The sequence below is a fragment of the Salvelinus namaycush genome, chromosome 6, assembly GCF_016432855.1.
Source record: "Salvelinus namaycush isolate Seneca chromosome 6, SaNama_1.0, whole genome shotgun sequence".
In the NCBI taxonomy this organism is placed as follows: Eukaryota; Metazoa; Chordata; class Actinopteri; order Salmoniformes; family Salmonidae; genus Salvelinus; species Salvelinus namaycush.
The window spans coordinates 51,629,336-51,764,877 of record NC_052312.1 but is presented as its reverse complement, the minus strand read 5'-3'; the positions used below and the strand labels follow the sequence as shown (position 1 = coordinate 51,764,877).

Below are 135,542 nucleotides of genomic sequence, written 5' to 3'. Positions count from 1 at the left end.
TTGTTAGCTAGCTAGCTAGCTCAAAGGACAATCAAACTCCCTCCATAGAAGCAGCTCATCCTAGGTGTAATTCTATGGACCTAATTCAGATAATACATGTCATAAAGATGTCCAAGCGCTTCAAGCCTCCTCCTCAACCCTCTCTCGCTCTCTCCCCACTCAGACCTCACACCACCCGCAAAATTTCAGTCACATGCCTTCCCAGATATAATTTGTTGACGTGATCACAACAGTCTTGTGTTTTCTTTGAAAAGATGGGCCGAGCTGAGAATAGAACATTCGGTGTTCTGCCTCAGGGTGGCGCTGTTTACCGCAAATATCTGGGTTGTTTTGTGACCAGAAGAAAACAACTTATTTTACTTCTTGGTGCTTCTTTTAAAAAGATGGGCCTGGCTGACATCAAAATACATTAAGGGCACCTCTTTATTTACAATGCCGGTTGCCATGGTTAACACAAACGCAGGACAATATGGCAGCCAGCGTTGTAAATAAAGAGATGTGCAGAAAGATAACCAGCCTCCGTGTCCGTGGATCCTTTCCCCTTCATGTAGTTGTAATGTTCGCCAGGCACATCTTTTCAAACCAACACCATTTATTTCAATCTGTAGTTGAGTAAGGAGGCTACTCCTTCAGTCCTTGTATAGTTTCCACTTGTTGTTACCTGGTTAATAACCAACAACCATGGATAACCACATGGAGAATAACGTGAGGAAACAGTCGAAGTCAGTCAGGGACATATTTTTAAAGAAACACATTTAAAAAAAAATTATCTCTAGGTGTCTTCTTCTTTAAGCCCATAACCATGTGTGTGAGGTGGATACTTTTGTTTCAAAGTAGATTTGTTTAAGACTACCAATATACACTCTGTGTGACCCTGATTTAGCCCAATGTAATAATTAACATGGTAGAGTCCGTTTATAACTGAAAGCAACAACAAAAAATGGAGTTGAAAAAACTGAAAGCTTGCAAAACAAAGAACACGGGCAAAATGTCAAGTTTCAAGTTTCAATTGACTGTTTCAAACAGCTCTGGAACATTTAGTGACCAGTAGATTATCAGGAGAACTTTTGGTTCATGCTGTGATTTTGATGTAATTCGATCCTTTAAAGGCCCAATGCATCTGTTTTTATATCAATATCAAATCATATCTGGGTAACAATTAAGTACCTTACTGTAATAAATTTCCATTAAAATGGGCAAAAAAAATAGCATTTTAGCAGATGTCTGGGTTTTGGTCTGAGTGGGGAGGGGCTAAATGGAAAACTAGCTGTTATTGGCAGAGGGGTTTTGATCTCTCTTTGTTATTGGTCTACTAACCAGTTTACTGCATGGTGATGTCACCATGGGAAGCTAAAAGTCCCGCCCATCCAACCCTGCTGATTAGAAGGTCCTGTGTAGATTGTATTTTCAACCTGCAACTATCAGGAAATAAAACTGATTCAAAAAATACAACTTTTACAGTGTTAGTTTCATCGGCTGTTGTACAATATGATCCAAAACACAGGAAATACGCTTTTTGACTGCACACAAATGTTCTCTTCACACCTCACACTCGCTTCACCTTTTCACACTAATCTTCCTTATTAACAGGTTGTCTTTGATTCTCCATAACTCTGTTTCACATCTCTCTGTCCCTCAGGCAGCCTTAGGGCTCCCATGTGGCACAGTGGTCTAAGACACTGCATCTCAGTGCTAGAAGAATCACTGCAATACCTGGTTCTAATCCAGGCTGCATCACATCTGGCCGTGATTGGGAGTTCCAGAGGGCAGTGCACAATAATTAGCCCAGCGTTGTCCGGGGTAGGCTGTCATTGTAAATAAGAAGTTGTTCTTAACTGACTTGCCTAGTTAAATTTAAAAAAACATTAAAAAATATGACACAGTTGATGTCTCTCAGACAGCCTTATGACACAGTTGACGTCTCTCTGGCCCTCAGGCAGCCTTATGACACCGTTGACGTCTCTCTGGCCTCTCAGGCAGCCTTATGACACAGTTGACGTCTCTCTGGCCTCTCAGACAGCCTTATGACACAGTTGACGTCTCTCTGGCCCTCAGGCAGCCTTATGACACAGTTGACGTCTCTCTGGCCTCTCAGGCAGCCTTATGACACAGTTGACGTCTCTCTGGCCTCTCAGGCAGCCTTATGACATTGTTGACGTCTCCCTGGCCTCTCAGGCAGCCTTATGACACCGTTGACGTCTCTCTGGCCTCTCAGGCAGCCTTATGACATTGTTGACGTCTCTCTGGCCTCTCAGGCAGCCTTATGACACCGTTGACGTCTCTCTGGCCCCTCAGGCAGCCTTATGACACCGTTGACGTCTCTCTGGCCTCTCAGGCAGACTTATGACACCGTTGACGTCTCTCTGGCCTCTCAGGCAGCCTTATGACACCGTTGACGTCTCTCTGGCCTCTCAGGCAGCCTTATGACACCGTTGACGTCTCTCTGGCCTCTCAGACAGCCTTATGACACCGTTGACGTCTCTCTGGCCTCTCAGGCAGCCTTATGACACCGTTGACGTCATCAATCGTTGTCAATAGGACAAGACATATAATATCCTTCAACCTTCAGACACCTGTCACACAGAGACCCGTGGGACTGGAACCATCAGCCATGGGAGAACTGCATGTGACCGTGGCCCAAATGTCTCTGGTCAAAAGTAGTGGATTATATAGTCCCATAGGGCTCTGGTCAAAAGTAGTGGATTATATAGTTCCTTAGGGCTCTGGTCAAAAGTAGTGGATTACAGGATTATATAGTCCCATAGGGCTCTGGTTAAAAGTAGTGGATTATATAGTTCCATAGGGCTCTGGTTAAAAGTAGTGGATTATATAGTCCCATAGGACTCTGGTTAAAAGTAGTGGATTATATAGTTCCATAGGGCTCTGGTTAAAAGTAGTGGATTATATAGTCCCATAGGACTGTGGTCAAAAGTAGTGGATTATATAGTTCCGTGGGGCTCTGGTCAAAAGTAGTGGATTATATAGTTCCATAGGGCTCTGGTTAAAAGTAGTGGATTATATAGTTCCATAGGGCTCTGGTTAAAAGTAGTGGATTATATAGTCCCATAGGACTGTGGTCAAAAGTAGTGGATTATATACTTCTAGTGGGCTCTGGTTAAAAGTAGTGGATTATATAGTTCCATAGGGCTCTGGTTAAAAGTAGTGGATTATATAGTTCCATAGGGCTCTGGTTAAACGTAGTGGATTATATAGTTCCATAGGGCTCTGGTCAAAAGTAGTGGATAATATAGTTCCATAGGGCTCTGGTCAAAAGTAGTGGATTATATAGTTCCATAGGGCTCTGGTTAAACGTAGTGGATTATATAGTTCCATAGGGCTCTGGTTAAAAGTAGTGGATTACAGGATTATATAGTCCCATAGGGCTCTGGTTAAAAGTAGTGGATTATATAGTTCCATAGGGCTCTGGTTAAACGTAGTGGATTATATAGTCCCATAGGGCTCTGGTTAAAAGTAGTGGATTATATAGTCCCATAGGACTGTGGTTAAACGTAGTGGATTACATAGTTCCATAGGACTCTGGTTAAAAGTAGTGGATTATATAGTCCCATAGGGCTCTGGTCAAAAGTAGTGCACTATATATGGAATAGGGTGCCATTTGGGATGAAGCCAGTGGTTTACCTGATACAGACTCAACTCGTATTGAAGGGCGGGGCTGTGCAGCCCTTAGGGCCAGCAGCAGTTAGCCTGGTATGTATCCATACTGAATGTACTCACTGTTGTTAGTAGTGAAACAGAGCGATGTGCAGTCTAGGTTTCAGGCTAGATTAGTAGAGCAGTGTAAAGGGGAACAGAGTGATGTTGAGTCTGGGTTTCAGGCTAGACCAGTAGAGCAGTGTGAAGGGGAACAGAGTGATGTTGAGTCTGGGTTTCAGGCTAGACCAGTAGAGCAGTGTGAAGGGGAACAGAGTGATGTTGAGTCTGGGTTTCAGGCTAGACCAGTAGAGCAGTGTGAAGGGGAACAGAGTGATGTTCAGTCTGGGTTTCAGGCTAGACCAGTAGAGCAGTGTGAAGGGGAACAGAGTGATGTTCAGTCTGGGTTTCAGGCTAGACCAGTAGAGCAGTGTGAAGGGGAACAGAGTGATGTTGAGTCTGGGTTTCAGGCTAGACCAGTAGAGCAGTGTGAAGGGGAACAGAGTGATGTTGAGTCTGGGTTTCAGGCTAGACCAGTAGAGCAGTGTGAAGGGGAACAGAGTGATGTTCAGTCTGGGTTTCAGGCTAGACCAGTAGAGCAGTGTGAAAGGGAACAGAGTGATGTTGAGTCTGGGTTTCAGGCTAGACCAGTAGAGCAGTGTGAAGGGGAACAGAGTGATGTTGAGTCTGGGTTTCAGGCTAGACCAGTAGAGCAGTGTAAAGGGGAACAGAGTGATGTTCAGTCTGGGTTTCAGGCTAGACCAGTAGAGCAGTATGAAGGGGAACAGAGTGATGTTCAGTCTGGGTTTCAGGCTAGACCAGTAGAGCAGTATGAAGGGGAACAGAGTGATGTTGAGTCTGGGTTTCAGGCTAGACCAGTAGAGCAGTGTGAAGGGGAACAGAGTGATGTTGAGTCTGGGTTTCAGGCTAGACCAGTAGAGCAGTGTGAAGGGGAACAGAGTGATGTTGAGTCTGGGTTTCAGGCTAGACCAGTAGAGCAGTGTGAAGGGGAACAGAGTGATGTTCAGTCTGGGTTTCAGGCTAGACCAGTAGAGCAGTATGAAGGGGAACAGAGTGATGTTGAGTCTGGGTTTCAGGATAGACCAGTAGAGCAGTGTGAAGGGGAACAGAGTGATGTTCAGTCTGGGTTTCAGGCTAGACCAGTAGAGCAGTGTGAAGGGGAACAGAGTGATGTTCAGTCTAGGTTTCAGGCTAGACCAGTAGAGCAGTGTGAAGGGGAACAGAGTGATGTTCAGTCTGGGTTTCAGGCTAGACCAGTAGAGCAGTATGAAGGGGAACAGAGTGATGTTGAGTCTGGGTTTCAGGCTAGACCAGTAGAGCAGTGTGAAGGGGAACAGAGTGATGTTCAGTCTGGGTTTCAGGCTAGACCAGTAGAGCAGTGTGAAGGGGAACAGAGTGATGTTCAGTCTAGGTTTCAGGCTAGACCAGTAGAGCAGTGTGAAGGGGAACAGAGTGATGTTCAGTCTGGGTTTCAGGCTAGACCAGTAGAGCAGTGTGAAGGGGAACAGAGTGATGTTGAGGTTGGGTTTCAGGATAGACCAGTAGAGCAGTGTGAAGGGGAACAGAGTGAGGTTCAGTCTGGGTTTCAGGCTAGACCAGTAGAGCAGTATGAAGGGGAACAGAGTGATGTTCAGTCTGGGTTTCAGGCTAGACCAGTAGAGCAGTATGAAGGGGAACAGAGTGATGTTGAGTCTGGGTTTCAGGCTAGACCAGTAGAGCAGTGTGAAGGGGAACAGAGTGATGTTCAGTTTGGGTTTCAGGCTAGACCAGTAGAGCAGTGTGAAGGGGAACAGAGTGATGTTCAGTCTGGGTTTCAGGCTAGACCAGTAGAGCAGTGTGAAGGGGAACAGAGTGATGTTCAGTCTGGGTTTCAGGCTAGACCAGTAGAGCAGTGTGAAGGGGAACAGAGTGATGTTGAGTCTGGGTTTCAGGCTAGACCAGTAGAGCAGTGTGAAGGGGAACAGAGTGATGTTCAGTCTGGGTTTCAGGCTAGACCAGTAGAGCAGTGTGAAGGGGGACAGAGTGATGTTCAGTCTGTGTTTCAGGCTAGACCAGTAGAGCAGTATGAAGGGGAACAGAGTGATGTTCAGTCTGGGTTTCAGGCTAGACCAGTAGAGCAGTGTGAAGGGGAACAGAGTGATGTTGAGTCTGGGTTTCAGGCTAGACCAGTAGAGCAGTGTGAAGGGGAACAGAGTGATGTTCAGTCTGGGTTTCAGGCTAGATTAGTAGAGCAGTATGAAGGGGAACAGAGTGATGTTGAGTCTGGGTTTCAGGCTAGACCAGTAGAGCAGTGTGAAGGGGAACAGAGTGATGTTCAGTCTGGGTTTCAGGCTAGACCAGTAGAGCAGTGTGAAGGGGAACAGAGTGATGTTCAGTCTGGGTTTCAGGCTAGACCAGTAGAGCAGTGTGAAGGGGAACAGAGTGATGTTCAGTCTGGGTTTCAGGCTAGACCAGTAGAGCAGTGTGAAGGGGAACAGAGTGATGTTCAGTCTGGGTTTCAGGCTAGACCAGTAGAGCAGTGTGAAGGGGAACAGAGTGATGTTCAGTCTAGGTTTCAGGCTAGACCAGTGTGTGATATGTGATTGTGGCAAATCAAATCAAATTGTATTTGTCACATGCGCCGAATACAACCTTACAGTGAAATGCTTCCTTACAAGCCCTTAACCAACAATGCAGTTTTAAGAAAAAATAAGTGTTAAGTAAAATAGATAGATAATAGATAAGTAAAAAATAAAAGTAACAAATAAGGTAGGGAGGAAGGACACACACTGTCTGTCTGTCTCCCTCTCTCTACATCACACACACACACACACACACACACACACACACACACACACACACACACACACACACACACACACACACACACACACACACACACACACACACACACACACACACACACACACACACACACACACACACACACACACACACACGTCATGGTTCCAATGAAAGAGAAAACACAGGCATGGCATGTGGTCTGGCCTGACAGTAATCCACTGAAAAATTTCTGGGGCGGCAGGGTAGCCTAGTGGTTAGAGCGTTGGACTAGTAACCGAAAGGTTGCAAGTTCAAATTCCCGAGCTGACAAGGTACAAATCTGTTGTTCTGCCCCTAGACAAGGCAGTTAACCCACTGTTCCTAGGCTGTCATTGAAAATAAGAATGTGTTCTTAACTGACTTGCCTAGTTAAATAAATAATAATAATGAAAGTTTGCAGAGATTCTGGATCAGGGAAACAATAGGCCTTCTAAATCAGTTCACCATGACAGGATACAGAGCTGGCCTTCTAAATCAGTTCATTATGACAGGATACAGAGCTGGCCTTCTAAATCAGTTCATCATGACAGGATACAGAGCTGGCCTTCTAAATCAGTTCATTATGACAGGATACAGAGCTGGCCTTCTAAATCAGTTCATTATGACAGGATACAGAGCCTTCTTAACAAATGATTCCCTCACTGCCTGAGTTTAGGCCCTATGGCTACAGAATTCATGCTTGTGTTGGGGGACAATAAAAAGGGGGGAAATTAACAATTCTTTCAACAGTTAGGATTCCATCCAATTGCCAATTAGATTTTCATGCGAATATTCTAAAATCTGCATAAAGAAAATATGCCCATTTTCCCACCAGTGGTGTGTTTCCACCAGACTGACTTGTTGTGGATTAACATCTGTGGTGTGTTTCCACCAGACTGACTTGTTGTGGATTAACATCAGTGGTGTGTTTCCACCAGACTGACTTGTTGTGGATTAACATCAGTGGTGTGTTTCCACCAGACTGAGTTGTTGTGGATTAACATCAGTGGTGTGTTTCCACCAGACTGACTTGTTGTGGATTAACATCTGTGGTGTGTTTCCACCAGACTGACTTGTTGTGGATTAACATCAGTGGTGTGTTTCCACCAGACTGACTTGTTGTGGATTAACATCTGTGGTGTGTTTCCACCAGACTGACTTGTTGTGGATTAACATCTGTGGTGTGTTTCCACCAGACTGACTTGTTGTGGATTAACATCTGTGGTGTGTTTCCACCAGACTGACTTGTTGTGGATTAACATCTGTGGTGTGTTTCCACCAGACTGACTTGTTGTGGATTAACATCTGTGGTGTGTTTCCACCAGACTGAGTTGTTGTGGATTAACATCTGTGGTGTGTTTCCACCAGACTGACTTGTTGTGGATTAACATCAGTGTGCGATGAGGTAATGCACCAAACTGACAGAGCCTGACATGCTGATAGTCTCTCTGTTGTGTGCTTGTGAGACGGAGACATGCTAATAGAGTCTCTCTGTTGTCTGCTTGTGAGACGGAGACATGCTGATAGAGTCTCTCTGTTGTCTGCTTTTGAGACGGAGACATGCTGATAGAGTCTCTCTGTTGTCTGCTTGTGAGACGGAGACATGCTGATAGAGTCTCTCTGTTGTCTGCTTGTGAGACGGAGACATGCTGATAGAGTCTCTCTGTTGTCTGCTTGTGAGACGGAGACATGCTGATAGAGTCTCTCTGTTGTCTGCTTGTGAGACGGAGACATGCTGATAGAGTCTCTCTGTTGGCTGCTTGTGAGACGGAGACATGCTGATAGAGTCTCTCTGTTGTCTGCTTGTGAGACGGAGACAGGCTGATAGAGTCTCTCTGTTGTCTGCTTGTGAGACGGAGACATGCTGATAGAGTCTCTCTGTTGTCTGCTTGTGAGACGGAGACATGCTGATAGAGTCTCTCTGTTGGCTGCTTGTGAGACGGAGACATGCTGATAGAGTCTCTCTGTTGTCTGCTTGTGAGACGGAGACAGGCTGATAGAGTCTCTCTGTTGTCTGCTTGTGAGACGGAGACATGCTGATAGAGTCTCTCTGTTGTCTGCTTGTGAGACGGAGACATGCTGATAGAGTCTCTCTGTTGTCTGCTTGTGAGACGGAGACATGCTGATAGAGTCTCTCTGTTGTCTGCTTGAGAGACGGAGACATGCTGATAGAGTCTCTCTGTTGTCTGCTTGTGAGACGGAGACATGCTGATAGAGTCTCTCTGTTGTCTGCTTGTGAGACGGAGACATGCTGATAGAGTCTCTCTGTTGTCTGCTTGTGAGACGGAGACATGCTGATAGAGTCTCTCTGTTGTCTGCTTGTTAGACGGAGACATGCTGATAGAGTCTCTCTGTTGTCTGCTTGTGAGACGGAGACATGCTGATAGAGTCTCTCTGTTGTCTGCTTGTGAGACGGAGCCTGACAGGCTGATAGAGTCTCTCTGTTGTCTGCTTGAGAGACGGAGACATGCTGATAGAGTCTCTCTGTTGTCTGCTTGTGAGACGGAGACATGCTGATAGAGTCTCTCTGTTGTCTGCTTGTGAGACGGAGCCTGACATGCTGATAGAGTCTCTCTGTTGTCTGCTTGTGAGACGGAGACAGGCTGATAGAGTCTCTCTGTTGTCTGCTTGTGAGACGGAGACATGCTGATAGAGTCTCTCTGTTGTCTGCTTGTGAGACGGAGACATGCTGATAGAGTCTCTCTGTTGTCTGCTTGTGAGACGGAGACATGCTGATAGAGTCTCTCTGTTGTCTGCTTGTGAGACGGAGACTTCCTGATAGAGTCTCTCTGTTGTCTGCTTGTGAGACGGAGACAGGCTGATAGAGTCTCTCTGTTGTCTGCTTGTGAGACGGAGACAGGCTGATAGAGTCTCTCTGTTGTCTGCTTGTGAGACGGAGACATGCTGATAGAGTCTCTCTGTTGTCTGCTTGTGAGACGGAGACATGTTGATAGAGTCTCTCTGTTGTCTGCTTGTGAGACGGCACCTGACATGCTGATAGAGTCCTGACTTCAACAATCTCTTTGATGTCAGAATCTTTGTCTTCAGCCTTCTTCTCATTAGTAGTTGTGCAGGAGAGATACCTACTCCATCCAGGGGTGTGTTTCTGTACTCAAGGAGAGCTGTGTTAGGATCCTCCGTTGCTTTCTCGTGCTTTTTTCAACAGGTTCTTCCCAGTCTGAACGGCTCTCTCAGCTTGGCCGTTTGACTGTGGAAATCTAGGGCTCGACGTGACATGTTTGAACTCCCAGCTGGTAGAGAACTCCTGACTCACCAACTGTCTTCCATTGTCGGAGCAGAAAACATCGGTCACCCCAATGCCTTGCCGAGATCGACTTTAGTGCTGTAATGATGTGTTTACTTGTTGTTCCACTGAGCTTGGAGATTTTCTGGGTATTTGTGAGTAGTAATCCACACATAGTATATATTGTGTGTCGTTGTAATGGAAGAGGTCCACTCCAACTTTGGCTCAAACTCTCTCTGAGAGGAGGATGAGATATGAGCGGTTCTCTTTGATTGTTGTTTTTGTGTTGCCGACTGCACATTTTGTTACAACATCTTCAATCTGTTTGGACTTGCCGGGCCAGAACAGAACATCCCTTGCTTGTTCCTTACATTTTTACGATTCCCATGTGTGCTTCATGGATTTTTTTGCCCCCCATTATTTCTTCTCTCATTATCTGAGGAACGACGAAGTTTTGAACTTTTGAACAGCAGTCTGAGTATGTCAAGTCCTCTCCGAAGGTCCAGTAGTGCTGTATTTACTTTGCAACTTTCCCTCTCGTCTCTCGCCATCCTTTTTTAACTGTTTCTGGGACCAGTTTTTAACTCGTCTTCTTTTTCTGTTGCTGTTTTGAATTGCTGCAGTTTCTCTTCTGAAACAGGAAGTTGATGAGCGATGTAGTTTACATCCAGCTCACCATCCAACAATTTCTCTCTCTGTTCCTTCAGGTATGCTCGGCTCAGTGCATCAGCGATCTGCATCTCGTTTTCCTAGTTTGTATGTCACATATAGACTGTATCTCTGTAGTCTCATCAGCGATCTGCATCTCATTTTCCTAGTTTGTATGTCACATATAGACTGTATCTCTGTAGTCTCATCAGCGATCTGCATCTCATTTTCCTAGTTTGTATGTCACATATAGACTGTATCTCTGTAGTCTCATCAGCGATCTGCATCTCATTTTCCTAGTTTGTGTGTCACATATAGACTGTATCTCTGTAGTCTCATCAGCGATCTCTGCAGTCTGGCTGGTGCTTTCTGGAGCGACTTCTTGAAGATTGTTTCCAAGGGTTTGTGCTCTGACTCCATCTGGATCTGGTTTCCATACAGGTACTGATGAAACTTCTCGCAGCCATACACTACAGCCGGTAGATCTTTTTCCATTTGAGCGTATCTCTTTGGACAGTCCGTGAGGGATCTTGACTCGTATGCGATTGGCTGACCATCTTGCAGGATCACAGCTCCCAAGCCTTCTGAGCTTGCATCCACAGAGAGTGTCAGTGTTTTTCTTCTTCACATCGTAGTACTTTAACACTGGCGCATTGCTGACGAGGGTTTTCAAGCCTCTGAAGCTCTGTTCCTGTGCAGGCTCCCAGTGCCACTGAATGTCTCTTTCCGGGCAGTTGTGTCAGTGGTGCGCTGACCTCAGAGAGATTCTGCAACATTTCCATGAACCTCTGAAGGGCTTTGTCCTCTGGCTTGTATTTCTCGGACCTTCTGAAAGTCTGGTTTCAGGCCTTCTTTGCTTAACACATGTCCAATGTAGCGAAATTCTTTTATCATTCTGATTTTGCTCTTATCCTTATTCAGTTTCAAGTTGATGCTTCTCAGTCTGTCTAGTATCTGTCTCGGTCTCCGGTCGTGCTGATCTGTGTCATCACCCCAGACAAGAATGTCATCCGTGATGTTCCCGAACACCTTCCGGACCTTCCAAATGCTGTTCGAGACACCTCTGGAACACCTCTTGAACACCTCTGGAACACCTCTGGAACACCTCTGGAGCACCTCTGGAACACCTCTGGAACACCTCTGGAACACCTCTAGAACACCTCTGGAACACCTCTAGAACACCTCTGGAACACCTCTGGAGCACCTCTGGAACACCTCTGGAGCACCTCTGGAGCACCTCTGGAACACCTCTGGAACACCTCCGGAGCACCTCTGGAGCACCTCTGGAACACCTCTGGAACACCTCTGGAGCACCTCTGGAACACCTCTGGAGCACCTCTGGAACACCTCTGGAACACCTCTGGAACACCTCTGGAACACCTCTGGAGCACCTCTGGAACACCTCTGGAACACCTCTGGAACACCTCTGGAGCACCTCTGGAGCACCTCTGGAACACCTCTGGAACACACGCTATTCCGAACGGCAGTCTCTTGAAAGAATAACTCCCAAACGACGTATTGAAAGTGCAGAGTCGGGAGCTCTCTTCATCCAGTTGGATTTGACAAAATCCTTGGTTTGCATCAACTACTGAAAATACCTTGACGTTAGGCATTTCATCAACTACTGAAAATACCTTGACGTTGGGCATTTCAGCAACTACCTCTTCAACGGTACGTAAAGGATCATGTTCTCTCTTGATGGCTTTGTTTAGATCCTGTGGTTCCATGCATATCCGTATTTAAAAAATGTTGCTTCCTGATTGTCATCAAGCTGTTTACCCATTCAGGAAGCTCAGTCTGCCTGACGACGGTATCCATGTTTCGCATGCGGTTCAGTGTAATAAGCCTGTGTGTAGCTGGTGTAGAGGAGTCAGGCACAGGACAGCAGATATGAGGAATAAACGTAATTTACTCAAAGAATCAATAATACAACGCAATAATATAGCCCACAATAACGGACCGTATTACATACAAACAATCACTCACAAACAAACATGGGGGAACAGAGGGTTAAATATTGAACAAGTAATTGGGGGAATGAAACCAGGTGTGTAAGACAAGGACAAAACAAATGGAAAAAGGAAAAGTGGATCGGCGATGGCTAGAAGGCCGGTGACGTCGACCGCCGAACGCCGCCCGAACAAGGAGAGGGACCGACTTTGGAGGAAGTCGTGACATTCAGTTCCTTTTCCAGTTTTTCCTTTTAGTGCTACAGGTACTTTTCATGGGTGAGCGAACCGCTGGTGTGACTTCTGGATCTATTTGTATATGATGAACTCCTGGAGCACATCCAAGTCCTGTGTATACATCTTCATATTCAAAATGTCCGTCTCTGTCTTTTGTTCAAGCTTGAATATTCTCTCTATTGATCCCATTTCTTCCAAGTATCTGCTGGTGCATCTTGTTCTATCACTTGACATTCCAGTTCAAACACATTCTCTTTGTATCGACGTTTGAGTGTTTTCTTGCCTTTTGGCTCCATCTGGTGGCCAGAATACGTCACTACCGTTCGGTTGAATTTTTGCATGGAATCCTGTATCCAGCTTAACAGGACGTTTCTGGTTGTTTATTTTCAGTGTTTCTGTCCACTGCTCTTTCTCAGTGTTTTTTTTCTCATTGACATTAAACTAGCTGAGCTGCACACTTTACCGTCACTCTGTTTCACTTCAATTGTCCAAATGTCCCTATTTCCTGCTGTCCTCTCCATGTCAATGCCGTGAGTCCTCCGGTTTTCTGTCTGTGTGTGAGGAGCACATTTTGGAGAAGTTATTTTTTCTGTGACATGCTTTTGCATACCGTATGCTGGATACTTTTTTTGACTCGTGTTTGTACCCACAACGTGAGCATTCTCCCTGTGATCTCTCTTTTACTAGTTGTTGCACGGTCGTTGTCTTTTTGCCATTTCTGTGTTTTCTTTTGCTTATGCACCTTGTGAACAGGCACCTCGACTTCATCATGAAGCATTTTCTAGCTGGCTCTGGCTCACTTCACTTCGCACGGCAAATGTCTATTGCTCTAGCTAGCAGGAGATCTGGTTCTCTGAGTAATCTGTCTCGCACTTGGTCATTTTTCAATTCCACACACCATTTTGTCCCTTTGTTAATGACTCTGTAGGTTGTTGAAACTCAGTCTTTTGCTTTATGTTTTAAATCAAATAAGCATCAATTGTTCAAAAAAAGATATGTCTCAGGTATGTCTGATTTGTTTCTTGGCTCAGAGTAAGTTTGGGAAAACTGATTTTTTAATACATCCAAGTCAAAAGCATTGAAGAGCTTGATTGCATCATCTCTGGCTACGTGGCACATTTCACTTTTGGGGGATTTCTCTGAGATGCCACTGGCTGAAGATATACAGGTTGAATTTCTGGATCCACACTCTCCAATTTTCAGCTACATTTGCCTCTAGGTTCAGAGTAGTTGGAGGTCTCATTTGGGCTGCATTTCTCTCTAGGTTCTGAGTAGTTGGTGGTCTCATTTGGGCTGCATTTCTCTCTAGGTTCTGAGTAGTTGGAGGTCTCATTTGGACTAGATTTCCCTCTAGGTTCAGAGTAGTTGGAGGTCTCATTTGGGCTGCATTTCTCTCTAGGTTCTGAGTAGTTGGTGGTCTCATTTGGACTAGATTTCCCTCTAGGTTCAGAGTAGTTGGAGGTCTCATTTGGGCTGCATTTCTCTCTAGGTTCAGAGTAGTTGGAGGTCTCATTTGGACTAGATTTCCCTCTAGGTTCAGAGTAGTTGGAGGTCTCATTTGGACTAGATTTCCCTCTAGGTTCTGAGTAGTTGGAGGTCTCATTTGTTCCATGTTTCGTAATGTTGAGCTTTCCTTGTGTAACTTTTTAACTTATGTCACCATGTAATATAATAGCCTGCTGAGGCAGGAATGCGGGTAGAAGAACCACGTTTATCAGATGTCATGGGTCAAGTGCAAGTACAGATGATCACATGAAGTAATTAGTAAACAGCGCCACCCTCAGGCACTCCAGGTAAGTACATGTACATACATACATGTACATACACACCATTGAACTACCTTGTCAATGAAAACAGGAAGTAATGACATCACACCTAAAAAATAAAAAATAAAATCGTAAAAACCAACAGTGCAGAGTAAAAATGTAGTGGTTGAAATGTTTCCAATATGCATTTAGACAAATTGTGCATTAATAAATTGAAGACAGCCTGTATGCTTTCCCACCTCCGTTTTATGTCTAAGATAGCCTGCGAAAACCAGCATTGATAGAATGCAATAATTGACTAGTATTTGCCATATTCTAATCATTCTCATGTGCCGACGTATCGCCAAGGTCCGTGGTCGCCATGGTGAAACTTGGAATAATTGGAACTTTCCAGCCAATCAGAAAAGCAAGGCGAAGCAATTCAGGGATTCTTGAACGTCAGGACAATCCTTGTTCTGCAAATAAACATTATTGTTATAGTTGAAAACATGTATATTGTAAGATGTAGGCATTTAGAATGAAACGTGGAGTGGAGCATTATAGGGCCCCTCTTACCTTCAACATGATTCGGCAATCAGCATTTATTAGAAAAACACAGTTTCCATCATCATTTATTCGAAAAACACAGTTTCCGTCATCATTTGTTGCAATAAAGAATGTTTGACAGCAGAAAAAAATCCACTCCTGTCAAATGGATACATTTTTCTGTCAATCTTTAGAAAAAGGATCCTGTATGCATAGTAGAAGTGGTTTTCATATACAAACGTCATATGTCCGAACTCAGAATCAAATATGCTTCCCCAAAAATAACATGGTCGCTGTGAACGTTTATTTTGGTTGCCGATTTTCTGCATTTATCAGAGTCCCATCAGGAAGCCTGATTTCAGATGTGTCCATGGAAACAAGATTATTAGGGGAGTTGTTATTTTTTCAAACGCATGTTTTAATCAAACTATTATATTAATCAGACTATCCACAATAATCGCATTACTGTGTGCATGTAACCGTACTCATTGCTTTTGTCTATTAAACCTTTGGTCAATGGAAACCTGCCTGGTGTCTCTGAATAAAAATGTAGGATTAAAAAATATATTAAAAATGAAGTCTGGTAGAATTTGTTAGAATGAACGTATAAAGCTTTTGTAGTTGTAGGCTAGATAATGTAGAGGTGTGTTTATTCATTTAGTAAGTGCACGTGATCTGGATAATCATGTTCTGTAGTCTATTGATCAGCAACTTATCACGGAGAGAAAGGTTGTGGCGTCAAATTCACCCACCTGCAGGTGAAGCCCACAGGGATCCCACCTTCTAGTCTCCCAAATGGCACCTAATTTCCAGTGGTAGACTATTTTATATATATATATATATATATTTATTAAACCCTATCAAACCTTAACACTTACCTTAACCTCTAAATTTGACAACTTCTACATTTGACAACTTCCAAATTTGCATTTGGCGCAACTTCCAAATTTGCATTTGGCGCAACTTCCAAATTGTACGTTTGGGCAAATGTGGATAAACGTCAAAATGGTAAAACCGTGAGATCATGTTGGGTTGAGAACTGTTTAGCTCCGCCTCGCCTCTGCTGGCTACTGTATAAAAACTTGCCGTGTGTGAATATAGTGATAATGACATACAGGGCGGTGTGCAGGCAGGCAGGGGACCCGACGGTGTAATGTGGTCCGGGGGAGGGTTTATCTATCGACTAAGATACCAAACGAGCCCTTTGGACTTTAAAGAGTTGTTATGAATGCGGTCGGACAGGCGAGGGTGACGGCGGTGTGACTTCAGGAGACGTCTTCACAGGAGAAGTTGTGCGCACACAGCGAGCTGCAGGAAATATACATTTAGCAATAAGGTAATTTAGAATGTCATGTGAATAGGCTACACTTTATTTTTGGTGAATTTAGTATAATTTGATGTATTTTAGACATGTTTATTGATAGCCTAGCCTACACTTCTATAGACACGTTTTATTCCGGCATAAAATTAGGAATTGCTTGCAACATGTTGTCATTTAGATAGCCATGATATGTATAATATGGCTATAATTTTAGAGAAAAGGCTAAACCTAGTGTATAATGAATTGAGAACCGTAACGCCAGGTAACTGCACACTGGCGCTGTCCATTGATGTTATTGCTGACTTCAGTGTCGTACGCGTGGCTACTATGTCCTCGTAAGTTTTTGGTTCATATTTGACGGTGTATTTTATTTTAAATCCGCTTAACGTTTCTTTTCTTAAACTTCGTTGTGTGGGTTAGGTTGTCACTGTCCCGTACGAGACGATGTTTCTTTTTGCGCTCTGCCTATGCCTCGGGAAGTTGGTGTCGTCCGGTGTCAGTTTGGAGTTCCGTTATCACAACACCGTGGAGGTGGAGAGATACCTGCGGGACGTTAACAACACCTTCGACTTCACACACCTGCACAGTATTGGAAAATCTGTCGAAGGTAAGAAGACCCCTCATGTGTTGTCTTGACATGTAAAATAGGAAATAGAAATTCACTCTTTGATATACCTCAGTTTAGCCTAGATTTTGTCACAGGTGAGAGCCGAGGACATTTTCAAATTTGATAAAAACATTTTTTGGGGCTCTTTGAAAGCAGGGCAAAGCCGTTTCAGAGATTTCTGCTATATCATCAAAATAAATCAATCACAGAACTTTTTTTGGAATCATTCAGCAGTTTTTACCAGATTAAGTAAAATACCGTTGGAAATTAATGTTGACAATTTTATATTCCTAAAATGTATTTTGAAAATGATGCTGTCACTGCTTCCTGTTGACCAGACATATTGATAAATAGCCCAATGTCAAAATAGTTTCTTTTTTGAAAGTGTCCAAGTCAATAACCAATATGCATTAACGGTTCGTGATATACTGAAAACATAAAACGTACTATCTATACATACAACAATAGTAATCATATTACTTCCATATATTTTTTGACTGGGTATCTTATAAACTGTACATGCATCCAAAAGCCCTGTTTTGTCAAGTGTCACTCATTGATCAGGGAGGCATATGCACTGTTGAAACTACCACAACTCAAACACATGACAACTGGATATATGTTTTACATCACTGGATATATGTTTTACATCACTGGATATATGTTTTACATCACTGGATATATGTTTTACATCACTGGAGGACACCCAGAAGAAGAAGTCAGCTACATTTTGGAAATGTTGCTAATTAGAAATATGCTAATTAGAGCAACAATTGTCTGTGATGAGATTCGAACTCCCAACCTTTGGGTTGCTAGATGTTCCCGTTATACACCCACCCATCCTCCTTTTGCTTTCACTAACCATCGGTCTTATGTAACCATACGAAACGTACCTCAGGTCTCAGATTTACATAACAGAATAATAGGAAATGTTCTGAGACCAGGTTGGAAACGTAGAATAACCAGTACATGGTTGGTTAGATGAGCATTTGTAGACGGCTTCTATGTATATTTTGGAATGTCGGTTGATTTCCGGACACTGCCTTCACGGAAAATAGAACAAACAACTTTTTCTGTTAGTTCATTTCAATTAATCACGACCTGCCATAGGATATATCAACAGTGACCGTTTGACTTTCAAATCCGTGTATTGGTATGTGTCACGCCCTGACCTTAGAGTTCCTTTTTTATGTCTCTATTTTGGTTGGTCAGGGCGTGAGTTGGGGTGGGCATTCTATGTCTGGTGTTCTATGTTGTCCTTGTTTTGTATTTCTATGTATTTGGTCCAGGTATGGTTCCCAATCAGAGGCAGCTGTCTATCGTTGTCTCTGATTACCATACTTAGGTAGCCTGTTCCCACCTGTGTTTGTGGGTAGTAGTTTTCTGTTTTGTGTGTCGTCACCTTACAGAACTGTTCGTTTGTCATTTTGTTCAGTGTTCAGTTGATTGATTAAAATATGAACACTTACCACGCTGCACCTTGGTCCTCTTCTCCCGACGACGTTCGTTACAGAATGAATCAACAGTACAAAACCAAAGATATTGATCTTGTGTCATCGTGTTGAGTATAAACTTTTATACTAATATAACCAATCTGAGGTAAAAAGTTAGTGTAATTTCCCCCCATTTCGATGTGGTCAAAATGGCAGCTTGTGTAATGTAGTAACACATACTTCCCCATCATGGAAAGTAGCATGATATACATTAATTAGGTATGGCGAAATATCTTCTTTTTGGGATGATAGTAAATGAAGCAAACACAGATTTGTTCAATATTCACATGTATTTCTCACTAGTTAAACCATTTTAGAGATGTAAAAAAAAAAAAATGCTCCTAAGCAGAATTTAACCAGGTGCTCCACACGCTAAAACATGTGGGTTCCTCAAGGGTTCTTTAGGAAGGGTGACGGGTTTTATGTGGAACCATAATGACTCCAATAACTCTGAACTCTTCAAGGGTTCTTTGCAGTTCACAAAATGATTCTTTGCTGTTTTAGTGATAATTCAAATGTAGGGGAGGGGGTTAATATAATATTTTGGGGGCATGGTTTAGTCACAGCTCTTTTTGTACAACCATGAGTGAGGGTTTCATTCCAGTTTATCTAATATATTGTTTTAATGCCGTTACATGTTATACAGATGTCTGTAACCGGTTCATAGGCTGCGACGGAATAAGTCTTCCCCTCTCATAAGAGGACTCTTTGTAAACCGGGTCCCTGCCTGCCAGCCAGTGACTGCAGCTGGCAATTTAAAGGCTGGTGAAGACTAGCCTAAACAAACCGTTAATATATCATCCTGACCACTGATCCCAGCCTCCCACCGGCTAGTCCTCCTGCTCCCAGCCTCCCACCAGCCATCCCTACCTAGTCCTCCTGCTCCCAGCCTCCCACCAGCTAATCCTTCTGCTCCCAGCCTCCCACCAGCCATCCCTACCTAGTCCTCCTGCTCCCAGCCTCCCACCGGCTAATCCTTCTGCTCCCAGCCTCCCACCAGCCATCCCTACCTAGTCCTCCTGATCCCAGCCTCCCACCAGCCAGCCCTACCTAGTCCTCCTGCTCCCAGCCTCCCACCAGCCAGCCCTACCTAGTCCTTCTGCTCCCAGCCTTCCACCAGCCAGCCCTACCTAGTCCTCCTGCTCCCAGCCTCCCACCAGCCAGCCCTACCTAGTCCTCCTGCTCCCAGCCTCCCAGCAGCCAGCCCTACCTAGTCCTCCTGCTCCCAGCCTCCCAGCAGCCAGCCCTACCTAGTCCTCCTGCTCCCAGCCTCCCACCAGCCAGCCCTACCTAGTCCTCCTGCTCCCAGCCTCCCACCAGCCAGCCCTACCTAGTCCTCCTGCTCCCAGCCTCCCACCAGCCAGCCCTACCTAGTCCTCCTGCTCCCAGCCTCCCACCAGCCAGCCCTACCTAGTCCTCCTGCTCCCAGCTTCCCAGCAGCCAGCCCAACCTAGTCCTCCTACTCCCAGCCTCCCAGCGTCCTACTCCCCAGCCTCCCAGCAGCCAGCCCAACCTAGTCCTCCTACTCTCCGTCCTACCTAGTTCTCCTGCTCCCAGCCTCCCAGCGTCCTACTCCCCAGCCTCCCAGCAGCCAGCCCAAACTAGTCCTCCTACCTCTGGTCCTACCTAGTCCTCCTACTCAGAATAATTGATCTTTCAACCGAGGAATTTGCACTTTTACGTGTTATAAGAAATCTATCAGAGTTCCCAAATCATTGATGTTATTGATTTTCATTTGAGTATTTCACTCTCAACCCATAACGGCTGGGTGGGGAAGAGGAATCAATGTGTTGATGAGCCCGCATGTTATAATTCTATCCATACAGGAGCTGAATCAGAAACCACATGACAAGGGAAGCACAGTCAGCACCATATATCACTGCCATGTAGCACCACTGCATAATCATTACCAGGGAGTGTTCCAGAACACGTCACCTGACCGGGAGAAACTCTGGGCTAGAACCAGGGAGTGTTCCAGAACACGTCAACTGACCGGGAGAAACTCTGGGCTAGAACCAGGGAGTGTTCCAGAACACGTCACCTGACCAAGAGAAACTCTGGGCTAGAACCAGGGAGTGTTCCAGAACACGTCAACTGACCGGGAGAAACTCTGGGCTAGAACCAGGGAGTGTTCCAGAACACGTCACCTGACCAGGAGAAACTCTGGGCTAGAACCAGGGAGTGTTCCAGAACACGTCACCTGACCAGGAGAAACTCTGGGCTAGAACCAGGGAGTGTTCCAGAACACGTCACCTGACCGGGAGAAACTCTGGGCTAGAACCAGGGAGTGTTCCAGAACACGTCACCAGGATAAACTCTGGGCCCTATAATGTAAGAACCAACCGACGGCCCGTCCAGTCTCTTGGGTGTTGGCTTACTGTACGTTTATACAGTGAAGCTCCAGAGGGAGGTGTGGTCCTGCTCTGTGGGTTCTCCCCAAACTGGACTAGAGGAATGTAATGCACCTCTCCTCACCGCACTGGAGACACTTTCTCTGAGTCCCAAATGGAGCCCTATTCCCTACGTAGTGCACTACTTTTGACCTGAGCCCTGTGTGCACTACATTATATATATATTATATTACTATAATTTGTGACATAGGCTTCCTCTTACAGAGGCCCTGTACAGCTGGGCTGTACCACAATGCTCTCTGATGAAGACCTGTTTGACTGAACAGAGTCGTAGTATGTGACCTGCTGTAATATAAAATGCTGATCAGCTCCTACCTGTATGTTTTTGTAGATGGTTCACTACAGTCGATCTGCCTCATGGCTGAGTTGTGTATTGTTTTTGGGGGCTGTACCATCACACACTGCTGGCTCCTCCTCCCCCTGGTCTACCACTTCCACACAGAGGGGCAGGCTGGGTTGATATCACACCCCTGGTTCTGGAGCCTGGGTTGATACCACACCGCTGCTTCTGGAGGCTGGTTTGATACCACACCGCTGGTTCTGGAGGCTGGGTTGATACCACACCCCTGGTTCTGAAGGCTGGGTTGATACCACACCCCTGGTTCTGGAGTCTGGGTTGATACCACACCCCTGGTTCTGGAGGCTGGGTTGATACCACACCCCTGGTTCTGGAGGCTGGTTCTGGAGGCTGGGTTGATACCACACCCCTGGTTCTGGAGGCTGGGTTGATACCACACCCCTGGTTCTGGAGGCTGGGTTGATACCACACCGCTGGTTCTGGAGGCTGGGTTGATACCACACCGCTGGTTCTGGAGGCTGGTTCTGGAGGCTGGGTTGATACCACACCCCTGGTTCTGGAGGCTGGGTTGATACCACACCGCTGGTTCTGGAGGCTGGGTTGATACCACACCCCTGGTTCTGGAGCCTGGGTTGATACCACACCCCTGGTTCTGGAGCCTGGGTTGATACCACACCCCTGGTTCTGGAGGCTGGGTTGATACCACACCCCTGGTTCTGGAGGCTGGGTTGATACCACACCCCTGGTTCTGGAGGCTGGGTTGATACCACACCCCTGGTTCTGGAGCCTGGGTTGATACCACACAGATGGGAAGGCTGGGTTGATACCACACCCCAGGTTCTGAAGCCTGGGTTGATGCCACACCGCTGGTTCTGCAGCCTGGGTTGATACCACACCCCTGGTTCTGTGATGTGGCTGAGTGTAGTTTTACCACATTTACACCCATGTGGATTATTACGGTACATTCTGAAAGTATTCAGACCCTTTGACTTTTTCCACATTTTGTTACATTACAACCTTATTCTAAAATTGATTAAATTGTTTTTTCCCCTCATCAATACCCCATAATGACAAAGCAAAAACAGGTTTTTGGAAATGTTGGCAAGTGTGTGTGTAAATATATATTATATAACTCTCATTTACATAAGTATTCAGACCCTTTACTCAGTACTTTGTTGAATACCTTTGGCAGCGATTACATCCTCGTGTCTTCTTGGGTATATGACGCTACAAACTTGGCACACCTGTATTTTGGGATTTCCTCCCATTCTTCTCTGCAGATCCTCTCAAGCTCTGTCAGGTTGGATGGGGAGCGTCGCTGTACAGCTATTTTCAGGTCTCTCCCACATGTTCGATTGGGTTCAAGTCCGGGCTCTATCTGGGTCACTCAAGGAAATCCAAAGACTTGTCTCGAAGCCACTCCTGCGTTGTCTTGGCTATGGGCTTAGGGTCGTTGTCCTGTTGGAAGGTGAAGCTTCACCCCAGTCTGAGAACCTGCTCCAGAGCTCTCAGAACTTCATCAAGGATCTCTCTATTTTGCTCCATTCATCAATCCCTCGATCCTGACTAGTCTCCTAGTCCCTGCTGCTGAAAAACATCCCCACAACATGATGCTGCCACCACCATGCTTCACCGAAGGGATGGTGACAATTTTCCTCCAGATGTGACGCTTGACATTCAGGCCAAAGAGTTCAATCGTGGTTTCACCAGACCGGAGAATTTTATTTCTCATGGTCAGAGTCCTTTAAGTGCCTTTTGGCAAACTCCAAGCGAGCTGTCATGTGCTTTTTTTAATGAGGAGTGACTTCCATTTGGCCATAAAGGCCTGATTGGTGGAGGGCTGCAAAGATGCTTCTCCCATCTCCACAGAGGAGCTCTGTCAGAATGACCATCGGGTTCTCGGTCACCTCCCTGACCAAGACCCTTCTCCCCCGACAGTAATCTGACCGTGCTCTGAGATGCGCTGTCAACTGTGGGACCTTAAATAGACGTGTGTGTGCCTTTCCAAGTCATGCCCAATCAATTGAATTTACCACAGGTGGACGCCAATCAAGTTGTAGAAATATCTCAAGGATGATCAATGGGAACAGGATGTACCTGAGCTAAATTGAGTCTCATAACAAAAGGTCTGAATACTTATGTAAATAAGGTATTTCTGTTTTTTATTTTTTATACATTTGCAAAAATTTGCAAAACCTGTTTTCACTTTGTCATTGTGGGGTTTTGTGTGTAGATTGGGGATTATTTGTTTTAATCCATTTTAGAACAAGGCTGTAACGTGGAAAAGGGGAAGGGGCTTCTGGCGCAAAGTTGACAGTTAGATATTCCTCCCTGTTGGTGTTGTGAGATACAGGAGATATTCCTCCCTGTTGGTGTTGTCAGAGATACAGGAGATATTCCTACCTGTTGGTGTTGTCAGAGATACAGGAGATATTCCTGCCTGTTGGTGTTGTCAGAGATACAGGAGATATTCCTCCCTGTTGGTGTTGTCAGAGATACAGGAGATATTCCTCCCTGTTGGTGTTGTCAGAGATACAGGAGATATTCCTCCCTGTTGGTGTTGTAGAGATACACGAGATATTCCTCCCTGTTGGTGTTGTAGAGATACAGGAGATATTCCTGCCTGTTGGTGTTGTCAGAGATACAGGAGATATTCCTCCCTGTTGGTGTTGTGAGATACAGGAGATATTCCTGCCTGTTGGTGTTGTAGATACAGGAGATATTCCTGCCTGTTGGTGTTGTCAGAGATACAGGAGATATTCCTCCCTGTTGGTGTTGTCAGAGATACAGGAGATATTCCTCCCTGTTGGTGTTGTAGAGATACACGAGATATTCCTCCCTGTTGGTGTTGTAGAGATACAGGAGATATTCCTGCCTGTTGGTGTTGTCAGAGATACAGGAGATATTCCTCCCTGTTGGTGTTGTGAGATACAGGAGATATTCCTGCCTGTTGGTGTTGTAGATACAGGAGATATTCCTGCCTGTTGGTGTTGTCAGAGATACAGGAGATATTCCTCCCTGTTGGTGTTGTAGAGATACAGAAGATATTCCTGCCTGTTGGTGTTGTCAGAGATACAGGAGATATTCATCCCTGTTGGTGTTGTAGAGATACAGGAGATATTCCTGCCTGTTGGTGTTGTAGAGATACAGGAGATATTCCTACCTGTTGGTGTTGTCAGAGATACAGGAGATATTCCTGCCTGTTGGTGTTGTCAGAGATACAGGAGATATTCCTGCCTGTTGGTGTTGTAGAGATACAGGAGATATTCCTCCCTGTTGGTGTTGTGAGATACAGGAGGTTTTCCTCGCTGTTGGTGTTGTAGAGATACAGGAGATATTCCTCCCTGTTGGTGTTGTAGAGATACAGGAGATATTCCTCCCTGTTGGTGTTGTCAGAGATACAGGAGATATTCCTCCCTGTTGGTGTTGTAGAGACAGGAGATATTCCTCCCTGTTGGTGTTGTGAGAGAGATACAGGAGATATTCCTGCCTGTTGGTGTTGTCAGAGATACAGGAGATATTCCTCCCTGTTGGTGTTGTAGAGATACAGGAGATATTCCTGCCTGTTGGTGTTGTAGAGATACAGGAGATATTCCTCCCTGTTGGTGTTGTGAGATACAGGAGGTTTTCCTCGCTGTTGGTGTTGTAGAGATACAGGAGATATTCCTCCCTGTTGGTGTTGTAGAGATACAGGAGATATTCCTCCCTGTTGGTGTTGTCAGAGATACAGGAGATATTCCTCCCTGTTGGTGTTGTCAGAGATACAGGAGATATTCCTCCCTGTTGGTGTTGTAGAGACAGGAGATATTCCTCCCTGTTGGTGTTGTCAGAGATACAGGAGATATTCCTCCCTGTTGGTGTTGTAGAGACAGGAGATATTCCTCCCTGTTGGTGTTGTCAGAGATACAGGAGATATTCCTGCCTGTTGGTGTTGTAGAGATACAGGAGATATTCCTGCCTGTTGGTGTTGTCAGAGATACAGGAGATATTCCTCGCTGTTGGTGTTGTCAGAGATACAGGAGATATTCCTCCCTGTTGGTGTTGTAGAGACAGGAGATATTCCTGTCTGTTGGTGTTGTAGAGATACAGGAGATATTCCTCCCTGTTGGTGTTGTAGAGATACAGGAGATATTCCTACCTGTTGGTGTTGTGAGATACAGGAGATATTCCTGCCTGTTGGTGTTGTAGAGATACAGGAGATATTCCTGCCTGTTGGTGTTGTGAGATACAGGAGATATTCCTGCCTGTTGGTGTTGTGAGATACAGGAGATATTCCTGCCTGTTGGTGTTGTAGAGATACAGGAGATATTCCTCCCTGTTCGTGTTGTGAGATACAGAAGATATTCCTCCCTGTTGGTGTTGTAGAGAGACAGGAGATATTCCTGCCTGTTGGTGTTGTGAGATACAGGAGATATCCCTGCCTGTTGGTGTTGTAGAGATACAGGCGATATTCCTGCCTGTTGGTGTTGTAGAGATACAGGAGATATTCCTGCCTGTTGGTGTTGTACAGATACAGGAGATATTCCTCCCTGTTGGTGTTGTACAGATACAGGAGATATTCCTGCCTGTTGGTGTTGTACAGATACAGGATATATTCCTGCCTGTTGGTGTTGTAGAGATACAGGAGATATTCCTGCCTGTTGGTGTTGTAGAGATACAGGAGATATTCCTCCCTGTTGGTGTTGTAGAGATACAGGAGATATTCCTCCCTGTTGGTGTTGTAGAGATACAGGAGATATTCCTGCCTGTTGGTGTTGTGAGATACAGGATATATTCCTGCCTGTTGGTGTTGTAGAGATACAGGAGATATTCCTGCCTGTTGGTGTTGTACAGATACAGGAGATATTCCTGCCTGTTGGTGTTGTAGAGATACAGGAGATATTCCTGCCTGTTGGTGTTGTAGAGATACAGGAGATATTCCTGCCTGTTGGTGTTGTAGAGAGACAGGAGATATTCCTGCCTGTTGGTGTTGTAGAGATACAGGAGATATTCCTCCCTGTTGGTGTTGTCAGAGATACAGGAGATATTCCTGCCTGTTGGTGTTGTAGAGATACAGGAGATATTCCTACCTGTTGGTGTTGTCAGAGATACAGGAGATATTCCTGCCTGTTGGTGTTGTACAGATACAGGAGATATTCCTACCTGTTGGTGTTGTAGATAGATACAGGAGATATTCCTACCTGTTGGTGTTGTAGATAGATACAAGAGATATTCCTGCCTGTTGGTGTTGTCAGAGATACAGGAGATATTCCTGCCTGTTGGTGTTGTCAGAGATACAGGAGATATTCCTCCCTGTTGGTGTTGTCAGAGATACAGGAGATATTCCTACCTGTTGGTGTTGTCAGAGATACAGGAGATATTCCTGCCTGTTGGTGTTGTCAGAGATACAGGAGATATTCCTACCTGTTGGTGTTGTCAGAGATACAGGAGATATTCCTGCCTGTTGGTGTTGTCAGAGATACAGGAGATATTCCTGCCTGTTGGTGTTGTCAGAGATACAGGAGATATTCCTGCCTGTTGGTGTTGTCAGAGATACAGGAGATATTCCTGCCTGTTGGTGTTGTACAGATACAGGAGATATTCCTACCTGTTGGTGTTGTAGATAGATACAGGAGATATTCCTACCTGTTGGTGTTGTAGATAGATACAAGAGATATTCCTGCCTGTTGGTGTTGTCAGAGATACAGGAGATATTCCTCCCTGTTGGTGTTGTCAGAGATACAGGAGATATTCCTGCCTGTTGGTGTTGTCAGAGATACAGGAGATATTCCTGCCTGTTGGTGTTGGAGAGATACAGGAGATATTCCTGCCTGTTGGTGTTGTCAGAGATACAGGAGATATTCCTACCTGTTGGTGTTGTCAGAAATACAGGAGATATTCCTGCCTGTTGGTGTTGTAGAGATACAGGAGATATTCCTACCTGTTGGTGTTGTAGAGATACAGGAGATATTCCTGCCTGTTGGTGTTGTACAGATACAGGAGATATTCCTACCTGTTGGTGTTGTCAGAGATACAGGAGATATTCTTCCCTGTTGGTGTTGTAGAGATACAGGAGATATTCCTACCTGTTGGTGTTGTAGAGATACAGGAGATATTCCTACCTGTTGGTGTTGTAGAGATACAGGAGATATTCCTACCTGTTGGTGTTGTCAGAGATACAGGAGATATTCCTACCTGTTGGTGTTGTAGAGATACAGGAGATATTCCTACCTGTTGGTGTTGTAGAGATACAGGAGATATTCCTCCCTGTTGGTGTTGTAGAGATACAGGAGATATTCCTACCTGTTGGTGTTGTCAGAGATACAGGAGATATTCCTGCCTGTTGGTGTTGTAGAGATACAGGAGATATTTCTGCCTGTTGGTGTTGTCAGAGATACAGGAGATATTCCTGCCTGTTGGTGTTGTAAAGATACAGGAGATATTCCTGCCTGTTGGTGTTGTAGAGACAGGAGATATTCCTGCATGTTTTTGTTGTAGAGATACAGGAGATATTCCTGCCTGTTGGTGTTGTCAGAGATACAGGAGATATTCCTCCCTGTTGGTGTTGTCAGAGATACAGGAGATATTCCTGCCTGTTGGTGTTGTCAGAGATACAGGAGATATTCCTGCCTGTTGGTGTTGGAGAGATACAGGAGATATTCCTGCCTGTTGGTGTTGTCAGAGATACAGGAGATATTCCTACCTGTTGGTGTTGTCAGAAATACAGGAGATATTCCTGCCTGTTGGTGTTGTAGAGATACAGGAGATATTCCTACCTGTTGGTGTTGTAGAGATACAGGAGATATTCCTGCCTGTTGGTGTTGTACAGATACAGGAGATATTCCTACCTGTTGGTGTTGTCAGAGATACAGGAGATATTCTTCCCTGTTGGTGTTGTAGAGATACAGGAGATATTCCTACCTGTTGGTGTTGTAGAGATACAGGAGATATTCCTACCTGTTGGTGTTGTAGAGATACAGGAGATATTCCTACCTGTTGGTGTTGTCAGAGATACAGGAGATATTCCTACCTGTTGGTGTTGTAGAGATACAGGAGATATTCCTACCTGTTGGTGTTGTAGAGATACAGGAGATATTCCTCCCTGTTGGTGTTGTAGAGATACAGGAGATATTCCTACCTGTTGGTGTTGTCAGAGATACAGGAGATATTCCTGCCTGTTGGTGTTGTAGAGATACAGGAGATATTTCTGCCTGTTGGTGTTGTCAGAGATACAGGAGATATTCCTGCCTGTTGGTGTTGTAGAGATACAGGAGATATTCCTACCTGTTGGTGTTGTAGAGATACAGGAGATATTCCTGCCTGTTGGTGTTGTAGAGACAGGAGATATTCCTTCCTGTTGGTGTTGTAGAGATACAGGAGATATTCCTGCCTGTTGGTGTTGTAGAGATACAGGAGATATTCCTGCCTGTTGGTGTTGTCAGAGATACAGGAGATATTCCTGCCTGTTGGTGTTGTCAGAGATTCAGGAGATGTTCCTCCCTGTTGGTGTTGTACAGATACAGGAGATATTCCTCCCTGTTGGTGTTGTAGATACAGGAGATATTCCTGCCTGTTGGTGTTGTGAGATACAGGAGATATTCCTTCCTGTTGGTGTTGTAAAGATACAGGAGATATTCCTGCCTGTTGGTGTTGTAGAGATACAGGAGATATTCCTGCCTGTTGGTGTTGTCAGAGATACAGGAGATATTCCTACCTGTTGGTGTTGTAGAGATACAGGAGATATTCCTGCCTGTTGGTGTTGTAGAGATACAGGATATATTCCTGCCTGTTGGTGTTGTAGAGACAGGAGATATTCCTGCCTGTTGGTGTTGTAGATATACAGGAGATATTCCTGCCTGTTGGTGTTGTAGATTCAGGAGATATTCCTACCTGTTGGTGTTGTCAGAGATACAGGAGATATTCCTGCCTGTTGGTGTTGTAGAGATACAGGAGATATTCCTGCCTGTTGGTGTTGTAGAGATACAGGAGATATTCCTCCCTGTTGGTGTTGTAGATACAGGAGGCAGGATCAGAGAGGCCTGACACTTTCTTGTCTGGTGAGAAACTCTCTATTTTGTAACATGCAGTATGGGCTTTGTCCCAAATGGCACCGTGTTCCCTATGGGCCCTGGTCAAAAGTTGTGCACTATATAGGGAATAGGGCTCTGGTCAAAAGTAGTGCACTATATAGGGAATAGGGCCCTGGTCAAAAGTAGTGCACTATATAGGGAATAGGGCCCTGGTCTAAAGTAGTGCACTATATAGGGAATAGGGCCCTGGTCTAAAGTAGTGCACTATATAGGGAATATGTTACCATTTGGGCCTCCGACACAACAGTTTTGATAAGGATCTTGGCTGGGGTTCAGGATTGTCACGCAGGCTGCTGCCGACCAGAGTAGAGTCTCTCTCACACACACACACTGTCAGCCATGTGGCTCACAGATCACTGCTGCTGCCGACCAGAGTAGAGTCTCTCTCTCACTCACACAGTCAGTCAGCCATGTGGCTGACAGATCACTGCTGACCAGCGTAGTCTCTCTCTGTCAGTCAGTCAGCCACACAGTCAGTCAGTCAGCCACACAGTCAGTCAGTCAGCCACACAGTCAGTCAGTCAGCCACACAGTCAGTCAGTCAGCCACACAGTCAGTCAGTCAGTCATGTGGCTGACAGATCACTGCTGACCAGCGTAGTCTCTCTCTGTCAGTCAGTCAGCCACACAGTCAGTCAGTCAGCCACACAGTCAGTCAGTCAGTCATGTGGCTGACAGATCACTGCTGACCAGCGTAGTCTCTCTCTGTCAGTCAGTCAGCCACACAGTCAGTCAGTCAGCCACAGTCAGTCAGTCAGTCATGTGGCTGACAGATCACGGCTGCTGCAGCATGAACACAGAGCGGTCTCTTGTTACTTTTGAAACAATGAAGGTGGTTTTAAAGCCACAGTCGACGTGAGTTGATGAAATGTAGCCGTCCCCTGGGTTTTAACAAGTAGGCTATCACTAAATCCTATCTGAATGGGGTTACAGCTGTCTGATCTCACCTTTCCTTATTGTAGCAAGCTATGAACCTGCTGTGTTTTATTGTTGTAGGCGTCCCAGAGACGGACGGTTCTCTCAGAGCAGTACATCTTACAGAGTGTGACTTTAGACAGAGAACCTACCAGTAGTGGTGATGTCCCTGGTCCAGAGATGGACGGTTCTCTCAGAACAGTACATCTTACAGAGTGTGACTTTAGAGAGAGAACCTACCAGTGGTGATGTCCCTGGTCCAGAGACGGACGGTTCTCTCAGAGCAGTACATCTTACAGAGTGTGACTTTAGACAGAGAACCTACCAGTAGTGGTGATGTCCCTGGTCCAGAGACGGACGGTTCTCTCAGAACAGTACATCTTACAGAGTGTGACTTTAGACAGAGAACCTACCAGTGGTGATGTCCCTGGTCCAGAGACGGACGGTTCTCTCAGAGCAGGACATCTTACAGAGTGTGACTTTAGAGAGAGAACCTACCAGTAGTGGTGATGTCCCTGGTCCAGAGACGGACGGTTCTCTCAGAACAGTACATCTTACAGAGTGTGACTTTAGAGAGAGAACCTACCAGTGGTGATGTCCTCCTCAGCAACCCCTCTCGGATGTCGGAAGGAAAAACCACAAGTCCTTTTTCCAACGACAACAGATCCCGTTGTCGTGACTACCATTCCATTTAGTTACAGATGCATTTAGTAGGGCTCACAGAGACGGACGATGTGAGAGATGTTTATTCAGCCAGCATTGTCATGCAAGGAAGATGGTCCCATGGTGTGAAAAGAAAAGGAGGGTGGAATTGGAGGGTGGAATTAGAGTCAATGGAGAGTAAGAGGTGGTGCAGACAACCTCTGGATTTACAGTTCATTGTATCTGCTCTGTGCTTCACTGTGTTGTGTTGGGAGATTGAAACATCTTGTCACCCTCACTGTGTTGTTGGGAGATTGAAACATCTCGTCACCCTCACTGTGTTGTGGGGAGATTGAAACATCTCGTCACCCTCACTGTGTTGTTGGGAGATTGAAACATCTCGTCACCCTCACTGTGTTGTTGGGAGATTGAAACATCTCGTCACCCTCACTGTGTTGTTGGGAGATTGAAACATCTCGTCACCCTCACGGTGATGTGTTGGGAGATTGAAACATCTCGTCACCCTCACGGTGATGTGTTGGGAGATTGAAACATCTCGTCACCCTCACGGTGATGTGTTGGGAGATTGAAACATCTCGTCACCCTCACGGTGATGTGTTGGGAGATTGAAACATCTCGTCACCCTCACGGTGATGTGTTGGGAGATTGAAACATCTCGTCACCCTCACGGTGATGTGTTGGGAGATTGAAACATCTCGTCACCCTCACGGTGATGTGTTGGGAGATTGAAACATCTCGTCACCCTCACTGTGGTGTTGGGAGATTGAAACATCTCGTCACCCTCACTGTGTGGTGTTGGGAGATTGAAACATCTCGTCACCCTCACTGTGTGGTGTTGGGAGATTGAAACATCTCGTCACCCTCACTGTGTTGTGTTGGGAGATTGAAACATCTCGTCACCCTCACTGTGTTGTGTTGGGAGATTGAAACATCACCTCGTCACCCTCACTGTGTTGTGTTGGGAGATTGAAACATCATCTCGTCACCCTCACTGTGTTGTGTTGGGAGATTGAAACATCATCTCGTCACCCTCACTGTGGTGTTGGGAGATTGAAACATCTCGTCACCCTCACTGTGGTGTTGGGAGATTGAAACATCACCTTGTCACCCTCACTGTGTTGTGTTGGGAGATTGAAACATCACCTTGTCACCCTCACTGTGTTGTGTTGGGAGATTGAAACATCACCTTGTCACCCTCACTGTGTTGTGTTGGGAGATTGAAACATCACCTTGTCACCCTCACTGTGGTGTTGGGAGATTGAAACATCTCGTCACCCTCACTGTGGTGTTGGGAGATTGAAACATCTCGTCACCCTCACTGTGGTGTTGGGAGATTGAAACATCTCGTCACCCTCACTGTGGTGTTGGGAGATTGAAACATCTCGTCACCCTCACTGTGGTGTTGGGAGATTGAAACATCTCGTCACCCTCACTGTGGTGTTGGGAGATTGAAACATCTCGTCACCCTCACTGTGGTGTTGGGAGATTGAAACATCTCGTCACCCTCACTGTGGTGTTGGGAGATTGAAACATCTCGTCACCCTCACTGTGTTGTTAGGAGATTGAAACGTCACCCTCACTGTGCTGTGTTGCCAGTTGGTGGCATTTCTGTGGTGACTCTGTCTGTATGTGCTTTGCATGGCTGGACACAAAGCTGGCATTGAGGCACCCTCCTCCTCTTCCAGCTCTCTCTCTCTCTCTCGTTTCAGATTCAGATGCAAATTGAGACTCTCAACCTCTGGAGCAGGAACTGGGCCTGCTTCCCAAATGGCACCCTATTCCCTATATAGTGCACTACTTTAGACCAGGGCCCATATATCTCTGGTCAAATGTAGTGCACTATGTAGGGAATAGGGTCCCATTTGGGACGTATACTATGTTATTACCATAGTTGACTCGCTACTGCTTCCTGACTCTGTCCCTGTTCCCTTTGTTTCTGAGAAGACAGACCAGACTATAGGACCTTTTGATGGCATCTGTTTGTTTCTGATTTACATAAATAAAAGGTTAAAGATATATTTTTTTAACTTGGCAAGTCGGTTAAGAATTAGTTCTCCAAACCCTCCTCTAACCCGGACGACGCTGGGCCAATTGTGCGCTGCCCTATAGGACACCAGATCACGGCCGGTTGTGATACAGCCCAGGATCGAACCAGGGTCTGTAGTGATGCCTCTAGCACTGAGATGCAGTGCCTTAGACAGCTGCGTCACTCGAGAGCTGAAAAGACAGACCAGACAATTAGAACCCTGTGATGTCATCTGTCTGTGCTCAGCCATTCACTTTTAATTGATTAGAACCCTGTGATGTCATCTGTCTGTGCTCAGCCATTCACTTTTAATTGATTAGAACCCTGTGATGGCATTTGTCTGTGCTCAGCCATTCACTTTTAATTGATTAGAACCCTGTGATGGCATTTGTCTGTGCTCAGCCATTCACTTTTAATCGATTAGAACCCTGTGATGGCATCTGTCTGTGCTCAGCCATTCACTTTTAATTGATTAGAACCCTGTGATGGCATCTGTCTGTGCTCAGCCATCCACTTTTAATTGATTAGAACCCTGTGATGGCATCTGTCTGTGCTCAGCCATTCACTTTTAATCGATTAGAACCCTGTGATGGCATCTGTCTGTGCTCAGCCATTCACTTTTAATCGATTAGAACCCTGTGATGGCATCTGTCTGTGCTCAGCCATTCACTTTTAATTGATTAGAACCCTGCGATGGCATCTGTCTGTGCTCAGCCATGCACTTTTAATTGATTAGAACCCGAGAATAATTAACTTTAGATTGGAGCCGTATGGCTCCTGAGGCCGTATGGCTCCTGAGGCCGTATGGCTCCTGAGGCCTTAAGGGTTTAAAGTAAAGCAGGTGAAGAGAGGACAGAGAAGTCCTACAACACTGTAAAGATGACTCCCAAATGGTACCCTATTTCATGGCCTATATAGTAGAGGTCGACCAATTTAATCGGAATGGCCGATTAATTAGGGCCGATTTCAAGTTTTATAACAATATATTTTTTTACACCTTTATTTAACTAGGCAAGTCAGTTAAGAACACTTTCTTATTTTCAATGACGGCCTAGGAACGGTGGGTTAACTGCCTTGTTCAGGGGCAGACCGACAGATTTTTACCTTGTCAGCTCGGGGATTCGTTTTTGCAACCTTCCGGTTACTAGTCCAACGCTCTAACCACCTGCCTTACATTGCACTCCACGAGGAGCCTGCGTGGCAGGCTGACTACCTGTTACGCGAGGGCAGCAAGAAGCCAAGGTAAGTTGCTAGCTAGCATTAAACTTATAAAAGACAATCAATCTTCACATAATCACTAGTTAACTACACATGGTTGATGATATTACTAGTTTATCTAGCGTGTCCTGCATTGCATATAATCGATGCGGTGCCTGTTAATTTCTCATCGAATCACAGCCTACTTCAACTTCGCCAAACGGTTGATGATTTAACACTGTCGTTGCACCAAACCTAACCATAAACATCAATTACTTTCTTTAAAATCAATACACAAGTATATATTTTTAAACCTGCATATTTAGTTAATATTGCCTTCTAACATGAATTTCTTATAATTACGGAAATTGTGTCACTTCTCTTGCATTCCGTGCAAGCAGTCAGGGTATATGCAGCAGTTTGGGCCGCCTGGCTCGTTGCGAACTGTGTGAAGTCCATTTATTCCTAACAAAGACCGTAATTAATTTGCCAGAATTGTACATAATTATGACATAACATTGAAGGTTGTACAATGTAACAGCAATATTTAGATTTAGGGATGCCACCCGTTAGATAAAATACGGAACGGTTCCGTATTTCACTGAAAGAATAAATGTTTTGTTTTCGAAATGATAGTTTCCGGATTCGACCATATTAATGACCTAAGGCTCATATTTCTGTGTGTTATTATGTTATAATTAAGCTATGATTTGATAGAGCAGTCTGACTGAGCGACGGTAGGCAGCAGCAGGCTCGTACGCATTCATTCAAACAGCACTTTCGTGCGTTTTGCCAGCAGCTCTTCGCAATGCTTCAAGCATTGAGCTGTTTATGACTTCAAGCCTATCAACTCCCGAGATTAGGCTGGTGTAACCAATGTGAAATGGCTAGCTAGTTAGCGGGGTGCGCGCTAACAGCGTTTCAATCGGTGACGTCGCTCGTTCTGAGACTTGGAGTAGTTGTTCCCCTTGCTCTGCAAGGGCCGCGGCTTTTGTGGAGCGATGGGTAACGATGCTTCGAGGGTGGCTGTTGTCGATGTGTTCCTGGTTCGCGCCCAGGTAGGGGCGAGGAGAGGGATGGAAGCTATTCTGTTACACTGGCAATACTAAAGTGCCTATAAGAACATCCAATAGTCAAAGGTACAGTGGGGCAAAAAAGTATTTAGTCAGCCACCAATTGTGCAAGTTCTCCCACTTAAAAAGATGAGAGAGGCCTGTAATTTTCATCATATGTACACTTCAACTATGCCCGACAAAATGAGAAAAAAAAATCAAGAAAATCACATTGTAGGATTTTTAATGAAATTATTTGCAAATTATGGTGGAAAATAAGTATTTGGTCAATAACAAAAGTTTATCTCAATACTTTGTTATGTACCCTTTGTTGGCAATGACAGAGGTCAAACATTTTCTGTCAGTCTTCACAAGGTTTTCACACACTGTTGCTGGTATTTTGGCCCATTCCTCCATGCAGATCTCCTCTAGAGCAGTGATGTTTTGGGGCTGTTGCTGGGCAACACGGACTTTCAACTCCCTCCAAAGATCTTTGGGGTTGAGATCTGGAGAATGGCTAGGCCACTCCAGGACCTTGAAATGCTTCTTACGAAGCCACTCCTTCGTTGCCCGGGCGGTGTGTTTGGGATCATTGTCATGCTGAAAGACCCAGCCACGTTTCGTGGTTGGACTAGTAACCGAAAGGTTGCTGGATAGAATCCCAGAGCTGACAATGTAAAATTCTGTTCTGCCCCTGAACAAGGCAGTTAACCCACTGTTCCCCCGTTATTGTAAATACGAATTTGTTCTAAACTGACTTGCCTAGTTAAGTCATTGGGTTAACTAGCAAGAAATGTGAATCGCTTTGCTAGCGGTGCTTAACTTGAACGACTGTTATCCAGTTAGCATATCTCTTGCGTTCGTAAATTCACTCTGGCTATCTACTCTGATTTCAGAGCACTCTGTGGCAGAATAACTGATGGATTTATGAATGTGCAACACCCGCTGAGTATGACCGGTGTCGGTAAATGTCTGCCCCCCCCCAAAAAATATTTAATTGTTGCCAGCAGCACAGTTAGTCACCAATGCTCTGGATAACATGAATACAGCCTAACCAGCTCTGCTAGGGTAAGTAAAATGGTCAGAGTGAGGTATTCTCTCATGTGTCGAAGTAGCTAGCCAACTTTAGCCAGTTAGCTTGGGTGCTTGACTGCCGTTGTGAAAAATCTCGGATCAACCCTACTCCTCGGCCAGAACGTCCAGGGTCTATAGTGTCAATCAAATGTATTTGGCATCGATCAAATGGGAAGGCAGGCAAGTTCTCATTCAGTTGTCAAAACGTGGGTTGGGACAAACATTTTAATTTGCAGGCAAGCTGCAGAAGGACGAGCAGGCGACTATTTCCCCGTCGTTTATCAGTGCCATTTTGACGGCCAGGTAGCTGAACATTTTGAGAGGGTTTGTGTTTATGTTTCCTCGTTAGATTGTATGTAGCTCTTCTCATCTTGTTCTGCATTAGTTATTGATCTTGTTGATGTGTATAACTGAGGGAGAGAGAGAGAGATCCTACCTTTTTTCATGGTTGTTTGATCAACAGGACTGTAAAGTTCCCAAATGTAAGAGGACTCCCGTGGTATTTACAGAAATCCATTCAGGTGTATTTTGTGGCTTTTGGCGAATGCTTACTAATGATCTAAAGTCACGCTGTTGCTACTGTCTGTAAACACACAGTCCAGTTCAAAGTGAGTGATTCCAGGCCTGTGTACAAATGGCTTGTTTACATAAAGGTCTACTGTAGCTCTGATTGGCTCTGCTGCACCGGTCTGCATAGACTCTGGTCCTGGACAAGACAGTGGTTTTTATCAGGGGTTTATTTACTGCAGTGTCTATTAATTGTCCAAACGCACGGCAGCTTTCCCGCTTTATATTGCTATAGAATTTTTACAAATGTTTTACTCTGTCATTCCCAAACATTACATGAATTTATGAAAATGTGAAAATGACCAAATCTAAGTGCTCGCTTGTCAATTTATTTTTATTTTTTAAAGTGTCATTCTTCCAGGGATGTATAGGAACAGATTTGAATGAGATTTCATGTTGCTAAACACTGTCAGTTCCACTTTAAGTAGTGTACAGTATCTTTAGGCCCTCCTCTGTCTACCTGCCTGGCTCCCTGCCTGCACTAAATCTCTGGCAGATTGTGAGGTCATCGTGTTTCAAGGCCTGTCGCCCGTCTTGGGCCGGCCCGTTAATTTAACCTCCCTCCTCCTAATCTTCTGGTGCCGCTCGAGGTGAGAGACTCTTAGCTAATTACTGTTAATCTAGTACACCACCTGCCTCGTCCCGCTCCTCCGCTGACCCCCTCTCTGATCATTCCTCGACTGCCCCTCCTGGCGCTCTACTTGCCCCGCTACACTCTTGCCCCTCCCTGCTCTGCTGCACCCCTCCTACTTGACCCCTCCCGTGCGTCTTTATGGCCTGTAGACACTGAGGGTTTTTGTCTTTAAGCCCCTGGACAGAAACAGCTGTGCTGAAATGACAGGCTTCTGTGCACAACATTTCAGAAATAATTGGTCAGAAGTTTAAGTGGGGGTGGGTGGGTGGGTTGGTTGGGGGGGGGGGGGGGGGGGGGGGGGTGTGCTTGCATGCAAGTGTGTGATTGTGTGGAGCAATTGGTTCCATATAGACTTGTCTTAGAGCCATTTGAGGGTAAACAAACCCACTAGTTGTTGTGATGAAAGGGGAACAGAGTTCCTATCCTGTAGTCTGCTACTCTAGTTGTTGTGATGAAAGGGGAACAGAGTTTCTATCCTGTAGTCTGCTACTCTAGTTGTTATGATGAAAGGGGAACAGAGTTCCTATCCTGTAGTCTGCTACTCTAGTTGTTATGATGAAAGGGGAACAGAGTTTCTATCCTGTAGTCTGCTACTCTAGTTATGATGAAAGGGGAACAGAGTTTCTATCCTGTAGTCTGCTACTCTAGTTGTTATGATGAAAGGGGAACAGAGTTCCTATCCTGTAGTCTGCTACTCTAGTTGTTATGATGAAAGGGGAACAGAGTTTCTATCCTGTAGTCTGCTACTCTAGTTGTTATGATGAAAGGGGAACAGAGTTCCTATCCTGTAGTCTGCTACTCTAGTTGTTATGATGAAAGGGGAACAGAGTTTCTATCCTGTAGTCTGCTACTCTAGTTGTTATGATGAAAGGGGAACAGAGTTCCTATCCTGTAGTCTGCTACTCTAGTTGTTGTGATGAAAGGGGAACAGAGTTCCTATCCTGTAGTCTGCTACTCTAGTTGTTGTGATGAAAGGGGAACAGAGTTCCTATCCTGTAGTCTGCTACTCTAGTTGTTGTGATGAAAGGGGAACAGAGTTTCTATCCTGTAGTCTGCTACTCTAGTTGTTGTGATGAAAGGGGAACAGAGTTTCTATCCTGTAGTCTGCTACTCTAGTTATGATGAAAGGGGAACAGAGTTTCTATCCTGTAGTCTGCTACTCTAGTTGTTATGATGAAAGGGGAACAGAGTTTCTATCCTGTAGTCTGCTACTCTAGTTATGATGATGAAAGGGGAACAGAGTTTCTATCCTGTAGTCTGCTACTCTAGTTGTTGTGATGAAAGGGGAACAGAGTTCCTATCCTGTAGTCTGCTACTCTAGTTGTTGTGATGAAAGGGGAACAGAGTTCCTATCCTGTAGTCTGCTACTCTAGTTGTTGTGATGAAAGGGGAACAGAGTTTCTATCCTGTAGTCTGCTACTCTAGTTGTTGTGATGAAAGGGGAACAGAGTTTCTATCCTGTAGTCTGCTACTCTAGTTGTTGTGATGAAAGGGGAACAGAGTTCCTATCCTGTAGTCTGCTACTCTAGTTGTTGTGATGAAAGGGGAACAGAGTTTCTATCCTGTAGTCTGCTACTCTAGTTGTGATGAAAGGGGAACAGAGTTCCTATCCTGTAGTCTGCTACTCTAGTTGTTGTGATGAAAGGGGAACAGAGTTTCTATCCTGTAGTCTGCTACTCTAGTTGTTGTGATGAAAGGGGAACAGAGTTTCTATCCTGCGGCCAGAACAAGCTAGTCTTGAGGATTACTCACTGCTGACAAACTGGCCACGGAGCAGGTTCAGACGTGTTGTGTGGTAGAGCTCTGACATCCCTCTGACAAATACCGGAACACAGGAAGTCTCTCTCATACAGGACAATAATCTATACTACCTCCTGAAGTGTACACTCCTTCACTATATCCCACAAAATGTAAAAGCATTGGATTGGTTGAGCTGTGCTAGAGGGAGTTTCATTCTCTTTTCTATTGAATGCTATTTGAGGTTATTGAGACGCACCCAGGGGAGGGGCGGAGGGGGGAGGGAAGAGAGGAGGGGGGGGGGGGGGGGGGGGGGGCAGAGATGAGAGGGGGCTGTGAGCTGACGTTGAGTTGCCAGGTGCCAGTCCACGCAATCTAAAACACTATTTGAATAATGTTCTGTCCTGCTCTAGGGGCTGGTGGGAAAAAGTCAGTCAGTCACACGAACACACTGGTGCACAAGGTTGAATGAATTTGATGAGTAAATATCTTGGTGATTCCTCTGTATAATGGGGCTGTTGTTTGTTGGCAGGGAGAGACCTCTGGGTGCTCATTCTGGGAAAGAATCCGGCGGAGCACCAGATGGGAATTCCTGAATTCAAATATGTTGGGAACATGCATGGAAACGAGGTAAGCTCATCATGGAAGCGCCGACACACACACACACACACACACACACACACACACACACAGAGAGAAAATATTTGGTGTAGAAGCATTAAGTAATTTTACAAGTGTTTCTGGTCAGCTGTCCAAGCCTTCTTCACCATTCCTGTTCACTAAAGCCCCCCCCCCCCCCCCCCCCCCCCCCCCCCCCCCCCCCCCCCCCCCAAAGAGAGGAGATGAAACTGTTCACTAAAGCCCCCCCCCCCCCCCCAAAGAGAGGAGATGAAACTGTGCACTAAAGCCCCCCCCCCCCCCAAAGAGAGGAGATGAAACTGTTCACTAAAGCCCCCCCCCCAGAGGAGAGAGGATATAGATGGTACTAGTCAGTGGTTTCCTCTTTCTTTACCAAACAGGAAATCAAATGAATGTAGACGAGGGGCCTCCCTCTCATATCAAACAAAAACAACTCAGCCTTGCATGTCCTCCGCTTTCCTTTGGCCTTGCTAAATGTGGAAGCAGGGGTGGGCTGCTGTGGACACACACACTGTGGGATTAGGGTTCTGTGGAGATGGATGGAGAGGTCCTTAAATAGAGATGTTTCATCGTCATGTCTGGAGGGACATGCCGTGTGTGTGTGTTCGTGTGTGTGTGTCCGTCCTTCAGTCCGTGGCCTGTGGGAAAGAGAGGGCGGGGGCTGGGACCACAAAGAGTTGTAGAAGCTGAGGGCTCTGGGGCCTGGAGGGCCACAGAGGAGGAGCAGCTGACTGTGACCCCAGCAGGAGGAGGTTGAAGAGGGACTCACACTGGTCCCCCCCCCCTCCCCCTTCTTGATCTCCAGTCTTTCTCCCCTCCCTATTGCCCTCCATTCCTCCACTCTGGTTCCCTCGGTCTCCTCCTGTCTGGTTTCCCCCGGGGTTCCATTGTAAGTCCCATTCCTCCTCCAGGGGTCTGAATAAATCCCTCTTCGCAGGAGATAGCGACACCACTCTACTCTCGGACACGAAAATCTGATGAAGATAAATGGGGTTGAGAAGACTCCGGTCCAACGCACAGCAGATATACACACATGGAGAGAGCTGCTCTTCAGCATTACTGTAGTAAACAAACACTAACAGGCTTCATTAGTCATAAGATAAACAACTACGTATCATGTTTTCTTAAACATAAAACGTGTTCATAATTTACTTCATTGTCCCCATAGGAAAATGTGTTTTTACGGTCAATTTATATACAGTACCAGTCAAAAGTTTGGACACACCTACTCATTCATTTTCTTCATTGTAGAATAATAGTGAAGACATCAAAACTATGAAATAATACACACATAGTTGAGAGAATGCCAAGAATGTGCAAAGCGTGTGCAAAGAGTGGCTACTTTGAAGAATATGGAAAGAATATATATATTTTGATTTTTTTAATCAAAATTTATTTCAGATTCTTCAAAGTAGCCACTCTTTGCCTTGATGACAGCTTTGCACATTCTTGGCATTCTCTCAACTATGTGTGTGTTATTTCATAGTTTTGATGTCTTCACTATTATTCTACAATGTAGAAAATGGTAAAAAGAGAGGGTCACAGTGATTCTGGGTAGTCTGAAACAAATCTACTGTGAAACTAAAGTGTACACCTCACACACATGGTTATGGGCTTAACAAAAGACACCTGTACCATGTCACATTTCAACTCTGACATTTTGAGTTAGCATCCCAATATTTTACTTTATATACATCACAGAAGATTGAAATATAACTGCTTGACATAGAAACATCAGATTTTACTTTTTTCTTGTTTATGAATTATGAAATTATGAAAAATATTAAAAACATTCTCGGTAGTCTAGAGGGTAATTTGGTAATTTGATTGCAGGAAAGGGTTTTAAAAGGTATGTACAGGTTTTCCTGTTTGTCAGCTTGAAAGACACCATCTTGAAATGTGTCAGTTGGAAGGGAATGAACTGTTTTATCTCTGTTGCACCATCCTGGAGTTCCACCTGTGAACGCCCAGTCAGAAGCTTCCTTCAGAACAGTGATGGCCGATCTCAACCGCAAAGAGACAATATGGGTGGATGTTTTTGATCCAGCACAGCAGTAACACACCTGATTCAGATTATTGGCTTATCCTAGTCTTTTACTTAAAGGGATATTTCGGGATTTTGGCATTGATGCCCTTTATCTACTTTCTCCAGAGTCAGAAGAACTTGTGGACACAATTTTTATGTCTCAGCGTGCAGTTTGAAGGAAGTTGCTAACAAGCGCTAGTGCAGTTGCTAACAAGCGCTAGTGCAGTTGCTAACAAGCGCTAGTGCAGTTGCTAACAAGCGCTAGTGCAGTTGCTAACAAGCGCTAGTGCAGTTGCTAACTAGCGTTAGTTAGCGCAATGACTGGTAACACTAGTTAGCATTTGCTTGAAAAACTACATCTAACTTCTTTAAAATACTGGACATCAACGAGTCCATCTGACTCTGGGGAGGGCCTCGTTGCTAAAATGCCCGAAGTATCCCTTTAAGACTGATTAGTTAAATCAGGTCAGGTGTGTTACTGCTTGGTTGGGACAAAAGCCTGCAACCACACCACTACACCTGCAGATAGAAATGGTTGACCCTTACTTTAGTGAGACGGAATGGAAAATGGAGGGTGTGGACTTGTGAGAAAATGGAGGGTGTGGACTTGCAATAAGTGGTAATAAGACGTATTGTAAATAGACGTGACTCTGAGGAGTCTGCTGCTAGAAGACTTAAAGGCCCTAAGACAGCTAACGGTACTATGACTCTGAGACTGAGATGCCCCAAGACAGCTAGTGGTGGTGGTGGTAGTAGACTGAGAGGCCCCAAGACAGCTAGTGGTGGTGGTGGTAGACTGAGATGCCCCAAGACAGCTAGTGGTGGTGGTGGTAGTAGACTGAGAGGCCCCAAGACAGCTAGTGGTGGTGGTGGTAGACTGAGAGGCCCCAAGACAGCTAGTGGTGGTGGTGGTAGACTGAGAGGCCCCAAGACAGCTAGTGGTGGTGGTAGTAGACTGAGAGGCCCCAAGACAGCTAACGGTACTATGACTCAGAGACTGAGATGCCCCAAGACAGCTAGTGGTGGTGGTGGTAGTAGACTGAGAGGCCCCAAGACAGCTAGTGGTGGTGGTGGTAGTAGACTGAGAGGCCCCAAGACAGCTAGTGGTGGTGGTAGTAGACTGAGAGGCCCCAAGACAGCTAGTCGTGGTGGTAGTAGACTGAGAGGCCCCAAGACAGCTAGTCGTGGTGGTAGTAGACTGAGAGGCCCCAAGACAGCTAGTGGTGGTGGTGGTAGACTGAGAGCCCCAAGACAGCTAGTGGTGGTGGTGGTAGACTGAGAGCCCCAAGACAGCTAGTGGTGGTGGTAGACTGAGATGCCCCAAGACAGCTAGTGGTGGAAGAAGGGTCGTACTGTACAGATGTTGTAGAGAATGAACCTAAAGGAGCGAGTCGCTGCTTTGATGTTTGCAGATGTTGACTGGAATTTTGTCCAGGGTTACGCTATGGTTGTTTACGCTCTGGGAGGGGGACACCGTAGAGTTGTCAACCGGGATGGAGAGGTCTTGGAGCGGGCATGCCTTCCCCGCGAGGAAGAGCAGCTCCGTCTTGTTGAGCTTGAGGTAGTGGGCCGACATCCAAACTGAGATGTGTGTCTGGCACGCAGAGATGTGTGTCTGGCACGCAGAGATGTGTGTCTGGCACGCAGAGATGTGTGTCTGGCACGCAGAGATGTGTGTCTGGCACGCAGAGATGCGTGACGCCACCTGGGTGTCAGAAGGAGAAGAGTAGCTGAGTGTCATCCGCATAGCAGTGATAGGAGAGACCATGTGAGGATATGAGGGAACAGAGTGACTTGGTTTATAGAGAGAAGAGGAGAGGGCCTAAAACTCAACCCTAAACCTAGAACAAATGGCACCCTATTTCTCTTTTATGGTGCACTATTTTGTTTTTTTAAACCAAATCCCTATCAAAAGTAGTGCACTAAATGGGGAATAGGGTGCTATTTGGGACGCATGAAGCCAGTAGACACAGCTAGCACACTGTGACCGACGGCTTCTTTTTCCACTTCCATCTTAAATTATGTCGCTTCACGTCTGGCTGAGGGAAAAACACGGCTGTTAGAACAAGCTGTTAGCAAGGTATAAAGACTGTTGTGAATATTCTCTCTCTCTCAGTAGCAGTATTTCTATTTTTACTCTCTCAACTTTGCAACTTTATGAGGCGAGTCGGTGCTGCTTGGTTTGATTTCTGATGGTTTTATGAGGAGCGTGGCTGTGCCAGAGGTGGTTCTGAACCCTGGTGTTAGAGCCGCCCTAGGGCTGTCAACAGTTTAGGGGAGGGGTGGTTAGAGCCGCCCTAGGGCTGTCAACAGTTTAGGGGAGGGGTGGTTAGAGCCGCCCTAGGGCTGTCAACAGTTTAGGGGAGGGGTGGTTAGCCGCCCTAGGGCTGTCAACAGTTTAGGGGAGGGGTGGTTAGCCGCCCTAGGGCTGTCAACAGTTTAGGGGAGGGGTGGGTAGAGACGCCCTAGGGCTGTCAACAGTTTAGGGGAGGGGTGGTTAGAGCCACCCTAGGGCTGTCAACAGTTTAGGGGAGGGGTGGTTAGAGCCGCCCTAGGGCTGTCAACAGTTTAGGGCAGGGGTGGTTAGAGCCGCCCTAGGGCTGTCAACAGTTTAGGGGAGGGGTGGTTAGAGCCACCCTAGGGCTGTCAACAGTTGAGGGGAGGGGTGGTTAGCCACCCTAAGGCTGTCAACAGTTTAGGGGAGGGGTGGTTAGAGCTACCCTAGGGCTGTCAACAGTTGAGGGGAGGGGTGGTTAGCCACCCTAGGGCTGTCAACAGTTGAGGGGAGGGGTGGTTAGCCACCCTAGGGCTGTCAACAGTTGAGGGGAGGGGTGGTTAGCCACCCTAGGGCTGTCAACAGTTGAGGGGAGGGGTGGTTAGCCACCCTAGGGCTGTCAACAGTTGAGGGGAGGGGTGGTTAGCCACCCTAGGGCTGTCAACAGTTGAGGGGAGGGGTGGTTAGCCACCCTAGGGCTGTCAACAGTTTGGAGGGGTGGTTAGCCACCCTAGGGCTGTCAACAGTTTGGAGGGGTGGTTAGCCGCCCTAGGGCTGTCAACAGTTTAGGGGAGGGGTGGTTAGAGCTACCCTAGGGCTGTCAACAGTTTAGGGGAGGGGTGGTTAGCCACCTTAGGGCTGTCAACAGTTTAGGGGAGGGGTGGTTAGAGCCGCCCTAGGGCTGTCAACAGTTTAGGGGAGGGGTGGTTAGAGCCGCCCTAGGGCTGTCAACAGTTTAGGGGAGGGGTGGTTAGAGCCACCCTAGGGCTGTCAACTAAACCCCCCTCCTCCATCCCCTCCAGGCTTCACTGTAAATAGACTTCCACATCCCAGCATGGATCAGTAGTCAGTCCCCAGGAGCAGCCTTAAGGATCGTCCCAAATAGCACCCTATCCACTATGTAGGGCACGACTGACCAGGACCCTGGGCTCTACTCTAAAGTAGTGCCCTGTAGAGGGAATAGGATGCTATTTTGGATGCAATATTACTGTAGCTCCCTCCTCTAAGCTGAATGGACATGGTTAAGAGATACCAGATGACACACACACACACACACCAGATGAGGGGGCCTTTCCTCTCATTTCCCCCCAGCTGGGATGTAGCAGAGCGGTGTCACGGCGATGTCACAGTGCCTCTACTTCACCTGGGGGCACACAGGACATGTTCTGCTGCTCTGAGGGGCACACACACACACACACACACACACACACACACACACACACACACACACACACACACATTCATTCATTTTCTCTCTGACTGTCCATTCAGAAGACTAGGCCTCAGGGCTAGCCGTGCTCCACTGTTGAAGTCTGAATATAATGGAGCATTATAGAATACCACAGTGCTCAGTGGACTGAGACACAATGGAACTACAATGTGCTGGAGATTAGGGATGGAACCATATGAATTCCATTGGCTCCGCTGATTCTAGTTCCGGAAGCTCTGCAGTTCTAGCCAGTGTTTTCTATTTGTGACAATCATCACTAACGGGAGTTAACCTTTCTGTGTGTTTGATCTTTGGACCAGTAGGTGAACTACTTCCTTCTCCTTGGCAGATTGAGTAGAAATGAAAAACTAATCGTGCTCTGTTTCTTCAAATGTTATTCAGCCTCTTCAAAACAGGCGACACTGCCCCCAAAACTGACATATTTGGCACAGAATCATTTGACTTATAGACTCATTTGACTATAGAGATGGGATGATGATGACTCATCTTCAATCACACATGCAGTACTTCCAGTAATAGTGTTCCATCCACAATGTCTTAGCAAATCAAGAACAGCTTGTATCGTGGTATTTTAACCTTGATCCAATGCCTCACCTGAGACTGAACCAAACTATTCACATCTCAGCTGTCTTCTAATGACTTTCTCTATGGCTCCTATCATGCATGTTATACTATTATATCACAGTCCAGTACACTCTGGTTTTGAAGTTTGCCCCATCTATCATTAACAGTTCAAATGTGTTGTCAGGAATGGGGCTCTGTCCACAGTTCTAACTACAGCTGACTCTCTGAGGCTCTTTTAAACTGTCTATTGCACGTGTAATGATGGTTTACTGCGTGTAATGATGGTTTACTGCGTGTAATGATGGTTTACCGCATCTATGGTGATTATGCTAATGATATAGAACAAACTGCACCCTATGATTGGAACTGTACTCTGTCTCTCTTCTGGTGTAAAACGTGGTGGCTTGGCAGAGATGGATGGTTCTAGACTGATCTGGATGGATGGTTCTAGACCGGTCTGGATGGATGGTTCTGGATGGATGGTTCTAGACCGGTCTGGATGGATGGTTCTAGACTGATCTGGATGGATGGTTCTAGACCGATCTGGATGGATGGTTCTAGACCGATCTGGGTGGATGGTTCTAGACCGATCTGGGTGGATGGTTCTAGACTGATCTGGATGGATGGTTCTAGACCGATCTGGATGGATGGTTCTAGACCGATCTGGATGGATGGTTCTAGACCGATCTGGATGGATGGTTCTAGACCGATCTGGATGGATGGTTCTAGACCGATCTGGGTGGATGGTTCTAGACCGATCTGGGTGGATGGTTCTAGACCGGGATGGAGGGATGGGTGGTGGGGTCTCAAGGGTTTTTAAGAGCCTACAGTTCAGTAGGGAAGGTCTCAGACAGTAGAATGTGGGTTCACCTGTAGGGAAGGTCTCAGACAGTAGAAAGTGGGTTCACCAGTAGGGAAGGTCTCAGACAGTAGAATGTGGGTTCACCTGTAGGGAAGGTCTCAGACAGTAGAATGTGGGTTCACCTGTAGGGAAGGTCTCAGACAGTAGAATGTGGGTTCTCCTGTAGGGAAGGTCTCAGACAGTAGAATGTGGGTTCACCTGTAGGGAAGGTCTCAGACAGTAGAATGTGGGTTCTCCTGTAGGGAAGGTCTCAGACAGTAGAATGTGGGTTCACCTGTAGGGAAGGTCTCAGACAGTAGAATGTGGGTTCACCTGTAGGGAAGGTCTCAGACAGTAGAATGTGGGTTCACCTGTAGGGAAGGTATCAGACAGTAGAATGTGGGTTCACCTGTAGGGAAGGTCTCAGACAGTAGAATGTGGGATCACCAGTAGGGAAGGTCTCAGACAGTAGAATGTGGGTTCACCTGTAGGGAAGGTCTCAGACAGTAGAATGTGGGTTCACCAGTAGGGAAGGTCTCAGACAGTAGAATGTGGGTTCACCTGTAGGGAAGGTCTCAGACAGTAGAATGTGGGTTCACCAGTAGGGAAGGTCTCAGACAGTAGAATGTGGGTTCACCTGTAGGGAAGGTCTCAGACAGTAGAATGTGGGTTCACCTGTAGGGAAGGTCTCAGACAGTAGAATGTGGGTTCACCTGTAGGGAAGGTCTCAGACAGTAGAATGTGGGTTCACCTGTAGGGAAGGTCTCAGACAGTAGAATGTGGGTTCACCAGTAGGGAAGGTCTCAGACAGTAGAATGTGGGTTCACCTGTAGGGAAGGTCTCAGACAGTAGAATGTGGGTTCACCTGTAGGGAAGGTATCAGACAGTAGAATGTGGGTTCACCTGTAGGGAAGGTCTCAGACAGTAGAATGTGGGTTCACCAGTAGGGAAGGTCTCAGACAGTAGAATGTGGGTTCACCTGTAGGGAAGGTCTCAGACAGTAGAATGTGGGTTCACCAGTAGGGAAGGTCTCAGACAGTAGAATGTGGGTTCACCTGTAGGGAAGGTCTCAGACAGTAGAATGTGGGTTCACCAGTAGGGAAGGTCTCAGACAGTAGAATGTGGGTTCACCTGTAGGGAAGGTCTCAGACAGTAGAATGTGGGTTCACCTGTAGGGAAGGTCTCAGACAGTAGAATGTGGGTTCACCTGTAGGGAAGGTCTCAGACAGTAGAATGTGGGTTCACCTGTAGGGAAGGTATCAGACAGTAGAATGTGGGTTCACCTGTAGGGAAGGTCTCAGACAGTAGAATGTGGGTTCACCTGTAGGGAAGGTCTCAGACAGTAGAATGTGGGTTCACCAGTAGGGAAGGTATCAGACAGTAGAATGTGGGTTCACCTGTAGGGAAGGTCTCAGACAGTAGAATGTGGGTTCACCTGTAGGGAAGGTCTCAGACAGTAGAATGTGGGTTCACCTGTAGGGAAGGTATCAGACAGTAGAATGTGGGTTCACCAGTAGGGAAGGTCTCAGACAGTAGAATGTGGGTTCACCTGTAGGGAAGGTCTCAGACAGTAGAATGTGGGTTCACCTGTAGGGAAGGTCTCAGACAGTAGAATGTGGGTTCACCTGTAGGGAAGGTCTCAGACAGTAGAATGTGGGTTCACCAGTAGGGAAGGTCTCAGACAGTAGAATGTGGGTTCACCTGTAGGGAAGGTCTCAGACAGTAGAATGTGGGTTCACCAGTAGGGAAGGTCTCAGACAGTAGAATGTGGGTTCACCTGTAGGGAAGGTCTCAGACAGTAGAATGTGGGTTCACCTGTAGGGAAGGTCTCAGACAGTAGAATGTGGGTTCACCAGTAGGGAAGGTCTCAGACAGTAGAATGTGGGTTCACCTGTAGGGAAGGTCTCGTTCTGACAATGTGTCTCAGTTCATTCAGTGTTTTATCTGCTGCAGACGTTCTGACAGTGTCTCTTTCAGTGTGTCTAGGGTTTGTTGACTACATTTTCTGAGACAGCATAAAGTATACCATTACCTAAAACACTGTTGTAACCATTGAATTAGAATACTAGAATCTTATGATGTCATTAAAGGTCAGATTGTCTACGTTCATGGTCTGTTTACATATATTTTATAGACTAATTATACAGACAATTGGTATAAAAGCTGTATAAAATGTATTTATAATTATATGACAATATTTTAGGTTGACAATAATTCTATTACAGAATTTCCGATATCGCATGCCTTTTTATTTTCTTCCCGTTCTGGAACTTTGAGGGTTTATGACATGGCTCTCTGGTAAGTCAATAGGATCTCTATGGTTGTAACTGTATCAATGCATCTCTTTTTTTAGGTGGCGGGCAGAGTTCTCCTGCTCCAGCTGATCGATCACCTGACCCGTGGTTACCTTAGCGACCCGCTGGTGACCCGCCTCCTGAACAGCACCCGCGTCCACATCCTGGTTTCTATGAACCCAGATGGCTTCGAGTCCTCCAGCAGAGACTGCATGTACTCCCAGGGGAGGTGAGATAGTGAGGAGCATCATGGGACTGCATGTACTCCCAGGGGAGGTGAGATAGTGAGGAGCATCATGGGACTGTATGTACTCCCAGGGGAGGTGAGATAGTGAGGAGCATCATGGGACTGCATGTACTCCCAGGGGAGGTGAGATAGTGAGGAGCATCATGGGACTGCATGTACTCCCAGGGGAGGTGAGATGGTGAGGAGCATCATGGGACTGCATGTACTCCCAGGGGAGGTGAGATAGTGAGGAGCATCATGGGACTGCATGTACTCCCAGGGGAGGTGAGATAGTGAGGAGCATCATGGGACTGTATGTACTCCCAGGGGAGGTGAGATAGTGAGGAGCATCATGGGACTGCATGTACTCCCAGGGGAGGTGAGCTAGTGAGGAGCATCATGGGACTGTATGTACTCCCAGGGGAGGTGAGATAGTGAGGAGCATCATGGGACTGCATGTACTCCCAGGGGAGGTGAGATAGTGAGGAGCATCATGGGACTGCATGTACTCCCAGGAGAGGTGAGATAGTGAGGAGCATCATGGGACTGCATGTACTCCCAGGGGAGGTGAGATAGTGAGGAGCATCATGGGACTGCATGTACTCCCAGGGGAGGTGAGATAGTGAGGAGCATCATGGGACTGCATGTACTCCCAGGGGAGGTGAGATAGTGAGGAGCATCATGGGACTGCATGTACTCCCAGGGGAGGTGAGATAGTGAGGAGCATCATGGGACTGCATGTACTCCCAGGGGAGGTGAGATAGTGAGGAGCATCATGGGACTGCATGTACTCCCAGGGGAGGTGAGATAGTGAGGAGCATCATGGGACTGCATGTACTCCCAGGGGAGGTGAGATAGTGAGGAGCATCATGGGACTGCATGTACTCCCAGGGGAGGTGAGATAGTGAGGAGCATCATGGGACTGCATGTACTCCCAGGGGAGGTGAGATAGTGAGGAGCATCATGGGACTGCATGTACTCCCAGGGGAGGTGAGATAGTGAGGAGCATCATGGGACTGCATGTACTCCCAGGGCAGGTGAGATAGTGAGGAGCATCATGGGACTGCATGTACTCCCAGGGCAGGTGAGATAGTGAGGAGCATCATGGGACTGCATGTACTCCCAGGGGAGGTGAGATAGTGAGGAGCATCATGGGACTGCATGTACTCCCAGGGGAGGTGAGATAGTGAGGAGCATCATGGGACTGCATGTACTCCCAGGGGAGGTGAGATAGTGAGGAGCATCATGGGACTGCATGTACTCCCAGGGGAGGTGAGATAGTGAGGAGCATCATGGGACTGCATGTACTCCCAGGGGAGGTGAGATAGTGAGGAGCATCATGGGACTGCATGTACTCCCAGGGGAGGTGAGATAGTGAGGAGCATCATGGGACTGCATGTACTCCCAGGGGAGGTGAGATAGTGAGGAGCATCAAGGGACTGCATGTACTCCCAGGGGAGGTGAGATAGTGAGGAGCATCATGGGACTGCATGTACTCCCAGGGGAGGTGAGATAGTGAGGAGCATCATGGGACTGCATGTACTCCCAGGGGAGGTGAGATAGTGAGGAGCATCATGGGACTGCATGTACTCCCAGGGGAGGTGAGATAGTGAGGAGCATCATGGGACTGCATGTACTCCCAGGGGAGGTGAGATAGTGAGGAGCATCATGGGACTGCATGTACTCCCAGGGGAGGTGAGATAGTGAGGAGCATCATGGGACTGCATGTACTCCCAGGGGAGGTGAGATAGTGAGGAGCATCATGGGACTGCATGTACTCCCAGGAGAGGTGAGATAGTGAGGAGCATCATGGGACTGCATGTACTCCCAGGAGAGGTGAGATAGTGAGGAGCATCATGGGACTGCATGTACTCCCAGGAGAGGTGAGATAGTGAGGAGCATCATGGGACTGCATGTACTCCCAGGGGAGGTGAGATAGTGAGGAGCATCAAGGGACTGCATGTACTCCCAGGGGAGGTGAGATAGTGAGGAACATCATGGGTTGTGTCTTACAGTCACCGTGGCTGGAGGAACATCATGGGTTGTGTCTTAGTCACCGTGGCTGGAGGAACATCATGGGTTGTGTCTTAGTCACCGTGGCTGGAGGGACATCATGGGTTGTGTCTTACAGTCACCGTGGCTGGAGGAACATCATGGGTTGTGTCTTAGTCACCGTGGCTGGAGGAACATCATGGGTTGTGTCTTACGGTCACCGTGGCTGGAGGAACATCATGGGTTGTGTCTTAGTCACCGTGGCTGGAGGAACATCATGGGTTGTGTCTTACAGTCACCATGGCTGGAGGAACATCATGGGTTGTGTCTTAAAGTCACCGTGGCTGGAGGGACATCATGGGTTGTGTCTTAAAGTCAACAAGATCAATCTGTCCCTTCTGACACTGTACAGTAACTTCAAAACCAACTCACAGCCTTGGTCCAGTCTGACTTGTGTTGTAGAACTTTACAATGTGTTTTGGCGAGAGTGAGTGAATACTTCATCTGACCTTCCTACTATGTGGTGCCACTAACCTTTCCAGACAAAGTGCCTCAGTGTCTGTTTCAGAGTATCATGTTGATCTCATAGATGCTCAGTCAGCATCTATAGCTCTGTCCATGGATTTAACAGTGGTTACATTTCTCCAGACCCATCCTACAGCTGTTTACCTAAACAAGTGGCGGGGTGGACGCTTTGTTGTTTTCTTCAAATCCCAGATTTCCCCTTTAAAAAAAATGTAGTTTCAGAGTTCTACTGTGTCTAGATAGAGTTGTGGCAGTGAGACTTAAGAGGATCGTTGGATGGAGTGGATGGAGTGGCTGGATGGAGTGGCTGGAGGAATGGAGTGGCTGGAGGAATGGAGTGGCTGGATGGATGGAGTGGCTGGATGGATGGAGTGGCTGGATGGATGGAGTGGCCTGTTGTGTTGCTCAGTAGACCAGAACATGACAGCTGTAGGATGGTTCAGGGTGTAAACAACAGAATGGTTACTGAGACCCCAGTGAGTCATCAGCTGTAGGAGGGTTCAGGGTGTAAACAACAGAATGGTTACTGAGACCCCAGTGAGTCATCAGCTGTAGGAGGGTTCAGGATGTAAACAGCAGAATGGTTACTGAGACCCCAGTGAGTCATCAGCTGTAGGAGGGTTCAGGGTGTAAACAACAGAATGGTTACTGAGACCCCAGTGAGTCATCAGCTGTAGGATGGTTCAGGATGTAAACAACAGAATGGTTACTGAGACCCCAGTGAGTCATCAGCTGTAGGATGGTTCAGGATGTAAACAACAGAATGGTTACTGAGACCCCAGTGAGTCATCAGCTGTAGGAGGGTTCAGGATGTAAACAACAGAATGGTTACTGAGACCCCAGTGAGTCATCAGCTGTAGGAGGGTTCAGGATGTAAACAGCAGAATGGTTACTGAGACCCCAGTGAGTCATCAGCTGTAGGATGGTTCAGGATGTAAACAACAGAATGGTTACTGAGACCCCAGTGAGTCATCAGCTGTAGGATGGTTCAGGGTGTAAACAGCAGAATGGTTACTGAGACCCCAGTGAGTCATCAGCTGTAGGATGGTTCAGGATGTAAACAACAGAATGGTTACTGAGACCCCAGTGAGTCATCAGCTGTAGGAGGGTTCAGGATGTAAACAACAGAATGGTTACTGAGACCCCAGTGAGTCATCAGCTGTAGGAGGGTTCAGGATGTAAACAGCAGAATGGTTACTGAGACCCCAGTGAGTCATCAGCTGTAGGATGGTTCAGGGTGTAAACAGCAGAATGGTTACTGAGACACCAGTGAGTCTCTGACCTGTTTTGGCCCGCTACATAGGGAATAGGGTTCCGTTGGCCCGCGACATAGGGAATAGGGTTCCGTTGGCCCGCGACATAGGGAATAGGGTTCCGTTGGCCCGCGACATAGGGAATAGGGTTCCGTTGGCCCGCGACATAGGGAATAGGGTTCCGTTGGCCCGCGACATAGGGAATAGGGTTCCGTTGGCCCGCTACATAGGGAATAGGGTTCCGTTGGCCCGCTAGATAGGGTTCCGTTGGCCCGCTACATAGGGAATAGGGTTCTATTTGGGAGGGAGGCAGTGACGGTCACACCCATTAACAGATCCTGGAGTTTTATCTGAGCTGTTTGTAGACACAACACCTCTACATCACTCTGATGTGGGCGAGTGGCAGGAAGCCACGGCCTGAAAACAAACTCTCTCTCGCTCTGTCTCCTCTCTCACACACAAACACTCTTTCACTCACACACACAGATCCCATTCCCTGGCAGTGGAGTCCCCCCCGGATGGGACAGGACACACACACACACACACACACACACAGATTCCATTCCCTGGCAGTGGATCCCCCCCCCAGCCCCCCCCCCCCCCAGCCCCACACCCAGCCCCAAACAGTGACACACTCACATCGACTCACACAGATGTTATTCCCATTCCATGGGAATCCCATTCCTCCCCGGATGGGACAGGACACGGACACACACACACACACACACACACACACACACACACACACACACACACAGATCCCATTCCCTGGCAGTGGATTCCTCCCCAGATGGGACAGGACACGGACACCCACACTCTGACTCTAACACAGTCATCCCAGCCCCATACAGTGGAAAAAACTCTCACCTACTCGTCACCATAACAACTTGAAACAGGGAATGGTTCTTAGAACAACAGAGACGTCTGCCTTCCGGGGAAAAAAATATTATGAAGCAACAATACAATAACGCAACAAGTTGGTTTTCCAACGTTTTAGTGACTGGAAGAGATGACGGGAACGACTTCCTGGAACTAAATGACTCGTCATGTTTTTGTTGTAATGTGGCTTAGATCAGTGTTCACCAGTTTAACTGAAACCACTGGCGTTGAACACAACCTGTTTGGTGGTAGATCTGTCTGCACTGACCTGTTTGGTGGTAGATCTGTCTGCACTGACCTGTTTGGTGGTAGATCTGTCTTCACTGATCTGTTTGGTGGTAAATATCTGTCTGCACTGACCTGTTTGGTGGTAGATCTGTCTGCACTGACCTGTTTGGTGGTAGATCTGTCTGCACTGACCTGTTTGGTGGTATATCTATCTGCACTGGCCTGTTTGGTGGTAAATATGTCTGCACTGACCTGTTTGGTGGTAGATCTGTCTGCACTGACCTGTTTGGCGGTAAATATCTGTCTGCACTGACCTGTTTGGTGGTAAATATCTGTCTGCACTGACCTGTTTGGTGGTAGATATCTGTCTGCACTGACCTGTTTGGTGGTAAATATCTGTCTGCACTGACCTGTTTGGTGATAGATCTGTCTGCACTGACCTGTTTGGTGGTAAATATCTGTCTGCACTGACCTGTTTGGTGGTAGATATCTGTCTGCACTGATCTGTTTGGTGGTAGATATCTGTCTGCACTGATCTGTTTGGTGGTAGATATCTGTCTGCACTGACCTGTTTGGTGGTAGATATCTGTCTGCACTGACCTGTTTGGTGGTAGATATCTGTCTGCACTGACCTGTTTGGTGGTAGATATCTGTCTGCACTGACCTGTTTGGTGGTAGATATCTGTCTGCACTGACCTGTTTGGTGGTAGATCTGTCTGCACTGACCTGTTTGGTGATAGATCTGTCTGCACTGACCTGTTTGGTGGTAGATCTGTCTGCACTGACCTGTTTGGTGGTAGATCTGTCTTCACTGATCTGTTTGGTGGTAAATATCTGTCTGCACTGACCTGTTTGGTGGTAAATATCTGTCTGCACTGACCTGTTTGGTGGTAACTATCTGTCTGCACTGACCTGTTTGGTGGTAGATATCTGTCTGCACTGACCTGTTTGGTGGTAGATATCTGTCTGCACTGACCTGTTTGGTGGTAGATCTGTCTGCACTGACCTGTTTGGTGGTAGATATCTGTCTGCACTGACCTGTTTGGTGGTAGATATCTGTCTGCACTGACCTGTTTGTTGGTAGATATCTGTCTGCACTGACCTGTTTGTTGGTAGATATCTGTCTGCACTGACCTGTTTGTTGGTAGATATCTGTCTGCACTGGCCTGTTTGGTGGTAAATATCTGTCTGCACTGGCCTGTTTGGTGGTAGATCTGTCTGCACTGGCCTGTTTGGTGGTAGATATGTCTGCACTGGCCTGTTTGGTGGTAAATATATGTCTGCACTGACCTGTTTGGTGGTACATATCTGTCTGCACTGACCTGTTTGGTGGTAAATATCTGTCTGCACTGACCTGTTTGGTGGTAAATATCTGTCTGCACTGACCTGTTTGGTGATAAATATCTGTCTGCACTGACCTGTTTGGTGGTAGATATCTGTCTGCACTGACCTGTTTGTTGGTAGATATCTGTCTGCACTGACCTGTTTGGTGGTAAATATCTGTCTGCACTGGCCTGTTAGGTGGTAGATCTGTCTGCACTGGCCTGTTTGGTGGTAAATATATGTCTGCACTGACCTGTTTGGTGGTATATATATGTCTGCACTGACCTGTTTGGTGGTAAATATCTGTCTGCACTGACCTGTTTGGTAGTTATTTAGAAGACCCAATAGAAGTGAACTATTTGTACATTTCACTCTGCCTGTACCCGGCACTTTGCTGTCACTCATGTTTACCCTGAATACAGAGGCAGTAACAAAGCCTCACAACCACAATACTGACCCTTAGTCTTTTATTTGACTGTCTGGAAACAGGGAGACTTCCTGAAGTCTCCAATTAGCCAGAGATGGGCCTTGAGAGTTCTGGTTTAGGTCCAAAATGGCACCCTATTCCCTATGGGCCCTGGTCAAAACTAGTGCACCCTATTCCCTATGGGCCCTGGTCAAAAGTAGTGCACCCTATTCCCCATGGGCCCTGGTCAAAAGTAGTGCACCCTATTCCCTATGGGCCCTGGTCAAAAGTAGTGCACCCTATTCCCCATGGGCCCTGGTCAAAAGTAGTGCACGACATAGGGAATAGGGTGCCGTTTTGGGACGTAGGTCCGGTCTTGACTCCATCTCTGTAATTAGTATTGTTAAACTGAAGAGTCTTTGGAGTGCAGCCTCATAGGAGGAAATGGGAACATTTCTGAACTTCTCCTTTAGCCTACACACACACACACACACACACACACACACACACACACACACACACACACACACACACACACACACACAGGCCTCTTGATGAGGTTGTGGTTCTTGGAAGTGGCAGGAAGTCCCTAGGAATAGATTGTGTTTCAAGAGACTCTACACACGCACACACACTGGCACGCATATAGATCTAAGCAATAAGGCACGAGGGGGTGTGGTATGAAGCTGGTTGAGAGAATGCCAATCACCTTTGTGATTGGAGGATAGCTATGAGGGTTATCGAATCAGGATCAAAACCTTTGATCTCCTCCCAGCTAATGAATGATATAATGTTCATATTTAAAGATAGAATGTCTAGTGTCTTTGGTATATGACAGGAGTGGAATGTTAGTCTGGGTACCAGTCTTCAGCTATCACATCCCCTCTTCCTTACTGACATCCTGGACGCTGCTCGTGGCCTGGACGCTGCTCGTGGCCTGGACGCTGCTCGTGGCCTGGACGCTGCTCGTGGCCTGGACGCTGCTCGTGGCCTGGACGCTGCTCGTGGCCTGGACGCTGCTCGTGGCCTGGACGCTGCTCGTGGCCTGGACGCTGTTCCGGACCTGCTCGTGGCCTGGACGCTGCTCTGGGCTTGCTCTTGTCCTGGACGCTGCTCCGGGCCTGGACGCTGTTCCGGACCTGCTCTTGTCCTGGACGCTGCTCCGGGCCTGGACGCTGCTCTGGGCTTGCTCATTATGGTGTTCCTGCCACTTCTTTACAACTGAAACTTTTTTAGCATTGAAGAAAAAGTTATTAAAGTCTCCAACACTGCTGTCCAACTTTGCCACATCTGACTAGGGCAGTCTTTTTTTTTTTTACAACTAAAACAGATGCTTTTCCTTGGCTTTTTAAGGCTTTTCATCTTTTGAAGCCAAAGTTTATTGAAGTCTCTAACTAACACCTCCGTCCAACTCGGACCCATCCCATCTCGTGCTCCAACTGGGCCACAGTGGGTTGAAACATCACACCTCAGACCAGATCAGACCAGACCAAGTCATCCACAAGTTGCCATTCTGTTATGCAATAAATCTGGCTCCAATATGTCTGTCTGTGGGTCAACAGAGTTATTTTCTCCACACTGAGTTGCATCCCAAATGGCAACCTATTCCCTATATAGTGCACTACTTTAGACCAGAACACTATTCCCTATGTAGTGCACTACTTTAGACCAGAACGCTATTCCCTATGTAGTGCACTACTTTAGACCAGAACGCTATTCCCTATGTAGTGCACTACTTTTGACCAGAAGCCTATTCCCTATATAGTGCACTACTGTTGACCAGAGCCCTATTCCCTATATAGTGCACTACTGTTGACCAGAGCCCTATTCCCTATGTAGTGCACTACTGTTGACCAGAGCCCTATTCCCTATGTAGTGCACTACTTTTGACCAGAACCCTATTCCCTATATCTGTCGTTCTGCCCCTGAACAAGGCAGTTAACCCACTGTTCCTAGGCCGTCATTGAAAATAAGAATTTATTCTTAACTGACTTGCCTAGTTAAATAAAGGTAAAATCAAATATAGTGCACTACTTTTGACCAGGGCACGAGCTCTATTATACTATATAGGGAATAGAGTGCCCTGGTTAAAAGTAGTGCACTACATAGCAAAAAGAGGCCAATAGGGCTCTGGACAAAAGTAGTACTCCATATAGGAAATGGAGTTCCATTTGGGACGCAACTGAATGACAGAGAGGTGGTGCACCGTACACTACTGTGGTATAACTACAGGAGGTTACCTCCCTTCTAGTCTGTGGTATAACTACAGGAGAATACCCCCCTTCTAGTCTGTGGTATAACTACAGGAGAATACCCCCCTTCTAGTCTGTGGTATAACTACAGGAGAATACCCCCCTTCTAGTCTGTGGTATAACTACAGGAGAATACCCCCCTTCTAGTCTGTGGTATAACTACAGGAGGTTACCCCCCTTCTAGTCTGTGGTATAACTACAGGAGGTTACCCCCCTTCTAGGCTGTGGTATAACTACAGGAGGTTACCTCCCTTCTAGTCTGTGGAATAACTACAGGAGGTTACCGCCAATCTAGTCTGTGGTATAACTACAGGAGGTTACCTCCCTTCTAGTCTGTGGTATAACTACAGGAGGTTACCTCCCTTCTAGTCTGTGGTATAACTACAGGAGGTTACCCCCCTTCTAGGCTGTGGTATAACTACAGGAGGTTACCCCCCTTCTAGGCTGTGGTATAACTACAGGAGGTTACCGCCCTTCTAGGCTGTGGTATAACTACAGGAGGTTACCGCCCTTCTAGTCTGTGGTATAACTACAGGAGGTTATCTCCCTTCTAGTCTGTGGTATAACTACAGGAGGTTACCTCCCTTCTAGTCTGTGGTATAACTACAGGAGGTTACCTCCCTTCTAGTCTGTGGTATAACTACAGGAGGTTACCTCCCTTCTAGGCTGTGGTATAACTACAGGAGGTTACCTCCCTTCTAGGCTGTGGTATAACTACAGGAGGTTACCTCCCTTCTAGGCTGTGGTATAACTACAGGAGGTTACCTCCCTTCTAGGCTGTGGTATAACTACAGGAGGTTACCCCCCTTCTAGTCTGTGGTATAACTACAGGAGGTTTCCTCCCTTCTAGTCTGTGATATAACTACAGGAGGTTACCTCCCTTCTAGTCTGTGGTATAACTACAGGAGGTTACCTCCCTTCTAGTCTGTGGTATAACTACAGGAGGTTACCCCCCTTCTAGGCTGTGGTATAACTACAGGAGGTTACCCCCCTTCTAGTCTGTGGTATAACTACAGGAGGTTACCTCCCTTCTAGTCTGTGGTATAACTACAGGAGATTACCTCCCGTCTAGGCTGTGGTATAACTACAGGAGGTTACCCCCCTTCTAGTCTGTGGTATAACTACAGGAGGTTTCCTCCCTTCTAGTCTGTGGTATAACTACAGGAGGTTACCTCCCTTCTAGTCTGTGGTATAACTACAGGAGGTTACCTCCCTTCTAGGCTGTGGTATAACTACAGGAGGTTTCCTCCCTTCTAGTCTGTGGTATAACTACAGGAGGTTACCTCCCTTCTAGTCTGTGGTATAACTACAGGAGATTACCTCCCTTCTAGTCTGTGGTATAACTACAGGAGATTACCTCCCTTCTAGGCTGTGGTATAACTACAGGAGGTTACCTCCCTTCTAGTCTGTGGTATAATTACAGGAGGTTACCTCCCTTCTAGTCTGGTATAGCTGTTCTCTCTCTGCCTCTTTCTCTCTTTCACCACTCTCTCCATCTTTCTCTCTCTATACTCTCTGCCTCTCTCTCTCTCTGCCTCTCTTTCTCTCTCTCTATACTCTCTGCCTCTCTCTCTCTGCCTCTCTCTCTGCCTCTCTCTCTCTCTCTCTCTGCCTCTCTCTCTCTCTCTCTCTCTCTCTCTCTCTGCCTCTCTCTCTCTCTCTCTCTCTCTCTCTCTATACTCTCTGCCTCTCTCTCTCGCTCTCTCGCTCTCTCGCTCTCTCGCTCTCTCGCTCTCTCTCTATGTGTGTGTAGCTTTATTGGCATGGGTAACATGTTTAACATTGCCAAAGCTAGTGAGATGAATAAACAATAAAAAGTGAACAATAAACATTACTCTCACCAGTTCCATGTTATGTCTATATACAGTGTTGTAGCGACGTGCAAATAGTTAAAGTACGAAACAACACATATGGGTTGTATTTACAAGGGTGTTTGTTCTTCACTGGTTGCCCTTTTTGTGTGGCAACAGGTCACAAATATTGCTGCTGTGATGGCACACTGTTATTTCACCCAATAGATATGGGAGTCTATCAAAATTGGATTTGTTTTCAAATTCTTTGTGTCTGTGTAATCCGAGGGGAAATATGTCTTTCAACACAAACTCACGTCGTTGACAACAGCTCTGCTCTGCGACGCCCCAGAAGTGTGACTACCCTGACTTCTGCCGTATCACCGTAAATGTTGTCCCACCAATGCAGACGTCGGATTGACCATACAGCCCAGATGCACAATACACTTCTCTCTCCATGTCACGTTCTGACCATAGTTCTTTTGTATTTTCTTTGTTTTAGTGTGGTCAGGGCGTGAGTTGGGTGGGTATTATCTATGTTTTCTGTTTCTATGTGGGGTTTCTCGTTTGGCCTGATATGGTTCTCAGAGGCAGGTGTTAGTCATTTTGTCTCTGATTGGGAACCATATTTAGGTAGCCTGTGTTCTATTGTGTTTTGTGGGTGGTTGTTTTCAGTCTTTGTGTGTCTGCACCAGATAGAACTGTTTCGGTTTTCACTTTTGTGGTATTTGAAGTGTTCTGGTTTTTGATTATTATTAAATTAAGATGAACACTAACGACGCTGCGCTTTGGTCCTCTCCTTCCACCGACGAAAGCCGTTACACTCCAGAATGCACTGCTCTCTACCGCCAATTTGTGCACATTCATTGTTTCATAACTTTATTGTTTGTGTTTTGATTGTTTGTGTAAATCAATTCCCTCATTACATCACCAGTAGTATATTTACCGTTCATTTCTAATCTTGTGTTAATCCATTCAATATTATTATTCCAGTCTTCCTGTTTTATCATTGTCTGATTGGACAGATTGTTTGCAGAGTGCACAACCTATGCTACACTTGTGAGAAATAACTTTTGGTTGATTTATTTCCTACTTTTTTAAAAGAGTTTTGTCATTGTCTTTTGTTTGGAGCGCTCCTATCAATGTTGAGTAAGGACACGCGCGCATAGAAGTAGGCCTATAGGCTACCTGGCCTGATTTACACATAGAAGTAGTCCTATAAGCTACTTGGCCTGATTTACACATAGAAGTAGGCCTATAGGCTACCTGGCCTGATTTACACATAGAAGTAGGCCTGTAGGCTACTTGGCCTGGTTTACACATAGAAGTAGGCCTATAGGCTACTTGGCCTGATTTACACATAGAAGTAGGCCTATAGGCTACCTGGCCTGATTTACACACAGAAGTAGGCCTATAGGCTACCTGGCCTGATTTACACATAGAAGTAGGCCTATAGGCTACCTGGCCTGATTTACACATAGAAGTAGGCCTATAGGCTACCTGGCCTGATTTACACATAGAAGTAGGCCTGTAGGCTACTTGGCCTGATTTACACATAGAAGTAGACCTATAGGCTACCTGGCCTGATTTATACACAGAAGTAGGCCTATAGGTTACCTGGCCTGATTTAAACATAGAAGTAGGCTTATAGGCTACCTGGCCTGATTTACACACAGAAGTAGGCCTATAGGCTACCTGGCCTGATTTACACATAGAAGTAGGCCTATAGGCTACTTGGCCTGATTTACACATAGAAGTAGGCCTATAGGCTACTTGGCCTGATTTACACATAGAAGTGGGCCTATAGGCTACCTGGCCTGATTTACACATAGAAGTAGGCCTATAGGCTACTTGGCCTGATTTACATATAGAAGTAGACCTATAGGCTACTTGGCCTGCGTGCAAATGTAGGCATATAAATGTGGCCCATTTGGGGATCTGATAGTGTTTCTGATTGGCTTAACACAACACCACTAATGACTTGTGGAGCTTCTCAAAGTAATGTTTTCTACACCTCCAAAACAGCAAGCAAATCATCCATTGAGAATGATGATAGTTCCCTCAATGTATTGGAAAAATCTTTCCAGCTCTCTCCCTTTTCGATAACCACTCAACGTGAAAGGGAGAAATATCCTGCTCTGATCCAGTTGAAACGTCATAAAATAGGCCTACCTGATTACTTCTTATCAGTGCTTGACTTGGACTGAAATAGGTTCCAGTATTCATGTTGGGTTCCTGTACTGATTTATATTTAGGTGCAGGAACTCCTCAATACTTCTGAGCTAATATTCCATAAGAAGAATAAGAGTTCAAGCAGTAGAACATGTGAGGTGCCAGTACTCAACGCCGGTGAGGTCCTGCCCAAGTCCAGCACTGCTTCTTATCCCTTGCGCAAATAGTCTACAGCTGTGTCTGTCCCGAGCTCACTGGTGGGGAAACTCTGGAGGGCCCAGAATATTTTATACAATGTTGCAAGTTCCCTAGTGCATTAGGCTTCTGGCCTGACCCAAGTTAATTGTTGATACAAGGTTTCAAGTTTGTTGCAGACAGGCCATGTGTAGCCAATGTGATTTTATAGGATATTCATTTTTCATTTAATTTAGATTTTGATAGAATTTTGATCAACCACATAACATTGATTTTGAGATATGAAGACATTATTGTTTCACGGAAATGTGCATATGAAAACCATAACTGGCACGTAGATGGGTAGAAATGGTAAGATAAATTGACATTCAACATGAGAAAGGTTCCTGGTGTAGCCTGTTACAGCAACTTCAGGAGAGTAACGGTAGAATCTGAGAAAGCCAGCAGGGGGTGAATAGTTGGGTCAGGTTAAGTTTTTTTTTTCTTCTTCTGGTAATCTAGATCTCTGGCACCCTCTTGAGGCATTTGTCATATTTCGTCAAACCGTAAACTTAAAGCACCAGACAAGCTCACATACATAGGTATGGAACAATACACGTAAAAACGTTTTGACCAATCGATTGGTCCAAAGAACAGACGACTTTTGGTCGACCAAGATGTTTTTGTTGTTGTTGTCGGAGACAGCCCTACTCCTCCTACAGTCACGATACTATAGCTGTTGAAACACCTCAGAGAGGCTCTGATGCTGGGGGAGAAGGAGATGACCTCAGAGAGGCTCTAAGGCTGGGGGAGAAGGAGATGACCTCAGAGAGGCTCTAAGGCTGGGGGAGAAGGAGATGACCTCAGAGAGGCTCTGAGGCTGGGGGAGAAGGAGATGACCTCAGAGAGGCTCTAAGGCTGGGGGAGAAGGAGATGACCTCAGAGAGGCTCTGAGGCTGGGGGAGAAGGAGATGACCTCAGAGAGGCTCTAAGGCTGGGGGAGAAGGAGATGACCTCAGAGAGGCTCTGAGGCTGGGGGAGAAGGAGATGACCTCAGAGAGGCTCTAAGGCTGGGGGAGAAGGAGATGACCTCAGAGAGGCTCTGAGGCTGGGGGAGAAGGAGATGACCTCAGAGAGGCTCTGATGTTGGGGGTGAGGAGGATATGGGCAGGGGTGAGGAAGGGTTGGGGAGGAGTAGGTTAGTGAGTAAGGTAAGACTGTCAAGCACCTGGAGGATACCCATTCACTTCACGGACAGAGACAGACAGACAGGCCTGCTCTCTCCCTTGCATAAATCACCAATGTTATGCGTTGTCAGGTCTGGTATACATCTGTTTATGTCTGGCTATAAACACTACACAGCCCCGGTCCATTTACCAGGCCATCCATCTCCCTCCATAGTACCCCCACCGGACCAGTGATGGCACCCCAGAGAGGGCACTCAGACAGGGGACCCACGCGCTCTGCCACAGCTTCTGCTGCTGGGGTACGGAGGCACCGTGGAGTGTTTTAACAGGTCAACTTCAAGGACAGCTCTTCAAGAACTATTCCTGGGTTGTTTTAAGGAATCTGTTTATAGTAACTGAAAGTGAGACGCTGTCTCTCGCCCACGTTCTCTCTTTCTCTCTCTCGCTGTCTCTCTACCTCTGTCTCTCTCTCCTCTCTTTACCTCTCTGTCTGTCTCTCTACCTCTGTCTCTCTCTCTTTACCTCTGTCTCTCTCTCCTCTCTTTACCTCTCTCTCTGTCTCTCTACCTCTCTGTCTCTCTACCTCTCTCTCTCTCTCTCTCTTTACCTCTCTCTCTGTCTTTCTTTACCTCTCTCTCTGTCCCTCTACCTAGCACTGTCTCCCTCTCTCTCTCTTTACCTCTCTCTCTGTCTTTCTTTACCTCTCTCTCTGTCCCTCTACCTAGCACTGTCTCTCTCTCCTCTCTTTACCTCTCTGTCTGTCTCTCTACCTCTGTCTCTCTCTCTTTACCTCTGTCTCTCTGCCAATTCAATTTAAGAGCTTTATTGGCATGGGAAACATATATGTTTACATTGCCAAAGCAAGTGAAGTAGATAATAAACAAAAGTGATATAAGCAAAAATTAACAGTAAACATTACACTCACAGAAGTTCCAAAATAATAAATACATTTCAAATGTCATATGTGCAAATAAGTACAAAAGGGACAATCTCTCTCTCTCTCTCTCTGCCCTGAGAGTGGACCGAATAGTATTTTATAAACACTATAAATGCCACATAGCTAGATAGGAAACATCCTCATGTCTTCTCATCTATCTCTGTGTGCCTCCCAAATGGAAGCCTATCCCCTACTGTATACAGTATAGAGCAGGACTCTAGTGCACTATAGAGGGGACAGGTCCCTACTGTATACAGTATAGAGCAGGACTCTAGTTCACTATAGAGGGGACAGGTCCCTACTGTATACAGTATAGAGCAGGACTCTAGTGTACTATAGAGGGGACAGGTCCCTACTGTATACAGTATAGAGCAGGACTCTAGTGTACTATAGAGGGGACAGGTCCCTACTGTATACAGTATAGAGCAGGACTCTAGTTCACTATAGAGGGGACAGGTCCCTACTGTATACAGTATAGAGCAGGACTCTAGTGCACTATAGAGGGGACAGGTCCCTACTGTATACAGTATAGAGCAGGACTCTAGTTCACTATAGAGGGGACAGGTCCCTACTGTATACAGTATAGAGCAGGACTCTAGTGCACTATAGAGGGGACAGGTCCCTACTGTATACAGTATAGAGCAGGACTCTAGTGTACTATAGAGGGGACAGGTCCCTACTGTATACAGTATAGAGCAGGACTCTAGTTCACTATAGAGGGGACAGGTCCCTACTGTATACAGTATAGAGCAGGACTCTAGTGCACTATAGAGGGGACAGGTCCCTACTGTATACAGTATAGAGCAGGACTCTAGTTCACTATAGAGGGGACAGGTCCCTACTGTATACAGTATAGAGCAGGACTCTAGTGCACTATAGAGGGGACAGGTCCCTACTGTATACAGTATAGAGCAGGACTCTAGTGCACTATAGAGGGGACAGGTCCCTACTGTATACAGTATAGAGCAGGACTCTAGTGCACTATAGAGGGGACAGGTCCCTACTGTATACAGTATAGAGCATTACTTTGGAGCAGGACTCTAGTGCACTATAGAGGGGACAGATTCCTACTGTATACAGTATAGAGCAGGACTCTAGTGCACTATAGAGGGGACAGGTCCCTACTGTATACAGTATAGAGCAGGACTCTAGTGCACTATAGAGGGGACAGGTGTCATTTGGGAGGCAGTTTGTAAATGTCAGGTACCTGACTGTGGTAACAAAGAGAACAACATTATGACGTCATCATTATATGTGATTGGCTATGATTTATACATAATAAGACAATTGTAATATTCCACCTGACTGGTTTAGGATCAGCTCTGTAGTATTTTCCACAGACTGCTACACGGTTTGAATCTCTATCCAGACACACTGTGGTGATTGTTGATGCGGATGAGTCTCAACTTCCTGTTGTACAACATCAAGACTAAATCCTGGCAACGTTTCTTAAATGGCAATAAAGTTTTTCTGATATACTGTTCGGGTTTTCAGTAAAACAAAGCGACAGCAGAAAGAGCCCAGTCCAGCCTTCCATTAGGAAAGTGTTTTCTTGTATTTCCTAATGAGGATCAGCTGTATTGTGAGAGTCATAAACTGTTTGTGTTCCTTCAAAACAAATGATTGCGGCGAGCGGTATGATGGCGTTAAAACACAGTGAAGCGGTATGATGGCGTTAAAACACAGTGAAGCGGTATGATGGCGTTAAAACACAGTGAAGCGGTATGATGGCGTTAAAACACAGTGAAGCGGTATGATGGCGTTAAAACACAGTGAAGCGGTATGATGGCGTTAAAACACAGTGAAGCGGTATGATGGCGTTAAAACACAGTGAAGCGGTATGATGGCGTTAAAACACAGTGAAGCGGTATGATGGCGTTAAAACACAGTGAAGCGGTATGATGGCGTTAAAACACAGTGAAGCGGTATGATGGCGTTAAAACACAGTGAAGCGGTATGATGGCGTTAAAACACAGGGAAAGATTTGACCAGGGCATCCTGTTGGTTTGTAGCGAGCGGTATGATGGCGTTAAAACACAGGGAAAGATTTGACCAGGACATCCTGTTGGTTTACAGCCAGCGGTATGATGGCGTTAAAACACAGGGAAAGATTTGACCAGGGCATCCTGTTGGTTTACAGCCAGCGGTATGATGGCGTTAAAACACAGGGAAAGATTTGACCAGGACATCCTGTTGGTTTACAGCCAGCGGTATGATGGCGTTAAAACACAGGGAAAGATTTGACCAGGGCATCCTGTTGGTTTACAGCCAGCGGTATGATGGCGTTAAAACACAGGGAAAGATTTGACCAGGGCATCCTGTTGGTTTACAGCCAGCGGTATGATGGCGTTAAAACACAGGGAAAGATTTGACCAGGGCATCCTGTTGGTTTCTTAACTGTTGAGTTTTTCAAACCTTCGACCACCCAGAGATACGTATGTTTTTACTAAATTCGGATTCTTGGAAGTTAAAAGCCATTGGAGTGAGCCCCCCCCCCCCCCGTAATGAAGATGAGTTGAAAGCCATTGGAGTGAGCCCCCCCCCCCCCCGTAATGAAGATGAGTTGAAAGCCATTGGAGTGAGCCCCCCCCCCCCCCGTAATGAAGATGAGTTGAAAGCCATTGGAGTGAGCCCCCCCCCCCCCCCGTAATGAAGATGAGTTGAAAGCCATTGGAGTGAGCCCCCCCCCCCCCCCGTAATGAAGATGAGTTGAAAGCCATTGGAGTGAGCCCCCCCCCCCCCCGTAATGAAGATGAGTTGAAAGCCATTGGAGTGAGCCCCCCCCCCCCCGTAATGAAGATGAGTTGAAAGCCATTGGAGTGAGCCCCCCCCCCCCCCCCCCCCGTAATGAAGATGAGTTAAAAGCCATTGGAGTGAGCCCCCCCCCCCCCCCCCCGTAATGAAGATGCTGTTGAAGATGCGTTGATGATATAAAGATGTCCGTTGTGTAGTGGATGACGAGCATTAGCAGACAACAAACTCTCCACATCAAAGCGTTGTAAACATCTAAGTTCATAGGAATTCCTGCAGGGGATCATTTGTTTCTCTGTGGTCTGGTGTAAACAGACCTGATTGTGTGTGTGTGTGTGTGTGTGTGTGTGTGTGTGTGTGTGTGTGTGTGTGTGTGTGTGTGTGTGTGTGTGTGTGTGTGTGTGTGTGTGTGTGTGTGTGTGTGTGTGTGACTGTTTAAAGGCACAATCTGGGATATTTCCTACTGGTCATTGGCTGAAAGGTCAGGCTGCACTGACCCGCTGCTGGAGTGTTTTTAAAAGCATTGGGTTGAAATAGGAATTAAAATATACTAGACTCAATATTAATGCCAAGACAATGCTTTTTACATCCTTGAGGGGTAGTGAACAAGTGTACACTTGGAGGATAAGGAATGATTGCACTACCTCCTTGAGAGGTAGTGAACAAGTGCAGGAGTTGAATCAGAATTAGGGTTTCTCTCAGCCTACCTCAGCCTGCCTGGGCCAAGCCTACAGCCTCTTCCAGCCTGACTATGACAGCTATAATAACCTGTGGAAGGGAAGGGTTACACAGCTATACCAGGCAGTCAGCCACAGGCCAGACAGATAAACCAGGCAGTCAGCCACAGGCCAGACAGATAAACCAGGCAGTCGGCCACAGGCCTGACAGATAAACCAGGCAGACAGCCACAAGCCAGACAGATAAACCAGGCAGTCAGCCACATGCCAGACATATAAGCCAGGCAGTCAGCCACAAGCCAGACAGCTATACCAGGCAGTCAGACACAGGCCAGACAGATAAACAGGGCAGTCAGCCACAGGCCTGACAGATAAACCAGGCAGTCAGCCACAGGCCAGACAGATAAACCAGGCAGTCAGCCACAGGCCAGACAGATAAACCAGGCAGTCAGCCACATGCCTGACAGATAAACCAGGCAGACAGCCACAGGCCAGACAAATAAACCAGGCAGTCAGCCACAGGCCAGACAGATAAACCAGGCAGTCAGCCACAGGCCAGACAGATAAACCAGGCAGTCAGCCACAGGCCAGACAGATAAACCAGGCAGCCAGCCACAGGCCAGACAGATAAACCAGGCAGCCAGCCACAAGCCAGACAGATAAACCAGGCAGTCAGCCACAGGCCAGACAAATAAACCAGGCTACACCCGAGGCAGCTCTGTAAATGTTTTTACTCAATATACTGTCCATTTGAACGTAGACTCCCTGGAAAGCCGTGGCAATTGTTACTGAGTAGATAAATAAAACACAAGTGTCGCTGGTAAGCTTTCTTGACTTGGACATCATGTTTGCCAACACATTTAACCAGCTAAACAGCTGCTCTTAGCGAACATGTTAAGAGTTTAGGATTGTTCAGAATGAGTACAGGTGACTGACGTTTTGACATCAAACAGACGTCTTCTTGAGAGTGTAGAAACGTCAGTCACCTGTACTCATCCTGAACGACGGAATAAAGTGAGCTGAATTATTCTCTGCCTTTTTGATGTTGAGTGTTCCAACTCCTTTCTGTCTTGAATCAGTTTTTTGGTAAGCCCTGTGTTCCAACTCCGTTCTGCCTTGAATCAGTTTCTTGGTAAGCCCTGTGTTCCAACTCCTTTCTGTCTTGAATCGGTTTCTTGGTAAGCCCTGTGTTCCAACTCCTTTCTGCCTTGAATCAGTTTCTTGGTAAGCCCTGTGTTCCAACTCCTTTCTGTCTTGAATCAGTTTCCTGGAAAGCCCTGTGTTCCAACTCCGTTCTGCCTCGAATCAGTTTCTTGGTAAGCCCTGTGTTCCAACTCCTTTCTGTCTTGAATCAGTTTCTTGGTAAGCCCTGTGTTCCAACTCCTTTCTGCCTTGAATCAGTTTCTTGGTAAGCCCTGTGTTCCAACTCCTTTCTGCCTTGAATCAGTTTCTTGGTCAGCCCTGTGTTCCAACTCCTTTCTGCCTTGAATCAGTTTCTCGGTAAGCCCTGTGTTCCAACACCTTTCTGCCTTGAATCAGTTTCTCGGTAAGCCCTGTGTTCCAACTCCTCTCTGCCTTGAATCAGTTTCTTGGTAAGCCCTGTGTTCAAACACCTTTCTGCCTTGAATCAGTTTCTCGGTAAGCCCTGTGTTCCAACACCTTTCTGCCTTGAATCAGTTTCTCGGTAAGCCCTGTGTTCCAACACCTTTCTGCCTTGAATCAGTTTCTTGGTAAGCCCTGTGTTCCAACTCCGTTCTGCCTTGAATCAGTTTCTTGGTAAGCCCTGTGTTCCAACTCCTTTCTGCCTTGAATCAGTTTCTTGGTAAGCCCTGTGTTCCAACTCCTTTCTGCCTTGAATCAGTTTCTTGGTAAGCCCTGTGTTCCAACTCCGTTCTGCCTTGAATCAGTTTCTTGGTAAGCCCTGTGTTCCAACACCTTTCTGCCTTGAATCAGTTTCTTGGAAAGCCCTGTGTTCCAACTCCTTTCTGCCTTGAATCAGTTTCTTGGTAAGCCCTGTGTTCCAACTCCTTTCTGCCTTGAATCAGTTTCTTGGTAAGCCCTGTGTTCCAACTCCTTTCTGCCTTGAATCAGTTTCTCGGTAAGCCCTGTGTTCCAACTCCTTTCTGCCTTGAATCAGTTTCTCGGTAAGCCCTGTGTTCCAACTCCTTTCTGCCTTGAATCAGTTTCTTGGTAAGCCCTGTGTTCCAACTCCTTTCTGTCTTGAATCAGTTTCTTGGTAAGCCCTGTGTTCCAACTCCGTTCTGCCTTGAATCAGCCCTTTTCATGGTTTTTGCCATTGCTGTCCAGCGCCCCTCCTTTCCTGTGTTTGCTGAAGCCAAGGTCCACCTGAACTCTAATCTACCTAAATAGATTCATTATATAATGTTGATTACTTCTCCACGACATTGTCATTCACCTGATGAGACAAGATGTGAAGAAACTAAATGTTTTGTTAACGTATGATAGGGGCCCTGGTTCGGCAGTTTTCCTGGAAGGGGGTCCCTGGTCAAAACAATGTTAAAGACCCCTGATGTAGAGACACGGCCTGGGAGTGAATCAAACTGCAATGTCTTCTTCTTCCCTCGACTGTAGCAGAGCTGTGATTCCCCCTTGAGAGGCAGCGTGAGGATAAAGAGCTCTCTGTTCTCTGGGGAGAGGTGGAGTAGAGGGGAGGCAGAGAGGGGGGGTTTGAGATAGCCTTATAATGTTTACCTAATGCACCTCATATCGCGGCCCGGTCACGCACTGACGAATTCAGCAAACATCCTGGCACTTCCTCCTCCTCTGCTCAGAGCCTCCTTCCTTCTCATTTTCTCCTGGCTTGTGTCACAAATGGCACCCTATTCCTGTCACGTCCTGCTCCTCCCCTCCGGCGTTCGACGTCGCCGGAATACTAACCACCGGTCCTGGGATTCTTCATTACGCACACCTGTAGATCATTATGATTCACACCTGGACTCCATTACCTCCCCTTTATCTGTCCCTCCATGACCTCCCCTTTATCTGTCCCTCCATGACCTCCCCTTTATCTGTCCCTCCAAGACCTCCCCTTTATCTGTCCCTCCAAGACCTCCCCTTTATCTGTCCCTCCATTACCTCCCCTTTATCTGTCCCTCCATTACCTCCCCTTTATCTGTCTCTCCATGACCTCCCCTTTATCTGTCCCTCCATTACCTCCCCTTTATCTGTCCCTCCATTACCTCCCCTTTATCTGTCCCTCCATTACCTCCCCTTTATCTGTCCCTTCATGACCTCCCCTTTATCTGTCCCTCCAAGACCTCCCCTTTATCTGTCCCTCCATTACCTCCCCTTTATCTGTCCCTCCATGACCTCCCCTTTATCTGTCCCTCCAAGACCTCCCCTTTATCTGTCCCTCCATTACCTCCCCTTTATCTGTCTCTCCATGACCTCCCCTTTATCTGTCCCTCCATTACCTCCCCTTTATCTGTCCCTCCATTACCTCCCCTTTATCTGTCCCTCCATGACCTCCCCTTTATCTGTCCCTCCATGACCTCCCCTTTATCTGTCCCTCCATTACCTCCCCTTTATCTGTCCCTCCATGACCTCCCCTTTATCTGTCCCTCCATGACCTCCCCTTTATCTGTCCCTCCATTACCTCCCCTTTATCTGTCCCTCCATGACCTCCCCTTTATCTGTCCCTCCATGACCTCCCCTTTATCTGTCCCTCCATTACCTCCCCTTTATCTGTCCCTCCATTACCTCCCCTTTATCTGTCCCTCCATTACCTCCCCTTTATCTGTCCCTGTATTGTTCCTGTGTTGAATGCCGTACCACCACTGTTACACTGTCTCGTGTATTGTTCCTGTGTTTAATGCCGTACCACCACTGTTACACTGTCTCGTGTATTGTTCCTGTGTTGAATGCCGTACCACCACTGTTACACTGTCTCGTGTATTGTTCCTGTGTTTAATGCCGTACCACCACTGTTACACTGTCTCGTGTATTGTTCCTGTGTTGAATGCCGTACCACCACTGTTACACTGTCTCGTGTATTGTTCCTGTGTTGAATGCCATACCACCACTGTTACACTGTCTCGTGTATTGTTCCTGTGTTGAATGCCGTACCGCCACTGTTACACTGTCTCGTGTATTGTTCCTGTGTTTAATGCCGTACCACCACTGTTACACTGTCTCGTGTATTGTTCCTGTTTTGAATGCCGTACCACCACTGTTACACTGTCTCGTGTATTGTTCCTGTGTTTAATGCCGTACCACCACTGTTACACTGTCTCGTGTATTGTTCCTGTGTTGAATGCCGTACCACCACTGTTACACTGTCTCGTGTATTGTTCCTGTGTTGAATGCCGTACCGCCACTGTTACACTGTCTCGTGTATTGTTCCTGTGTTTAATGCCGTACCACCACTGTTACACTGTCTCGTGTATTGTTCCTGTGTTGAATGCCGTACCACCACTGTTACACTGTCTCGTGTATTGTTCCTGTGTTTAATGCCGTACCACCACTGTTACACTGTCTCGTGTATTGTTCCTGTGTTGAATGCCGTACCACCACTGTTACACTGTCTCGTGTATTGTTCCTGTGTTGAATGCCGTACCACCACTGTTACACTGTCTCGTGTATTGTTCCTGTGTTTAATGCCGTACCACCACTGTTACACTGTCTCGTGTATTGTTCCTGTGTTGAATGCCGTACCGCCACTGTTACACTGTCTCGTGTATTGTTCCTGTGTTGAATGCCGTACCGCCACTGTTACACTGTCTCGTGTATTGTTCCTGTGTTTAATGCCGTACCACCACTGTTACACTGTCTCGTGTATTGTTCCTGTGTTGAATGCCGTACCGCCACTGTTACACTGTCTCGTGTATTGTTCCTGTGTTGAATGCCGTACCGCCACTGTTACACTGTCTCGTGTATTGTTCCTGTGTTTAATGCCGTACCACCACTGTTACACTGTCTCGTGTATTGTTCCTGTGTTTAATGCCGTACCGCCACTGTTACACTGTCTCGTGTATTGTTCCTGTGTTTAATGCCGTACCACCACTGTTACACTGTCTCGTGTATTGTTCCTGTTTTGAATGCCGTACCACCACTGTTACACTGTCTCGTGTATTGTTCCTGTGTTGAATGCCGTACCACCACTGTTACACTGTCTCGTGTATTGTTCCTGTGTTTAATGCCGTACCACCACTGTTACACTGTCTCGTGTATTGTTCCTGTGTTGAATGCCGTACCACCACTGTTACACTGTCTCGTGTATTGTTCCTGTGTTTAATGCCGTACCACCACTGTTACACTGTCTCGTGTATTGTTCCTGTGTTTAATGCCGTACCACCACTGTTACACTGTCTCGTGTATTGTTCCTGTGTTTAATGCCGTACCACCACTGTTACACTGTCTCGTGTATTGTTCCTGTGTTGAATGCCGTACCGCCACTGTTACACTGTCTCGTGTATTGTTCCTGTGTTTAATGCCGTACCGCCACTGTTACACTGTCTCGTGTATTGTTCCTGTGTTTAATGCCGTACCACCACTGTTACACTGTCTCGTGTATTGTTCCTGTGTTGAATGCCGTACCGCCACTGTTACACTGTCTCGTGTATTGTTCCTGTGTTTAATGCCGTACCGCCACTGTTACACTGTCTCGTGTATTGTTCCTGTGTTTAATGCCGTACCGCCACTGTTACACTGTCTCGTGTATTGTTCCTGTGTTTAATGCCGTACCACCACTGTTACACTGTCTCGTGTATTGTTCTGTTAAACGTTTTCACCTGCTTCTCGACTCACAGCGTCGTCGTTACAATTCCCTATATAGTGCCCAGGCGCTGGTCAACAGTAGTGCACTATATAGGGAACAGTGTGTTATTTAGGACGTAAGGCTGGATAAACAGTAGGAATTTTAATCAAGGCCGCGACTGGCCCTGAATCTCTTGATTGGACCGACATATGATTTATGTATTTCTTCACTAAGACCTGAAGACGCTCAAATGATGTTACTGGATGGTATTAGAGGTCGTAAGTCACTGTGAGTGTCATCACAGAGCAGAGAGAGAGAACAGTAGAAAGACAGTGGTTTGGTATAGGTCCACCTTAGTCTGTACGGTTACTGACTGTTTGGTATAGGGCCACCTTAGTCTGTACGGTTACTGACTGTTTGGTATAGGTCCACCTTAGTCTGTACGGTTACTGACTGTTTGGTATAGGTCCACCTTAGTCTGTACGGTTACTGACTGTTTGGTGTAGGTCCACCTCAGTCTGTACGGTTACTGACTGTTTGGTATAGGTCCACCTCAGTCTGTACGGTTACTGACTGTTTGGTATAGGGCCTCCTTAGTCTGTACGGTAACTGACTGTTTGGTATAGGGCCACCTTAGTCTGTACGGTGAGTGACTGTTTGGTATAGGTCCACCTCAGTCTGTACGGTGAGTGACTGTTTGGTGTAGGTCCACCTCAGTCTGTACGGTTACTGACTGTTTGGTATAGGTCCACCTCAGTCTGTACGGTTACTGACTGTTTGGTATAGGTCCACCTTAGTCTGTACGGTTACTGACTGTTTGGTATAGGTCCACCTTAGTCTGTACGGTTACTGACTGTTTGGTATAGGTCCACCTTAGTCTGTACGGTGAGTGACTGTTTGGTATAGGTCCACCTTAGTCTGTACGGTGAGTGACTGTTTGGTATAGGTCCACCTTAGTCTGTACGGTTACTGACTGTTTGGTATAGGTCCACCTTAGTCTGTACGGTTACTGACTGTTTGGTATAGGTCCACCTTAGTCTGTACGGTTACTGACTGTTTGGTATAGGTCCACCTTAGTCTGTACGGTTACTGACTGTTTGGTATAGGTCCACCTTAGTCTGTACGGTTACTGACTGTTTGGTATAGGGCCACCTTAGTCTGTACGGTTAGTGACTGTTTGGTAAAGGTCCACCTCAGTCTGTACGGTGAGTGACTGTTTGGTAAAGGTCCACCTCAGTCTGTACGGTGTGTGACTGTTTGGTGTAGGTCCACCTTAGTCTGTACGGCGAGTGACTGTTTGGTATAGGTCCACCTTAGTCTGTACGGTGAGTGACTGTTTGGTAAAGGTCCACCTCAGTCTGTACGGTGAGTGACTGTTTGGTAAAGGTCCACCTCAGTCTGTACGGTGTGTGACTGTTTGGTAGAGGTCCACCTTAGTCTGTACGGTTACTGACTGTTTGGTATAGGTCCACCTTAGTCTGTACGGTGAGTGACTGTTTGGTATAGGTCCACCTTAGTCTGTACGGTTACTGACTGTTTGGTATAGGTCCACCTTAGTCTGTACGGTGAGTGACTGTTTGGTAAAGGTCCACCTTAGTCTGTACGGTGAGTGACTGTTTGGTATAGGTCCACCTTAGTCTGTACGGTTACTGACTGTTTGGTATAGGTCCACCTTAGTCTGTACGGTTACTGACTGTGTGGTATCCTCGCTCGTCATCTTTCAATGCGGCAGGATGCCACTGGGTAAACAGCGACCACAGAATTTCAATCGAGCTCTCTGCCTGAATCTTATGAATGGACCAATGACTGTTTTTAAATAAGGAATGGTCTGATGATACTGAATGGGACATCAGTGCTCTGAATGTCTTCGCAGAGCAAAGAGAGAGCAATAGAAAGAGAGAGGGAAACAATTCCACCAGCTGTTGGTGCTTTCAGACAGGTCCCCTTGTCTGTCCCTATTTGGACCCTCTTTATAAATGTGGTTGTGTGTTTAGATGACGCCATTTGTCATGACCCGTGGATCTCAGTTTGTACTGATGGCTATGTGGGGGGATAAATCATGCCCCGTGGATCTCAGTTTGTACTGATGGCTATGTGGGGGGGATAAATCATGCCCCCTGGATCTCAGTTTGTACTGATGGCTATGTGGGGGGGATAAATCATGCCCCCTGGATCTCAGTTTGTACTGATGGCTATGTGGGGGGGATAAATCATGCCCCGTGGATCTCAGTTTGTACTGATGGCTATGTGGGGGGGATAAATCATGACCCCTGGATCTCAGTTTGTACTGATGGCTATGTGGGGGGGATAAATCATGACCCGTGGATCTCAGTTTGTACTGATGGCTATGTGGGGGGGATAAATCATGACCCCTGGATCTCAGTTTGTACTGATGGCTATGTGGGGGGGATAAATCATGACCCCTGGATCTCAGTTTGTACTGATGGCTATGTGGGGGGGATAAATCATGACCCGTGGATCTCAGTTTGTACTGATGGCTATGTGGGGGGGATAAATCATGCCCCGTGGATCTCAGTTTGTACTGATGGCTATGTGGGGGGGATAAATCATGCCCCGTGGATCTCAGTTTGTACTGATGACTATGTGGGGGGATAAATCATGCCCCCTGGATCTCAGTTTGTACTGATGGCTATGTGGGGGGGATAAATCATGCCCCGTGGATCTCAGTTTGTACTGATGGCTATGTGGGGGGATAAATCATGCCCCGTGGATCTCAGTTTGTACTGATGGCTATGTGGGGGGGATAAATCATGCCCCGTGGATCTCAGTTTGTACTGATGACTATGTGGGGGGATAAATCATGACCCGTGGATCTCAGTTTGTACTGATGACTATGTGGGGGGATAAATCATGACCCGTGGATCTCAGTTTGTACTGATGACTATGTGGGGGGATAAATCATGACCCGTGGATCTCAGTTTGTACTGATGACTATGTGGGGGGGATAAATCATGCCCCGTGGATCTCAGTTTGTACTGATGACTATGTGGGGGGGATAAATCATGCCCCCTGGATCTCAGTTTGTACTGATGGCTATGTGGGGGGATAAATCATGACCCGTGGATCTCAGTTTGTACTGATGGCTATGTGGGGGGGATAAATCATGCCCCGTGGATCTCAGTTTGTACTGATGACTATGTGGGGGGGATAAATCATGCCCCCTGGATCTCAGTTTGTACTGATGGCTATGTGGGGGGGATAAATCATGCCCCGTGGATCTCAGTTTGTACTGATGACTATGTGGGGGGGATAAATCATGCCCCGTGGATCTCAGTTTGTACTGATGGCTATGTGGGGGGATAAATCATGCCCCCTGGATCTCAGTTTGTACTGATGGCTATGTGGGGGGATAAATCATGACCCGTGGATCTCAGTTTGTACTGATGGCTATGTGGGGGGATAAATCATGCCCCATGGATCTCAGTTTGTACTGATGGCTATGTGGGGGGATAAATCATGACCCCTGGATCTCAGTTTGTACTGATGGCTATGTGGGGGGATAAATCATGCCCCGTGGATCTCAGTTTGTACTGATGGCTATGTGGGGGGGATAAATCATGACCCGTGGATCTCAGTTTGTACTGATGGCTATGTGGGGGGGATAAATCATGACCCGTGGATCTCAGTTTGTACTGATGGCTATGTGGGGGGGGGAAATCATGCCCCCTGGATCTCAGTTTGTACTGATGGCTATGTGGGGGGGATAAATCATGCCCCGTGGATCTCAGTTTGTACTGATGGCTATGTGGGGGAATAAATCATGCCCCGTGGATCTCAGTTTGTACTGATGACTATGTGGGGGGATAAATCATGCCCCGTGGATCTCAGTTTGTACTGATGGCTATGTGGGGGGATAAATCATGCCCCGTGGATCTCAGTTTGTACTGATGGCTATGTGGGGGGATAAAATCATGCCCCCTGGATCTCAGTTTGTACTGATGGCTATGTGGGGGGGATAAATCTTGCCCCGTGGATCTCAGTTTGTACTGATGACTATGTGGGGGGGGATAAATCTTGCCCCGTGGATCTCAGTTTGTACTGATGGCTATGTGGGGGGGATAAATCATGCCCCGTGGATCTCAGTTTGTACTGATGGCTATGTGGGGGGATAAAATCATGCCCCCTGGATCTCAGTTTGTACTGATGACTATGTGGGGGGATAAATCTTGCCCCGTGGATCTCAGTTTGTACTGATGACTATGTGGGGGGGATAAATCTTGCCCCGTGGATCTCAGTTTGTACTGATGGCTATGTGGGGGGATAAATCTTGCCCCGTGGATCTCAGTTTGTACTGATGGCTTTGTGGGGGGGGAAATCATGCCCCGCGGATCTCAGTTTGTACTGATGGCTATGTGGGGGGATAAACCATGCCCCGTGGATCTCAGTTTGTACTGATGGCTATGTGGGGGGATAAACCATGCCCCGTGGATCTCAGTTTGTACTGATGACTATGTGGGGGGATAAACCTGAACTTGAACTAAAACATTCCAACTCTGAAACAATAGAAAAATAAACGAGATCCATGACTGAACGACGTCATTAACATACAGCTGGCGGGTTATACACTCTATCGTCAGGACAGAACAGCAGCCTCTGTTAAGACACGGGGCCGGGGCCTATGCAGTTACGTAAACAACAGCTGGTGCACGATATCTAAGGAAGTCTCAAGGTTTTGCTCACCTGAGGTAGAGTATCTCATGATAAGCTGTAGACCACACTATCTACCTAGAGAGTTTTGTATCTGTATTTTTCGTAGCGGTCTACATACCACCACAGACCGATGCTGGCACTAAAACCACACTAAATGAGCAGTAGAAGGCCATAAACAAACAGAAAAACACTCATCCAGAGGCAGCAATCGTAGTGGCCGGGGACTTTAATGCAAGGAAACTTAAATCAGTTTTACCTCATTTCTATCAGCATTTTAAATGTGCAACCAGAGGGAAAATAATTCTAGACCACCTTTACTCCACACACAGAGACGTGTACAAAGCTCTCCCTTGCCCTCATTTGGTAAATCTGACCATAATTCTATCCTGCTTACAAGCAAAAATTAAAGCAGGAAGCACCAGTGACTCGGTCTATAAAAAATTGGTCAGATGAAGCAGATGCTAAACTACAGGACTGTTTTGCTAGCACAGACTGGAATATGTTCCAGGATTCTTCCGATGACATTGAGGAGTACACCACATCAGTCACTGGCTTCATCAATAAGGGCATCGAGGACGTTGTCCCCACAGTGATTGTACGTCCATACACCAACCAGAAGCCATGGATAACAGGCAACATTCGCACTGAGCTCAAGGGTAGAGCTGCCGTTTTCAAGGAGCGGGACTCTAACCTGGAAGCTTATAAGAAATCCCGCTATGCCCTCCGACGAACCATCAAACAGGCAAAGCATCAATACAGGACTAAGATTGAATCGTACTACACCGGCTCCGACGTTCGTCGGATGTGGCAGGGCCTGCAAACTATTACAGACTACAAAGGGAAGCACAGCCGAGAGCTGCCCAGTGACACGAGCCTACCAGACAAGCTAAATAACTTCAGTGCTCGCTTCGAGGCAAGTAACATGCATGAGAGCATCAGCTGTTCCAGATGACTGTGTGATCACGCTCTCCGCAGCCGATGTGAGTAAGACCTTTAAACAGGTCAACATTCACAAGGCCGCAAGGCCAGACGGATTACCAGGACGTGTACTCAGAGCATGCGCTGACCAACTGGCAAGTGTCTTCACTGACATTTTTAACCTCTCCCTGTCTGTAATAGTCTGTAATACCAACATGTTTCAAGCAGACCATCATTGTCCCTGTGCCCAAGAACACTAAGGTAACCTGCCTTAATGACTACCGACCCATAGCACTCACGTCTGTAGCCATGAAGTGCTTTGAAAGGCTGGTCATGGCTCACATCAACACCATTATCCCAGAAACATTAGATCCACTCCAATTTGCATACTGCACCAACAGATCCACAGATGATGCAATCTCTATTGCACTCCACACTGCCACCTGGACAAAAGGAACACCTATGTGAGAATGCTATTAATTGACTACAGCTCAGCGTTCAACACCATAGTGCCCTCAAAGCTCATCACTAAGCTAAGGACCCTGGGACTAAACACCTCCCTCTGCAACTGGATCCTGGACTTCCTGACGAGCCACCCCCAGGTGGTAAGGGTAGGTAACAACACATCCGCCACGCTGGTCCTCAACACTGGAGCCCCTCAGGGGTGCATGCTCAGTCCCCTTCTGTACTCCCTGTTCACTCATGACTGCACGGCCAGTCACGACTCCAACACCATCATTAAGTTTGCTGATGACACAACAGTGGTAGGCCTGATCACCGACAGCTATGAGACAGCCTATTGGGAGGAGGTCAGAGACCTGACCGTGTGGTGCAAGGACAACAACCTCTCCCTCAACGTGATCAAGACAAAGGAGATGATTGTGGACTACAGGAAAAAGAGGGCCGAACACGCCTCCATTCTCTTCGACGGGCTGCAGTGGAGCAGATTGAGAGTTTCAAGTTCCTTGGGGTCCACATCACCAACAAACTAACATGGTCCAAGCACACCAAGACAGTCGTGAAGAGGGCACGACAAAACCTATTCCCCCTCAGGAGACTAAAATGATTTGGCATGGGTCCTCAGATCCTCAAAAGGTTTTACAGCTGCACCATCGAGAGCATCCTGACGGGTTGCATCACTGCCTGGTATGGCAACTGCTTGGCATCCGACCGCAAGGCACTACAGAGGGTAGTACATCACTGGGGCCAAGCTTCCTGCCATCCAGGACCTCTATACCAAGCGATGTCAGAGGAAGGCCCTACAAATTGTCAGACTCCAGCCACCCTAGTCATAGACTGTTCTCTCTGCTACCGCACAGCAAGTGGTACCTGAGCGCCAAGTCTAGGTCCAAGAGGCTCCTTAATAGCTTCTACCCCCAAGCCATAAGACTCCTGAACAGCTAATCAAATGGCTACCCAGACTATTTGCATTGCCCCCCCCCCCCCTCTCTGGAACGCTGCTGCTACTCTCTGTTATTATCTATGCATAGTTACTTTAATAACTCTACCTGTTACGGCTGTCATAGTCGTTCTCCTCCTCAGACGAGGAGGAGCATGGATCGGACCAACACGCAGAGTGGTTAGTGTTCATTATTTAATGAAAGTAAAACAGAACACTTCAAGACACAAAACAACAAACCGAAAACAGTCCCGTGTGGCACGAACACTGACACGAGATACAAACACCCACAAAACACACGTGACACCCAGGCTGCCTAAGTATGATTCTCAATCAGGGACAACGATTGACAGCTGCCTCTGATTGAGAATCATACCAGGCCGAACACAAAACCCCAACATAGAAAATAACACATAGACAACCCACCCCAACTCACGCCCTGACCAACTAAATAAATACAAGAAAAAGGAAAAAACAGGTCAGGAACGTGACACTACCTATATGTACATAATACCTTGACACCGGTGCCCCCGCACATTGACTCTGTACCGGTACCCCCCTGTATAAAACCCCGCTATTGTTATTTACTGCTACTCTTTAACCATTTGTTATTCTTATCTCTTACTTTTTTTTAGGTATTTTCTTAAAACTGCATTGTTGGTTAAGGGCTTGTAAAGTAAGCATTTCACTAAGGTCTACCTACACCTGTTGTATTCGGCGCATGTGACACTAGGTCGGTACCTAGTGAACTTAATATTCTGTATTTGGTCATATGGTTCCTTGACAGGTTCAATAAGAACGGCATCGATCTGAACAGGAACTTCCCAGATGCCTTCTCTAAGAAGGAGAGTGGAATGAGAGAGATGGAGGTGAGAGCCATTATGGACTGGCTGAAGACTGAGAGCTTCGTCCTGTCGGCCAACCTGCACGGTGGGGCTGTGGTGGCCAGCTACCCCTACGACAACAGCAACGGAGGTACGTTACACCGTCACACACAGAGAGAGAGAGGCTGAGTGATCCCAATAGAGAGACTACTAGAATGACTACAAAGTAACAACAGGTATCTAATATAGAGACTACTAGAATGACTACAGAGTAACAATATAGAGACTACTAGAATGACTACAGAGTAGAGTAACAATATAGAGACTACTAGAATGACTACAGAGTAGAGTAACAATATAGAGACTACTAGAATGACTACAGAGTAACAACAGGTATCTAATATAGAGACTACTAGAATGACTACAGAGTAACAATATAGAGACTACTAGAATGACTACAGAGTAGAGTAACAATATAGAGACTACTAGAATGACTACAGAGTAACAACAGGTATCTAATATAGAGACTACTAGAATGACTACAGAGTAACAACAGGTATCTAATATAGAGACTACTAGAATGACTACAGAGTAACAACAGGTATCTAATATAGAGACTACTAGAATGACTACAGAGTAACAACAGGTATCTAATATAGAGACTACTAGAATGACTACAGAGTAACAACAGGTATCTAATATAGAGACTACTAGAATGACTACAGAGTAGAGTAACAACAGGTGTCTAATATAGAGACTACTAGAATGACTACAGAGTAACAACAGGTGTCTAATATAGAGACTACTAGAATGACTACAGAGTAACAACAGGTATCTAATATAGAGACTACTAGAATGACTACAGAGTAGAGTAACAACAGGTATCTAATATAGAGACTACTAGAATGACTACAGAGTAGAGTAACAACAGGTATCTAATATAGAGACTACTAGAATGACTACAGAGTAGAGTAACAATATAGAGACTACTAGAATGACTACAGAGTAACAACAGGTGTCTAATATAGAGACTACTAGAATGACTACAGAGTAACAACAGGTATCTAATATAGAGACTACTAGAATGACTACAGAGTAACAACAGGTATCTAATATAGAGACTACTAGAATGACTACTGAGTAACAACAGGTATCTAATATAGAGACTACTAGAATGACTACAGAGTAACAACAGGTATCTAATATAGAGACTACTAGAATGACTACAGAGTAACAACAGGTGTCTAATATAGAGACTACTAGAATGACTACAGAGTAACAACAGGTATCTAATATAGAGACTACTAGAATGACTACAGAGTAACAACAGGTATCTAATATAGAGACTACTAGAATGACTACAGAGTAACAACAGGTATCTAATATAGAGACTACTAGAATGACTACAGAGTAGAGTAACAATAGGTATCTAATATAGAGACTACTAGAATGACTACAGAGTAACAACAGGTGTCTAATATAGAGACTACTAGAATGACTACAGAGTAACAATATAGAGACTACTAGAATGACTACAGAGCAGAGTAACAACAGGTGTCTAATATAGAGACTACTAGAATGACTACAGAGTAACAACAGGTATCTAATATAGAGACTACTAGAATGACTACAGAGTAACAACAGGTGTCTAATATAGAGACTACTAGAATGACTACAGAGTAACAACAGGTATCTAATATAGAGACTACTAGAATGACTACAGAGTAACAACAGGTATCTAATATAGAGACTACTAGAATGACTACAGAGTAACAACAGGTATCTAATATAGAGACTACTAGAATGACTACAGAGTATAGTAACAACAGGTATCTAATATAGAGACTACTAGAATGACTACAGAGTAACAACAGGTGTCTAATATAGAGACTACTAGAATGACTACAGAGTAGAGTAACAATATAGAGACTACTAGAATGACTACAGAGTAACAATATAGAGACTACTAGAATGACTACAGAGTAACAACAGGTGTCTAATATAGAGACTACTAGAATGACTACAGAGTAACAACAGGTATCTAATATAGAGACTACTAGAATGACTACAGAGTAACAACAGGTATCTAATATAGAGACTACTAGAATGACTACTGAGTAACAACATGTATCTAATATAGAGACTACTAGAATGACTACAGAGTAACAACAGGTATCTAATATAGAGACTACTAGAATGACTACAGAGTAGAGTAACAATAGGTATCTAATATAGAGACTACTAGAATGACTACAGAGTAACAACAGGTGTCTAATATAGAGACTACTAGAATGACTACAGAGTAACAATATAGAGACTACTAGAATGACTACAGAGCAGAGTAACAACAGGTGTCTAATATAGAGACTACTATAATGACTACAGAGTAACAACAGGTATCTAATATAGAGACTACTAGAATGACTACAGAGTAACAACAGGTGTCTAATATAGAGACTACTAGAATGACTACAGAGTATAGTAACAACAGGTATCTAATATAGAGACTACTAGAATGACTACAGAGTAACAACAGGTATCTAATATAGAGACTACTAGAATGACTACAGAGTATAGTAACAACAGGTATCTAATATAGAGACTACTAGAATGACTACAGAGTAACAACAGGTGTCTAATATAGAGACTACTAGAATGACTACAGAGTAGAGTAACAATATAGAGACTACTAGAATGACTACAGAGTAACAATATAGAGACTACTAGAATGACTACAGAGTAACAACAGGTGTCTAATATAGAGACTACTAGAATGACTACAGAGTAACAACAGGTATCTAATATAGAGACTACTAGAATGACTACTGAGTAACAACAGGTATCTAATATAGAGACTACTAGAATGACTACAGAGTAACAACAGGTATCTAATATAGAGACTACTAGAATGACTACAGAGTAACAACAGGTGTCTAATATAGAGACTACTAGAATGACTACAGAGTAACAACAGGTATCTAATATAGAGACTACTAGAATGACTACAGAGTAACAACAGGTATCTAATATAGAGACTACTAGAATGACTACAGAGTAGAGTAACAATAGGTATCTAATATAGAGACTACTAGAATGACTACAGAGTAACAACAGGTGTCTAATATAGAGACTACTAGAATGACTACAGAGTAACAATATAGAGACTACTAGAATGACTACAGAGCAGAGTAACAACAGGTGTCTAATATAGAGACTACTAGAATGACTACAGAGTAACAACAGGTATCTAATATAGAGACTACTAGAATGACTACAGAGTAACAACAGGTGTCTAATATAGAGACTACTAGCATGACTACAGAGTAACAACAGGTATCTAATATAGAGACTACTAGAATGACTACAGAGTAACAACAGGTATCTAATATAGAGACTACTAGAATGACTACAGAGTAACAACAGGTATCTAATATAGAGACTACTAGAATGACTACAGAGTATAGTAACAACAGGTATCTAATATAGAGACTACTAGAATGACTACAGAGTAACAACAGGTGTCTAATATAGAGACTACTAGAATGACTACAGAGTAGAGTAACAATATAGAGACTACTAGAATGACTACAGAGTAACAATATAGAGACTACTAGAATGACTACAGAGTAACAACAGGTGTCTAATATAGAGACTACTAGAATGACTACAGAGTAACAACAGGTATCTAATATAGAGACTACTAGAATGACTACAGAGTAACAACAGGTATCTAATATAGAGACTACTAGAATGACTACAGAGTAACAACAGGTGTCTAATATAGAGACTACTAGAATGACTACAGAGTAACAATATAGAGACTACTAGAATGACTACAGAGCAGAGTAACAACAGGTGTCTAATATAGAGACTACTAGAATGACTACAGAGTAACAACAGGTGTCTAATATAGAGACTACTAGAATGACTACAGAGTAACAACAGGTATCTAATATAGAGACTACTAGAATGACTACAGAGTAGAGTAACAATAGGTATCTAATATAGAGACTACTAGAATGACTACAGAGTAACAACAGGTATCTAATATAGAGACTACTAGAATGACTACAGAGTAACAACAGGTATCTAATATAGAGACTACTAGAATGACTACAGAGTAGAGTAACAACAGGTATCTAATATAGAGACTACTAGAATGACTACAGAGTAACAACAGGTATCTAATATAGAGACTACTAGAATGACTACAGAGTAGAGTAACAACAGGTGTCTAATATAGAGACTACTAGAATGACTACAGAGCAGAGTAACAACAGGTGTCTAATATAGAGACTACTAGAATGACTACAGAGTAACAACAGGTATCTAATATAGAGACTACTAGAATGACTACAGAGTAGAGTAACAACAGGTATCTAATATAGAGACTACTAGAATGACTACAGAGTAACAACAGGTATCTAATATAGAGACTACTAGAATGACTACAGAGTAACAACATGTGTCTAATATAGAGACTACTAGAATGACTACAGAGTAGAGTAACAACAGGTATCTAATATAGAGACTACTAGAATGACTACAGAGTAACAACAGGTATCTAATATAGAGACTACTAGAATGACTACAGAGTAACAACAGGTATCTAATATAGAGACTACTAGAATGACTACAGAGTAGAGTAACAATATAGAGACTACTAGAATGACTACAGAGTAACAACAGGTATCTAATATAGAGACTACTAGAATGACTACAGAGTAACAACAGGTGTCTAATATAGAGACTACTAGAATGACTACAGAGTAACAACAGGTATCTAATATAGAGACTACTAGAATGACTACAGAGTAACAACAGGTATCTAATATAGAGACTACTAGAATGACTACTGAGTAACAACAGGTATCTAATATAGAGACTACTAGAATGACTACAGAGTAACAACAGGTATCTAATATAGAGACTACTAGAATGACTACAGAGTAACAACAGGTGTCTAATATAGAGACTACTAGAATGACTACAGAGTAACAACAGGTATCTAATATAGAGACTACTAGAATGACTACAGAGTAACAACAGGTATCTAATATAGAGACTACTAGAATGACTACAGAGTAGAGTAACAATAGGTATCTAATATAGAGACTACTAGAATGACTACAGAGTAACAACAGGTGTCTAATATAGAGACTACTAGAATGACTACAGAGTAACAATATAGAGACTACTAGAATGACTACAGAGCAGAGTAACAACAGGTGTCTAATATAGAGACTACTATAATGACTACAGAGTAACAACAGGTATCTAATATAGAGACTACTAGAATGACTACAGAGTAACAACAGGTGTCTAATATAGAGACTACTAGAATGACTACAGAGTAACAACAGGTATCTAATATAGAGACTACTAGAATGACTACAGAGTAACAACAGGTATCTAATATAGAGACTACTAGAATGACTACAGAGTAACAACAGGTATCTAATATAGAGACTACTAGAATGACTACAGAGTATAGTAACAACAGGTATCTAATATAGAGACTACTAGAATGACTACAGAGTAACAACAGGTATCTAATATAGAGACTACTAGAATGACTACAGAGTATAGTAACAACAGGTATCTAATATAGAGACTACTAGAATGACTACAGAGTAACAACAGGTGTCTAATATAGAGACTACTAGAATGACTACAGAGTAGAGTAACAATATAGAGACTACTAGAATGACTACAGAGTAACAATATAGAGACTACTAGAATGACTACAGAGTAACAACAGGTGTCTAATATAGAGACTACTAGAATGACTACAGAGTAACAACAGGTATCTAATATAGAGACTACTAGAATGACTACAGAGTAACAACAGGTATCTAATATAGAGACTACTAGAATGACTACTGAGTAACAACAGGTATCTAATATAGAGACTACTAGAATGACTACAGAGTAACAACAGGTATCTAATATAGAGACTACTAGAATGACTACAGAGTAACAACAGGTGTCTAATATAGAGACTACTAGAATGACTACAGAGTAACAACAGGTATCTAATATAGAGACTACTAGAATGACTACAGAGTAACAACAGGTATCTAATATAGAGACTACTAGAATGACTACAGAGTAGAGTAACAATAGGTATCTAATATAGAGACTACTAGAATGACTACAGAGTAACAACAGGTGTCTAATATAGAGACTACTAGAATGACTACAGAGTAACAATATAGAGACTACTAGAATGACTACAGAGCAGAGTAACAACAGGTGTCTAATATAGAGACTACTAGAATGACTACAGAGTAACAACAGGTATCTAATATAGAGACTACTAGAATGACTACAGAGTAACAACAGGTGTCTAATATAGAGACTACTAGCATGACTACAGAGTAACAACAGGTATCTAATATAGAGACTACTAGAATGACTACAGAGTAACAACAGGTATCTAATATAGAGACTACTAGAATGACTACAGAGTAACAACAGGTATCTAATATAGAGACTACTAGAATGACTACAGAGTATAGTAACAACAGGTATCTAATATAGAGACTACTAGAATGACTACAGAGTAACAACAGGTGTCTAATATAGAGACTACTAGAATGACTACAGAGTAGAGTAACAATATAGAGACTACTAGAATGACTACAGAGTAACAATATAGAGACTACTAGAATGACTACAGAGTAACAACAGGTGTCTAATATAGAGACTACTAGAATGACTACAGAGTAACAACAGGTATCTAATATAGAGACTACTAGAATGACTACAGAGTAACAACAGGTATCTAATATAGAGACTACTAGAATGACTACAGAGTAACAACAGGTGTCTAATATAGAGACTACTAGAATGACTACAGAGTAACAATATAGAGACTACTAGAATGACTACAGAGCAGAGTAACAACAGGTGTCTAATATAGAGACTACTAGAATGACTACAGAGTAACAACAGGTGTCTAATATAGAGACTACTAGAATGACTACAGAGTAACAACAGGTATCTAATATAGAGACTACTAGAATGACTACAGAGTAGAGTAACAATAGGTATCTAATATAGAGACTACTAGAATGACTACAGAGTAACAACAGGTATCTAATATAGAGACTACTAGAATGACTACAGAGTAACAACAGGTATCTAATATAGAGACTACTAGAATGACTACAGAGTAGAGTAACAACAGGTATCTAATATAGAGACTACTAGAATGACTACAGAGTAACAACAGGTATCTAATATAGAGACTACTAGAATGACTACAGAGTAGAGTAACAACAGGTGTCTAATATAGAGACTACTAGAATGACTACAGAGCAGAGTAACAACAGGTGTCTAATATAGAGACTACTAGAATGACTACAGAGTAACAACAGGTATCTAATATAGAGACTACTAGAATGACTACAGAGTAGAGTAACAACAGGTATCTAATATAGAGACTACTAGAATGACTACAGAGTATCAACAGGTATCTAATATAGAGACTACTAGTATGACTACAGAGTAACAACATGTGTCTAATATAGAGACTACTAGAATGACTACAGAGTAGAGTAACAACAGGTATCTAATATAGAGACTACTAGAATGACTACAGAGTAACAACAGGTATCTAATATAGAGACTACTAGAATGACTACAGAGTAACAACAGGTATCTAATATAGAGACTACTAGAATGACTACAGAGTAGAGTAACAATATAGAGACTACTAGAATGACTACAGAGTAACAACAGGTATCTAATATAGAGACTACTAGAATGACTACAGAGTAACAACAGGTATCTAATATAGAGACTACTAGAATGACTACAGAGTAACAACAGGTATCTAATATAGAGACTACTAGAATGACTACAGAGTAACAACAGGTATCTAATATAGAGACTACTAGAATGACTACAGAGTAGAGTAACAACAGGTGTCTAATATAGAGACTACTATAATGACTACAGAGTAACAACAGGTGTCTAATATAGAGACTACTAGAATGACTACAGAGTAGAGTAACAACAGGTATCTAATATAGAGACTACTAGAATGACTACAGAGTAACAACAGGTGTCTAATATAGAGACTACTAGAATGACTACAGAGTAGAGTAACAATATAGAGACTACTAGAATGACTACAGAGTAACAGCAGGTGTCTAATATAGAGACTACTAGAATGACTACAGAGTAACAGCAGGTGTCTAATATAGAGACTACTAGAATGACTACAGAGTAACAACAGGTATCTAATATAGAGACTACTAGAATGACTACAGAGTAACAACAGGTATCTAATATAGAGACTACTAGAATGACTACAGAGTAACAACAGGTATCTAATATAGAGACTACTAGAATGACTACAGAGTAACAACAGGTGTCTAATATAGAGACTACTAGAATGACTAGAGAGTAACAACAGGTATCTAATATAGAGACTACTAGAATGACTACAGAGTAGAGTAACAACAGGTGTCTAATATAGAGACTACTAGAATGACTACAGAGTAACAACAGGTATCTAATATAGAGACTACTAGAATGACTACAGAGTAACAACAGGTATCTAATATAGAGACTACTAGAATGACTACAGAGTAACAACAGGTATCTAATATAGAGACTACTAGAATGACTACAGAGTAACAACAGGTGTCTAATATAGAGACTACTAGAATGACTACAGAGTAACAACAGGTGTCTAATATAGAGACTACTAGAATGACTACAGAGCAACAACAGGTATCTAATATAGAGACTACTAGAATGACTACAGAGTAACAACAGGTGTCTAATATAGAGACTACTAGAATGACTACAGAGTAGAGTAACAACAGGTGTCTAATATAGAGACTACTAGAATGACTACAGAGTAACAACAGGTGTCTAATATATAGACTACTAGAATGACTACAGAGTAACAACATGTGTCTAATATAGAGACTACTAGAATGACTACAGAGTAGAGTAACAACAGGTGTCTAATATAGAGACTACTAGAATGACTACAGAGTAACAACAGGTGTCTAATATAGAGACTACTAGAATGACTACAGAGTAACAACAGGTATCTAATATAGAGACTACTAGAATGACTACAGAGTAACAACAGGTATCTAATATAGAGACTACTAGAATGACTACTGAGTAACAACAGGTATCTAATATAGAGACTACTAGAATGACTACAGAGTAACAACAGGTATCTAATATAGAGACTACTAGAATGACTACAGAGTAACAACAGGTGTCTAATATAGAGACTACTAGAATGACTACAGAGTAACAACAGGTATCTAATATAGAGACTACTAGAATGACTACAGAGTAACAACAGGTATCTAATATAGAGACTACTAGAATGACTACAGAGTAGAGTAACAATAGGTATCTAATATAGAGACTACTAGAATGACTACAGAGTAACAACAGGTGTCTAATATAGAGACTACTAGAATGACTACAGAGTAACAATATAGAGACTACTAGAATGACTACAGAGCAGAGTAACAACAGGTGTCTAATATAGAGACTACTAGAATGACTACAGAGTAACAACAGGTATCTAATATAGAGACTACTAGAATGACTACAGAGTAACAACAGGTGTCTAATATAGAGACTACTAGCATGACTACAGAGTAACAACAGGTATCTAATATAGAGACTACTAGAATGACTACAGAGTAACAACAGGTATCTAATATAGAGACTACTAGAATGACTACAGAGTAACAACAGGTATCTAATATAGAGACTACTAGAATGACTACAGAGTATAGTAACAACAGGTATCTAATATAGAGACTACTAGAATGACTACAGAGTAACAACAGGTGTCTAATATAGAGACTACTAGAATGACTACAGAGTAGAGTAACAATATAGAGACTACTAGAATGACTACAGAGTAACAATATAGAGACTACTAGAATGACTACAGAGTAACAACAGGTGTCTAATATAGAGACTACTAGAATGACTACAGAGTAACAACAGGTATCTAATATAGAGACTACTAGAATGACTACAGAGTAACAACAGGTATCTAATATAGAGACTACTAGAATGACTACAGAGTAACAACAGGTGTCTAATATAGAGACTACTAGAATGACTACAGAGTAACAATATAGAGACTACTAGAATGACTACAGAGCAGAGTAACAACAGGTGTCTAATATAGAGACTACTAGAATGACTACAGAGTAACAACAGGTGTCTAATATAGAGACTACTAGAATGACTACAGAGTAACAACAGGTATCTAATATAGAGACTACTAGAATGACTACAGAGTAGAGTAACAATAGGTATCTAATATAGAGACTACTAGAATGACTACAGAGTAACAACAGGTATCTAATATAGAGACTACTAGAATGACTACAGAGTAACAACAGGTATCTAATATAGAGACTACTAGAATGACTACAGAGTAGAGTAACAACAGGTATCTAATATAGAGACTACTAGAATGACTACAGAGTAACAACAGGTATCTAATATAGAGACTACTAGAATGACTACAGAGTAGAGTAACAACAGGTGTCTAATATAGAGACTACTAGAATGACTACAGAGCAGAGTAACAACAGGTGTCTAATATAGAGACTACTAGAATGACTACAGAGTAACAACAGGTATCTAATATAGAGACTACTAGAATGACTACAGAGTAGAGTAACAACAGGTATCTAATATAGAGACTACTAGAATGACTACAGAGTATCAACAGGTATCTAATATAGAGACTACTAGTATGACTACAGAGTAACAACATGTGTCTAATATAGAGACTACTAGAATGACTACAGAGTAGAGTAACAACAGGTATCTAATATAGAGACTACTAGAATGACTACAGAGTAACAACAGGTATCTAATATAGAGACTACTAGAATGACTACAGAGTAACAACAGGTATCTAATATAGAGACTACTAGAATGACTACAGAGTAGAGTAACAATATAGAGACTACTAGAATGACTACAGAGTAACAACAGGTATCTAATATAGAGACTACTAGAATGACTACAGAGTAACAACAGGTATCTAATATAGAGACTACTAGAATGACTACAGAGTAACAACAGGTATCTAATATAGAGACTACTAGAATGACTACAGAGTAACAACAGGTATCTAATATAGAGACTACTAGAATGACTACAGAGTAGAGTAACAACAGGTGTCTAATATAGAGACTACTATAATGACTACAGAGTAACAACAGGTGTCTAATATAGAGACTACTAGAATGACTACAGAGTAGAGTAACAACAGGTATCTAATATAGAGACTACTAGAATGACTACAGAGTAACAACAGGTGTCTAATATAGAGACTACTAGAATGACTACAGAGTAGAGTAACAATATAGAGACTACTAGAATGACTACAGAGTAACAGCAGGTGTCTAATATAGAGACTACTAGAATGACTACAGAGTAACAGCAGGTGTCTAATATAGAGACTACTAGAATGACTACAGAGTAACAACAGGTATCTAATATAGAGACTACTAGAATGACTACAGAGTAACAACAGGTATCTAATATAGAGACTACTAGAATGACTACAGAGTAACAACAGGTATCTAATATAGAGACTACTAGAATGACTACAGAGTAACAACAGGTGTCTAATATAGAGACTACTAGAATGACTAGAGAGTAACAACAGGTATCTAATATAGAGACTACTAGAATGACTACAGAGTAGAGTAACAACAGGTGTCTAATATAGAGACTACTAGAATGACTACAGAGTAACAACAGGTATCTAATATAGAGACTACTAGAATGACTACAGAGTAACAACAGGTATCTAATATAGAGACTACTAGAATGACTACAGAGTAACAACAGGTATCTAATATAGAGACTACTAGAATGACTACAGAGTAACAACAGGTGTCTAATATAGAGACTACTAGAATGACTACAGAGTAACAACAGGTGTCTAATATAGACACTACTAGAATGACTACAGAGCAACAACAGGTATCTAATATAGAGACTACTAGAATGACTACAGAGTAACAACAGGTGTCTAATATAGAGACTACTAGAATGACTACAGAGTAACAACAGGTGTCTAATATAGAGACTACTAGAATGACTACAGAGTAACAACAGGTGTCTAATATAGAGACTACTAGAATGACTACAGAGTAACAACATGTGTCTAATATAGAGACTACTAGAATGACTACAGAGTAGAGTAACAACAGGTGTCTAATATAGAGACTACTAGAATGACTACAGAGTAACAACAGGTGTCTAATATAGAGACTACTAGAATGACTACAGAGTAACAACAGGTATCTAATATAGAGACTACTAGAATGACTACAGAGTAACAACAGGTATCTAATATAGAGACTACTAGAATGACTACAGAGTAACAACAGGTGTCTAATATAGAGACTACTAGAATGACTACAGAGTAGAGTAACAACAGGTATCTAATATAGAGACTACTAGAATGACTACAGAGTAACAACAGGTATCTAATATAGAGACTACTAGAATGACTACAGAGTAACAACAGGTATCTAATATAGAGACTACTAGAATGAGTACAGAGTAACAACAGGTATCTAATATAGAGACTACTAGAATGACTACAGAGTAACAACAGGTGTCTAATATAGAGACTACTAGAATGACTACAGAGTAACAACAGTTGTCTAATATAGAGACTACTAGAATGACTACAGAGTAACAACAGGTATCTAATATAGAGACTACTAGAATGACTACAGAGTAACAACAGGTGTCTAATATAGAGACTACTAGAATGACTACAGAGTAACAACAGGTATCTAATATAGAGACTACTAGAATGACTACAGAGTATCAACAGGTGTCTAATATAGAGACTACTAGAATGACTACAGAGTAACAACATGTGTCTAATATAGAGACTACTAGAATGACTACAGAGTAACAATATAGAGACTACTAGAATGACTACAGAGTAACAACAGGTATCTAATATAGAGACTACTAGAATGACTACAGAGTAACAACAGGTATCTAATATAGAGACTACTAGAATGACTACAGAGTAACAACAGGTGTCTAATATAGAGACTACTAGAATGACTACAGAGTAACAACAGGTATCTAATATAGAGACTACTAGAATGACTACAGAGTATCAACAGGTGTCTAATATAGAGACTACTAGAATGACTACAGAGTAACAACAGGTGTCTAATATAGAGACTACTATAATGACTACAGAGTAACAACAGGTATCTAATATAGAGACTACTAGAATGACTACAGAGTAACAACAGGTGTCTAATATAGAGACTACTAGAATGACTACAGAGTAACAACAGGTATCTAATATAGAGACTACTAGAATGACTACAGAGTAACAACAGGTGTCTAATATAGAGACTACTAGAATGACTACAGAGTAGAGTAACAATATAGAGACTACTAGAATGACTACAGAGTAACAACAGGTGTCCCTGCCAAGAGATCAATAGATCAACCAATCACATCAATATTTGTTATGTTTCCCAGTGTCCCAAATAGCCCAGGGCCCTGGTCAAAAGTAGTGCACTATGTAGGGAATAGGGCTCTGGTCTAAAGTAGTGTACTATATAGGGAATAGGGCTCTGGTCTAAAGTAGTGCACTATATAGGGAATAGGGCTCTGGTCAAAAGTAGTATACTATATAGGGAATAGGGCCCTGGTCTAAAGTAGTACACTATATAGGGAATAGGGCTCTGGTCAAAAGTAGTATACTATATAGGGAATAGGGTTCTGGTCTAAAGTAGTGCACTAGGGAATAGGTTGACGTGTTGTGTTGTCACCCAGGTAGTGAGCTGCAGAGTGGATCCAGTGTTGCCCCTGACAACGACGTGTTGATCCAGCTGGCTAAGACCTACTCCTACACCCACAGCGAGATGCACAAGGGAGACCACTGTTACGACTCCAAGGACTTTAAGGAGGGCGTCACCAACGGTTACTACTGGTACCCTCTACCAGGTCAGTCAGTAAACCTATCAGCTTACAGATCTGGGGTAATAGCTAAGGGTGTTTTGGGTTGACAGTCGCAAGCTCCTCCCCCCCCCCCGCCGCCGGGTTCAAAGTTCAAACCACGGGACTAATTTGCTACAATACTAATACTAGAGGTCACGTGTACAGACATGACCTTTCACTGGGGGGGGGGACCTGTCCGTGGTGTCATCACCCTGGAGATATCGGGTTAAGATTTATCAGAGTTGACAACACATCCAAGTCAGAACTGAAGTCCCTCTTGTCTACAATAGAACATTCTCGTAAAATCATTGATGTCAATGTTCCGGTATGTTCCACATCATCTCAGTGTAGAATACATATAGAACTGCACACGGCCGTTCCCTTCACCCTATAGATACTGGTCTAATAGACTACGGTGACTGGTAGAGTGACGTCCGTTCAGTCTTTCCCTTCACCCTATAGATACTGGTCTAATAGACTACGGTGACTGGTAGAGTGACGTCCGTTCAGTCTTTCCCTTCACCCTATAGATACTGGTCTAATAGACTACGGTGACTGGTAGAGTGACGTCCGTTCAGTCTTTCCCTTCACCCTATAGATACTGGTCTAATAGACTACGGTGACTGGTAGAGTGACGTCCGTTCAGTCTTTCCCTTCACTCTATAGATACTGGTCTAATAGACTACGGTGACTGGTAGAGTGACGTCCGTTCAGTCTTTCCCTTCACCCTATAGATACTGGTCTAATAGACTACGGTGACTGGTAGAGTGACGTCCGTTCAGTCTTTCCCTTCACCCTATAGATACTGGTCTAATAGACTACGGTGACTGGTAGAGTGACGTCCGTTCAGTCTTTCCCTTCACCCTATAGATACTGGTCTAATAGACTACGGTGACTGGTAGAGTGACGTCCGTTCAGTCTTTCCCTTCACCCTATAGATACTGGTCTAATAGACTACGGTGACTGGTAGAGTGACGTCCGTTCAGTCTTTCCCTTCACCCTATAGATACTGGTCTAATAGACTACGGTGACTGGTAGAGTGACGTCCGTTCAGTCTTTCCCTTCACCCTATAGATACTGGTCTAATAGACTACGGTGACTGGTAGAGTGACGTCCGTTCAGTCTTTCCCTTCACCCTATAGATACTGGTCTAATAGACTACGGTGACTGGTAGAGTGACGTCCGTTCAGTCTTTCCCTTCACCCTATAGATACTGGTCTAATAGACTACGGTGACTGGTAGAGTGACGTCCGTTCAGTCTTTCCCTTCACCCTATAGATACTGGTCTAATAGACTACGGTGACTGGTAGAGTGACGTCCGTTCAGTCTTTGCCTTCACCCTATAGATACTGGTCTAATAGACTACGGGGACTGGTAGAGTGACGTCCGTTCAGTCTTTCCCTTCACCCTATAGATACTGGTCTAATAGACTACGGTGACTGGTAGAGTGACGTCCGTTCAGTCTTTCCCTTCACCCTATAGATACTGGTCTAATAGACTACGGTGACTGGTAGAGTGACGTCCGTTCAGTCTTTCCCTTCACCCTATAGATACTGGTCTAATAGACTACGGTGACTGGTAGAGTGACGTCCGTTCAGTCTTTCCCTTCACCCTATAGATACTGGTCTAATAGACTACGGTGACTGGTAGAGTGACGTCCGTTCAGTCTTTTCCTTCACCCTATAGATACTGGTCTAATAGACTACGGTGACTGGTACAGTGACGTCCGTTCAGTCTTTCCCTTCACCCTATAGATACTGGTCTAATAGACTACGGTGACTGGTAGAGTGACGTCCGTTCAGTCTTTCCCTTCACCCTATAGATACTGGTCTAATAGACTACGGTGACTGGTAGAGTGACGTCCGTTCAGTCTTTCCCTTCACCCTATAGATACTGGTCTAATAGACTACGGTGACTGGTAGAGTGACGTCCGTTCAGTCTTTCCCTTCACCCTATAGATACTGGTCTAATAGACTACGGTGACTGGTAGAGTGACGTCCGTTCAGTCTTTCCCTTCACCCTATAGATACTGGTCTAATAGACTACGGTGACTGGTAGAGTGACGTCCGTTCAGTCTTTGCCTTCACCCTATAGATACTGGTCTAATAGACTACGGGGACTGGTAGAGTGACGTCCGTTCAGTCTTTCCCTTCACCCTATAGATACTGGTCTAATAGACTACGGTGACTGGTAGAGTGACGTCCGTTCAGTCTTTCCCTTCACCCTATAGATACTGGTCTAATAGACTACGGTGACTGGTAGAGTGACGTCCGTTCACTCTTTCCCTTCACCCTATAGATACTGGTCTAATAGACTACGGTGACTGGTAGAGTGACGTCCGTTCAGCCTTTCCCTTCACCCTATAGATACTGGTCTAATAGACTACGGTGACTGGTAGAGTGACGTCCGTTCAGTCTTTCCCTTCACCCTATAGATACTGGTCTAATAGACTACGGTGACTGGTAGAGTGACGTCCGTTCAGTCTTTCCCTTCACCCTATAGATACTGGTCTAATAGACTACGGTGACTGGTAGAGTGACGTCCGTTCAGTCTTTCCCTTCACCCTATAGATACTGGTCTAATAGACTACGGTGACTGGTAGAGTGACGTCCGTTCAGTCTTTCCCTTCACTCTATAGATACTGGTCTAATAGACTACGGTGACTGGTAGAGTGACGTCCGTTCAGTCTTTCCCTTCACCCTATAGATACTGGTCTAATAGACTACGGTGACTGGTAGAGTGACGTCCGTTCAGTCTTTCCCTTCACCCTATAGATACTGGTCTAATAGACTACGGTGACTGGTAGAGTGACGTCCGTTCAGTCTTTCCCTTCACCCTATAGATACTGGTCTAATAGACTACGGTGACTGGTAGAGTGACGTCCGTTCAGTCTTTCCCTTCACCCTATAGATACTGGTCTAATAGACTACGGTGACTGGTAGAGTGACGTCCGTTCAGTCTTTCCCTTCACCCTATAGATACTGGTCTAATAGACTACGGTGACTGGTAGAGTGACGTCCGTTCAGTCTTTCCCTTCACCCTATAGATACTGGTCTAATAGACTACGGTGACTGGTAGAGTGACGTCCGTTCAGTCTTTCCCTTCACCCTATAGATACTGGTCTAATAGACTACGGTGACTGGTAGAGTGACGTCCGTTCAGTCTTTCCCTTCACCCTATAGATACTGGTCTAATAGACTACGGTGACTGGTAGAGTGACGTCCGTTCAGTCTTTCCCTTCACTCTATAGATACTGGTCTAATAGACTACGGTGACTGGTAGAGTGACGTCCGTTCAGTCTTTCCCTTCACCCTATAGATACTGGTCTAATAGACTACGGTGACTGGTAGAGTGACGTCCGTTCAGTCTTTCCCTTCACCCTATAGATACTGGTCTAATAGACTACGGTGACTGGTAGAGTGACGTCCGTTCAGTCTTTCCCTTCACTCTATAGATACTGGTCTAATAGACTACGGTGACTGGTAGAGTGACGTCCGTTCAGTCTTTCCCTTCACCCTATAGATACTGGTCTAATAGACTACGGTGACTGGTAGAGTGACGTCCGTTCAGTCTTTCCCTTCACCCTATAGATACTGGTCTAATAGACTACGGTGACTGGTAGAGTGACGTCCGTTCAGTCTTTCCCTTCACCCTATAGATACTGGTCTAATAGACTACGGTGACTGGTAGAGTGACGTCCGTTCAGTCTTTCCCTTCACCCTATAGATACTGGTCTAATAGACTACGGTGACTGGTAGAGTGACGTCCGTTCAGTCTTTCCCTTCACCCTATAGATACTGGTCTAATAGACTACGGTGACTGGTAGAGTGACGTCCGTTCAGTCTTTCCCTTCACCCTATAGATACTGGTCTAATAGACTACGGTGACTGGTAGAGTGACGTCCGTTCAGTCTTTCCCTTCACTCTATAGATACTGGTCTAATAGACTACGGTGACTGGTAGAGTGACGTCCGTTCAGTCTTTCCCTTCACCCTATAGATACTGGTCTAATAGACTACGGTGACTGGTAGAGTGACGTCCGTTCAGTCTTTCCCTTCACCCTATAGATACTGGTCTAATAGACTACGGTGACTGGTAGAGTGACGTCCGTTCAGTCTTTCCCTTCACCCTATAGATACTGGTCTAATAGACTACGGTGACTGGTAGAGTGACGTCCGTTCAGTCTTTCCCTTCACCCTATAGATACTGGTCTAATAGACTACGGTGACTGGTAGAGTGACGTCCGTTCAGTCTTTGCCTTCACCCTATAGATACTGGTCTAATAGACTACGGGGACTGGTAGAGTGACGTCCGTTCAGTCTTTCCCTTCACCCTATAGATACTGGTCTAATAGACTACGGTGACTGGTAGAGTGACGTCCGTTCAGTCTTTCCCTTCACCCTATAGATACTGGTCTAATAGACTACGGTGACTGGTAGAGTGACGTCCGTTCAGTCTTTCCCTTCACCCTATAGATACTGGTCTAATAGACTACGGTGACTGGTAGAGTGACGTCCGTTCAGTCTTTCCCTTCACCCTATAGATACTGGTCTAATAGACTACGGTGACTGGTAGAGTGACGTCCGTTCAGTCTTTCCCTTCACCCTATAGATACTGGTCTAATAGACTACGGTGACTGGTAGAGTGACGTCCGTTCAGTCTTTCCCTTCACCCTATAGATACTGGTCTAATAGACTACGGTGACTGGTACAGTGACGTCCGTTCAGTCTTTCCCTTCACCCTATAGATACTGGTCTAATAGACTACGGTGACTGGTAGAGTGACGTCCGTTCAGTCTTTCCCTTCACCCTATAGATACTGGTCTAATAGACTACGGTGACTGGTAGAGTGACGTCCGTTCAGTCTTTCCCTTCACCCTATAGATACTGGTCTAATAGACTACGGTGACTGGTAGAGTGACGTCCGTTCAGTCTTTCCCTTCACCCTATAGATACTGGTCTAATAGACTACGGTGACTGGTAGAGTGACGTCCGTTCAGTCTTTCCCTTCACCCTATAGATACTGGTCTAATAGACTACGGTGACTGGTAGAGTGACGTCCGTTCAGTCTTTGCCTTCACCCTATAGATACTGGTCTAATAGACTACGGGGACTGGTAGAGTGACGTCCGTTCAGTCTTTCCCTTCACCCTATAGATACTGGTCTAATAGACTACGGTGACTGGTAGAGTGACGTCCGTTCAGTCTTTCCCTTCACCCTATAGATACTGGTCTAATAGACTACGGTGACTGGTAGAGTGACGTCCGTTCAGTCTTTCCCTTCACCCTATAGATACTGGTCTAATAGACTACGGTGACTGGTAGAGTGACGTCCGTTCAGTCTTTCCCTTCACCCTATAGATACTGGTCTAATAGACTACGGTGACTGGTAGAGTGACGTCCGTTCAGTCTTTCCCTTCACCCTATAGATACTGGTCTAATAGACTACGGTGACTGGTAGAGTGACGTCCCTTCAGTCTTTCCCTTCACCCTATAGATACTGGTCTAATAGACTACGGTGACTGGTAGAGTGACGTCCGTTCAGTTTTTCCCTTCACCCTATAGATACTGGTCTAATAGACTACGGTGACTGGTAGAGTGACGTCCGTTCAGTCTTTCCCTTCACCCTATAGATACTGGTCTAATAGACTACGGTGACTGGTAGAGTGACGTCCGTTCACTCTTTCCCTTCACCCTATAGATACTGGTCTAATAGACTACGGTGACTGGTAGAGTGACGTCCGTTCAGCCTTTCCCTTCACCCTATAGATACTGGTCTAATAGACTACGGTGACTGGTAGAGTGACGTCCGTTCAGCCTTTCCCTTCGCCCTATAGATACTGGTCTAATAGACTACGGTGACTGGTAGAGTGACGTCCGTTCAGTCTTTCCCTTCACCCTATAGATACTGGTCTAATAGACTACGGTGACTGGTAGAGTGACGTCCGTTCAGTCTTTCCCTTCGCCCTATAGATACTGGTCTAATAGACTACGGTGACTGGTAGTGTGACGTCCGTTCAGTCTTTCCCTTCACCCTATAGATACTGGTCTAATAGACTACGGTGACTGGTAGAGTGACGTCCGTTCAGTCTTTCCCTTCACCCTATAGATACTGGTCTAATAGACTACGGTGACTGGTAGAGTGACGTCCGTTCAGTCTTTCCCTTCACCCTATAGATACTGGTCTAATAGACTACGGTGACTGGTAGAGTGACGTCCGTTCAGTCTTTCCCTTCACCCTATAGATACTGGTCTAATAGACTACGGTGACTGGTAGAGTGACGTCCGTTCAGTCTTTCCCTTCACCCTATAGATACTGGTCTAATAGTCTACGGTGACTGGTAGAGTGACGTCCGTTCAGTCTTTCCCTTCACCCTATAGATACTGATTTAATAGACTACGGTGACTGGTAGAGTGACGTCCGTTCAGTCTTTCCCTTCACCCAATAGATACTGGTCTAATAGACTACGGTGACTGGTAGAGTGACGTCCGTTCAGTCTTTCCCTTCACCCTATAGATACTGGTCTAATAGACTACGGTGACTGGTAGAGTGACGTCCGTTCAGTATTTCCCTTCACTCTATAGATACTGGTCTAATAGACTACGGTGACTGGTAGAGTGACGTCCGTTCAGTCTTTCCCTTCACCCTATAGATACTGGTCTAATAGACTACGGTGACTGGTAGAGTGACGTCCGTTCAGTCTTTCCCTTCGCCCTATAGATACTGGTCTAATAGACTACGGTGACTGGTAGAGTGACGTCCGTTCAGTCTTTCCCTTCACCCTATAGATACTGGTCTAATAGACTACGGTGACTGGTAGAGTGACGTCCGTTCAGTCTTTCCCTTCGCCCTATAGATACTGGTCTAATAGACTACGGTGACTGGTAGAGTGACGTCCGTTCAGTCTTTCCCTTCACCCTATAGATACTGGTCTAATAGACTACGGTGACTGGTAGAGTGACGTCCGTTCAGTCTTTCCCTTCACCCTATAGATACTGGTCTAATAGACTACGGTGACTGGTAGAGTGACGTCCGTTCAGTCTTTCCCTTCACCCTATAGATACTGGTCTAATAGACTACGGTGACTGGTAGAGTGACGTCCGTTCAGTCTTTCCCTTCACCCTATAGATACTGGTCTAATAGACTACGGTGACTGGTAGAGTGACGTCCGTTCAGTCTTTCCCTTCACCCTATAGATACTGGTCTAATAGTCTACGGTGACTGGTAGAGTGACGTCCGTTCAGTCTTTCCCTTCACCCTATAGATACTGATTTAATAGACTACGGTGACTGGTAGAGTGACGTCCGTTCAGTCTTTCCCTTCACCCAATAGTTACTGGTCTAATAGACTACGGTGACTGGTAGAGTGACGTCCGTTCAGTCTTTCCCTTCACCCTATAGATACTGGTCTAATAGACTACGGTGACTGGTAGAGTGACGTCCGTTCAGTCTTTCCCTTCACCCTATAGATACTGGTCTAATAGTCTACGGTGACTGGTAGAGTGACGTCCGTTCAGTCTTTCCCTTCACCCTATAGATACTGATTTAATAGACTACGGTGACTGGTAGAGTGACGTCCGTTCAGTCTTTCCCTTCACCCAATAGTTACTGGTCTAATAGACTACGGTGACTGGTAGAGTGACGTCCGTTCAGTCTTTCCCTTCACCCTATAGATACTGGTCTAATAGACTACGGTGACTGGTAGAGTGACGTCCGTTCAGTATTTCCCTTCACTCTATAGATACTGGTCTAATAGACTACGGTGACTGGTAGAGTGACATCCGTTCAGTCTTTCCCTTCACCCTATAGATACTGGTCTAATAGACTACGGTGACTGGTAGAGTGACGTCCGTTCAGTCTTTCCCTTTACTCTATAGATACTGGTCTAATAGACTACGGTGACTGGTAGAGTGACGTCCGTTCAGTCTTTCCCTTCACCCTATAGATACTGGTCTAATAGACTACGGTGACTGGTAGAGTGACGTCCGTTCAGTCTTTCCCTTCACCCTATAGATACTGATTTAATAGACTACGGTGACTGGTAGAGTGACGTCCGTTCAGTCTTTCCCTTCGCCCTATAGATACTGGTCTAATAGACTACGGTGACTGGTAGAGTGACGTCCGTTCAGCCTTTCCCTTCACCCTATAGATACAGGTCTAATAGACTACGGTGACTGGTAGAGTGACGTCCGTTCAGTCTTTCCCTTCACCCTATAGACACTGGTCTAATAGACTACGGTGACTGGTAGAGTGACGTCCGTTCAGTCTTTCCCTTCACCCTATAGACACTGGTCTAATAGACTACGGTGACTGGTAGAGTGACGTCCGTTCAGTCTTTCCCTTCGCCCTATAAATACTGGTCTAATAGACTACGGTGACTGGTAGAGTGACGTCCGTTCAGTCTTTCCCTTCACCCTATAGACACTGGTCTAATAGACTACGGTGACTGGTAGAGTGACGTCCGTTCAGTCTTTCCCTTCGCCCTATAGATACTGGTCTAATAGACTACGGTGACTGGTAGAGTGACGAGCACCATTATGGCTCTAGTCTGGCTCAGTTTCATGTTTTTCTATCCGTTTCCTAGGAGGGATGCAGGACTATAACTATGTGTGGGGCCAGTGTCTAGAGATCACCTTGGAGCTGTCCTGCTGTAAATTCCCTCCAGAGAGTGATCTGCCTGGGCTCTGGGACGCCAACCGGGCCGCGCTGCTGGCATACATGCAACAGGTCCATCTGGGTTAGTACCACGCTGTCTATTGTGGGTTAGTACCACACTGTCTATCGTGGGTTAGTACCATGGGGTTAGTACCATGCTGTCTGTCGTGGGTTAGTACCATGGGGTTAGTACCACGCTGTCTATCGTGGGTTAGTACCATGCTGTCTATCGTGGGTTAGTACCACGCTGTCTATCGTGGGTTAGTACCACGCTGTCTATCGTGGGTTAGTACCACGCTGTCTATCGTGGGTTAGTACCACGCTGTATATCGTGGGTTAGTACCACGCTGTCTATCGTGGGTTAGTACCAGGCTGTCTGTCGTGGGTTAGTACCACGCTGTCTATCGTGGGTTAGTACCACGCTGTCTATCGTGGGTTAGTATCAATCAATCAATCAATCAAGTTTATTTTATATAGCCCTTCGTACATCAGCTAATATCTCGAAGTGCTGTACAGAAACCCAGCCTAAAACCCCAAACAGCTAGTAATGCAGGTGTAGAAGCACGGTGGCTAGGAAAAACTCCCTAGAAAGGCCAAAACCTAGGAAGAAACCTAGAGAGGAACCAGGCTATGAGGGGTGGCCAGTCCTCTTCTGGCTGTGCCGGGTGGAGATTATAACAGAACTATGCCAAGATGTTCAAAAATGTTCATAAGTTTCATAAGTGACAAGCATGGTCAAATAATAATCATGAATAATTTTCAGTTGGCTTTTCATAGCCGATCATTAAGAGTTGAAAAACAACAGGTCTGGGACAGGTGGCGGTTCCATAACCGCAGGCAGAACAGCTGAAACCGGAACAGCAGCAAGGCCAGGCGGACTGGGGACAGCAAGGAGCCACCACGCCCGGCAGTCCCGACGTATGGTCCCAGGGCTCAGGTCCTCCGAGAGAAAGAAAGAGAGAAGGAGAAAATTAGAGAGAGCCAAGATTTTCAAAATGTTCATAAATGACAAGCATGGTCAAATAATAATTAGGAATAAATCTCAGTTGGCTTTTCATAGCCGATCATTAAGAGTTGAAAACAGCAGGTCTGGGACAGGTAGGGGTTCCGTAACCGCAGGCAGAACAGTTGAAACTGGAATAGCAGCAAGGCCAGGCGGACTGGGGACAGCAAGGAGTCATCATGCCCGGTAGTCCTGACGTATGGTCCTAGGGCTCAGGTTCTCAGAGAGAGAGAAAGAAAGAGAGAACGAGAGAATTAGAGAGAGCATACTTAAATTCACACAGGACACTGGATAAGACAGGAGAAGTACTCCAGGTATAACCAACTGACCCTAGCCCCCCGACACAAACTACTGCAGCATAAATACTGGAGGCTGAGACAGGAGCGGTCAGGAGACACTGTGGCCCCATCCGAAGATACCCCCGGACAGGGCCAAATAGGAAGGATATAACCCCACCCACTTTGCCAAAGCACAGCCCCCGCACCACTAGAGGGAAATCTTCAACCACCAACTTATAATCCTGAGACAAGGCCGAGTATAGCCAACAAAGATCTCCACCACAGCACAAACCAAGGGGGGGGCGCCAACCCAGACAGGAAGATCACGTCAGTAACTCAACCCACTCAAGTGACGCACCCCTCCCAGGGACGGCATGAAAGAGCACCAGTAAGCCAGTGACTCAGCCCCTGTAATAGGGTTAGAGGCAGAGAATCCCAGTGGAGAGAGGGGAACCGGCCAGGCAGAGACAGCAAGGGCGGTTCGTTGCTCCAGAGCCTTTCCGTTCACCTTCACACTCCTGGGCCAGACTACACTCAATCATATGACCTACTGAAGAGATAAGTCTTCAGTAAAGACTTAAAGGTTGAGACCGAGTCTGCGTCTCTCACATGGGTAGGCAGACTGTTCCATAAAAATGGAGATCTATAGGAGAAAGCCCTGCCTCCCGCTGTTTGCTTAGAAATTCTAGGGACAATTAGGAGGCCTGCGTCTTGTGACCGTAGCGTACGTATTGGTATGTACGGCAGGACCAACTCGGAAAGATAGGTAGGGGCAAGCCCATGTAACGCTTTATAGGTTAACAGTAAAACCTTGAAATCAGCCCTTGCCTTAACAGGAAGCCAGTGTAGGGAAGCTAGCACTGGAGTAATATGATCAAATTTCTTGGTTCTAGTCAGGATTCTAGCAGCCGTATTTAGCACTAACTGAAGTTTATTTAGTGCTTTATCCGGGTAGCCGGAAAGTAGAGCATTGCAGTAGTCTAACCTAGAAGTAACAAATGCATGGATTAATTTTTCTGCATCATTTTTGGACAGAAAATTTCTGATTTTTGCAATGTTACGTAGATGGAAAAAAGCTGTCCTTGAAACAGTCTTGATATGTTCGTCAAAAGAGAGATCAGGGTCAAGAGTAACGCCGAGGTCCTTCACAGATTTATTTGAGACGACTTTACAACCATCAAGATGAATTGTCAGATTTAACAGAAGATCTCTTTGTTTCTTGGGACCTAGAACAAGCATCTCTGTTTTGTCCGAGTTTAAAAGTAGAAAGTTTTCAGCCATCCACTTCCTTATGTCTGAAACACAGGCTTCTAGCGAGGGCAATTTTGGGGCTTCACCATGTTTCATTGAAATGTACAGCTGTGTGTCATCCGCATAGCAGTGAAAGTTAACATTATGTTTTCGAATAACATCCCCAAGAGGTAAAATATATAGTGAAAACAATAGTGGTCCAAAAACGGAACCTTGAGGAACACCGAAATGCACAGTTGATTTGTCAGAGGACAAACCATTCACAGAGACAAACTGATATCTTTCCGACAGGTAAGATCTAAACCAGGCCAGAACTGGTTGTCTATTGTGGGTTAGTACCATGCTGTCTATCGTGGGTTAGTATCATGCTGTCTGTCGTGGGTTAGTACCACGCTGTCTATCGTGGGTTAGTACCATGCTGTCTATCGTGGGTTAGTACCATGCTGTCTATCGTTGGTTAGTACCACGCTGTCTATCGTTGGTTAGTACCATGCTGTCTATCGTGGGTTAGTACCATGCTGTCTGTCGTGGGTTAGTACCACGCTGTCTATCGTGGGTTAGTACCATGCTGTCTATCGTGGGTTAGTACCACGCTGTCTATCGTGGGTTAGTACCACGCTGTCTATCGTGGGTTAGTACCATGCTGTCTGTCGTAGGTTAGTACCACAGGGTTAGTACCACGCTGTCTATCGTGGGTTAGTACCACGGGGTTAGTACCATGGTGTCTGTCGTGGGTTAGTACCATGCTCTCTATCGTGGGTTAGTACCACGCTGTCTATCGTGGGTTAGTACTATGCTGTCTCTCGTGGGTTAGTACCATGCTGTCTGTCCTGGGTTAGTACCACGTTGTCTATCGTGGGTTAGTACCACGCTGTCTATCGTGGGTTAGTACCACGCTGTCTGTCGTGGGTTAGTACCATGCTGTCTCTCGTGGGTTAGTACCATGCTGTCTGTCGTGGGTTAGTACCACGCTGTCTATCGTGGGTTAGTACCATGCTGTCTATTGTGGGTTAGTACCACGCTGTCTATAGTGGGTTAGTACCACTCTGTCCATCGTGGGTTAGTACCACGCTGTCTATCGTGGGTTAGTACCACGCTGTCTGTCGTGGGTTAGTACCACGCTGTCTGTCGTGGGTTAGTACCACGCTGTCTATCGTGGGTTAGTACCACGCTGTCTGTCGTGGGTTAGTACCACGCTGTCTCTCGTGGGTTAGTACCACGCTGTCTCTCGTGGGTTAGTACCACGCTGTCTATCGTGGGTTAGTACCATGGGGTTAGTACCATGCTGTCTGTCGTGGGTTAGTACCACGCTGTCTATCGTGGGTTAGTACCATGCTGTCTATCGTGGGTTAGTACCACGCTGTCTATCGTGGGTTAGTACCATGCTGTCTGTCGTGGGTTAGTACCACGCTGTCTATCGTGGGTTAGTACCACGCTGTCTATCGTGGGTTAGTACCATGCTGTCTATCGTGGGTTAGTACCATGCTGTCTATCGTGGGTTAGTACCACGCTGTCTGTCGTGGGTTAGTACCACGCTGTCTATCGTGGGTTAGTACCACGCTGTCTATCGTGGGTTAGTACCACGCTGTCTATCGTGGGTTAGTACCACGCTGTCTATCGTGGGTTAGTACCACGCTGTCTATCGTGGGTTAGTACCACGCTGTCTGTCGTGGGTTAGTACCATGCTGTCTATCGTGGGTTAGTACCATGCTGTCTATCGTGGGTTAGTACCACGCTGTCTGTCGTGGGTTAGTACCATGCTGTCTATCGTGGGTTAGTACCACGCTGTCTATCGTGGGTTAGTACCATGCTGTCTATCGTGGGTTAGTACCACGCTGTCTATCGTGGGTTAGTACCATGCTGTCTATCGTGGGTTAGTACCATGCTGTCTGTCGTGGGTTAGTACCACGCTGTCTATCATAAATACAATCAAATCAATCAATACTTCTGTACAGTGTTTCACTACCAAGTGGTGGCTTGATCATTTCAATGGTAGAATGATTCATTTAGGTATGAATCGTTTAGGTAGTACGATTCATTTAGGTAAGAATCGGTCTACCCTGGGATGACTCCTGGTCCAGGTCAGTCATCACGGTCTACCCTGGGATGACTCCTGGTCCGGGTCAGTCATCACGGTCTTCTACCCTGGGAGACTCCTGGTCCGGGTCAGTCATCACAGTCAATAGTAGTGCATTATATAGGTATTAGGGTGCCATTTGAGATGCACAGGGAGAGTCAGTGTGATGCTTGGTGCCTCAACTGACATCACAACAATCACCACTGTAACGTGACTCTGGCTAAAAGGTCATATTTAATAACCAACCGAAGCTCCCCCTGTAGTCCAGTCAAAAGCTTTTCCAGAATAGTCTGACTGTTCTCCTGTGTTGTGTCGAGGTAAACACAGAATAGTCTGACTGTCCTCCTGTGTTGTGTCGAGGTAAACACAGAATAGTCTGACTGTCCTCCTGTGTTGTGTCGAGGTAAACAGAATAGTCTGACTGTTCTCCTGTGTTGTGTCGAGGTAAACACAGAATAGTCTGACTGTCCTCCTGTGTTGTGTCGAGGTAAACACAGAATAGTCTGACTGTCCTCCTGTGTTGTGTCGAGGTAAACACAGAATAGACTGACTGTCCTCCTGTGTTGTGTCGAGGTAAACACAGAATAGTCTGACTGTTCTCCTGTGTCGTGTCGAGGTAAACACAGAATAGTCTGACTGTTCTCCTGTGTTGTGTCGAGGTAAACACAGAATAGTCTGACTGTTCTCCTGTGTTGTGTCGAGGTAAACACAGAATAGGGCGACGAAGGGTTCATTCATTCCAGTGAAGTTAAGAAGGGGAAACTCCACCCCTTCTGAATAGTTAATGGTGTATCGTCTAACTAACAACCGGACTATTGAGTAGCAGTGCGCAAGCTCCGCCCACCTGAGGATCTATTTCCTGAGGGGGAGGGGCAAAATCCACTTGACAATTAAATCTCGCTGGATTGATTAATTTAATTTTACTCCTGCGAAGCTTTTATACTCTTTGCTTGTGCCTGTCGTTTTTAATGTTTACAAATTAGATGCGCTGAAATGAAAGCAACTTCCTGAAAATAAACGCTGGGATGATAGTGATATTATGTCTGATCTCACAAACAATGTAAAGTCTGTTTAGATAGATGTCATCTAGAGCCAAGCCTGTTGATCTTTAATCTGAGGGCATCCTGCTAGTGACACAACATGTTGAATTATGCAACAGAACTTGACAACAGTAATTAATGAGGCTGTCTAGACCGAGCAGGTAGGCCTATACAGAGCTAGTGTTTGGTGGTTGCAGGCCAGTGCCACTTATGTTAATTTATTCATATATGCATATTACCTAGTATGTTTATGCAAATGAGGCATATATACATTTCTTTATTTTAACACATATTTTTTAATTACTTGATACTATTAGAATATGGATATGAGTGCATTCTAAGGAAATAAGTGAAATTTTACAAATTGAGTACCAAAATCCCAGAAGTCCAGGTATTATTTGTCCGTGCCAGTAAAATGTTTTATGTGCTATAATCCAGTTAACACCTGATGGAGTTTAGGGGATCTTCATCCGTTGTTCAACTGTTCCATTTATTACAATGGTTTTGAAAACCTTTTAACAATTTGGATGACCGTTGCTAAATTGAGAACCAATTGGCTTGGGTTGGTTGGTATTGATTGTCTTTCTCTCCTTCCGTCCCGCTGTGTGTGTGTGTGTGTGTGTGTGTGTGTGTGTGTGTCTCTAGGTGTGAAAGGGCAGGTGTTGGACACAGAGGGAAACCCATTACAGAATGCTCTGGTGGAGGTGGAGGGGAGACAGAACCTCTGTCCCTTCAGAACGGACCGCCATGGAGAGTACTACAGACTGCTGCTGCCAGGCAACTACACCTTTACGGTGAGACAGCACCCTCTGGTGGTAGTATTGATAGTATAGAATGGTTTATTCAACTACTGCTGCTGTCTCAAATGGCACCCTATTCCCTATGTAGTGCACTACTTTTGACCGGAGCCCTATTCCACTATACAGGGAATAGGGTGCCATTTGGGACCGGTCTGTGTATCTGGGTGGTAGTTATATATTTGGACGGTGAAGCTAAAACTTTTAATTTGGCTCTATTACTCCCAGCATTTTGGATTTGAGATCAAATGTTTCATATGAGGCGACAAGTACAACATGTCACCTTTTTTGAGGGTATTTTCGTACATATCTGTTTTAACGTTTAGAAAATTAAAGCACTTTTATTAGGGTCCGATTTAAAATCTGTGATGCGAAGAACATTGACAGAGTCACGGAATCTAGACAATAAAACGGAATTCAACTATATTCAAAAATGTATGGAATATAGTAGGAAATCAACTAAATATATTAATTTGCCCAAGTTTATTATAAAACATGAACAGAATGCGTCAGTGATTCGTATTTCTTTCAACTTTCTAAACGGGCATCGAGAATTCCCCTGTCTGTTTATGTGACGTTCCTGACCTATTTCTGTTAGTTTGTTGTATGTGTTAGTTGGTCAGGACGTGAGTTTGGGTGGGCATTCTATGTTTTCTGTTTCTATGTTGGTTTAAGGGTTGCCTGGTATGGCTCTTAATTAGAGGCAGGTGTTTGGCGTTTTCCTCTAATTGAGAGTCATATTTAGGTAGGTTGTTTCACAGTGTTCGTTGTGGGTGGTTGTCTCCTGTGTCAGTGTTTGTCGCACCATACTGGACTGTTCGGTTTGTTTTGTACATCGTCATTTTGTGTAGTCTATTTTTACCTGTTCGTGCGTTCTTCTGCGTTATTTGTAAGTTCGTATTGTTCAGGTCTGTCTATACATTTCGGTTTTGTTATTTTGTAGTTTATTCAAGTCTAGGTCGTTTTCTGTCTTCATTGTTTTGTCGTGTCTTTATTAAATTATGTATTCACAACCCGCTGCGCCTTGGTTCAATCACTACTCCTCCTCTTCGGTTGAAGAGGAGGAGAACCACCGTTAGTTTATATGCCCGTTTACCACTCTGTGTAGCTGTTAGCGATGATGCTAAATAAAAACAGTCTTCTGGTAGATGGAAAGGCTTTCCCAAAAACCTTCTCAATTAAATGTTAACTACAAAGTAACCTATTGCCTACCTGGCAGAATTATATCGTGATTATTTGATTCAGTCCAGTGGGTCATTTGTTTTGCCAACTCTACCATCACACGTGTGCTACAAAAACACCACTAAACAGCAGCCTCTTGCTGGGTGCACAGAGGAATTAAAGGGGAACTATTTCCCAGACCTCAAGTGGTCTCCTGATGTGGTTTGAGCATTGTTGTGGTTTTAGAAAATCCCATTTATATTAATAATAAAATAATGGATTTTATAGGGCTCTGCTTTATGTATCTTTTGAAGGTATCATAAGCGTTTGGAAAAATGTACCTCTGTGTGTATTAAAGTAGTTTAGTGTAGTATTTGTTCCCATATTCCTAGCAAGCAATGACTTCATCAAACTTGTGACTCTACAAATTTGTTGGATGCATGTTTGCTGTTTGCCCCCCCCCCCCTCTAAATACAACACTGAGATTGGACTGGGACCGATAGGAATGATTTAACTGCTCTCAAATAAACCAAGAGGGGTGGAGGGTAAACTTTCTCTAAGTGGCATGGGGAGGACATGGGGCTTTGGTCAAACTAGTGCACTATATATGGATTAGGGTGCCGTTTCAGACACAGTCTAGAGTGAGACAGTCCTATGGGTCCTGGTCAAAAGTAGTGCACTATATAGGGAATAGGGTGCGATTTTGGACACAACCTCAATGAATGTTTCTCAGTGTTTTTATTTTGAGCCAGCTCATACAAAGCCATGTGGGTGGTCCTGCCGGGTCGTGTGGTGCAGTAGCACGTATGAGGTCCCACATCTCCCACATCTCCAGTAAACATCTGATCTACGAACAGATAACAAACCGTCCCTCCGCAGACAGATCAGAGAGAAAGCACCAGAACATTTTCAACAACAGAGATATTGTGAAACCATGAGAATAAAAATGTTTTACCCTTTATTATATTTATCCCATCTGTTCAGACGGAATAGATACTTGATCTACAGTACAATACTGTATATTTACTTGGTATACATCTGGGTATGAATCAATCCTTTACTGCATATTTAGTTGGTATACAACTGGGTATGAATCAATCTACAGTACAATACTGTATATTTACTTGGTATACAACTGGGTATGAATCAATACTTTACTGCATATTTAGTTGGTATACAGCTGGGTATGAATCAATCCTTTACTGCATATTTAGTTGGTATACATCTGGGTATGAATCAATCCTTTACTGCATATTTAGTTGGTATACATCTGGGTATGAATCAATCCTTTACTGCATATTTAGTTGGTATACATCTGGGTATGAATCAATCCTTTACTGCATATTTAGTTGGTATACATCTGGGTATGAATCAATCCTTTACTGCATATTTAGTTGGTATACATCTGGGTATGAATCAATCCTTTACTGCATATTTAGTTGGTATACATCTGGGTATGAATCAATCCTTTACTGCATATTTAGTTGGTATACATCTGGGTATGAATCAATCTACAGTACAATACTGTATATTTAGTTGGTATACATCTGGGTATGAATCAATCCTTTACTGCATATTTAGTTGGTATACATCTGGGTATGAATCAATCTACAGTATAGTACAATAATGTATCTTTAGTTGGTATACATCTGGGTATGAATCAATCTACAGTACAATAATGTATCTTTAGTTGGTATATATCTGGGTATGAATCAATCCTTTACTGCACATATGTCAGAGTCAAGGCCCGCGGGCCACATCTGGCCCGCGAGAAGGTTTTTTACGGCCCCTGGGATGATCTTGATTTATTATTAGAACCGGCCCGCAGACCGCAGCAAGCCGGCAGCCCGCAGATCTTTTACACGCACCAATACTACATTTCCCACAATGCAACGGTGACGCACCGAGCAGTAGGCTGCTTCATTTCAATATTTATTGGCACAGCAGTCGTCAGCATCACAGTAAAATTAACTTTCAGATACCCATCAAAAATGGCAAAACGGAAGGTGGACACTGAGAACCGGGGGTTTCAAACAAGGTGGGAGTCGGAGTATATGTTCACGGAGGTAGCTGGAAAACCTGTGTGTCTTCTGTGTGGAGAAAGTGTGGCGGTACTGAAAGAGTATAATCTGAGACGACATTATGAAACGAAACACGCGGACAAAAACAAGAATATGGACATGGAACAAAGGCTACAAAAGGCAGAGGAATTAAAACGAGGCCTCAAATCTCGACAGGCTCTGTTCAAAAAAGCCAAATCACAAGGCCAGGCTGCTGTCAAGGCCAGTTTTATTTTGGCAGAAGAGATCGCTAAATCAGCCCGGCCATTTACGGAGGGGGATTTCATCAAAAACTGCATGATTAAAGTTTGTGACGAAGTTTGCCCAGAAAAAAGGCAACTCTTTTTAAATGTGAGTCTGAGCAGAAACACCATTGCCGAGAGAGTAGACGAGTTGTCCATCAATCTAAAAGAGCAGCTTGTGAAAAAGGGAAAAGATTTCATTGCATATTCCTTGGCTGTGGATGAGAGCACCGACATTTCTGACATTGCCCAGTTGTCAATTTTCATCCGCGGAGTGGACTCCAGCCTAAGCGTGACAGAGGAGTTTTTGGCTTTACGTCCTATGCATGGCACAACTACGGGGCATGATTTGTATGAAGAGGTGTCAAGATGTGTAAATGAGATGGAGCTGCCTTGGGAAAAACTCGTGGGTTTGACAACCGACGGAGCACCTGCGATGTGTGGACACAGGAGCGGACTGGTGGCGAAGATACGGGAAAAGATGCAAGAGGAAAACGCGACAGGTGAGCTGACAGCTTATCATTGTATCATACACCAGGAAGCGTTGTGCGGTAAAGCCTTGAAAATGGAGCATGTAATGAGCATCATCACGCGCACAGTTAACTTTATCAGAGCCAAAGGTTTGAATCACCGCCAGTTCAAGGCATTTCTGACGGAGTTAGAAACGGAGCATGGTGATTTGCCTTATCACACAGAGGTGCGATGGCTAAGCCAGGGAAAGGTGCTTCAAAGATGTTTCGAGCTTCGTGAGGAGATTTGTCTGTTCTTGGACAGCAAAGGGAAAGACACAACACAACTCCGAGACGAAATGTTTCTGTGTGAAATGGCTTTTCTGTGTGACATTACGAGTCATCTGAATGCAATGAACTTGCAGCTGCAGGGTCGGGATCATGTCATCTCTGATATGTACAGTACAGTGAAGGCATTTAAAACCAAACTGACTCTGTGGGAGACGCAGATGCGGAAAGAAAATTTGAGCCACTTTCCCAGCTGCCAGACCATGAAAGAGAAGCTCTCTACCAGTGCGTTCCCGAGCGCACAGTTGGCTGATAAAATAGGTATGCTTGCCGCTGACTTTCGACGCCGATTTGCTGACTTTGAAGCACAAAAAAGCAGGTTGGAACTGCTCGGTAACCCATTTGCTGTTGACGTGGAAAGCTCACCACCAAACCTCCAAATGGAGTTGATTGACCTCCAATGCAATGATGCACTGAGGGCAAAATATGCGGCAGTGGGTGCTGCGGAGTTCGCCCGTTTCCTCCCCGACACAATGCCCCAGCTGCGCATCCAGGCTGCTCAAACGTTGTCTATGTTTGGCAGCACATACCTGTGTGAACAACTGTTTTCTTTGATGAACCTGAACAAAACATCACACAGAAGTCGACTTACTGCTGAACACCTCCACTCAATTCTGAGGATTTCCTCAGCTCAGAGCCTTACCCCGAACATTGATGAACTTGTGGAAAAGATGGGACACCACCAAGTATCACCCTCAACCTCAAACAAGTGAACATTACTGTGCAATCACATATTTAGAGTTTTTACTCAGTTCAAGTTTAAAAGTTAAAGTTTAATATTTGTTTTCACTGCATGTTACTTCTCCTTAAACAAAGTGTTGTTTTTGATTAATAGATTTTTGCACTTTATTTTATTGTATTTCAATCCAATTATATTTTAAAAATATTTCAGTTGAGTGGATGATAGAAAATTGCTATTATTGTTTTTTTCTTTGAAGTAAATTTAGCCCACTTTTGCTAAAATAGAAAATATAGGCTACTGATGGTGCCTTGAATACCGGTTTCTTTCATTTAATGTTCATGTTATGGGGATTTTTATATAAAGGAAATTTGTCTTTTGTGTCTGTTGAAAATTAAAGATTACTGACAGAGCCATAAGAAAATATTGCTTTATTTATCTGATCATATTGGAATATATTTGTTAGGTTTTCAGTAGGTTCAATTAGGTTCACTAGACTATATGCGTCATTTAAAAAATTTTCAATGAACATTCGAACAGTCCGGCCCTCGGCTTGTAGCTAAATTTTTTATTTGGCCCTCCGTCCATTTGACTTTGACACCCCTGCTTTACTGCATATTTAGTTGGTATACATCTGGGTATGAATCAATCTACAGTATAGTACAATAATGTATCTTTAGTTGGTATACATCTGGGTATGAATCAATCTACAGTACAATGCTGTATCTTTAGTTGGTATACAACTGGGTATGAATCAATCTACAGTACAATACTGCATATTTAGTTGGTATACATCTGGGTATGAATCAATCCTTTACTGCATATTTAGTTGGTATACAACTGGGTATGAATCAATACTTTACTGCATATTTAGTTGGTATACATCTGGGTATGAATCAATACTTTACTGCATATTTAGTTGGTATACATCTGGGTATGAATCAATCCTTTACTGCATATTTAGTTGGTATACAGCTGGGTATGAATCAATCTACAATACAATACTGTATATTTAGTTGGTATACAACTGGGTATGAATCAATCCTTTACTGCATATTTAGTTGGTATACAACTGGGTATGAATCAATCTACAGTACAATACTGTATATTTAGTTGGTATACAACTGGGTATGAATCAATCTACAGTACAATACTGCATATTTAGTTGGTATACATCTGGGTATGAATCAATCCTTTACTGCATATTTAGTTGGTATACAACTGGGTATGAATCAATCTACAGTACAATACTGTATATTTAGTTGGTATACAACTGGGTATGAATCAATCCTTTACTGCATATTTAGTTGGTATACAACTGGGTATGAATCAATCCTTTACTGCATATTTAGTTGGTATACAACTGGGTATGAATCAATCCTTTACTGCATATTTAGTTGGTATATATCTGGGTATGAATCAATCTACAGTACAATACTGTATCTTTAGTTGGTATACATCTGGGTATGAATCAATCTACAGTATAGTACAATAATGTATATTTAGTTGGTATACAACTGGGTATGAATCAATCTACAGTACAATAATGTATATTTAGTTGGTATACAACTGGGTATGAATCAATCAATCGTGTCAAATCAATCAATGTGATTGACATATTTGCTTGTGTGTGAAGTTAACTCAACATTGTAATAATTGATCAATACATTAACTAATCGATCAATGTGACTTGACAGGTGACGTTCCCGGGCCACCAGGTGTTGATGGAGACGTTGGCGGTCCCGTACGGTCCCGACTCATTCTCGGCCCTCGTCCACAACTTCCAGCTGCAGAGGTCCGCAACCACCACCCCTGGCCCCAGCCACCCCACCCAGTCCTGCACCCCACCCCAGGTCTGGAGGCCCCTGGGTGGCCACTCTCACAGCCTGGGCCCCTCGGGTGTCACCACCCTCCTGGTTCTCCAGGTTCTCTGGAATACCATGTTACTGTGACCGAGAGATGGGTCTCAAATGGAACCTCATTTCCTGTATAGTGTAGGGCTCTGGTCGAAAATAGTGCACTATATAGGGGATAGGATGCCATTTGGGACGTATCCATGGAGACGGACAGACAGACTGATTGAGATGGAATCTCCCAGTCCAGAGACATTGTCTTTTTTTCAGTATTTTTGTACAAACAAAAAAATCCTATATATATTTTCTTGTAACACTTTGCATTGCTCTACCTTGCACAAACACGTGAGCCATTTTGTGTTTTTTTTTTATTGTATGTTTTGTATTGATGCTTTTAGTTTTTTTTAAATATTGTGCTGAAAGAAAGCAATACTGCCAGCCAGCAATCTGCCATGCCAAGATAAGAAGAAGAGACAAAAGACAAGGGGTAAGGGAGGGAAGGAAGGTTGTTGAGGACAAGGGATAGAGGGAGGGGTGTTGAGAAGGACAAGGGGTAAGGAAGGGATGGAGGGAGGGGTGTTGAGAAGGTCTAGAAGTGCCTCTAAGAACGCCTACCCGTCAACGTGATACCTGGAATCACACCTCCACCTGCAAACGTGACAAGACTTGCTTTTAGACAGAGACTACCTGCCTGAGCTCACTGCACAGCACAGAGAACAGGGAACACACAGCAGATAACAAACACTATGTTCCTAGGTAACAAAAAGAACATCAATTAAAACACAGCCACGGCCATCCTCTTTCCAGACCGTGGACTGTATCACAATACCTGTACTAGTGGACTGTATCACAATACCTGTACTAGTGGACTGTAGACTGTATCACAATACCTGTACTGGTGGACTGTATCACAATACCTGTACTAGTGGACTGTAGACTGTATCACAATACCTGTACTAGTGGACTGTATCACAATACCTGTACTAGTGGACTGTAGACTGTATCACAATACCTATACTAGTGGACTGTAGACTGTATCACAATACCTGTACTAGTGGACTGTATCACAATACCTGTACTAGTGGACTGTAGACTGTATCACAATACCTATACTAGTGGACTGTATCACAATACCTGTACTAGTGGACTGTAGACTGTATCACAATACCTGTACTATTGGACGGTAGACTGTATCACAATACCTGTACTAGTGGACTGTATCACAATACCTGTACTAGTGGACTGTAGACTGTATCACTATAGTTATTGTCAAAAACAGAACCTTCCTGAAGCATTATGATGAATGGTAGACCCATAAATGGCACCCTATTCCCTACCTAGTGCACTACCTTTGCCCAAAGCCCTATAGACCCTGGTTAAAAAAGTAGTGCACTATATAGGGAATAGATTGGGTGCCATTTGGGACAGAGACAATATTGTCCATAGATGCCTCTCATGTTGTTCTACCTCATTTAACAACTGACCTTTGACCTTTCAGCTGACAATGATTGTTGTGCCTTGATGATTAAATCTGTCTCAATTTATGTTTTAGGATCAGTCTTTTTTTCCACGTCTGTGGTTCCATTGTTCATGTGTGGGCTATGTCTTAAGGTGTTATGTCAAAGTTAACCAATATAATGTAGCGATTAAGGTGTTGGCTTGACATTTGCTGTACAGGTATTGTACACCTTCAATATATGTAGCTTAAATCATGACACTACACATTAACCTTGCTTGAGAGGTGATGATGGGTAGTGGATGGAGGAAGATTGCTTTTTACCAGCAGATGGAATCCTGTCTCCACTATGACTAAAGATCTGCAAGTCAGGGATAGGTCTACTGTAGTCAGTCACCTGGGCACCCAGCCAGACCCACACCACCATAACCCAGACCTGTAATTTTATTTATTTATTCATTTATTCAGGGAAAACCAATGAGACCAGGGTCACATCCCCCAGGGTGCCCTGGTTTACAGTACTACAACAATCAAAAACGATGTGAAACCAAACAGCAATCAATACAATGTCAAATAAAATGTAAATACAGCACAACGTTCCATTCCTCAGCTACTTGGTCCCCAACACCCTAAACTGCACCAGAACATCTAATTGTTATGAGTTCTGCAAATTGTTCCAGCAGTGAGGCGCATTAAAGGACAGAGGGCGCTGTTTTCACTTTGGGGGAAAATCGTGCCCAATTTAAACGGCCTCGTACTCAATTCTTGCTCGTACAATATGCATATTATTATTACTATTGGATAGAAAACACTCTCTAGTTTCTAAAACCGTTTGAATTATATCTGTGAGTAAAACAGAACTCCTTTTGCAGCAAACTTCCTGACAGGAAGTGGAAAATCTGAAATCGATGCTCTCTTCTAGGGGCTGCCTATTAAAGTCCTTGATATTTATTAGTTTAGATGCACTTCATACGTCTTCCACTAGATGTCGACAAGCAGTGAGAGAAGAAATTGAGTGTGTAACTTGATCTGGGCTCGAATAATAGCTCTTGGCATGACGTGTCACCAGTTTCCTGTTTTCTGGAGAGCGCGAGAAGGGACCTGGATTTGCCTTCTGATAAGCTGTCGTTATGGACGACTAATATCTCCGGCTTTGATTTTATTTGATACATGTGACAATATCATCGTAAAGTATGTTTTTTCAATATAGTTGAATCAGATTATTGAAATTTTTTCGGGAGTTTTGCCGTGTTCCGTTCTCTGAGTTTGTTGACGATGGAGAGATTCGCGCCACTTGGCAAGTGTGCTTGCTAAATCGAGAGGGAAAAAGGCCGTTCTAAAACCAAACAACGATTGTTCTGGACAAAGGACCCCTTGTACAACATTCTGATGGAAGATCAGCAAAAGTAGGACCCATTTTATGATGCTATTTCATATATCTGTCGAACATGTTGTACTAGTCGTTTGCGCCCAGATTTTGGGTACTCTCTCGCTATACCTAAGCTGGATGTCGTAATGAAGTTATTTTTAGAATTCTAACACGGCGATTGCATTAAGAACTAGTGTATCTATCATTTCCTATACAACATGTATTTTTTAGTTATGTTTATGAATAGTTATTTGGTCAGAATATGTGTGTCAGAAAAATATCCGGACGTTGTGGGAAAAAGATGCTACGTTAGCACAATGTATAACCACTGATTTCAGCTCTAAATATGCACATTTTCGAACAAAACATAAGTGTATGTATAACCTGATGTTATAGGACTGTCATCTGATGAAGCTTATCAAGGTTAGTCAAATTATATATCTTTTGCTGGTTTATTCGCTATCGCTAACGTGCCTATTGCTATCTAATATAATGCTATATTGTGTTTTCGCTGTAAAACACTTAAAAAATCGGAAATATTGGCTGGATTCACAAGATGTTTGTCTTTAATTTGCTGTACACCATCGATTTTTCAGAAATGCTTTATGATGAGTATTTAGGTATTTGATGTTGGTGTCTGTAATTACTCTGGCTGCTTCGGTCCTATTTGTGACGGTAGCTGTGATGGTAGCTGCAATGTAAAACTGATTTATACCTCAAATATGCACATTTTTCGAACAAAACATAGATTTATTGTATAACATGTTATAAGACTGTCATCTGATGAAGTTGTTTCTTGGTTAGTTTGGTTGGTTCTTGGTTAGTTAGGTTGGCTTTGTGCATGCTACCTGTGCTGTGAAAAATGTCTGTCCTTTTTTGTATTTGGTGGTGAGCTAACATAAATATATGTGGTGTTTTCACTGTAAAACATTTTAAAAATCGGACATGTTGACTGGATTCACAAGATGTGTATCTTTCATTTGCTGTATTGGACTTGTTAATGTGTGAAAGTTAAATATTTCTAAAAAAATATCTTTTGAATTTCGCGCTCTGCCTTTTCAGTGGAATGTGGGAGGAGTTCCGCTAGCGGAACGCCAGAGCCAGACAGGTTAAAACTAAAAGCAGATTCTCCTAATTCGGTGGCGACCCGAGGAACCTCATCAAAGAGTTAACCAACCTTGTGTAATAGAGCTTTGTAAACAAAAAAGGGAATAAAGAAGTGATCTAGGGGACTTTAATGAGGACCAGACAACCTTTTGATACAGGATGTAGTGATGAGTAATGAAGTGATCTATGGGACTTTAATGAGGACCAGACAACCTTTTGATACAGGATGTAGTGATGAGTAATGAAGTGATCTAGGGGACTTTAATGAGGACCAGACAACCTTTAATACAGGATGTAGTGATGAGTAATGAAGTGATCTAGGGGACTTTAATGAGGACCAGACAACCTTTAATACAGGATGTAGTGATGAGTAATGAAGAGATCTACAGGACTTTACTGAGGGACCAGACAACCTTTTGATACAGGATGTAGTGATGAGTAATGAAGAGATCTACAGGACTTTACTGAGGGACCAGACAACCTTTTGATACAGGATGTAGTGATGAGTAATGAAGAGATCTACAGGACTTTACTGAGAGACCAGACAACCTTTTGATACAGGATGTAGTGATGAGTAATGAAGTGATCTAGGGGACTTTAATGAGGACCAGACAACCTTTTGATACAGGATGTAGTGATGAGTAGGAAGTGATCTACGGGACTTTAATGAGGACCAGACAACCTTTTGATACAGGATGTAGTGATGAGTAGGAAGTGATCTAGGGGACTTTAATGAGGACCAGAAAACCTTTTGATACAGGATGTAGTGATGAGTAGGAAGTGATCTAGGGAACTTTAATGAGGACCAGATAACAGTTTGATACAGAATGTAGTGATGAGTAGGAAAACTGTCACCAGTGATAAAATGAGTAGCACTCTGGTAGACTGCATCCAAAGGTTTAAGAGTAGTGGCTGCTGCATTCTGGTAAATGGTGTCACCATAGTCAACAACTGTAACAGTCTTGTTATCTATTGTCTAGTCTCAATATGTATTAACAAGAACATGAGTGTTCATATGATTCTTAGAAATTCTTTACGTTGTTACATTAGCTGAAATGCTCAGTGGTAGTTGGGTTTATACTTTACAGTTAGAAATATGTTGAAACTGTATCCATCCTTAATTATAAAATATTTAATAGTGCACCATGGCTTTTTCTGCCGCTAGGTTAAACACCTGTTAGGTTTATGCTATACTATGGTGTTGAGTCACTGGACTTTGACCAGATATTATTGCATTCAAAAGATCAACTGTAACCTAGAACATAGATACTGAGCACTCGTCATCAGGAAGGAAATATCTCAATGTCTTGACATGTTCTGGTTGTGAATTCAGGCTACAAGGGAAGAATTCTGCCAGGGCTTATTGTAAAGTGTGTAGGGAAATTAAATGTATGGTGATATTTTAGTAAAGTGAATGACAGGAACAGTCTATTTCACCTGAGACAGGCACTGTTCAGTCATACAAAATGGCAGTAATCACTCATGGGCAAGTCAAATTCAAAGACATATTGTTCATATATTTCTACATCATGGTTATTTTACAATTTGCTCATCTTTATATATTGTAGTTTTTTTTTTTATGACAATAAGCTCCTGCTTCGTGTTATTTGGTATGAAACCCATTGCCCATACTTTTCTTAACATTGCTATTATGATTAGGCTGATGCTACATCATTTGAGTCCCCTGGAATTCCTTAATAGCATAACGTAACCTGCTGACCAAAGCAACACAATAGAAGGAGATGAATGATTTAAAGACACCGTGATGAGTTATTATTAGCTCCCACTACGGCCAGAGGGCTATCCTACGAAGCACTAGATCTACTCAGGGTTTTCTAAAGCTAATCAACTTCAGTTAGTCATCCGTACAACAAACGGTGGATATTGCTCGCCCGCCTGCGGCTAACTAACTCTAGCAGACTTGTAACTACGCCTAACCAAAAAGGCGGATACGACTTCCACTCGGTTGTACTCGTTGCATTCCACCCAGAGGAAGTCCGTCTTGTGTAGTGTATATCCACTAGGGGGATATTTCTGCAACGTCTTGCTAAGTTAGTTGTGGCCAAAGGATTTTCTACAATTTCAGCATGCGCAAAGCTAGCAGCACAGTCACATTGGCTAGCTAGCAACATGACATCGTTAACATTCTGACGGCAGTGGAAACGCAATTCGAGCTAGAATACCAAAACCAGCCCGGGTTGACTTCAGAGTGCCAGGCTGTAGATATTGCTGTTTTTTCCCCCTTGTCGGATTCGAACAGAGGTACGTTACAACAGGTCTTGCTCTTGGTTAACTGACTTGCCTAGTTTAAATACAGGTAAACAAATTATATTGAGAAAAGACCATACCACACGCCTTAAACCGGATATAGAATTCCCAGATTTTGCCCAACCCAGAAACGAAGTTAGAAGTTCAGCACAATAAAGTGAGGCTATATATAAATGACTCTCGTTAAAAAAAATTATATATATTTAAACTAAACAATAAGGATTTATATCAGCCTAATCGATGTGTAGATTACATCACGGACGCCAGTGTTTGAACTTGAAATACGTCTGCATGGGATTTATATAAATGCAACTCTGCACATCCAATGACAATACCGGCGATAGGTATAAAATGTGGAGATGCTTGTTGATTTGACAGCTACAAAGCAGTTACACTTCGGACACCACCTAAACAAAAGCGAGGTTACCGCGGATCCAATTCAATCCTGGCAGGAATGGAGAAGAGGTGAAAAATAGCAGTCATGACTACATGTACCTGTGATTTGCATTAAATCACCAGAATATTTGGATTTGTCTGCTTAGTAAATGTTTGATTTCTAAGAGAATGTTATGAATAATAGAGAACAATTCTCATTCAATACTGAGCTGTCACTGTGTTAACCACTATGCTGGATCTCTGTTTAGGGGTCAGTGCTCTAAAATGAGTCTCTCAGGGGAACTTGACACGGAAGCTAACAGGTAAGATGAACATTTTACTTCCATATCTGAACACAAAGTAAATTAGACCGCATGTTTGACACTGTATGACTACAAACATCCCTGGGCTTTCTCAACAATCACAATTAATCAAACTATTATTATCGTACCACTGATCAAGGGTAAGAAGTCAAGACTCTTGTAGTATTTTACAGTGTTTTACATACTACTGCTGCTACTACCGAAATCACTGGTACCACTACTACTACTACTACTACCACTACTACTACCACTTGTACTACAACAACTACTACTACTACTACTACTACTACTACTACTGCTACTACTACTACTACAACCACTTGTACTACTACTACAACCACTTGTACTACTACTACAACCACTTGTACTACTACTACAACCACTTGTACTACTACTACAACCACTTGTACTACTACTACAACCACTTGTACTACTACTACAACCACTTGTACTACTACTACTACAACCACTTGTACTACTGCTACAACTACTACTGCTACTACAACCACTACTACTACAACCACTACTACTACTACTACTACAACCACTTGTACTACTACTACAACCACTACTACTACAACCACTTGTACTACTACTACAACCACTACTACTACAACCACTTGTACTACTACTACAACCACCACTACTACAACCACGTGTACTACTACTACAACCACTACTACAACCACTACTACTACAACTACTTGTACTACTACTACAACTACTTGTACTACTACAACAACTACTTGTACTACTACTACAACCACTTGTACTACTACAACCACTTGTACTACTACTACAACCACTACTACTACAACCACTACTACTACAACCACTACTACTACAACCACTACTACTACAACCACTACTACTACAACCACTTGTACTACAACCACTTGTACTACAACCACTACTACTACAACCACTACTACTACAACCACTTGTACTACTACTACAACCACTTGTACTACTACTATAACCACTACTACTACAACCACTACTACTACAACCACTTGTACTACTACTACTACCACTTGTACTACTACAACCACTACTACTACAACCACTTGTACTACAACTACTACTACCACCACTACCCCTACTACCATAAGAGTGACTGGTCTATGGGAGAAGGAATCTATTTCAGAAAAAGCGATTGTACCACTGATCCAGGATAAGAACTGACAAGTGTGTGTGTGTGTGTGTGTAGTGGATGGTCTACTCTGTCAGAGGATCAGTCCAGGTGTGCAGTGTGTGAGCAGGTGCTGACAGATCCAGTCTCTATCACCTGTGGACACAGGTTCTGCAGACAGTGCATCACCAGATACTGGGAGCAGCCTGCTCCTTCAGGACACTATGGCTGTCCTCGGTGTAGAAAGAGGTTCAGGACACGTCCAGTTCTACTGCAACTGGCTGAACACAACGATGACGCGAGAGGCTCTGAAAACAGTAAGACCTTTTGCTCATTCTCATTTAAGCTCATGTTTCATTGACCAAACCATGTACACTGACTGGACAAAATATTGGACTCTACAAGGTGTTGAAAGCGTTCCACAGGGATGCTGGTCCATGTTGACTCCAATGCTTCCCACAGTTGTGTCAAGTTGGCTGGATGTCCTTTGGGTGGTGAATCATTCTTGACACACACAGGAAACTGTTGAGCATGAAAAACCCCAACAGCGTTGCAGTTCTTGACACAAACCGGTGCGCCTGGCACCTACTACCATACCCCGTTCAAAGGCACTTAAATATTTTGTCTTACCCATTCACCCTCTGAATGGCACACATACACAAGTGGCTTTAGAGCGTTGGACTAGTAACCGAAAGGTTGCTAGATCGAATCCCCGAGCTGACAAGGTAAAAATCTGTCGTTCTGCCCCTGAACAAGGCAGTTAACCCACAGTTCCTAGGCCGTCATTGTATATAAGAATTTGTTCTTAACTGACTTGCCTAGTTAAATAAAGGTAAAATAAAAATGTCTCGAGGCTTAAAAATCATTCTTTAACCTGTCTCCTCCCCTTCATCTACACTGATTTTTAAAGTGGATTTAACAGGTGCCATCAATAAGGGATCATAACTTTCACCTGGATTCACCTGGTCAGTCTATGTCATGGAAAGAGCAGGTGTTCTTAATGTTTTGTACACTCGGCCCTTTGTATTTTCAAATGTTAGAACTTCTAGTCTCCCAGCATGTGGCAAGATGAGATACACAGGAATTCAAGTGAATGTGGCAAGACGAGATACACAGGAATACAAGTGAATGTGGCAAGGCAAGATACACATGAAAATTCTCAGCAAATTCTATTCTTCTCTTTCAGTGGATGTCAGCCTGCAGAGAGCTATAGTAAACCATAAAGCCGGTCTGAAAAGGAGGTATGAATGTGTGATAGAAGGCCTGGTAAAAGCAGGGAGTCAAGCCCCCCTCAACAGGATTTACACAGAGCTGTACATCACAGAGGGAGAGAGTGAAGGGGTTAACGATGAACATGAGGTGTGGCAGCTAGAGACAGCATGCAGGACGACAACCTCACATGACACAGCAATCCACTGCAATGACATCTTTAAACCCTTACCTGGCCAAGAGAGAAGCATCAGAACTGTGCTGACCAAGGGCATCGCTGGCATCGGGAAAACAGTCTCTGTGCAGACGTTCATCCTAGACTGGGCTGAAGGGAAGGCAAACCAAGATGTAGATATCATATTTGTGCTTCCTTTCCGGGAGCTGAACTTGATCAGAGATCTCCAGTACAGTCTTCTGAGACTTCTCCATGACTTCCACCCAGAAGTAGACATGGGCAATGCAGAGAAACTCACTGCCTGTAAAGCTATGTTCATCTTTGATGGTTTGGATGAAAGCAGAATTCCGTTGGATTTTCAGTGCAACAAAATGATGTCTGATGTCACACAGACATCGTCTATAGATGTTCTGCTGACAAACCTCATCAAGGGGAATCTGCTTCCCTCTGCTCTCCTCTGGATAACCTCCCGACCAGCAGCAACCAATCAGATCCCCTCTGAGTGTGTCGACCAGGTGACAGAGGTACGAGGGTTCAACGACCCACAGAAGGAGGAGTACTTCAGGAAGAGATTCAGTGATGATGAGGACCTGGCCAACAGAATAATCTCCCACATAAAGACATCAAGGAGCCTCCACGTCATGTGTCACATGCCAGTTTTCTGTTGGATTTCTGCAATAGTCCTTGAACACATGTCGAGTACAGACGAGAGACGAGAGATGCCCACGACCCTGACTGAGACGTTCACACACTTCGTGCTCATCCACACCAGCCTGAAGAACCAGAAGTATCATGGAAAAGAGGAAATGGATCAACAGGAGCTCATGGACTCGGATAAGGAAGTTCTTCTGAAGCTGGGGAAGCTGGCGTTTGAACATCTGGGAAAAGGAAATGTCATGTTCTATGAAGAAGACCTGAACGAGTGTGGCATTGATGTCAGGGAAGCCTCAGTGTACTCAGGCGTGTGCACACAAATCTTTAAAGAAGAGTCTGTTATTCCAGAGAGTGGTGTACTGCTTTGTTCATCTGAGCGTTCAGGAGTTTCTCTCAGCTGTCTACGTGTACCATTGTTACACAACCAAGAACATGGATGACCTGAAGCCCGTCCTCCAGGTGACTAGAGCCACGTCTGAAGAGCTAACCTTACACGAGCTGCTGAAGAGGACCGCGAATAAAGCCCTGGAGAGTAAGACTGGACATCTGGACCTTGTGGTCCGCTTCCTTCATGGCATGTCACTGGAGTCCAATCAGAAGCTCCTACGAGGTCTGGTGACACAGACAGAAAGCAGTCCAGAGAGCGTCAAGAAAACAATCCGATCCCTGAAGATGATGCAGAGTACCGACATGTCCCCCGAGAGGTGCATCAATCTCTTCCACTGTCTGATAGAGATGAAAACCCATTCAGTTCAGCAGGAAATCGACAAATACTTGAGGTCAGAGAAAAGATCCAAAAACCTGCCACTTACGTACTGTTCAGCGCTGGCCTACATGCTGCAGATATCAGAGGAGGTTCTGGAGGTGTTTGACCTGAAGAAATACAAGACCTCACAGGAGGGTCGTAGGAGACTGCTTCCAGCTGTGAGAGTCTGCAGAAAGGCTCTGAGTATTCCTGGAAATATCACTCACACCAAACTATACTGGTAGGTAGAGCAGTATTTTCACTGGCTGACTAGATTTTCTATTCAAATAATAAACAAAAGCATTTTTTTTAAATAGAAATTGATCAGGAAATGTATTGAGTCCTGTATTCATGGTGTACACCTTTACTTATGACAGGTGATCGTGTAACTGTAGATACTCAAATATAGCTGGGTTCCTGTCCAGAAAGGAGACACGTCTGATACAGGACAAATATAGCTGGGTTCCTGTCCAGAAAGGAGACACGTCTGATAGAGGACAAATATAGCTGGGTTCCTGTCCAGAAAGGAGACACGTCTGATACAGGACAAATATAGCCGGGTTCCTGTCCAGAAAGGAGACACGTCTGATAGAGGACAAATATAGCTGGGTTCCTGTCCAGAAAGGAGACACGTCTGATACAGGACAAATATAGCTGGGTTCCTGTCCAGAAAGGAGACACGTCTGATACAGGACAAATATAGCTGGGTTCCTGTCCAGAAAGGAGACACGTCTGATACAGGACAAATATAGCTGGGTTCCTGTCCAGAAAGGAGACACGTCTGATACAGGACAAATATAGCTGGGTCCATGTCCAGAAAGGAGACACGTCTGATAGAGGACAAATATAGCTGGGTCCATGTCCAGAAAGGTATAGGCTATAATTGTGCAGGTGTCCACAATTAACTTAGTAACAGAGTTCCATATTACTAAACAGTAACTCCAAACAGGGTCACAAAACATCTCACATTAATTGTTCTGTAAGTAATACAGCACATGTCTGACAGAGGACGTGCCTGACAGAGGACGCGCCTGATACAGCGGCCATAATATAATTAAGAACTGGTGCCAACTGTTTGACAACTGACAAACCTTAAAGGGCCGGCGCACAATTTTACTATAGTGCCATACTGGTATTATCAACTTCACTATGACATCCAAAGGTAACACAGGTTTACACTAGCAGGGAAAGCTAAACTTACACTAACATTAATACAACCTCTCATGTATCTACTCTGTATTTACAGACTTGCTGGCTGTCAACTCATAGAAGCATCGTGTGAACTGTTGGTCTCTGCTCTCAGCTCAAACCCCTCAAACCTGAGAGAGCTGGACATGAGTAACAATGACCTGAAGGATTCAGGAGTGAAGCTACTCTCTGCTGGACTGGGGAACCCCAACTGTAAACTGGAGACTCTGAAGTCAGTACCCCACTTCTTGTTCAATAAGTGATCCACAGTTTGAGAATACTGTTTTTATAAGATTTAGAATGGTATCAAAATCACTTGTCCATTTTTATCAGTGATGAGAGGATATGGGTGTCTCATGTTAGAATGGGGGGGGGGTCTAAAATGGGTCTCTAATGGGTGTACTGTACATGATTGGACATTTTTGTTCAAATACAAGGTAGAGGAATAAATGGCCAATTTTGATTGATTTTCATATGGAATGACCCTGCAAGCTATTTTGATTGATTTCATATGGAATGACCCTGCAAGCTATTTTGATTGATTTCATATGGAATGACCCTGCAGGCTATTTTGATTGATTTCATATGGAATGACCCTGCAGGATATGTTGATTGATTTTCATATGGATTTTCATATGGAGTGACCCTGCATGCTATGTTGATTGATTTCATATGACCCTGCAGGCTATTTTGATTGATTTCATATGGAATGACCCTGCAGGCTATTTTGATTGATTTAATATGGAATGACCCTGCAGGCTATGTTGATTGATTTCATATGGAATGACCCTGCAGGCTATGTTGATTGATTTCATATGGAATGACCCTGCAGGCTATGTTGATTGATTTTCATATGGAATGACCCTGCAGGCTATTTTGATTGATTTCATATGGAATGACCCTGCAGGCTATGTTGATTGATTTCATATGGAATGACCCTGCAGGCTATGTTGATTGGTTTCATATGGAATGACCCTGCAGGCTATGTTGATTGATTTTCATATGGAATGACCCTGCAGGCTATGTTGATTGATTTTCATATGGAATGACCCTGCAGGCTATGTTGATTGATTTTCATATGGAATGACCCTGCAGGCTATGTTGATTGATTTTCATATGGAATGACCCTGCAGGCTATGTTGATTGATTTTCATATGGAATGACCCTGCAGGCTATGTTGATTGATTTTCATATGGAATGACCCTGCAGGCTATGTTGATTGATTTTCATATGGAATGACCCTGCAGGCTATGTTGATTGATTTTCATATGGAATGACCCTGCAGGCTATGTTGATTGATTTTCATATGGAATGACCCTGCAGGCTATGTTGATTGATTTTCATATGGAATGACCCTGCAGGCTATGTTGATTGATTTTCATATGGAATGACCCTGCAGGCTATGTTGATTGATTTTCATATGGAATGACCCTGCAGGCTATGTTGATTGATTTTCATATGGAATGACCCTGCAGGCTATGTTGATTGATTTTCATATGGAATGACCCTGCAGGCTATGTTGATTGATTTTCATATGGAATGACCCTGCAGGCTATGTTGATTGATTTTCATATGGAATGACCCTGCAGGCTATGTTGATTGATTTTCATATGGAATGACCCTGCAGGCTATGTTGATTGATTTTCATATGGAATGACCCTGCAGGCTATGTTGATTGATTTTCATATGGAATGACCCTGCAGGCTATGTTGATTGATTTTCATATGGAATGACCCTGCAGGCTATGTTGATTGATTTTCATATGGAATGACCCTGCAGGCTATGTTGATTGATTTTCATATGGAATGACCCTGCAGGCTATGTTGATTGATTTTCATATGGAATGACCCTGCAGGCTATGTTGATTGATTTTCATATGGAATGACCCTGCAGGCTATGTTGATTGATTTTCATATGGAATGACCCTGCAGGCTATGTTGATTGATTTTCATATGGAATGACCCTGCAGGCTATGTTGATTGATTTTCATATGGAATGACCCTGCAGGCTATGTTGATTGATTTTCATATGGAATGACCCTGCAGGCTATGTTGATTGATTTTCATATGGAATGACCCTGCAGGCTATGTTGATTGATTTTCATATGGAATGACCCTGCAGGCTATCAGGCTGTGGAGTTACAGAAGAAGGCTGTGCTGCCCTGGTCTCAGCTCTGAGGTCAAACCCCAACCACCTGAGAGAGCTGGACCTGAGTGACAATCACCTAGGAGACTCAATAGTGCAACATGTCTCTCCTGGATTAGAAGATTCAATCTGGAGACTGGAGATCCTAAGGTCAGTAATACGGTTGGATTGTTTACAAGTTGAAATACTTTGTTTTGAGTAATCCAACAGGTTTGATCTTCAGAGTTTGTAATTTACCATCAACTGCTGTGAAACTCAGAGGAGACCTCATGTATTGACTCTGTATCTGCAGACTCCCTGGCTGTAAACTCAGAGGAAACCTCATGTATTGACTCTGTATCTGCAGACTCCCTGGCTGTAAACTCAGAGGAAACCTCATGTATTGACTCTGTATCTGCAGACTCTCTGGCTGTAAACTCAGAGGAGACCTCATGTATTGACTCTGTATCTGCAGACTCTCTGGCTGTAAACTCAGAGGAAACCTCATGTATTGACTCTGTATCTGCAGACTCTCTGGCTGTAAACTCAGAGGAAACCTCATGTATTGACTCTGTATCTGCAGACTCCCTGGCTGTAAACTCAGAGGAAACCTCATGTATTGACTCTGTATCTGCAGACTCCCTGGCTGTAAACTCAGAGGAAACCTCATGTATTGACTCTGTATCTGCAGACTCCCTGGCTGTAAACTCAGAGGAAACCTCATGTATTGACTCTGTATCTGCAGACTCTCTGGCTGTAAACTCAGAGGAAACCTCATGTATTGACTCTGTATCTGCAGACTCTCTGGCTGTAAACTCAGAGGAAACCTCATGTATTGACTCCGTATCTGCAGACTCCCTGGCTGTAAACTCAGAGGAGACCTCATGTATTGACTCTGTATCTGCAGACTCCCTGGCTGTAAACTCACAGAAGCATCTTGTGAAGTGTTGGCCTCAGCTCTCAGTTCCTCGTCACACCTGAGAGAGCTGGATCTGAGTAACAATGACCTGCTGGATTCAGGAGTGAAGCTGCTCTTTGCTGGACTGGGGAATTCACAGTGTCAACTGGAGATTCTGAGGTCAGTTTTCCTGTATTTGGTGATAACAGTTCACCAGATCTGTTTGTTATTAACAAACTCAGCATTATACTCAATATATCTGACACCTCACTGTCTCTTATGGAGATGGTCCTTTTTAAACTTAAGCCAAATATTGTAGTTGTTGTTCAATCTAGTTTGTCAATACGTGAGTCCAATAACTATGAATAGTTTTAACTTTATAAAGGCATGTTGATTTGTTGACTTGACGTGTCTTCACATTACAAGCAACATACGAGGCAGCAGCTAAGTGAGGATCCTTAGAAATAAAATGCTTAAAAAAAGTTCCCACAGGGCCTCATTAGCATATGACAGGGTAGGACCGAACCTTTTCTGCACATGACCCCAAATGGACACTAGAAAATGCAGTGTACCTCACTTGAAAACAATGATATTTCCGAGGTAACACTGCATTCATATTGCCGAGGTAACACTGCATTCATATTGCCGAGGTAACACTGCATTCATATTGCCGAGGTAACACTGCATTCATATTGCCGAGGTAACACTGCATCCATATTGCCGAGGTAACACTGCATTCATATTGCCGAGGTAACACTGCATTCATATTCCCTAGGTAACACTGCATTCATATTGCCTAGGTAACACTGCATTCATATTGCCGAGGTAACACTGCATTCATATTGCCGAGGTAACACTGCATTCGTATTCCCTAGGTAACACTGCATTCGTATTCCCGAGGTAACACTGCATTCGTATTGCCGAGGTAACACTGCATTCATATTGCCGAGGTAACACTGCATTCATATTCCCGAGGTAACACTGCATTCATATTCCCTAGGTAACACTGCATTCATATTCCCGAGGTAACACTGCATTCATATTGCCGAGGTAACACTGCATTCATATTGCCGAGGTAACACTGCATTCATATTGCCGAGGTAACACTGCATTCATATTGCCGAGGTAACACTGCATTCATATTGCCGAGGTAACACTGCATTCATATTGCCGAGGTAACACTGCATTCATATTCACTCAAGTTGATGTCCCTCAAGCTATCCCAACACATACAGATGTCCTGTCTTAATTTGACCAGTTTCTCACAGCAGGAAAATAATCCTGCAGAAACAGGAAATGTGAATGATTATGTGGATTATAATTAATGGATGTTTTTGTAGGGCTTAATTCTTTCCTTCGTTAGGGAAAATGAAGTCTGATGTTTTAAAGTGGAAGTTACAAACTTTAAAAGCCTTTTTAAAATTTGAATACATTACACGTTTCCATTTTCTGCCGTGCAGGAACATTCTCTGCGACAACGGAGTGATCAGGACATCTGTGATAATGACATGAAAGCCATTCTAATAGTGTAAAAGGCTTGTTTGCCGGTTTAATGACTTTGTTTTGAGTAATCCAACAGGTTTTATCTTCAGAGTTTGTAATCTACCATCAACTGCTGTGAAACTCAGAGGAAACATCATGTATTGACTCTGTATCTGCAGACTCCCTGGCTGTAAACTCAGAGGAGACCTCATGTATTGACTCTGTATCTGCAGACTCCCTGGCTGTAAACTCAGAGGAGACCTCATGTATTGACTCTGTATCTGCAGACTCCCTGGCTGTAAACTCAGAGGAGACCTCATGTATTGACTGTATCTGCAGACTCCCTGGCTGTAAACTCAGAGGAAACCTCATGTATTGACTCTGTATCTGCAGACTCCCTGGCTGTAAACTCAGAGGAGACCTCATGTATTGACTCTGTATCTGCAGACTCCCTGGCTGTAAACTCAGAGGAGACCTCATGTATTGACTGTATCTGCAGACTCCCTGGCTGTAAACTCAGAGGAAACCTCATGTATTGACTCTGTATCTGCAGACTCTCTGGCTGTAAACTCAGAGGAGACCTCATGTATTGACTCTGTATCTGCAGACTCCCTGGCTGTAAACTCAGAGGAGACCTCATGTATTGACTGTATCTGCAGACTCCCTGGCTGTAAACTCAGAGGAAACCTCATGTATTGACTCTGTATCTGCAGACTCTCTGGCTGTAAACTCAGAGGAGACCTCATGTATTGACTCTGTATCTGCAGACTCCCTGGCTGTAAACTCAGAGGAGACCTCATGTATTGACTGTATCTGCAGACTCCCTGGCTGTAAACTCAGAGGAAACCTCATGTATTGACTCTGTATCTGCAGACTCTCTGGCTGTAAACTCAGAGGAGACCTCATGTATTGACTCTGTATCTGCAGACTCTCTGGCTGTAAACTCAGAGGAGACCTCATGTATTGACTCTGTATCTGCAGACTCCCTGGCTGTAAACTCAGAGGAGACCTCATGTATTGACTCTGTATCTGCAGACTCCCTGGCTGTAAACTCAGAGGAGACCTCATGTATTGACTCTGTATCTGCAGACTCCCTGGCTGTAAACTCAGAGGAGACCTCATGTATTGACTCTGTATCTGCAGACTCCCTGGCTGTAAACTCAGAGGAGACCTCATGTATTGACTCTGTATCTGCAGTCTCCCTGGCTGTAAACTCAGAGGAAACCTCATGTATTGACTCTGTATCTGCAGACTCCCTGGCTGTAAACTCAGAGGAAACCTCATGTATTGACTCTGTATCTGCAGTCTCTCTGGCTGTAAACTCAGAGGAGACCTCATGTATTGACTCTGTATCTGCAGACTCTCTGGCTGTAAACTCAGAGGAGACCTCATGTATTGACTCTGTATCTGCAGACTCTCTGGCTGTAAACTCAGAGGAGACCTCATGTATTGACTCTGTATCTGCAGACTCCCTGGCTGTAAACTCAGAGGAGACCTCATGTATTGACTCTGTATCTGCAGACTCCCTGGCTGTAAACTCAGAGGAGACCTCATGTATTGACTCTGTATCTGCAGACTCCCTGGCTGTAAACTCAGAGGAGACCTCATGTATTGACTCTGTATCTGCAGACTCCCTGGCTGTAAACTCAGAGGAGACCTCATGTATTGACTCTGTATCTGCAGTCTCCCTGGCTGTAAACTCAGAGGAAACCTCATGTATTGACTCTGTATCTGCAGACTCCCTGGCTGTAAACTCAGAGGAAACCTCATGTATTGACTCTGTATCTGCAGTCTCTCTGGCTGTAAACTCAGAGGAGACCTCATGTATTGACTCTGTATCTG

The 135,542-nt window shown here is 44.5% G+C and overlaps 1 protein-coding gene and 1 pseudogene across 2 annotated transcripts; both read left to right on the top strand.

Annotated features, from left to right (window-relative positions):
- The first annotated feature begins 15,963 nt into the window (after positions 1–15,963).
- cpm (carboxypeptidase M) lies at positions 15,964–119,241 on the top strand. Of its 2 annotated transcripts, XM_038996800.1 has the most exons (9): positions 15,964–16,179; positions 16,585–16,771; positions 39,439–39,536; positions 49,055–49,224; positions 81,259–81,446; positions 95,141–95,311; positions 103,887–104,039; positions 110,252–110,400; positions 117,040–119,241. In XM_038996800.1, the coding sequence occupies exons 2-9, from the start codon at positions 16,609–16,611 to the stop codon at positions 117,292–117,294; spliced, it is 1,347 nt and encodes a 448-aa protein (XP_038852728.1). In that variant the 5' UTR covers positions 15,964–16,179; positions 16,585–16,608; the 3' UTR covers positions 117,295–119,241. The 2 variants fall into 2 exon arrangements, with proteins under 2 accessions (XP_038852728.1, XP_038852729.1); XM_038996801.1 differs by lacking the exon at positions 103,887–104,039.
- Positions 119,242–123,126: 3,885 nt separating this feature from the next.
- LOC120050143 overlaps positions 123,127–135,542 on the top strand; it is a 23,434-nt pseudogene continuing 11,018 nt past the window's right edge.

What these genes read in the sequence shown, in the direction of transcription:
- cpm (XM_038996800.1), top strand. Translation starts at nt 16,609, where the DNA reads ATGTTTCTTTTTGCGCTCTGCCTATGCCTCGGGAAGTTGGTGTCGTCC. An exon ending in CATGCAACAGGTCCATCTGG is followed by an intron (nt 104,040 to 110,251) that starts GTTAGTACCACG and finishes GTGTGTCTCTAG; the next exon opens with GTGTGAAAGGGCAGGTGTTG. An exon ending in CAGGCAACTACACCTTTACG is followed by an intron (nt 110,401 to 117,039) that starts GTGAGACAGCAC and finishes GTGACTTGACAG; the next exon opens with GTGACGTTCCCGGGCCACCA.